Source organism: Alligator mississippiensis, chromosome 1, assembly GCF_030867095.1.
Source record: "Alligator mississippiensis isolate rAllMis1 chromosome 1, rAllMis1, whole genome shotgun sequence".
NCBI classification, from domain to species: domain Eukaryota; kingdom Metazoa; phylum Chordata; order Crocodylia; family Alligatoridae; genus Alligator; species Alligator mississippiensis.
Window position 1 is genome coordinate 120,906,610 of NC_081824.1, and position 144,179 is coordinate 121,050,788.

Genomic DNA, 144,179 nt, shown 5'->3' on the forward strand with positions numbered 1-144,179 from the left:
AAGATCTAATTTAGACAAATAGACCACTTGCAACAAAAACAAAAGAAGGAATGGAGAGAAGGACATCAAAGGGAATGGAATAAAAACATAAGATTTGTTGTATCAGATCAGATCATTGATCCATGAAGGCCAATATCCTGTTTCCAGCAGTGATCAACCCTTCGTGGTGCTGAAGAGGGCCAAAAAATATACTTCCTAACAGACCATGAAGAAATCCCTTAGAAAAAAAAGGTCATCTTTGCAGTGTTCACAGTAAATAGATTCGTTAAATAAGAATGAGGTGGAATAAGAAGACATGCATTCCAGTCGATGAGAGAATGCATATCTGTGTCTAATATACTGGCATAATTCTACAAGAATAGTTCATCCTTAGGAAAATATTATCCCTGTAAGGCTGCCAAAATCAGTGGCTGCATGGGTTGTATCTGTCTTGTTTTAGTAAATGCTGGGTTTGCTAGTTAAATCTTCTTGGAAGATCTTTACCCATTTCTTTTTCTTTTTACATTTCTCAACAAATTCTCCCATTCTTGGTTGTGTATTCATTGTTCCTTTATACAGGTGTGCCTAGCTCAGAGGAAGGATAGGTCAGTAGTGCGAGAAGTAAGCAGAACCTGAGTAATCTGGATGAAAATCTTCAATGCCAGGCTTCCTGAATGACCTTAGACAAATCACTTAAGGCCAAGGTTTTAAAGGTATTTGGGCACCAATAGAGACAGATAGATGTTTATTGAGATTTACAAAAGTGTTTAGTTTCTTTGGGCCTCAGTTAATTATCTGTGAGATAATAGTGGTTCCTTACCTCATAGGGGTGTTGTGAGGATAAGTATACACACAAGAGATTGAGAGGTGCTTAGATACTATGGTGCCATATAGTCAGTTGAGTTTACTCTGAGTTGAGTATCACTATAGAGAATAAAAATCAACAAAGGCTCAGCCTCATACATGACTTTATACCACGGAGCAGAAGTGCCTCTTCACAATCAGATATTGATGCTATTACTGCCATTTCTGAGGCACCCCCAAAAGCTGCTGCTAATAAATTACAAACACATTTGCTCTCATTAATCATTCTTTGAAACGGCAACGTAGTCCTTGCTGATTGAAAATAATTATTAGCTTCTCAAAAGGATTAAACAGCCTGTTTAGAGTTTCATTTATATCACCATTTTGATGGAGTGATGTGGGGGTATATACACAGCTTTTGTCTTAAAGTAATAATAATAATTAATGCCATGCAACAAAAAGTTACAGAAAGGCTCAGTACAAAGGGAGAAAGAAAAGGCAGACAAGGTGAACCAGGGAATAAAAGTAGGACACAGAAGAGGGCATAAGATTGTGGCAGGCAGGAAGCCTCCTACTGTAGCAGAGGAGCATTAAAAACAAAGGAAAATATAACATTCCCAACATAGCAGTGGAGAGACTTGAAATTTCTTGCTAACATTAAAATCTGAGCAGTGTAATTAATCTGGAATTGAAAGAATACCACAGATGTTTAAAATGTGTTTTTTTTTCTACTGACTCAGTATCCTGCACATTTACAAATTGTAGGTTGTGGATTAATAGCCCCTGAGGTTTGTTGCCCAATGGGCCTGACTCCAAGCTTTGAATTTGCACTCAGCAAAGTGCATTGGGATTTGGATTATTTACTAAAATCAGGCAGTAAAGAGTTTTTTTCTAAGCAAATGTGTCTGGTCTCCTATTGTTCCACAAGCTTCCTGCGACTGGTACCCTCTCATGAAAAAACTCCAAAAGAATAAAACTGCAAGATGACTAGGAGAGGCTGGGAAGCAGCAGCATTGCTGCAGAGGGAAGGATTTTTATGAGATCCCAGCTTTGGGCAACAAGGGGCTGTGGCAACATAAGGCTGATTTATAATAGCTCAGATTGGCCTGATTTCTCAGAATCCAAACTGTGACACTTCCAGAGCATATGGTTTGAGTGGTTATTTAGGTTTCCTTCTCCTATGCAAATTAGGGGAAGTAAAACCTACTTTGCCACTTTTAGTTTTCATTTAAGGATTTCAACCTGCAGTGCAAGGCTTACCAAACCTCATTGCACTCTCATTTGAACTAGGGAGGTATTATTATTCCCATTTTACAGAGAAGAGAACTGAGGCTGAGAGCAGAAGACCTGGGATCCAGTACCTACTGATCTACATAGTTAAATAGTTTATGTAAAATGGAACAGCTTCAGCTGGAGAAACTAGAAGATTCCATGCATGCTAGAGTACCATTATTGTGGTTGGTAAAACACTCTTATATGAGTTGGGTTCAAAGTCTCAGAGGTAGGAAAGGGATTTGAACTCATGTCAGCCAGTCTGAGTGAATATTTAGCCCCTGCTGCCCCCCCTGCAAATACAGAGAAGATGACAGCCCCCATCATTGCCCCCATATACCACATTTCTTTGCCTATAACATGCCCCCAAATAAGAAATACTTGTTGTTTTTAAAGGGCAGAATGAAGAAATGCAGACTTTTCTTGAAAATACTGGCAAGTATGGCATTTTCCCAGGGAAAACACAGGCAGCTGCAGTTGAGGGACAGCAAACCTTGTGGCTGCTCTGTTAAAACCCTAGCTGCAGGATATTTCAGGCACTTCTGGCTGAGCCAAAATACCTGGCCCCTCTTTTCTTTTTGAGCTGAGCTGGGTGTGCAGCCTGCAGGACCTGCCATGTTAGCTGAGGGTCTGATCCTAGCCAGCGTCTCCTGTGGAGTTAGCTGAGAGCCCACCTGCCTGATACAGCAAGATCCTCTGTCCTGGCACCCTGGGCTCAGTTCTGCTTTAGAAATATAGCAGAGCTGAGAGTAGAGGCTTCTGCTAAGTCTGTTTTAGCTACTGCGGCATGAGTCTCTGCTAGGGGAAAAAGAAAGTATTTAATGCCAGCAGCTAGGGCTCCTCCTATGCAGAATTGAAAAGAAGGCAGTTACTTTCTCTCTCCCCTAGCAGAGGCTTGAGCAGCAGAAGATGCTATTACCATATTTTCTCAATTAAAATGCACACCCAGCAGCTGATTTTTAGGAAAAAGTGCCTCTTGTATGTTAGAAAATATGGTACTTACCTTAGAAGACACCTACAGTATAGCTCAGCCCCAAGTAAGAGAGGTGGGGGAACACCTACTTTGTGAATCCTGTGGTGGCCTTGAGATGTCAAACAGTTCAGGACTGTCATCATTTTGCCCATTCCATGCACACACAGCTACATAAAATTAGTGGAAACTAAGGTGGTTAGGGAGTTCAGGTGCCTACAGGGCTATGAATGCTAGTGCTGCCTAAATGTTGGCTGGAGACACTTGAAAGAGCACTAGAGTACTTATGTCTTCCTTGTAAATCTACTCCTAAGGGCCCTGACACCTGTTTTACTGCTCTTGCTAGGGAAATATAATGTGGCTCTGCTAGAGTATTGTTACTTCTGTTCCACAGCATTAATTTTCAGTGAATTCTTCATGGCTTGCTAGTTAGTTTTATGCTAAATCAGAAGGGACTCAGAAGATCTGGCTGTAATACCTGATTCTACCACAAATTTAGTGCACCACCTTGGTTAAGTCCCTAATGTCATCTCTGTGTCTCAGTTCCCATCTGTAAAATGGGGATAATTATCTCCAGTTTTTCATTACTCCCAAACATTGTTATGTTTAACTAGACTGAAAGTTCTTTCGGCAGATCCCAGTTCTTAAAGTGTGAATTTAGAGACTTGGGCAAAGGGTCCCCATTTCTTTTGGGACCTCTAAGAACTGCTTTAATAGAAAAGACAAGGATTTGTATTACTTTAATACAAGCACTCTTTTAATATAAACTACAACAACGCTCTAAACCTCGTTATTTGAATACAAATAACAACAATACAGATTATGCTGTTGTTTGAACAACACTAAGTCCCTGTAATATAGAGTTTAAAATATTTTAAGTATCAATGCATTGTAGCTCCTAAATACATCATTTTGATGTGTGTGAAAATTTTGCCTGCAAATGTTGAGGGGGATGGGGGGAGGAAGGCGTGGGAGGGGGAGTAAAAATGGTTCATTCCCCCAGAATAAAGTATTTAACAAATTACCAACAGCTTTCCTATGCAATTACTACCTTTTAGCCCCAAATGGATGTTTAATACAAATGTGCAATGTTTTGGTGCATGTGTGTGTGTCTGTGTGTAGGTGTGCGCATGTGAATGCTTTTCCTATTTTACAGTGTCCTCAGATTCCTATGTGCAGGATCCATTTAGCATGTTTTCTAGACAGGAGAGGTTTTGTTTATCAGAGCTCATGTTATTCTGAGAACTCATAGTACTGAAACAGTGTCATGATCTTCCTGTTTCTCTCACTAGCCTACTCACTACAGATTGCATTAATACTATTCCACATTAGTTACTGTGCACATATTCTTAATGCAGAGTTCCATGCATTTACTTTTTGTATAAGTGCCTGAACATGAACGTGCAGGGAGATGTTATATATAATGATTCATCATAAACCCCTGCATAGGCACAATGGCTGCTGACAGATAAGGGGACAAACAAAACAAAACAAAACAAAACAGCGATTTACCAGAAGAGGAATCGCATTAATTTGACCTGGCTCCCCAGCGTCTGTATAAATTGCACATTTCAATGGGGCTTTTGGCCCTTTTATCTAATCGCTGAATCAATCAGAGATTCCATAAAGCCCCACTGAAGTGCATGATCTATATCGGGGTGGGCAATTATTTTGGGCAGAGGGCCGCTTACTGAGTTTTGGCAAGCCATCGAGGGCCGCATAACAGGCAGCCAGGGCAGATAAATATTAATTTTCTAAATTTTTTAGGGGCCCTGAAGGTCGGATAGAATAGCCTGGCGGGCCGCATTTTGCCCACCCCTGATCTATATAGACACTAAGTGAGCCAGGTCAAACTGATGTGATTCCTCTTCTGAGCATGTGCTGCGCTTAGTGCGGGGCTTTGTCAGGTTGAAAGTAAAGTACCGTTCCCCCCACCAATTTGTAAGCAGCCATAGATTTCACTAGGAAAATGTACTGGCCTAAACCTATACTAGTTTAGCCATGAATTAGCTCCTTCAATAACGGAGTTTCCCTTCACTTCAATAAAAGCAAGGAATGGGCTAAAATTAACTGAACAAAGAAGAGAATGAGTTTAAACTTTCAATAGTTCACCCTCTGAATGAGACAAATACATTTATTAATATCTCCCATGTGTCAATCTAATACCTAATATTCTTTGGGCCCAGTAGTGAGTTGCTTATGAGTGGGAACATGTGTTTTCACATGGACAAAGAGCAGTGGCACAATATGTGCAGCTACTACTTGTCCCCAGGAAATGCCCATGCATCTGTGCTCTGACACAGCATGTTGCCCTGGGTGGGGTAGGGGAGGCTGAGGCTAGCACCTGGGCTGGCCCCAGCAACTTTACCTGGGGTCTTGGTGGCCTCCAGGGGACTGCAGCTGGAAGTATGAAGCCTGGCTGGCAGCTGGAGTGTGGCTCTGGCCAGCTAGACTCTGGTTTTCAGTGGTATACGCTGCTGCCATGTGTGCTGCCCTGCTTTTTTAAAGCATGGGATTTTTTTGACACTGGGATCTCCCGTTGTTAACCCCCACTCTCCCATGCTGCGAATTAGCAGCGCGTGGAACACCTGCATTTGCGATGCCACAGACCCATCTGTGGTGCTGCATACCACATATCTATACTCATATGAATACATCCATGAAGGGTAACGTGCCCCTGTGCAGGCTTTTGTCATACCAGGCACTGATGGTATGGCTGAGGTAGTGTGGAAAAAGAACACTGTGTCAGATACTGGGTTGGTCCTGTTTACCCCGGAGCAAGACGGAACAAGGCTCCAAATGTTACCATTCTCAGTCCCTGGTGCAAGTAATGAGTAAGACGAGCAGGATTTGGTTATATATTGGTTTCCATAATACGTTTGTATACTCATCAGCTGATATGTCTATTAGAATTATTGTCTAACAAGTGCTTCAACTTTTGTGCCATCAGGTCTATATACTATAAACTATGAAAAAATATTTTTACAGTTTCAGTACTTATGAATAATCCTACAATAATGAAGCAGGAGGACAGAGGGTGGGGAAACAGTGGTGGTGATATCATACTTTGAAATGGTGATCTTATATATGGTTGGTATATATGATCAGGATGGTTTACTGAAATCTGATATTGTATAGAGCAAAACACATTTGCAATGCTTAGGATATTTGAGGAAGCGAGAGTGTTCTGATCAGTGTGTGCCCCACCCTTATATACTTTATTATTGTGCGTCTTTTATTATGGATTCTATTTAATTTTTGTGCTGTTTGGGCCCGATTCTGTCTTCCTTTCTCAGGGAAAAAAATGATAGTCATCTCCCTGAATAGAAAGTTTAAGATTTTGTGCGTTATAGTTCACTTTATTTGTGCAGTTAATTTGTCATCATGCCTCTAGCATCTTTCTGGATCATTTCTTTATGATTAGGAGACCATACACTAGATAATTCTATCCAAAAAATGGGATACTAAGAAATTAGTCTATCATTCATAATGGTTATTACTTTGTCACATTTATTTATTCTAAGTTAGTGTGTTCTGTGTTGATTGCAATTCTTTTATATTGCAAAATAATAAAGTACCAAATAAAAATCAAACAGACTTCATTTCCAAGAGCATTGCTATCAGGAGAGAGTAACAAATACCCACAACATTAATAAAGAATATTTTGATCGTGCCCTTTAAAATTTAACAGTAGCCAAATAATTTTTTGGATCAAACTTCAGCATATTGTTTTTGGACTGTTTTATTTTCAGTGCTAGGAAAGAACATGAAATAAAAAATGTTCATGCAAAGATAATTAAAGTTTTTGCTCTTGTTTAGATTTCATCAATTGTTAGAAATCTCCTAGGTGATTAAAGTAATGCACTGTAAAAGAATGAATCCACCCCTCAGAGCTCTCCTTTATATGGCAAATAACCTGCTCTGTTAAGTACTGTTGGTGCTTTACTAAATTAAAATCCTAGGAGTTTTTTTTGTATATAATCTATTTTATCTGTGAAAACTGAGCAAAATGTTATGTGCGACTCAAACTAAATTCCCTCTGTAATTAATAAAAAAAGATTTGAATACATTTATGTTACAGTCATCTCTGACCAATTTAATAACCTGATTTTCCTAAAAGAGAAAGCCCTTATCTCTCAAGACTTATTGGTAACATTGGGATATACCATGAAATTGTGAAGAGAATCATATAGCCCAAGTTTCTTTGTGGGGTGAAGATGAATTTAGCCTAGCAAGTTATCTTTCAGGTAATACATGTTATTAATAATTATTTAATATTTATATTGCAATAGCTATATACATTGCTTCAGAGTCCAGAGGCCCTAATAAGGCAGATCAGGACTCTGCTATGCTAGATATTTTTCCAATAAACACAATATGTGTGACTGCTCCCCCACTGAATTTACATTTTGGACCTTGAGGAGACTTGTCATGTACTGATGACTTGACTCCTTTAGACTAGTCCCATGTTTACAATTAAGCATATACCTATATCTTTTCATGGATGTGGGACCTTAAAAGGCAATTATTGCATTTATTGGGTAGAAGGGAGAAAGTACAGATGCAAAATCATATCAATTAATTTACCATACATAGTCATGAGGCAGGGCAGGGTGACCCCTTATAGACAAACTTGTTCAGAGAGCCATGAGCTTTTGTAAGCTACAGCCTACCTCAGATGCTATTTATAGACTTGCAAAGCCCATATATATGATATATGTATGTTTCCTTTTTTATTAGCGTAAGCAGATAAAGTATGAGTTGTCCTCATGAAGTCCTGGCCAGGTGGATAGTAAAAGGGGATTTGAAGGAAGCTAGGGTAGGGAGAACGGTGATCTTATGGCTCAATTCAGAGATGGCAGCCTGTGAGTGTTATGCAGCATGGACAAAGGTGCAGGCATGTGCTTTTGACACTTTCATTTATTGAATCCTGTTCTTCAAACATAACCTATTTCTGTCCACCATGATCCTTTCCAGTGGTGAGTTAAGAATCCCTGGGACCCAATACAACCAAACCAAATCTCTCCTCCTCAGTATAGGTGCTCAGTTAGATAACAGGATGTGTACAGAAGTGCTCCATGCATGTTTTACACTGCTATAATTTAGAGCCCTTTTTACAGCACTATAAAGTTATAGCACTCTTAAACATGAAGTGCAGTGTTTGGTAGTGGAGGGCGGGCTCTGAGCCTCCCTGCGCTTTTCAGGCTAAGAGGCAGGGGGCACTACGCAGCCTCCTAGGCCTTCTTCACTGGTCAGAAAGTTGACCAGTATACAGAAGTTATTTGAAGTGCTGTAGGTTGCTAAAGTGCTATAAAATACAGTGCTTTAAATATAATACTTCATTTAACAAGGGTTAATTTAAAGCACTGTACCCATTTTTAAAGTGTAGCAAAGCCATGCAATTCTGTTAAGTCACAGCAATAAAGCAGTTTACATGGTGAAAAAAGCAATTTCTCTAACACCTACAGCTTGGAATGAACAAAAATAACCTATTCAGTTGTTCCTTTTCTTTAAATTTTTGAAGTTAAAATTTTAAAAGTCTATACAAACATCTTAATATACTATATCCAGCAAATGCATGCACAATACACATTCCCTGTTAGATTATTATATCAATGTTAAATCTGACTAGAGCTGAGTGACTAGTGGAAAAAATTGTATGCAATCATTCATTTGAATTCAAAAGCAAATTTTGATTTAATCATGTCTACAGCCCTTTCATGTTCACTGTCTGTGAACATTCAAGTACTTGATTGTTACTGTTGTGAATACTCCAGTAAAGCTAATTTTAAGATTAAAAGCATGAATATTTGATGACAACAGATCTTTAGGGTATAGTCATAATGGGATAATATCCACTTTGGTACCTTTACAGTAAAATCCTGGAAGGTACTCAAGGCCAATGCTTGGGTCTATAAAGAGATAATTGACTTGGGTTAGAGACTTCTTCAGCCTAAGTCCATCAGCCCTCTGCTAGGCTGAGAAGATTACTGTGTTTTCTAATAAATTGTGCTGAAGCTTTTTCTATAGGAATGTAAAAAAAAGCATGTATAACTTTCAGAAATGCTCAGAAACAGTAGCATAAGTAGTGGGCAACCAGGGCACAGTGCCAGGTACCCATTTAGAGGGGATACAAGAATAGCAGTTGCTGCTAGCCCAGTCACTGCTACTACCACTGCTGCTACTTGTAGCTGGTACAGTTGCCCAAGGTACAGACCCTGGTAGTTATGCCTTGGTCTAGAATTCCCTCTCACAAAACAGGACTTGATCTTGAGGTCTCTAGGACAATCCATGGAAGAGGCTTGGTCTGTTTGGAAGGAGTGAGGAAAAACTCAATGAGTTCAGCAAAGGAGGCATTTCTTACCCACTTTGGGGCAATTAGGATCACCTAGCCTTCATCTCTTCCACCTTCCTTCTTCCTGCTCATTAGAGAGAATTGGGGAGAGACATGTAGGCTCTGTTTAGTGGGTAAGTTAACAGGTGAAGTCATTAAATGTGCTTGTATTAGCAAGCATATAGGTCAGACAGAGAGGATCAGTCTAAGACCTTCAGGAAAGGTTCTGGAGACTTTTTCTGCTGAAGAATTAACACTCTGTGGCAGATCCAGACAGCTTAGAAAGTCTCTTTCCCAGAATATGTTAAAAGTTGTTTTTCCTGACCCAGCGGAAGAGAATTTTTATCATACAACTGTGTAATCATAGGGTATTCTAAGGGTCCATACTAAGAAGTTGGTAAAGGTAGCAAAATATGTAGATACTCCACAATTATTTGGATAAGTAGTTTGGATAAAAGCAGGAGGGTATGAAGAACTTCAGCAGGGCCAAAACAACCTGGGCATATGGTCAATACAAGGGTAGATGGAAGTCCATATTATCAAAAACAACATGATAATATTGGAAGAGATGATTTAAACTACTCATACATCCTATTGGGTTCTTAATTACCCGTATGAAGCTGAGGGAAAAGGCCTGTATTTTACTGATCTCAGCTCAGTGAAGATCTCTGATCAATGTGCAGCAGTGGTCAAAAAGGCAGACAATATATTAGGATCTATAAGATTCCAACTTAAACTTGGAACCAAAGACTCGTGACTGTCTATTCACATGCTGCTTCTTTCTACTAAGGCTCCAGCTGATTTAAAGCTTTAAATGTCAGGCTCCTTTAGGTGGTTCTACTTGTTGGGGTGCAGGGTGATGATTGGAACTATGAAGTTGCTCTGAGCAGGTTACAGTTTGAATCCTTGCCATTAGCTTCTCCTCAGCTTATTCTCAGTTACTTTGTTAAGCCCTTTACTGCAGGTGAACGAGAGAGAAATACTGGAGCAATTAGAACATAACTGCTTTTTCCCTTTTAATCCTATTCCCATTAGTTTAAAATACAAACTGACGGGCTTCTGAGGCTTGCTGGAGCCCATACTTGAGCAGTCGGGAAGTGTTATACTCAATTCAGTAAAAGGTGAAACAGCGTACACATACCCAGGGTCCCAGGTATTAATCTCTTGGTAACCACTTTCACATTTGAACCTTCGTCTATTTTGTGAGATCCAACAATCTTTGCTTTTTTCTTTTCTAGGAGCAATTTTCCAAATCATTAATTTTCAGTGGCCAGGCTTCAATTAGCTTAATCAGGCATTGATTAGATTTCTCAAGTCCCTGGCATTTATTTTCCACCTTGCCTATATGGTTCCTTGACTCCATTACCCGATTGTTCACTTATTACATATGAGGCTTATTACTCTCCATTAACGTTGCCTGATGAGAGGTTTCTAGCCATCCAGCTAGCCATTTCTGTTAGTGATGGTGGCAATTCACAGTGAGGGCTAGATTCTACTGCTCTTACCCTGAATGCTATAGTTTCTTCTAGGTAGTGTCTCTGAACAGTATTACAGTATAGTAGATTACTCATATAGTACTCCTACTCACCAGGAGTAGTGCTGGTGCAAAAAAGTAAATTCTACCTCAAAGCAAAAGTGCTTGTCTTGAAACAAACTTAATTCGCAGTTTAAAAACTTGGGAGTTTCTAGCAAAGTAATCAAGGAAGTAAGCCAATGTTGTTTTTCATAATGTGCAATCTTCCCCTGAATCTGTTTGTCTGTTTTGACTCAGTATCTATTACAGCTAGAACAACAACTTCAGCACAATTCATTTTCATAAACAGCACTCCCACTTTCTAAGAGAAACTTATCAAATGATGCCATTTCAGAGTGTACTGTTTTTGCTGACACAGTCTCCTAAAGCCATTCAGTTCCCTTCTTTTATTCCTTTAAGGATTTCACAAAGCAGTGCCATGTTTATTAAGATAACTGAATCTTGCACTTCAGTTCTGAAATCTAAAAAGGGGTGTTCATTTGATCTCAGTCTCATTGTGGTAGCTCCTGAAAGTTTGGAGCGAGCTTAGATAAAAATCAAACCAAAACAAACCTAAACCTAACTCCAAACAACTCCTCCTCCTCCAAATCAGTTTAAACAAGTGACTAGCATAACAGTATAGCAGACATAGTGTAATGTTCAGAGAAATTAATTGATATCAGGACTCCTGGGTTCTGCTCCTATCCCTGTCATGGGTATATCTACTCTTCGGTTTTGGTGGAAAACGACCAACAAACACTAAATCTAGCATATTTTGATCTATTTAATTATGCATTTGTTACTTAGTATATCATTATATGGCAGAATAAACTTATGCCTGTTTATTTGCACATCCATCTCCTTCAAATTGTGGCCAATAATATTATGAGCATTAATTTCATCCTTTGACCCTCAGTTTTTTTTTTTAACTATACAATTTGTTCCTTTTAACCCTTTTTCGCAATCCTTTTCTTAATGACTATGTGGAATACTGATTGCATGCAGTTCATTATAGCTTTTTCGGTTCTTACTCCTCTTCTTCAAGATTTAAACGTGCTTTTCCTTTGGATTTCTTAAAACATGGGGAGTGGGAGTCTTCTAGCCTTCTGAGTTATTTATGTTTCCAATGCAGGATTTTGTTATTACACTCCAACCCAACTCTCTAGCCACTCCTGGGGAAACATTTTCATTTATATGCTATTTCTCTTTTTAAATCATTCTTTAACTCCCTCTCTTCTTACCTCCCATCCCACATTTTTTTTACTTTCCTGGACTTCAGAATAGCTACATATACCTACATGAGAGGCATTTTTGGTTTTCTTAGAAGAAAACCCAGCCAACCACCGAAGTAAAAATTAAATCAAACTCTGCAACTTTTGAACTAAAACAGCCCAACTTTGTTATAATTATTCTTATCTTCCTCTGCCTTTAGAATTAGAGGCCCCCTTCAGTGAAGAATTTTTCATGTATTTAAAGCTGTCTTTATCTAGAAACCATGGTTTCCCTGCATGATGAAAAGGCCTTTCAAAATATCTGACAGTTCATTTTTGCAATTAGTAACTTTCAATTACTATGTTTAGAATTGCAAGGAATAGTAATACACAAATATCGTAAGAGCCAAGTGCAGTATCTTCTCTGCTTCAGTTCTGATTAGCATCACTTGCTGAGGTTATAGGGATACTACCACAAGGCAGTACCCCAGTGATTCTCAACCAGGTCTCCCCAGCTCCAGAGATTTCAAATAGTATTCTATAGTCTTAAAGCCATTCTGACCTGTTGTGGTCTTTCTGAGTTCATTGCAACAGAAGAATTGCTGTACTATTTTTCTGTAGTCCAAAATGAGTGAAAACTAGGAGCTGGTGTTTTTTTAGGGTGACTCAAATTTAAAAAGGTTAAGAAGCACTGCAATACTCTGTTTTCACTTGAGATTCTTAGACGGCGAAATATAGCTGTAGCAAGAGCTGCTGGGAAAGGTAGGGTCGAAGAAACTACTGTGGGGTTCACTTTGCTCAAGAATCCATCTTTCAACCCTGACAATCTTGCCACCTATCAATCAATATGTTTCCCATTTTTTTGTTTTTAGTAGAAGGTGGTTAAAAGATAGTGGACGCTATCAGCATCAATATTTTTAGTCTGTCTTTTGTTGCTGTTCACCAGAGGAATATATTGCCATCTGTGCTTCCTAGAAGATAGAAAAATGGTTGCCCTAATTCACTCCTTCTGCTTCTTGAGAGGTACCAGAGGAGAGTGTTGGGAATTACTCTTCCCGCTCTTGTTATCTTTAGCCAGGTATCACAAATATAGATATAGAATTTTTTCTTTGTTAATGTGCATTAAAGACTATGGGGAGGGTTAATGAGAAGACACTGCTCCTTAGTCTAAAGGGATGGCTGGACAACCCTGGTATTGAATATTCTGGTAGCAGCAACCACCGACAATACACTTTCCTTATTTGATTTGGTGAGGTAGGTGCTGCAAAGTCTGTATCTGGAATAAATTGTTACACTTATCCATGCTTATCTGTACGTTGTCACCTCAGGACTAGACTATGATAATGTACGCTTCATGGAACAATATCTTGAGACCATTTGGAAATTGAAGTTAGTGTGGCTGCTTGAATTATTGAACAGAATTTCTTAGAGAAGACGTAACATTTCTGAGTTGACAGCTCAAAGCTTCTGGGTGAAGATCAAGTTATTGGTTTTGATTAGTGTGGGTCAGAAAACAAGGAACAAATATCATGAAAATTCTCACACAAGTTCATTTCCACTTTTCATCAAAACTTTGTTTCTGTTTAAATTTTCAAAGCAGCCTTTAACTTTTATATACTGTAGCCTGAAACCAATTTCCTGAGAAACTATCTGTCTTCACATCTGAGATTAGCAAAGCTGTAAGGAGTGGAAACACTCATTTTAAATAGAAGGAGTCTACTGTCAGCTTTTTTTTTTTTTTTTTATATAAACCTCTCATCTTTGGATTGTGGTTGTTTTGTAGATATTTGTGGAAAGATTGGGTTAATGGGTTTGTAAGCAGACTCTCTGTGTGTGTGTTAATTACGTACCATTTCACTTTAATATATTCAGCAACTAAACGTGTTGTATTTTAATATTATTTTGAAATTTTTTAAAAGCATCAAAGGCCAATTTGTTTAGGGCTATCAAGTGCTCACAACTCCAGTTGACCTCAGTAGAAAACGTTGTTCCCTGTACTTCTAAAAATAAGGCCTCAGGAGTCTGAGATCAGTGCTATACAATTTAATCTATAAACAAATGCTGTTCTAGTCTTCCTTCAGCTGATGAAAGATGAATATGTCCCTATATCAAGCTGCAAACCAATACAAGAAGATTCTTACTCACCAAGGACTTAACTTTCTGCTTCTGCTGTGGTCACAGTTCTTTTTTGTCTTTGTTCATAAATGAATAAACAAAAATCAGTGGAAGTATGAAATAGCCCAACAATCTGCAGATTACTGACATACATTGCAGGGCCTGAAAGGGCTTCACTATCTCCTAAATCAATAGGATTTGTGTATTTAAATTTGAGGCTTCCATCTTGCACAGCTAGTTCAAGCATAAGTTACTTTGCACATATGAACATTCCCATTGAGTCAATAGCATGACTCGCACGTGCAAGCATGTGCATAGTGTGAACTCAGAGTACCAGGCGTACTTTCAGATAAGACAAGTGAATCAGCTGCTTAGTCTTGCTCAAGTGTCATTCTACACATAGGTTATTTTAAGGGTGAAATTATGATAAATCAGTAATGGTATCTGTAGGTGAAAAATGATAATGATTATGAAGTCTATATACCATGTCACACCAAGGTGCCACTATCTAGGAAGATTAAAAAAAATAAAAGAAGCAGCTATTCCTATGTTGGGGATGGTTCCTCAGGGCACAGCAATGATGAAGCACCCAATAGGGAGTAACAGTTAGTAATCTACCCTACTGTAAGGTTGCATTAGGGCAGGGGCGGGTAATTATTTTGGGTGGAAAGCCTCTTACTGAGTTTTGGTAAGCCATTGAGGGCCACATGACAGGCAGCCGGGGCAGATAAATATTACTTTTCTAAATGTTTGAGGGGCTCTGTGGTTCAGATACAATGGCCTGGTGAGCTGCATCTGGCCCATGGGCCACATTTTGCTCACCCCTGCATTAGGGGAACAACTGCTGTTTCCAGTTCTTGCAACATGGTGTGGGGATGGGTTGTGGGAGTGGGTTGGATGATGGGACTGCCACCTTTCATGCCTTAGAAAATTGAGTTGGTTGGATACAAAAGAGAAAGAAGTCTCAGAGCAAGTACAGGTTTCCCTTGCTTTATGCGGGTTCTGTATGTGCAAATTTGCTCTTATGCAATGGCCCTTTTTATACCAAACATTTGTTATATGCGAGGTAAATTCACTCTTTTGTGATCGGTGTGGTGGAAGCCTGCAGTCAGCTGCTTTGTGAAGTGCATTGTGGGAGTGATGTGAACCAAAATATAGCCTCTTGTGTGGATCTGTGATCTTCGTTTGTTGCCTGAGACACGTGTTTCTGTAGTTGCCATCCCCATTATGGCTTTTAAGAGTCCCATTAGCTTATCTCCTACTCCTCTCCCTGGTCCATCAATGAAGCACAAGAGAACTTCACTAACACTGGAGACAAAACTCGAGATTTTGAACCATGCAGAAGCTGGTGAGGGGCCCTTTGCACTTGGTTGTGCATTCAGTCTGGGTGAGTCAATCATACGTGCCTTCAAGAAGAATGCCGACAACACAAGGAGTTCTGTGATGTATTCTACACCACTTACTGCCAAGATAGCAATGAGAGTAAGAAACCTGATGTTGGAGAAAAGGAGTAGATGCTGGTGGTGGGAGTAGAAGATCAGACCCAGAGGAAGATGAATCTTTCCTCTGCTGCGAAAAGGGATAAGGCCCTGCAAATTTACGGCTGCCTGCTTCAAGAGGATGGTGGCCATGAAGACCCCTTCATGGCTAGTAAGGGCTGGTTTAACAAGTTCCTTTGGTGTATGAACCTGAACAATGTTAAGATGACTGGGGAATCTGCAAGTGCTGATCATGAAGCTGCTGCAAAATTTCCAGAGGGGCTTCAAGCAATCATAGCTGATGAGGGGTACAGCCCTAAGCAAGTTTTCATTGCAGATGAGATGGGGCTGTTTTGGAAGCTGATGCCATCTAGGCCGTACATCTCCAAGGAAGAGAAGGTTGCATGTGGGGTCAAGGCAGCAAAGGACAGGCTGACTGTCCTACTGTGTGGCAATGCTGCTGGAGATTTTAAGTGTAAGCCACTGATGGTCTACAACTCCCTAAACCCACATCCATTAAAAGGACTGAGTAGGAACATGCTGCCTATAGACTGGGCTGCAACCAAGAAGGGATGGGTGACAGGCCAAGTTTCTGAGGATTGATTCACTTAACATTTTATCGTGGAGGCACAGCACTATTGTAGGGAAGCTAACCTTGCATTCAAGGTGTTGCTCGTCTTTGAAAATGCCCCTGGACACCCTAAACACCTGGAAACTATGAACCCCAATGAGAGAACCGTGTTCCTCCTCCCTAATATGACTTCACTAATCCAGCCTCTTGATCAGGGCGTGATATCAACATTCAAGGCCTACTACCTAAGAAGGAGCATCTCCCAGCTGCTGGAGGATACTGACAGACCCAACAAGCCAACAGTCCATGAGTGGTGGAAGGCATGCAATGTGAGGGATGCCATAGACAACATTAAGGCTTCATGGGACAAAGTGAAGTCCACCACCATAAATAGTGCTTGGAAGCCTCTATGGAAGGAATGTGTTATGAACTCCAAGGGCTCCCCCAAACTGTGCACAACTGTCCAAGAAGTTATTGATCTTGGACAGAAGGTGGGAGGATATGGCTTTTAAGATCTGGAGGAGGGAGACATCATGGAGCATATCGATTCCCACAATGAGAAATAAGTGTTGATGAACTGATAGAGATTGCAGCTGCTGATGAGGAAGAGGAGGAACAGGAGCAAGAGGTGGTCTTCAAGGTAAAGGGCATGACTATGAAGAAGTTGGCAGAGTTTTTTTTCACAGGCCAAGAGAATTGCTCAGTTTGCCCTGGATATGGACCCTAGCCTGGACAGGAGCCTGCAGTTCAAGCATGGTTTTAACTCTCTCCTTGGTCCCTACAAGGAGGTGTATGCCCAGATCCAATGACTGGCGAAGCAGTGCACCATGTTCTTGAAGCCTCACTCAGCTACCCCGCACTGGTGTTGGAGGGTGGTGAGAGCCCTGTGTCTGTTGATTCTCCTATGGATGCTACCCTGCCTATACCTCCTACCAATGATGTGGAGTCTGACACTGAAGACCCTTCACCACCCTCTTTTCACACCAACTAAAGATTCACCAGCACCCTGTGCTTGTGTGTACTGTTGGCTGTTGGCGAGTATCAAAATTGTCTTGTCAAAGTGGTAGAAATGGGTCTGGGGGTCAGTACCATTGAGGTCTTGAAACATATCCCTGTTTGTTACATTGTAAAGTGGGCTCCCTTTATGCGAATTTGAGGTATTCACCATTTTCCAGGAATGTGTGTACAGCATAAAGTGAGGGAAACCTGTAAAATGAATTCACCCTTGGATCAGCAGATAAGCAGAGGAGGGATTGTGACTCTTAGGGTAAGTCTGTCTGCCTCAAAGTAGTGTCAGGCTGAGACCTGTCAGGCTCGCTCTGTGCATGCTAATTCCAGTCAGAAACCATGGAGCTGTATTTGCTTCTCATTTGGCAGTAGCATGTGCGGAGTGGGCATGTTGTATCCCAATGTGGTGCTGCTTTGCTACAAATAGACTTACCCAGAGGCACAATTCTGGCTCTGTGCTCCTTCTGGGGATGCACAGCTCCAGGGCCAAAAGGAGTTAGTTGCAAGTATAAGTTTGAGCACAAATCTTGATCCTTTATGTAGTTTGTTGTTCTGAAAGGCATGAAAGAAAACTCAAAACAAATATCTGGTCATGGTTCCTACAACCCCTCCCCATTACACATTTCGGAGTAAGGTGGAGAATTTATGGCTGAAGCCTATCTCTGTGTAAACTAAAAGTGTCACAATTTTACTTTCATATATAATAGCTGACATTTTGCCTCTTTCTGGAAAAATGATAAATTTTAGGCTTATAACTATGAGCATTAATGCTGTGAATTAGAAATTACTGCATACATCATTAACTGCTTCAACTTACATGATAATTAGAAATAAGAAGGCATATTTTCTTACTAAAAATGAAAATGGATCTGGTACATTTTGCCAGGGCCTGGATGGAAAGAATAATTTATTGCATTAAAATGATGTACAATAGACTTTATATATACATAGAGAGAGAGAGAGAGAGAATAAGTTATAGTATTGTATGAAGGTTTCTCAGCATGAGTTGGGAATTATTTCAGGTCATCCCAGACATGTATCAATATAACCTTTGGGCTACATCACACTGGCTTATATATAGTGCATTTTTTTTCTGCTGGCATAGTGCACAAAGCACAATTTTACAAGCATTTTTGAGAATTTAAAACTATGGTAGGATAATTCCTCCTTCTTTCTGTAAACTCTGTGTTAGTTAACTCTGGGTCCATCTGTCCAGGTCTCAGAGGGAATCATAAAAGTCTTTGAAAATGGTCTAAAAGCACCAGCAGTTTGAAATATGATATTTTGGGAAATGCTCAGTGCTGGAAGCAACCACTGGGATCTACTGGGAAACCAAGAATCTCTCTTTTCTGTTACTGTTTCTAGTTTAGCAAGACTACAGCTCTTAATGCTTTGAACATCACATGTTTATGAACATAAAATCTGCCACTGATCTAGGCTGGGTTTGCCCCTCTTGGCTCAAGAATAAGGACAATTTTGTGGGGACTCGGAGAAGTGGGATTTTTTTAAGCTTCTTAGGATCTGTAATGTTAGAATAAGTCCCAAAGAGATGGGTTAGTGAACAGGAGTCAAAGGTGCTTGATCAAGTCATTTATTACATAAGTAATTTATCACATGGGTACCAGTGTCACACATTGTCTTTCTTCCACACCATTTAATCAAGCTGTAGGTGTACAGGGGGGGAAATTTATATATGAAAAAGGATAAAACATTTTTACTGGCAGGTTATTTTAAAAGAAAATGGTGGCTTTTGGAAGCTACTCAGTTGTCAGTCTTTAATTAAGTCTAAGGAAAGCCAAAAGAATGGATTAGAGGGCAGATAATGCAAACAAAGGTGAGTGTTAAATGCATTTATCATAGGAATGTGCAGTTTATTGATTGCCCCTTTGGTTCATCATATGCCTGTAGAAGTGTTCAGGAATTTTTTGAAGAAACATTTTTTGCCCTCAATGGGAATATGCTGATTCATCAGCAATGGACTTTTAAAATGCAAATGTATCAGTTTCACTATACATTTTATGACAAAAGTTTCATGATAAGATTGAAATATCTGGTCAAAGACAGGAAGTTGTCAATTGGTCAAAGAAAAAGAGGGAGTCCCAGACTCAACTCTTTGGAGCAGGGACTTAAACATAGGTCCCTCACAGTTGTAGGCAGGTGCCAGGCTCCTGGAAGTTCTGGGAGAAGACAGAATGTTTATTACTTTTTGTTTAAAAAATTGCAAAAAGCTAAGTTTTTATTTACATGTAGCAGAAAAAGAGATTTTGAAATTTTATATGAAATGGAATTTGATTTTTCTGGTCAATTCTATAAGTATATCAGAGTCAACTTTGAATCTCTGTATTATATCCTTTCAAATACTTATTCTTTTACCTTTAAGTGCCTTATACTTACTGGCAGGACCCTGATTAATTAAAGCCGGACTACATTTCCTTCTTCTTACTTCTAATTTCCTATGCTTTTTCCCTCTTACTCTATCTCCTACTATTGGCTTCATGCCTTCTACCATGGTACACCTGAAGCAGTTTCGTGTCCCAGCCAAACTCTTCCCTTGTAAAATACTCTAAATCCCCTCTTTAAAACATTCCTTCCCACACTTTTTTTCTGCCTCACTCTACCTGTGATTTGCTTTACACTGCAAGAATAAAAGCACTTTTAAGTCAAACGTATCTTTACATTTGTAAAGTACCATGTGCATTTGTGATTCTCTGTTTAAAAAGCATTAATGTAATAATCATTGTAATAATAATTAATAATATGTACATGAGAGATAGACCTGATCCAAACATCTAGAAATTTAAGGGTGAATAAGCATTAGAAATCATATTTTGAAGGTGGTCCTTTTCTTCTTTATAACAGAATCATAGAAAATGAGGGTTGGAAGGGATCTTGGGAGGTCATCTAGTCCAATCCCTTGCTCAAAGCAGGTCCATCTCCAACTAGATCATCCCAGCCAAGGCTTTGTCTAGCTGGGTCTTAAAAACCTCCAAGGATGAAGAATCCACAGCCTTTCTGGGTCATCTGTTCCAGTGCTTTACTACCCTCCTCATGAGAAAGTTCTTCCTAATATCTAACCTAAACTTCCCTTGCTGCGACTTGAGACCATTGCTCCTTGTTCTGTCATCTGCCACCAGAACAGTCTATCTCCATTCTCTTTGACATCACTTTTCAGGCAGTTGAAGGTTGCTATTAAATCCCCTCTCAGTGGGCTCGTCTACACAAGATGGTACATCACCGTAGAGATGAGCTACAGTGACGTAGCTCATTGCTATTGCGATATAGCATTAACGGGCACTAACCATGATGCCACCACTACTGCACAGTAGCACTGAGTTACTGCTCAGGAGGGTCAGAAATGACCCATACACCACTGGGACTGCGTAGTACCAACTGTGCAGAGGGGTGCACATGTAGATATGACCAGTCTTCTTTTCTCCAGACTAAATAAGCCCAGTTCCCTCAGCCTCTCTTTATAAGTCATGTGCCCCAGCCCTCTAACTATTTTTGCTGCCCTCTGATGGATTCTCTCCAATTTGTCCACATGGACAAATGGACTATGCTACCACCCAGGATCCCACTGCTCTAGAACTCAATGCATTCAAAATACAGAGTTTGAATTCCAGTTTTTAGCTTGAACTTATCCTTTATGTATTTACTTAAAAGTACCCATTTTAAGAAATTCATAAGGTTTTGAGTCTTTGAACTCTGGAGTAGAGAAAGGCAGAGGGGACCATAAGAAGTCCAATAGTAGGAAAGGAAGCTATTATGTTACCTTCCCTTTACCCACCATTTTATCCCATGTTAGAACGTGTGTGTGGAGCCCTACCCCCATTTCCCCCAGCAGCAGCATGGCTCCATAATCAGCAACAAGTGCCTACTAGAACCCATTTATTATGTCACCCTCATTCCCATGGTTTCAGGGGAGGGTAAAATGGTATCCAACACTAAGCCTTCCTTTGTTCTTGCATTTTAGGCAAAAGCCTGACTGGTAACAATGCAAAATCAAAAGGATCTCTGTTCAATTTCCCAAATTGATGGACCATGATTTTATGTAACCTGTCCTTCCTTTAGCTCAGCTTTGGAAACTGGATAAGATGGGAGATGAAGCTGAACCATCCATACTTTCGCAATACCCAAACCACCAAATCCTCCCCTGCTGGAACTAACAACATTAAATTTGGAACCCTGTTGCTAAGACTACTAGATACTCAAGGGGTTTGTTTAACTGTAAAATTGCTCTTTGTGTGTTTATTTTCTTTAGATTTGTTTTCTTAATAACTAAGAATAGTCAATGCGAATGGTTTCTTTTTTACAAGAAGAACGAGATGTAACAAGATACCGAGCTAAAAACATTAATCATATTAAAACTAATTAAAAACGGAGAAGTTTCTGCGAATTCCAAATGCTGGTGGGGAAAACGTGCTTTGGTTTAAGCATTCTAGTTTCCTGAGTGCAAGCAAACGCCTGACACAGGGACAAAGTCAAATTCTGAAATGTAGCAAAACAGTGCCTGCATATTTGGCAGGAATTACAACCAGTTCAGGTCAGTGTCTGCTTCAGCAGAAAGAGGAGGCTCTGCATGTAACAGAGGGCTAGGAAAACAATTCAGAGGAAAACATGAGGAACAACATGTGACATTCTGTAAGTGCAGCAGTACTATTACCCAAGGAGCAACACTTTGCAGTCTCTCTGAAAACACTTCCTCCTATGCAACTGTGTTTGAACAATATTTTTATTCATGGTGTGGGGAGCTAGGGGGTTGGGTAAGGAGTTCAGGGCTTTTGAGCTGTTGTAATATGAATGACCTAGATTTTTTTTTTCCTAATGGTGAGTGTGACTTTATAAATGTTCCAGAGAAACACAGCAGAATCTTCCATTGCAAGAGCAACAAGCAGCTCTTTAATATTTTATGTACACAGAGCAAGTACTACCAAACTCCATTGGAGTCAGGCTGGAAGGACAGGTCATGATGCAGAGGTGCAATAGGGCAGTTATACACCCTGGGCAGTAGCAAAACACAAGGCAGTGGTAGCTTCTGCCTGCTGGTGGCAGCAAGGCTGGCCAGTAGCAGCGATGACAGGTGTTATTTCTGTACCCCACTCTAAGTCAACCCTCGGGGCTGCTGTCCTGGTCATCCCTCTCCCTCCTCCCCCCTAGTCATGCTACTGTAATGATATATATGCTCAGTGCTGCATGGGCGAGTTACTGTACTGTTTGGAGCCTTAATGATTTCCAGGTAAGCTCCGTTAGCCCATGTCCCTATTGCAGGGGATAAGCCCTAACAAAACCCAGCTTCTCCCTTCAAATGCTCTCACCTTGCATGTCACCTTTACTTTCAGGAGATGTTGTTAATCAGCTCCCACCCTCTAGGGTTTCATTCACTGAAGGATCAGGTTCTGCCCTTGAATACTCATCCACAGTGCCCCTGACATCCATGAGAGCTGCATGTATACTGCCGGGCAAAGTCTGGCCCTAGCTAATTTTGGAACAAAGCAACATTTTAATCCGGTCGCACTAAAAGTTGTGGGGTTTTTTGTAAATTGCATTGTTAGGGTCATTGGGGAAGCGGACAGGGAGGCAATCTAGCCATGTAAAATCATCTTTGTTGTTCAGGAACTGATATTTCTTCAGAGATGTGATTGTATCACTTGTTATTGTAACACTTATTGGTGATAAAGTTCAGCCTAAAAATTAAGCAGCTGCAATGTTGCAGCACAAATTAGTTTAATGTAAGCAGTCAGGAGCAGCTGTTTGGCTCAGGACTTGAATTTAGCAGTGGGGGAAGGGTTCTGTGACGCTGACAGTGTTTTTTCTCTACATAAACATTTTTGGCTGTTGCAGCTTTTGTGCTGATCATGTGACAGTGTCCCTAGGCAGATAATTTATTTCTGTAGCTTTCATGAGCAATCATTAACCTTCAGACACTGAGCTTGCTTTTTGCTTTGTGGCATTTGTGTGGCTTTTTTTTTTTTTTGTATCCTAACTAGTTTAATTCACAGGGTGTCAGGAGAAAATTACAACCAATTTATAATAGACTGTAATGCATAATACTTATGTTTCTATTAAAACAGACCTTGCTTACAAGACCATTCTTATGGTTTAGCTTGTGTTCATGGATCAGAATAATTATTTTCAGTGATGTAAGTGCACCTGTCATCATGATATTCCCTTAGTGTCTTGTTCTGAATATAAGGTCTTGCAGAACCCTGGGTTGGGACCACTCTTTTGAATCCACCTCCACCCCCCTCCCTGCCTTGTCAGAGTAGGGGAGTTTATTGAAATGCAACAGGCATGATTTTGGGCAAAAGAACATGAGTTACTATTCTGACAGTTTTCATTCTTGCACCATGGCTCATCTATTGAACTGGTATTGATGGTTACCTCAGGAAGCGTGTTGAGAAGAAAGGTGATACTTGGTTAACAAGAATTTACGTATGTGCAAATGTAGATGAAGCCCACAAAACATTTTACTGATATTGTTTCAGTGTCACAGCACTTCAATATATTAGGAAGTTATTGAATTATCACACCTATTTTATATCAAGGTAATCATATATGTGACTTGGATAAGGTTGTAGAAAAAATAGTGTCAAAACAGGGATTGAACCCACACATCCCGTGTTGTACAAGAAAGACAGTTGCAGAATAAAAAACTTGGCTGTGACCAAAAGACATAATAATAAAGAAAATAAGGCACCATAAGTCTGCTAAGAAACCTGAATTAAAAACGTTTAGAACAAGATCACTGGAAATCTGCCACGAAGGCCATTTTCATTCAGTTTCCCCATCCATTTATTCTATCCTAAGTCCTTCGGCTCAGTGGTAATTTGCTATTAAAACCCTTGAGTTCACCTGTTGGGGTCGTTGAGCTGGATATTTATACCAATTTGTGCCTTCAGATTAGTGCACTCCAGCCATGTCAATAATTATGATTATGTATTATTTATATTATAGTAGCACCTACTGACCTCAGGCCTTTTACACTAGGTCAGTGGTGGGGGGAGGCAACCTTTTGGCAAGGCCCCAACATAAGCCCTGTACCTGCTCCAAGTGCAGTTTTGATCACCATTCCCTGCCCAATATGTTGTTCTGCTTGCTTCTCCCTGCCCTTTGCTCCCTGCTTCATCTGTTGCTTTGATTTTTGCTCCTTGCCCAATCTGCCAGGTACCTATGCCACTCGTGGCATGCATACTGTAGTCCGGCTATCCTTACACTAGGTGTTATACCAACATATATAGAAAAAGACAACACATTTTCAGTCTAAGCCAAAGGTTGGCAACCTATGGAGTAAGGTCGGGGGAGCTTTGCTCATGCCATGGCCAGGCATGGGGAAAAACAGCAGGAAGAAATGGCAGAGGCAGCAGCTGTGTTGTTTTGCCACACCACTCGCAAACGATTTCCAACCGCTGGTCTATGTGACTAGGTAAATAAGTGGTGGAGAAGAAATGGACCTCAAGAGCTGTAGTGACATGTGTTCTACAAGTGCCCTGTCTAAAATCAAGAGAAATAAAACAAATTTGGTCAGCACAATTGGCCGGTACTACTTCTCACAACTTAGTGGCTTTTTGGGCAGATTTGTTGATTATTCATTCATTTATTAGAAAGGTGTGTAATATGAAGAAAGTCAAGTTTACCAAAGCACAGATAATGCAGTGTTGAATGCTTTATAACCTCAATAAACAGAAAGATGCAAAAAGAGATTCTGCTATCAACACCAGGAACAAATTCATCTTTCTTTCCTCATTCATTAAAAAGTTGATAATCGAGCTTTTATTAATCCTAGCATTCAATATGCTAGGAAGAATGATTGGGTAGTTCACAGAAATATTTTCTGAAACAGCACTCTACTGATAATCTGTGGAGCATCAGTGTGCCTGATGCTCTCTACATATAAAAAATGACATGGGGTACAATTTTCAAAAGCACCCAAGTGACTTAGGAGCTTCAGCCCCATTGACTTCAGTCCTCTAGACCTAAGCCCTTAAGTACAAGAAAATATGAATTGGGCTTTTGAAAATTTTCCCCCAGTTCCTGACCCTAGGTGATTAATCTGTAGCAAAATAATTCATTTGTGGCATTGTTGTATTTATCTCACTGAACTATATGCTAAAAAACCCTTAACTATTAAGGGTATTACCTCATCTTTTTTTTTGGAAAGACAACTCATTTTAGATCATTCTTTTCCTCATGTGTAAAAGAACTAACCTTGCTGAATTTTGAATATGGGCTGCTTAACTTTGAAATGTTATTTCTATAACTTTGTTTTCATTACGTATTATTCCCCTGAAGAGTTTCCTCTGTCGTTAACATCCATGCAGCTCCACTGTTGGCATCAACAGCTGGTGTTGAATGTAGCCAGTGTGTGATATACACTGAACCTGAAAAGGCTTTGACAAAATGGTGGTTGAGCCATCACTAGCTGCCCAGAGGCAGTCCGTACTTGTAAATCCATTAGTGCTATCCCTGCTGGAGTTGCAGCACTATTAGCCATGATGGGACATTCACCAGAAGAAAGCTTAGTTTAGATGCAGTTAATTAGTAAATACATGCTAAAAGTAAATTTAAGTCACCAACCTGCCACTTCAAACATGATCAAAATCTAAAATGGGAATGGCAACACCTGACCTGCTTGAGTGCTTCACTAAATTTTGCTGTACTTAAAGTAAAATATATTGTAATGTTCCATGTGCTGAATTTCTTGTTATGCCTGTCTTAAAATCCAGCCCTTGTCAGGAAGCTTGAGCAGCAGTAGCAGCCTGTGAACACATAGTCAATATGTTATATAAATCTATTTATACTCTTGCATCATGTTGGCAGCCTTATACAAGGGTCAGTTTCCATTTCCATAATGAACCTCTCCATTTTAGGGTTTAATTGACAATACAGAAGTTTAGCTGGACTGAAATTAAGATTGCCAGTTCATATCAGGGTTTTTCAGGTGTACTGCCTTTTACAGATGTTAGTGGTTGACAAGAAAACTAACATTGGAAACCCAGGAGAAATTAGAGTTAAGGGTATACTTTCACAAGTCACAAAATCCATTTAGATGATCAGAACAGCATTAATTCTGTCTCAGTAGAGTTACAACGAAGTATGATTCTCTTATTTTATAAAGTAGTGCTTAATGCTATTTGTATCATTAGGTTTGAGAATGTCTGTGTTTGGCTAGATGCCTTTAAGGGAAGGAAGGCGGGTTATGAGAGTGATTGTGATATTCATTCATTTCATTCATTCATCTCTCCAACCCTCGACCATGAGTGAAATCACAGAAATTTCTCCGTGAAACAGTTTCCGATAATATTCTAAATAGTTTCATTAGGCACTAACAAGCCAGTGAGGGTTTGTGCTGTGTGTATTTGGGGATGAGGAGGCGGTGAGGAGAGAATATGGAGGGAGTTGGGGCTGTTACATATAAGCCATCCAAGATTTCAGGGGTCCCAATGTAGGGGTTTAAAAAGGTTTCCTACAGTGTTCCTAATCCTAAAGGAGAAAGGGATTATTCTCCTCCTATAGATCTCAAGAGACCTCTGGGAACAAAGCATGCCTGTACACAAGCACAGAGGCTGCTCCAGCGTGTTGTAAATACAGCGTGTTGGAGCAGTCTGCTGGACTGTGGTAATTACCATGTTCCAGCAGCAGCCCGCATCTCATGTATCAGTGTCCCCATGGTTCAAAATGGTGGTGGGGGCACTTGAACTAAGGCTGATATATGAGACTCTGTGGCGCTTTAGTTAGAACGGCTGTCAGAGCTGCTCTAATTAGAGTGCCACCCCCCCACCCCATCACATGTAAAAGTGCCCTAAAAGAACATCCTGCTAACACAGGGGCAGGCAAAATACAGCCTACCAAGCACTTTCATCTGGCCTGCAGCACCCCGCCCAGCCCTTCCGCCCATGAGGATGGGAGTGAGGCACCCATGTATACACCCCCCAAATATACCCTATTGCACTTCGCTTCCACCCTCATGGGCAGAAGGGCCTGGCCCAGCCAGCATGCAGCTTCTAGGCAGGGCTGCTGCTGTTGCTAGAGCCCCTGGGACCTGCTCTGCTTCCTTGGCCTCCTGCTTGCTGCAGGCAGCACGTAGTGGAGTGGGATGGGCAGGGCTGCGGCTGGCCAGCAGCACAGAGCATGGGAATGGTGCTGGTGGCAGAGTGGAGCCCGCGCCCAGGGGCAGCAGTAGTGTGGAGCTTGGCTGGGCAGTGAGTGGGTGTGAGGGAGGGTGGGGGGTGTGGGGACCTCCCCACACTTCCTCCATGGTGCTCAGCCATGGCAGAGGCAGCAGCAGCGGGCAGGGGTATGCAGGGCTCTGATGCCTGGCAGGGTGCAGCTCTGGTCAGCGCTGTACATTGCCATTTGTATCCCTGGTGGTCCCCGCACTCATGTGGCATAGGAGAGAAGCCCTGCATCCTGGAGTCAGCTGCCTTCCCCGCTGGGGCTGCGCACCACGGGAGGGAAGCCCCAGGCACCTTCCCCTGGGGGGTGGGGAAGGCAGCCAGTTCCAGTGCCTGGGGCTTCCCCCCTGTGCTGTGCGTATGTGGGGAGTGACAGTGATACAGACTGTCTGGTGCGGGGCTGTGCTTCTCGCTGTGATGTGCAGCACTGGCCAGAGTTGTATCCTGTTGGGTACCAGAGCCCTGAGCACCCCTGTATGCTGCTGCTGTGCCATGGGGGGGTCTGGGGGTCTCCACACCATCCCTCACACCCCACAAACCCTATACACCTTCACTCTGCCCCCACAATCCCCCACATATATACAATCCCCCAACATACCCTATGCCCCCCACACAGAATGCACAATCCCTCACAACTCCCCCCCCACACCCACACCCTAACACACACACACACACCACTTCACCATACACCCCCACCATACACATACACATGCACACGTGCGCACACACCCACACACACTGTACAAAACTAATAATTTATTTTTGAGTTATTATGCAATTCCCTCTATATACACTATGCAAACAGAAATCATGACAAAAATATTTTTAGTAATAAAATTAAAATATGTTCTAGTAGTGGTTTGACTTTTAGTGTATGATTTAGTTTTTTTCTGGTTCTGAGATGGCAATCCCCACTCCCAAAAGGAGTATTTCCAGGAGGCGCAAGGGGAGAAACTTCTGGTGGCAGAGATCAGGGGTTGGGGGATGTGGATGTCTGGTCCCAAGATGGCAACAAGGGGGTGGGACAACGGTCAAGGGGCAGGGCTATCCACGCAGCCCTCGACAGCTCACCAAAAGTCATTAAGTGGCCCTCCACATGAAATAACTGCCTGCCCCATAAAGTGTTCCCCCATAAAGTGTTTCCCCATAAAGCTTTCTGCCCCCTCAATCTCTTTTCCCTTCTCCACAGGTCTGTAGTGGCAGTTGCCCTCTAACATGGTCTAAAACAAACCAGAAGTACCTCATTGGAACCAACAAGCTAAGTCATGCTACTACTTGGATTTTAAATAACATTTGAAATTTGACTATAATCAAATAACTTTTAGAGCTAAGCACTGGGTCCCAGCTAAGGAATATCCAGTAAACTAAGTCGCCTTTCCTATTTCTTGCTCTAAAGTGGCTACAATATTGGAGCCATTTGGAACTTAGCTGTATGCTTTGATAAATGAAATGTTACAATTCAAGAACCATTTCTCCAACTTACTTAGAATTAGGTAGGCAATTTCTACATCATCTTTTAGATCTAACTGGCCAATTTGGAGGCTGTTAAAACTTTTATGCGTATAGTACTTATATATATTTTTAAATAGGAAGTGTGCATCAGGTTAGAATGAAAACTTGGCTGCCTGTTCAGCATCAGAGAAAATGCCATCTCTTGGTAATAACTCTGTGTGCTTGAGGATGAGAGTTTTCTGTGGGACAGTCCTGATGCCTTAGTGGTGGTGCAGTGCACTACTGAAAGATAGACTTAGTTTTGGGTATTATCTCTCACTCACTTGACTAGTAAGGTCTGGACGTGCTGCAGATCACTCAGCTAGTGGGAAATGGAGTCCCTTGTGCCAACAGTAATCATTTTGGATAACTGTGACTCACTGGGAGTTTCGAACTATTTTGGGTGCTAGTCCAAGGCTATAGAACGTACTCTCACAGGAACAAAGGACCCCCCAAAAGGTCACCATCTTTGGCTCTTTGACGTTGCTTCCTTAATGCTAATGTATGGTAGCTTGTGTGGGTGCATAATATAAATAAAACCCAGAACAATACTCCACTGCACACATGTCTCTCCCCAACCTTTCAGAAGAGAATAAGAGAACAAACATGTCACAGATGTTAGTCATGTTGCTTAATATGCTACTGGAAGGCACTCACATTCTGTGCTGATGAGCACAGAATAAAAATCTATACAGAACAGAATAGACCTGGCTCTCAGGGGATCAATACTGATGAATTTCTTTATTTTTTCTCTTTTGTTTCTTTTTAACTGCTTCAGAAAAAATAACAACCAAAATCCACAAAGGAAATGAAACCACAAGAACATTCACAAATAGCTAATTTCAAGGGGTTGACTTACACACAAAAAACCTAGGAAGTTCACAGCTGGAATATACCATTCTTCACTACACAGGCACACTGCACTTCACTTTTTACTATTACTATATACCCTTGGTTTAATGTATATTTAATAATTTCTTTACTTTATCAGTTCAGTGTGCAGCAAAAAATTCAAGCTTGCCACATTTTTTTTTCATCCATTTTCTTCACTCCTACACAAAAAGGACATCCCACTGACTAGTTCCAAAGGGCTCTGATGGCTTTGTGCAGCCTTGCATTCCTGAATGCGCATTACAAGTAGGGAAGGCTGAGAAAACTGAACTTATTTTCACTAAAGAAAGAGACACTGCTAGGGGACCAAATCTATATTTTGCTAATCACAAAAAGTGTTATCCTGATTTAACCCTTTGCCCTTGCAAAGCATAAAAGGTCTCAACCATAGACAACTGGAAAGAGGAAGAAAATATATATTTGTGACAATTTTTCTTGGAAGATTAGTAATGTAAACAGATACCAAGTCCCCAGAAACACTGGATCTCCTTGTGGATGCAATAGCATAACTGGGCGAAGGGGTGTGTGGGGGAGGGCAGGGCAGAAGCCCCCTGTGCTGGCTTTAGAAAGAATTGCAAAGACAGCAATGGCTGTGGCTGGCACTGTTCCATGCAGAGTGGCTGCCCAGGGTATAGAGTTGCTCTGTTATACCTCTGTCTGGATGCTTGAAGTTGAGATTTTATTTAGAGTATTTGGTAGTGGATTTAGGAACCAGACTTGGCAAACTCAGGTGTGAGCATTTTGACCAAATTCCACTCCCCTCACCCAGTGACTGATTAGTGTAGATATGTTTATAAAGGGAAAGTATATGAAGAATGTAGTACAGAGAGCAGTATTTTCCTATTGAAAAGAGAAGATGTAGTGCGCTAAGGATCTCTTTATGGACTCTAGGTTCCAAATCACAGCCTAAATCTCCCAAACAAATATTCATAATCTTTTATTTACTATTATCTGCTCATTAACTCAATTTTGAGCATTAAGCTCTTGAAACTTTGTTATTTTTTGTATTGCTGGTTTGGTTTCAATTTTCTTGCACCTTGGTTTAAGTGTTAGATTAAAGATTATTGTGCTTTCTTTCATGACGCTTTTTGACACATTTCTAGCAAAAATGCAAAACAAAAATGCAGAAACTTTTTAACAAAGTCCTCAACTTTCTTTACACAGGCTTAAATTATTAAACTGCCAAGAGTCCCAAGAGTGTTTGAAAGAAAAGACAGACAGGAGAACAATAATTATTAACAGTATTACAAGAATTTATGCCCTTCACTGTAATCTCTAGGCGTACATTACAAAGTTTAGATTTAATAGCTCACAACATAACCCATAATAGTTAAATGACCTTCCACAGAATTGACCTACATGGTGAGGGTGGAATGCCTAGCGTATGGTTAAAATGAAGGAGGTACCAAAATCTACAGTTAAAGAGAAAGTCACAGTGGGTGCATCTACATGTGCACTTTACTATAGGAGTTGACTAATTAGCTCTGCAGTAAAGTGTCCCAATCTACACATGCAGTGTTATTGGGCTGCACTAAACTAATTAATTGTACTGTAGGATAGTACTGCCTGACACAAGTACTATCCTACAGATGAGTTATTTAGTGTGCTGTAATGAATATGGAGAAGGTGACTGGGGGTGGCTGGGGCATGAGGGTGCTATGGTGTGGGGCTGTCTGCTAGCTAGCCTACACTGTAGCGCATTTGTGCTCCAGCCAGCCCCTCTGCAGCATGTTGAGATGGGTCAGAACAGCTTCAGGCTGGCAGGCTGACCCCTCAGGCCCCCTGCCAGCTGGGGTTGCGCTGCCCCGATTCAACATGCTGCGTTCTTGGGCACACGTGTAAATGCTGTGCCTGGGAGCAATAAACTGGTGCAAACTGTGCTTGAGTTTATTTAGCCATGATAACTGGGTGTGTAGATGTGACCAGTGTGAGTAAAATTGGGTATTAACTGAAACTTAAGTGGTAAGTAGATCTGTTTTGGCTTTCTGAAGAAGGGTGATTTTAGCCTGAATTAATAATTTGGACAGAGATATGCCTGACATTTCTTTGCCAAGGAAAAGTGAAAGAGTGAACATTCTCTCACCTTTAGTGTAAGCTGCTATGCAATCTACCTAGTAGCTCTAGAACAATGGTTCTCAACCTTTTTTTGTACCATGACCCATTTGTAGACACTGATGGCCATTTCTGACCCAATAAAGAGTTGAAAACAGCCCCCTGGCCCTGCTGTTTCTCCTCACTCCTGACTTGCTGCCCGCCCACATCTAGGCCCCAGTCCTCCACTGTGTGGGGCAGGGGGTGTGTGTGTGTGGGGCATGGGGGGAGCTCTGCCAGCCTGCAAGAGAAATCTATGGTTTCCTACATTTTTCTCTGTTAAAGGCAAATCCATTTTTTAAAGTTTATTTGCAACCCTTTCATAGATTCTTGGGACCCATTTTTGGGTTTCATAGTTTCATAGTTGTTAGGGTCAGATGGGACCTCAATAGATCATTGAGTCCTACCCCCTGCCATGGGCAGGAAAGAGCGCTGGGGTCATATGACCCCAGCCAGGGGTTTGTCCAGTCTCCTGTTAAAGACCCCAATGTTGGGACCTATAGGTCGAGAAATGCTGCTCTAGAATATTAGATTCGCTTTCTAGTTTGGGGAAGAGTTGGGGGTGGGGGGGGTGGGGCATGGGCTAGGATCTTTCACTTGTTGTCCAAGTGCACAGGTGGATTTGGGAGACAGATAGCCTTGCATGTGCAAGAAAGTAACATATGGCTTCTTTTAAGGCTTTCATTTCTTCCTAGAATTTCAATAGCAGATAACTTGTTCTTTTCTCACTATCTAGTAAAAAAAAAAATCTATTATGGCAGCCCCTTTAGAAATGCTGGAAATATGCTATTGTCAATTTACACCCTGTTACTTCACTGAAGTTGGCCCAATATATCATTCTGATGAGAGAGAAATGCATTTCAGAGTATGAGGTGAAATGATGAAACAGAAAGTGACATGGAACATACGAAATGGGCCAGTCGGATATAACTAGAAGTAATGGGATGAAACTAAACAAAGGAAAAATTATGCTGATCATCAGGAAAATTTTCCTAGCAGTGAGGTCTGTTAGACTGTGGAATAGCTTCCCAAGGGAAGTAGTGGAACCCTCACTGCTTGAGTAATTTAAAACTGAACAAAGCAGTCAGGAATATTGTAGGGACAACCCCTTAATTAACAGCAGACAGAAAACAGAATGACCTAATAGATCTGTTACCACTTCTGATTTTCCTGGTTTTATTATTTTAAGGCAAAACCAGGTTTGGAAATAAACGTATGCCAGTATATTTCAGTTTTTACAGTGAGGTCTTAATATTTTTTGTTCCATGATCACAGTATTACTTTCTCACCATCCATTTCCCTCCATAAACTGTGCATCTTTACTTTTCCTTTATAAGGGCTATTTTAAATAATACCTATAGCCTAGAAAAGGTATGCCCATTGCTGAAAAGAGGTGTTGCTATATAAACATAATATAGACCAGTGGAGGCCAACTTTTTTGGTAGGCAGGCCACAAATTAGCTCTGTTCCCTCCCAAAGTGCCACTCCAATTCCCTCATTCTTCCTGATCTGCTGCTCTGGTTGCTTCTTTCTGCTTCCTGCCCTGTCTGCCACTGTGCTAGCTGTCCCCTCCCCATTCTGCAGCATGCCGTGCACACAAGCTGCCTGTGCCACTTCTGGGACTTGTGCCACAAGTTGGTCACTTTTGCTGGTATCTCTTGGCTTAGCTCTACACACATGCCCTTCAAGGACAACATTGTATGAGCTTCCTTGGTGATATAATTGCCTTTATTTTTAAATGATGCAAAATTGAAAGTGACAAGAGTGACAAAGCTATAAAAAAAGATTTTTAAAAGTATATTATGGCAGTCATTCATGAGGTACTGCATGTGGCTGAGTATTCTCACTGAAGAAATTTGAGAGACAGATAGTTGGCACAAGGCTCTCTTGGTTAATCTTTTCTTAAAATCATCTTATCCTACCTTACTGGAGGATTCTGCAGGTCAAAGAAATACTGCCATAGTAGGTTGTACCATCTCTCTTCTGATTAGGCTAGGAGGTATGACTGGATATCTTTCTATGCCCCAGCAGTCCCCAGCTGGCTGGGGGTAGTTGTCAGCTGGCATAATTTTGAGGAACATAAATTTTCATCTAACAGATTTGGAGAACTGTATTGACACCAAAACTACTGAGAGGGAATTATACCTTGTTCCCTCCTAATTTGCAGCAAGCCCTTTCCAGTCCGACTGAAGCATCAGGGTCACTGTGTCAAACAAGATAGTTGTTATATAATTATGTTTACTTAATGTTCCTTTTGAAGCCAAAAGTCAAAGTGTTTTCATTCTTGATGGTAACTGCAAATAAGTAAAATTATTCTGATCACATGAAAAATACAACACAACTTTGTAGTAAATATTTAAGGTGCTTAACAAACTTTCAACAGGTTTTTTCCCTTATAAAAGGGAACATCTGACTGTGCGGGCTGGGGACGATCTGGGCCCTTTTTCGAGCCACGTGGGCTGTGGCCAGCAGCCCGGGCACGCTGGATCGGAGAAAACAGGCGACGCGCTAGAATTAGTCACGGACGCTTAGTGGTTGATTCAAGATTGTTTACTTACACCGAAGATGGTCGCGGTGTAGGCTGCACAGTTTCCCAGGCACAGCTTCGATTAAATCCTCGTTTGAGGACTACGACAAGCTCGGGTCTCTCCCACGGAGTGGTTGAGGCTCCGTGGATCCTTTTGCGCGCAGGGAGAGGGATACGTCGAGCATTGTGAACGGCAACGGGGAGAGGCTAGAGGCTGATCAGACCTCTGTTGCCTGCTTGAAATGCGCTGGGTCCGATAGGCTCCGCAGCGCTTAGAGATCTTCACACAGCGTGAAGATCCCTCCTCCTGGTGTTCTTGGAGTCCTCCAACTTGGGCGGAAACCACTCAAGGTTTTTATATGGCTAGCAAGCCAATCATTAGCCACCACGTGTGAATAATTTCATGCAAGCCAATAATGGGGCTCAAATTATCATACAAATGGTGGGAACTCTTTGCACCGAGCATTTCTTAACTGCAAAGAAGAAATGCACACTGCAAAGAAAGCTACAAATTGGCGGGAAAATAATTCAGTGGCGCCAAAGCACACGCAAAACAAAAATCACACCCTTGGGTTGTGACATTCCCCCTGCTGAAGGCACAACTGAATTATGCTGCACGCTTGTCATTCGAGTGATCCAGAGCTTATCACGAGTCATCAAACGAATAAACAAATAAACAAACATAAAATTCCCCAACATAAAATTCACTCTCCTGGGATTGAGTTGCATAATAACCAACACAAATACACATAATCAGATTCACAACAAAAACTGCACGATCAGGGCTTCAGTGGGCGTCATGGCGAAGTCGTACTTCTTCCGATGATGTCATCCTTCTCAGGGCTTTTCTTCACCACGCATTCTAAATTCCGGATCTGTAAACAAAAACTCTCAAAAAAAAAAATAGGTTAACACATCTCAACATATTTACAAAGTTTCCATGGAACTTTACTATAATACAAGTGTTCACCACCCTAAACTACTCTCTCTTGCACACTCAACTAGATGAAATTGTCGAGGAGCCGTCGTCTAGCTCTTCTAGATAACGGAAACCTAGCTCATAGGCCAGTTGCCATTGGCCTGCGTCCCCTAAAATCCGAAGTTGCCGCTTATTGAGTCCAGAACGCTGTAGGAGAAATCCAAACATGTATCGCTCTTCTGGTGTTCTCTGTGGCAGTGGTGGAAGATTGGATTCACGATGTCTCGTGCCTTGAATCTCAGTCGGGTGTCAACAGTCCCAATCAATAGATAATCTTGGCTCCATCAGGATACGCAGTCGTGACAACTGACGAAGAAGATGCCAGTTAGTCATGCTTAAACTCCATGGACATGAGTTCCAGCCATGAGACTATAGCCTCGTCAGACTCCATTTCAGATTCTTTGTACAGCTGTTGTAATTCCGTCCAAGCACGAATGCGACTGGTGACGACATCTCGCTCATCAGTTACTTGATTGATTGATCGTGGCTGTAGGACAAGCTGCTCTTTCGGGAGTTGATGTTGTTACAGGCTGAACTACTGCTGCGGGAGTCACTGTTGCTGTTACTGCTTCAGGCAGGAGGGGCGGATGCACTCCTCCGCTTGACTCTCTCTTTTGTTGGCAGGAAGGCGTGGTCGGCAGAGGCGTCGCCGCGTCACTAGGCGGGATTGCCGGAGACGACGCTGCGTCGATGGGCGGAGTCGCTGACCGAACTCTCGCGGGTTCCTCTGAAGCTCCACCCTTCTTTTCTGGTTCTTCCACGCAGTCTCCCTCTTGCTCGGTGCCATCTTGGACTGGCATTTCAGGATCCCTTTTTTCAGCTGCTTCTTTGACCGCCTGAACAACCATACGCAGCTGGGCCTTTAAACTTAAATTCTTGTTCATTAAATCAGCAATTGTACAGAAAGTTGCACTTAATTCTCCCCCCTTGTTGTACCGCGGGGCCACCCTCTCATCTGCGGCGCGTTCCTCCATCTCCAGATCTTCGCGGAGCTCGGATGGAAGCTCGCGACCCCTTAATCTAGATGCCATGAGGGGAGGGAACCAGCCGATCGGCACCGGCACTTCACTCTCCCGAGCATATCGTAGGCATCGGGCACACTCCCGGGTGAGGGTCAGGTTTACTGCGCCCGCCAGGTTGACTCTGGCGAGGGACACAGTATCGAGGGGCCTGAACAGGACCCACTCGCCGCTCATTATACACCCGAACGCCGCAGGGAGCAAATACACTTCCCTCTCTCTCGGGGCTCCGTCTTCAGAAGCTTCCTCTTCTCCCTTCAGCGAAAGGCGTCCGCTGATAAATCTCTCACCCATTCCACCTGCCTGGTGGTAAGCGATATGCGCCTCCAGCTCCTCAAAACTTTTCACTTGGCGTTTGTTATCGCACCAAGGGCAGTTCTTAACCAATTCTAGCTCTAACGGGTTCTCTCCTGATCCCATCCTCGTCGCCATGTGCGGGCTGGGGACGAGCCGGGCCCTTTTTCGAGCCGCGCGGGCTGTGGCCAGCAGCCCGGGCATGCTGGATCAGAGAAAACAGGCGACGTGCTAGAATTAGTCATGGACGCTTAGTGGTTGATTCAAGATTGTTTACTTACACCGCAGATGGTCGCGGTGTAGGCTGGACAGTTTCCCAGGCACAGCTCCTATTAAATCCTCATTTGAGGACTACGACAAGCTCGGGTCTCTCCCACAGAGTTGTTGAGGCTCCGTGGATCCTTTTGCGCGCAGGGAAGAGGGATACGTCGAGGATTGCGAACGGCAATGGGGAGAGGCTAGAGGCTGATCAGACCTCTGTTGCCTGCTTGAAATGCGCTGGGTCCGATAGGCTCCGCAGTGCTTAGAGATCTTCACACAGCGTGAAGATCCCTCCTCCTGGTGTTCGTGGAGTCCACCACCTTGGGCAGAAACCACTCAAGGTTTTTATATGGCTAGCAAGCCAATCACTAGCCACCACGTGTGAATAATTTCATGCAAGCCAATAATGGGGCTCGAATTATCATACAAATGGCGGGAACTCTTTGCAACGAGCATTTCTTAACTGCAAAGAAGAAATGCACACTGCAAAGAAAGCTACAAATTGGCGGAAAAATAATTCAGTGGTGCCAAAGCACACACAAAACAAAAATCACACCCTTGGGTTGTGACACTGACATACAGATCACACCACTATTTTCATTATTTAAACTTTTGGCTTTAAATTCAGTGAAAATCACCTAAGAAATAATGGGTGAAATTCAGCTTCCACTTACAGCTAGAGATTCCTATTTGAAATTGTTTTTCACAGGTGCAACAATGGAATTTAGCCCATTTTGTATAAGACTATTTTTTTCTGAAATATGAAAATGAGCAGCAGTAGGAAAACGTAGCTTTACTGCGGACCTAATTTTACAAATATAATGACATTGATTTCAATAGTTTTGTACGAGTGTACAACTGAAGTAATGCAGAGCTGAGTCAGGTCCTCCATCTTTAAAGTGCTGTGTAAATATTTACCAATTAATCTTCACAACAGCTCTCTCTTTGAGCTATGTATTATTGTTCTTGCTTTACAGATGGCAAGTCAGACTGAGGTAAAGTGCAAATGATTTGAGTTGTTTTTGTCAGAATTATATAACAAAGTTAAGCAAATAGTCATGAAACAAGCATCATGAAACAGTTCTTACATTAGTTTGTGAGAACCAAATGACCACGAGGATTGAGGGGTAAAATAGAAAGAGACATGGTGTTAATGTATTTATTAGTGATGAATGTTCATCCGAAGAGTTAATCCAGGAATATCCAAACCACTGTAATTATCCCTGCACAAAGACTCTCTATTATTTGCCTGCTAAATAACAAAGCCTTCTCATTATCTGGCATTGACATAACTTTAGCAGTAATGGTAGGTAGAGAGTGAATGAGCATTCCCTACTTGTGGGGGAGGGGGTATTGAACCATTTATGGCATAAAAAACAAGCAGAGTACAAATGGGATGGCTGGAGCATTTTCTTGCATAAAAATGAATATTGTGGCTAACATCCTGAATTGCTGTCACAAAGGACTGAAGTGTTAGGAGCAAAATGAAAAATGCAAACAAGCAAATCCTCTCTCACATAGAGGTGAAAATTTAGAAGTACTGACCACAGGAATGTGTCTGGATTCAAATGGGAAAGAATCCAAAATCGCAGTAGCTCTCTAATCTTCAACACAAGAGCAAGGATTTTCATTATGCTTTGCATTCCTCATAAGGCTTTGCTTTGGAGCTCTTATGCAAGTGGTGATGCAGTAAAACTATTGTATTCATAATGATTTCAAAGATGTGGATGCTTCCAGGGTTTGACCTATTTTATCACTCATGCATTATACACTGGGTAAAGCTATAGTCATAAGGCACAGTCATTAGTACTTAAAATACATATCATTCTAGTGCAATCCTTTTTCTGTGCAAAATGGACCATTTTTTAAAATTTCTAAATCAATTATTTTTCTGCCCAATAGCTTATGTATATACATCAGTGAAAGCTGCACAAACACATTTGAAAACAGAATTTAACTTACGGGGCTGAAAACAGAAGACCTATTCCATCTGCCCTCCTCACAAAGACATAGACTTTTATTTTGGGATTTTACAGGAGCCCTTTTCCCCATCCTAAATACCTGTTAAATACTGAAATAACACCTGCCCTTCCCCCACCCCCAAACTGGGGCTAGTTTGTCATTCAAGTTGTGTGTGTAAAGGACTGTTTTGCACCTACTTTAATGGGAGTCAAAGCCTGGGACATTCAGCCTGGAGATAAACCAGTCTTCACTTTTAAACCTGGAGCTAATAAAAGTTGTTATATTTGATATTAAATAAAAGCAAATACATCTCCCATTGAAAGGTTTTTTTAAACTAAAGGCTAAATTCTCCTTTGTTTTGCCCAGTGTGTTTGTTTTGGGAGGATGAAAGAAGGAGCTTAGAAACTCATGGGCTAGGTATAGATGTTACACTTACACTCGTGTAAGTGATTAGAAGTTGATCTAAACCCATAGGCGGAGGGAGAAAAAATAATTTGGGAGGGCTGAGCACATGCACACACGCCCCCAACTGGTAAGTCTGTAGGGGAAAGGGTGGGGGGAGGGAGTGGGGCAGGTGCAGGCCCTGCACAGCTGGGGTGGGTGAGGGATGGAGCTGCGAGTGGCTTGTCCAGGGGGCATCCGGTGTGTAAGGGGGGGTGGGGTGGGCTGGAGCTGCACTGGGCTGTTCCTGGTGGGTGGAGGTTGGGCAGGGTGCGCTTGGGGTAGGTGGTGGCAGTGCTGGGAGGGGGCTGAAGGGATAGGATGAATTTTGGGGTGGCTGCAGCCTCTGTCCCGTAATCTCTCTTTCAGTGCTGCTGCCACCTGCCCCGATGGCAGCCTGGCCGGACCCCTGCTGGAAAGAGCCCATCGCAGCCCCAGCCCCATCCTGCAGCCACAGCCTGTCCCGTTTCACCTCATGCAGATCCAGGGGCACCCCTCCATACCTTCCTGGGACATGCGTAGCGTGTTCCCCAGATGAGCCATTTGCCGTTCTGCCTTGTGCCCAACCTGGCTGTGCAGGGCCTGGCCCCGCCCCAGCCCCACTCCCTCCCTCACCCCTGCTGCAGCTGCTGGAAGCCAGCAGCTGGGCTGCCTTACAGCCCTACTGCTGCCCGTGTTTGGGGGTGCTAAGCCCCATTAGCCCCCCCGTCCACCACCTATGTCTAAACCCATAACCATATACAAGTTTGCTGTGCATAGACTGGTTTAAAAATGGCAGAACCTGGTCTAAGATAGACCTGGATTGACTTGCTCTCAAATTTAATTAATTTAGGTTAGCCTGGTGAATCAAACTTCTGTACCAGATCCCTTATCAATTCAAGCTAGGTCACTGTCTTCCAGCATCCCAACCTTCTTTGTAGCTCTTTACTACCTCCTCCTTGCAGGGATCCACGCAGGAATTTGGTCTATTCTTGGCTGCTTCAGCCAAGTGCCCCGTGCGCCCCACCCTGATCCAGAAGAACCCTTCCCCCCAGCTCTGCCTCCTGCCTCTGGCCATCTGTCAGCTGCAGGTGGGGGGTGTCTGTGTCTTCTTCACAAACCCCAGGAACAAGGCACCCATGTCCCTGGGTTGTGCCCTCATACCCTGTCACAAAGCACTGCACAGAGTATACATAGACTTGACACTGAGACCAGGAGAGCTCCTGTTCTCAGGCACAGTCCCACAGACCCTGAACCTGCCTCCTATACACCAAGCCAGGGAACCCCATGGCCCCATACGGAGGCACAGCCCCATGGACCCCAACTCCGGCTCCTGAGCATCACCTCTTAGATGCCAGAGCCAGGCATCTTCCCACCCAGACCCTAGCATGGACCACCCAACAAAGCAAGAGCTGGTGTGGGCAGCGTGCCTCTGGTGGGTCAGGGTGGCTGGGGGCAGAACACTGAGACTGGGCCTGCGCAGAGGCAACCCTGAAACCTCCATGGCTCAGCCATCGCCAGCAGGTACCCGGGCCATGGGTACCTGGCATGCTTCAAGGCTTTTCTGGCCCATAGCTACAGAGTCCCAGAGTACTGAGGCTGGTGGAGCAGGAAGCACTGAGTATCCAGGCCAGGGCAAGCAGACAGATGCACCTGGAAACTTCAGGAACAGGTAGGGCATGGCCAACTGCCTCGATGTTGCAGGTACAGGACACTGGAAATTTCCAGGCCAGGGTGCATGGCTTTTGTCAGAATCATGGGGTATCTGCTGGTAGCTCCTGTAAAGTTTGAGGTTGTGGGCTGGCCTAATCAGTGAAGCCCTGGTCACACTGAAGCAGGGGCCACACTTAACTGCACACACCAGAATCTGCACCAACATGTATGCACCGCTCCTTCCATCTGCCCACCCTTCTAGCCTTCCTTCTACCCTTCTATCCTGCCTTCCATCCTTCCCGCCTGCTTTCCATCCACCCCCTTGCAGCCAGACCCTAACCCAGGGGTGGGCAATTATTTTGTCTGGAGGGCCACTTAATGAGTTTTGGTGTCCTCTTGAAGGCCACTTTGTCTCTTTCTCTCTCTCTTGGAACCCACCTGGAGCTGTAACATGCCCCAATCCCCACCCTGACCCAGAACTACATTACTACCTGTGTGGCACAGTGGAACAAGCTCTGGGTGGGTGCTGACATCAGCTGTAAATATGTCTGGCAGGTTCTGGGTGGGGATCAGGATGTCCACCTAGGTCCACAGCTGACACCACTGCCTCAGCACTGGGCAGAAACACCCCCACCTACCAATCTGGCACCATGCAGTAGCCAGAGTTGGAGCCACTGGCTGCCCATAGGCCAGCTCCCGTGAGCTGGCAGGCTGTATCTGCCCATGCTGAACTGGTTGGTGATTTAGAAGTAACTGCTAGTGGTGTCCAGCTTCATGACAGTAGTGGCTTCTTCAGAGTGAGGGGTGGCCATATGCTGATGTCTTGGTGTGTGAAGTTGGGGGTCATCTGGGTGATGATGACCATGAGGGTGGCCTGGTGCATGTGGAAGGTTGTTTGGACCAACAATTTATCATCCCAAGTGCCCAGGGTGATCCGCTTTCACCAGTCAGTGCTGGTGGCGGGGGGTCCAGAACTGATGCTTGGTCTGGAGGTGGTACCAGAGCACCCTAGTGTCCATGGAGTCTTGGATGGCCTTGTCTTCATCAGCCCTGTGAAAGTTGCTGGCCCACTCCAGGACACTTGGCAGGTGCAGGGTGTGCTGGGTGCCCCACATGGGGTGTCCAACTGCTGGCTCTGGGGCATGAAGACAAGTGCCACGGCAACCAGCTGCTGGGTTGTGTCCATGTGGGCAAGAATGATGTCCCACAGCCTCCAGCATGAGTCATGCAGGGTGAGAAGCAGGACATGCAGTAGCTCCTGGGTCTCCCTGTTTGTGTGTGGACAGCAGCATGCCATGGCAGGGTACGGGCAGGTTGGGACACTGAGGCATATGCAATTCATGATGGAGGATGCTCGCTCTGGGGTTCTTCTGGAAGCCTAGGGCTAGGCACAGGGGAGGGTCTGTGGTGATGTGGCAGGGGGCTGGGGGTGTGCTTGCCCATGTCTGGCAGCCTGTCAGGGGTGGCTTGGGTGCTTGGTGGCAGTTGGCAGTCTCCAGCAGAGTGAATGTGTGTTCTGTTCATTTCTAGTTTAACCTGCGCTGCTGACAGAAACCTGTGTAAGTTAGATTGATTCCTCCTGTGGCCTTCTGAACTTCTGTTCTTAGCCATGTCCTCAAGGGCACGAATCTAGCAGCACTGAAGGGTTTCTGCTAAGGACATGCTTTAGCAGAGCACTTTGGCACATAGTTAGTTTTCAAGCATATACTTAAATTGTCCCATTCAGCAGAGAGGCCAGGATGTCTCAGGGTGGTATCTATTATTGGATCAAAAATGTAGTAGAGTTAGACAAGCTTTCCAATGCAAAACATCCTTCATCAGCAGAAATTTAAGCATATCTCATCTAAGTCAGTGGGACTTAAGCATGTGTTTATGTGTTTTGCTGAACTGGAGTTTAAAGTGTTCTCTTGAACATTATTGTAGAGACTAATTAATAAATCTCCAGAGCCAGATTACCAGGATATAACTGGACATCCTGGTTCTTCTGTGTGTAGTCACCGCAAGGGCACACCTTAATGTTCCTTCTGTAAACACCAGTGAAGTGTGCCAAACTATTTAAAGGGATATTATGTAATTTCTATGCACTATAGCTGAAAACCTTATTCTTTTCGTATTTTCTAGGCCATCCTGCCCTTTACTGGTAGAATGGATCAGTAGCCAAGATCTGCAAGGCTGGCATTGTTTTCCCCACCTTCTTGCAATGCAGTAAGGACAGACAGAGGACAAACAAACTGCCTCCTACTAGCTGGCACTTGTGATCTTACAGCTACTTCCTCAGACCTAGTTAAGCCAGAGCAAAGGATGTATTGTCTTGTGCTACAACTACACATATTGTACATGTATCAGCCTTATTGATTTTGAGCATTGACAAGCATATACAGCAGGTGCTGCAGGTCAGATTAGCAATTACATTTGCTGAGGACCCATACAGTGGTTTAGTGTGCAGTGAGTAAATGAACACCCCTTAGACCTCTCTCCCCAAAGATACTGCTCTCTGCTGACCATTGTCTCTCCATCTCTCCCTAGTAGATGTATTAAATGCTATGGAACAGCTACAACAGGAAAAAGAAAAGCCTGCAAAAAGTCTTTTAAATCAGTCCCAACCCCCAATAAATGGGAAATTTTGTCCCTTACCCAACTCCTGTTGTTACCTCTTCTGTCTCACTTGACCCTTCCTCTTTGAAATCATCTGGTGGGAAACTTTGGGCTGCTTGGAGTTACTAATGTGATTTAGAGCACCCTCCTGTCAATATTTGAATGTAAGCACTGCTTTGTATGGGCACAGAACTTTTCCAGTACCATTTCTTTGGCTGAATTCACATTGGTGTTTGGTAGTTGCCACTGTCTTTTCCAGTTTATGATTCCAGCTCTACTCCTTGACTCGGGTAAAGCCAGAGACCTGTGGTTGACTTTTTGCATGGAAGCACCATGGGGCCAAAATTTGGCTTCTACCGATAAAAAAAATAAGACCTTCACTGTCATTCTGACCTATTACAAAGGGCATGGAAGTGAAACTAGAATGCAAAATCAATTGTGTGGTGATTATGTCAAAGTAATTAGTTATCTGTGGAAAAAACAGAAGGCTTGGATTGGCATGGAAAAACTAAAAAGAATGCACTAGCTTTCCCCTCTCCCCTACCCCATTTTTAAAGGTCTTTACTTCTAACAGCAATAAAACTTATCCAAATGATACTTGAGCCTTCAAGCCCTCAACAGAAAATAATGTTTTAAATACTTTTACAAGGAGTTAGTGATGCACGGTTGCAGTGCTCTATGTTTAAAAATAAAGCCGTTGAATAAATGAACAATACCTCTGCAGAAATTTCTTTCTGCTCAAAAGTGAAATCCCTGCAGAGAATCATCAGTAAGATTCTGGAGGAAATCTACATTACAATACAACATTTCAATTTCCAGGAAGCAACTCACAAAATGACACAACAAGGAGAAAAGAAAAAGTAAAAAAGCCCATCCCTTTGTGCCTAGGTTGTCACTATGGTCCTGAGTCTGCCATTCTTATGCTAAATAGTCCTCTGCCATACAGGTACTTCAGCTGAATTGGGAGCCTTTGTGGAGTAAAGGGCTGCTAAGCAGGAGGCAGGGTGACACAATTGGCTCATTGGCTAGAGAGAATGAATCTCTAAGCCAGTGGGGGCCAACCCTTTTGCCACTTTAAACTTTATATCTTCCCCAAGTGCCACTGATTCCTTTCCATTGCCTGATCTCCTGCTTTGCTTTCTGCTCCTTGCCTTGTGCTCCTTGCTCCATTTGCTTCTCTGGTTTCTGTTTCCTGCTGTGTCTGCTACTCTGCTTTCTGCTCCCTGTCCTATCTACCATTGTGCAGCTTGCCTCTTCCCTGATCCACTGTGTGTCACAGGTTGGCCACCCCTGCTCTATACCACTTGCAAGTGGAAGAGTGTGGTTCAAGTCTCCACTCTGCCTGACTGAGCCTAGGGACTAGGTTAGAGAATCAGTTTCTGTCTGGAGTCTGTTGTTTCTTTTTTATTCTTATCCGTCAGATTAGTAGCAGTGTTGAGGCCAGCCTCTTAGTTTCTATGGCTCAGAATTTGCCAAATATTTGACCAACTCCTTGCTTTGTGCCTGAAATACAGACTGTGTCAAGGTGGTCTCCCAAGGCAACCACTAGCTAGATCCTAGACTGCTTCGCACGCCAGAAGGGGTTTATTCAATAGAGCATGATCACATCTACTTCATGTGGAAAAGTTCTTGGTTTTGGCTTGTTTTGAAATAAAAAAATACAACCCCCAAAGTCGTGTGGGCTTGGAAATATATTTTCACCACTTGGCTCTGGCATAACGGCAAAAGTAGTGAATGGAACATATTGGAATTAAACTTGGGGGCCCATGGGGATATATTTTTAGAAAAATAGTTGCTGCATCTGACCAGAGCTGAATTGTCATGCAGTTTTATGTGCTGGTGAGTACTTACGGTCACTCCCAAGAACATTATCTTATTTAAATCTTTAATATTTTTATGATATCCAGTATCGCTGCACATTCCAGTTGGAGTGCGCATTCACAATACTCATGTAATACATTCATTTGATTTAGGTTGTCATGAACTAGAGGTATGGGTCTCACAGAAGGCCTGTAACATGGCTGAACTGCCACTACACTGCTTTTTTGTGGTATGAAATGCTGCAGGTAATTCCAATATGCTGTGCTGGCTGGATCCAGACTTCCACCGTGGCACACTCTACACTGGCTGAAGAGGTTCTCTGCATTGGCAGGTGGGGAGAGCAGATCCAGAACCACACACATTTATTAGCTACAATTTCCACATACTGAGAAATATAATGGGCTGAGGGGCTATTAAACTCATTGACTGTAGCCGCTAATCTGTACAGATCAGGGGTGCTCAACTTTTAGCCAGTGGGCCAAATGTGGCCCATGCAGCTATTGCCTCTGGCCTGTAGGGCTTCCCCAGATCAGAACATTTGGTGGAAATGTGGTGGACTGGAACATAATACCTCCACCCTCCCCAAAATCAAATTCTCAAACCCCAAGCCCCACATGTCTGGTTGAAGCTGGGTGGTGCCATCTTTCCCTTCTGGGCTGGGCCATGCATCCTCCCCACCTGCAGTGCCTTTTGGGGCCAGGCCACATCTCTTCCCTCCCACAGGGCTGAGCCATACCCTCTTCCCTGCCTGTGGGGCTGTGTTGGGGCTGGTCAGACCCCCTTCCTTTGTGGGGCAGAGTCATGTTCCCTTCCCTTGCAGGGCCAGGGTGGGGCTGGGCTGCCCCCTGCTTCCCTCTGTGTGGCTAGATGGTACCCACCATGCCCACCCTAGATGCCAGATTGGGACCACAGGCTGGCTCTGGCCTGCAGACAGGCCAGGCACTGCCCATCTGGCCTGCCAGAGAAAAAGTTTGAGCACCACTGGTATAGATAATAGGTGCCCAAGATATTGTCTTTTCCACCCACTATTATTCTCAAACACAAAGTGTCACTTGATCAGGCAAATATTTAAAATAAAACTTTAAACCAAACAATTTTTGCTTATTCCCACTACCTAAGCTTTTGTGGTTAGTTGTGAGTTCTAAAGGGCAGGAGATGTCCCACAACCTTGACTCCCGCAGGAAAAGAGATCACATTTCTTGATATATCTTCAGTTAGACTGCCAGCATTTACCCATATTCTAGCAATGGCTCTATGATACTCTTGAAATATAGTCCAATCAGGAATATAGTAAATGAAAATGTTTGTCTTCACACCCCTTCCCCTCCACTATCTTGTATGTGTCTGGGTTTGCAGGAGGTATACCTTGATATCATTAAAACAATCTACTAAAAAAATCACGGAGAAAATTTCAGCTCTAAATTAAAGTGCACTCTAGAAAGAGCAGTTATTGAGTCTAAAATGTTTCTGCTAAATTCATGAGACATCAGACAATTTTATTCATGTTATCATCCACTAGTGCCTGAAAGAGTAAAAAAAAATCTTAACCAGTAGTGGGGAAATTTGCAAAATACTATCAAAGGAATGGCAAAGGTCACTTCTGTTGCCAGTCTTTTTTATGAGTTTCATTTTTGTCTTTTTTTTCCCTCATTGCATTTTGTTTGTATACATTTGCCACACACTAATGGCAGAAAATATGAGTGGGCAAAATGAATATAAAGGAACACTCTCTTGTTCAACAGTGCTGAGCTGGTACTTTCTGGAATGATGTTAGGTTCATGTTTAGAATGAAAATTCGGAAAGTCCACAAACAGAAGCATGCAGCAGTTCTTTTCTTCTTTTTTCTTTCTTTTTTTTACATTTAATACCTTTTAAAATTAACATCTATTTCTGGGTAGCTAGATAAATTTGTTATCGTTAAATACAGCAGCACTGGTTCTGTTTAGCTACTTCAAAGGAGAGACCATGAAACAGTTTGCGTGTATATTTTCTTAAATACTGTAGAAGGTCCACTGCTCCGTGCACAGGAGTTTGCTTATACAATTGAAATTCAAATTTAAAACTCGCTTGCTGTGCTCCTGCAATAAATATGAATTGAGAGAAGAGGTTTGTTTTGCTTTTAAAAAATCACAGGATAACATTTCCAAATGTGGGTGCCTATCAGGCACCCAGCTAAATGGTGTCATTTTTCAGAGAGGACGAACATTTCAGTTCATTTTCATTTCAGTTGGAGGCGTGTGGACTCAGCATCGCTGAAAATTAGGTCACTCATGTAGGTTCCTAGCTTCAGGTTGTCTGCTTGAAAAGTTTTACCTACATCATTTCAGTAAAGTTTCTCAAATTCAGATGAAGTTTTCTTGCGTATGCCCTGACTCAGCAGAGCACTTAAAAAACAAGCACATGTTTAAGATAGTAGCTAAACCTAAACAGATGCTTAAATATATCACTAAATAGGGATGTATTTAGGCAGGTATTTAAGTGCTTTCCTGAGTCAGAGCCTTTTTGTCTATTATTGTTTTTCCTGCCTTGACGTGAGACTTGCTGTGGCAAATATGTTGAGAGATGATGTCAGCAGTTGCATAACAATATCTGTAATTACTTCTCCATCATTTGCTGTAAACTGGTTTGTACCTTTTTCCTGCTGGACTCCTTCATGTATCATAATGGTGAGTGCAGGAATAGTGCCCAAAAGGGACAGGTTTTCTTTGTGATTTGGGTGTTGTAAGTAAATCACCGTTGAAAGGTTGTGCTAAATAAAAATAGATGCACTTTCCAAAAATATATGAATCAACAGGCTGTAGCCCAGCTCTTTCAATGCTCACACAAATGCTTGTGTCAATAATGGGAGAATTCAGTATGGTGGCTGTTACTCTCCGTGAAGGTGCACAACTCATATTGAGCAGAGTCAGTCAGCGGAAAGGGAAAGCAGGTACAGCTCTTGCCTGTCCAGGGATGTGGCACTGTTTATAAGAGTACTACAAAAGGTACTTCCAGCCAGTGTACAGTAGAAAACTGGACAGCAGAAACAACTACTGGCCTGGATTTAGTGGGACACAAATGTGATACAAAGGCATTTGTTTCCCTGTGGATCCTGCAATACTCTGGCCTAGGGATGAACAGAAACCTGAATTCTTAATTTGTTCTTTAGTAACTCATATCTTCTCAACCAAAATCTTCTTTTCATATCTTCAAAGACTCATATCTTCTCAACCAAAATTTGAATGACTAATCTATGTTAACCAATCCCTTTTTAGCTGTACCTTTATCAACGTTCATGTAAGACAAAAAACAAGAGTGTCTCTGTTATTATAAGCTTCATTCTTAGTTAAGCCCTGTTTTACCTGTATATCCTTTCTGTTTCAGAGAAGATCTTTTTCAGATTGTGGCTTGTGTTACCTAATGCATCACCATTGTTTTGTTTTATTTTAAAAGAAAAAAATGTTAATAATAAAAGGAACTATTTTTCAAATGTTTTCTTTGTCAACATACTTCCGTCTGATGGGAGATATTAGGGTATTCCTTCCTTACAGCAGCAGCATATCCCAGCTGGAATGCTACTCGGCACATCTTGCTAACTACTCTGGCTTGCACACTGCAAACCTGGAAATACTTTGGTGAGGCCATTCTGGGGTTGTCCCCAGGGGTTGCCTTCAAGCATGCTGAAGACTGCACTCTCAAGAGCAGTGGCAGAAGGACAGCCCAAGCCTGCTTGCCCAGTATATTTCCAGGTTTGGAGCATGTGGGTGGGCCACGGGTGGTGTGAGCTTAGTAGAGTCCACAGTATAGATATACCCTTCAACACAGCTTTTTATCTTTTTATTCATCTTGCTAAACTTGGCTGCTTGCCTTCTTAAAGGAAGGAGCTTCTACAGGAGCAGAAGTAAATGCAGATAATTGAATGAACCAAAGTGAAACACTGACTGTAGAAAGCTGAGTGCTCTTATAACTTTTTTGCCATCCAACTTTTTTTCCAGGAACATCTATCCAGTTTGCCTACCAGAGATTCACAATTAAAATTCTATCCTGCTTTTCTAATCAAGACAGCAAACCTATTGAATTACATAATGCTGGAAATAATCAAAGACGGATGTGACATGAATCCATTTTTGTTTACAGCTAGAACATACAATATTTCCTCTTCTTTCCTGAACATATAGCTGCACTTGAGAATCTCATATTGAGTCTATTTCCTCCTTGTGTACCTGTACCTTGGCTCTACCCTTGCACTTGCTGACCACATCTGCTGTCCAAGCTGAAGTGGAGAGGAGGAAAGTGAACTGTACTGCTTCAAAGATGGCTTGCATTCCAGAGCAAGAGGGAGGGAGAGCGGGTGTGGTGACTCAGGGTGTGGACGCGCTACATGTTTACATCAGGGTAATCTGCTTTTCACATCAGTGACAAAGTGGGTGGAGCCCTCCCCAGAGGTAGGCAGTCTAGTCCAGTATAAAGTCATCCTTAACAAAGTTGTAGTGTTATCCTTCACACTAACTACGTGACACCAGCAAATGGCTCATCTGTCTGCAATTCTGATCTGTTTCACCCTGGAATAGCTGTTTACAGAGGGAGGTAGTTAGCCATGTTAGTCTGAAGCCAAGCAGAAGGCAGGGTAGATTTGCACATTACAGCCTAAGCCAGAGCTTTATATATAACATAAGCTTTCATGAGCCCAACCTCACTTCATCCTGTGGTCTATTAGTGGCTCTCTCACCACCTAGTGGAGAGACATCATAATAGCGCCTACTGAGAGCAACTCCCAGGAGAGCTTGTTTTGTCTATCCACTCTAGACCCTGGCATGGCTCACATCCATGTAATCTATGTTAGTTTTTTGCATCAGTGTTAGTGTCATTTGTCCACAGCCCCTTCCATGACTGCTCAAGGGACAGAGCAGTTGTGCGCCACCTCTAATTTGTTGCTGAGCCCCAATAGCACAGCTAGCCTATGGAGAAGAGAACACATCATTGTGATTCTGCACCCTCTTTGTGCCCATAATTGCTACTTAAGCCAAGGGGGCAGATTTCTTCTTGGAGTAAGTGTGTCCATCCCACTTTGAGCTGGATTCAAGCATGTGCTTACATCACGGTTGAATGTAGTCCATACACTTTCATTCATATACAAACGTACTATTAAATCTCTGTGCATCAATGTAACATGCAGGTCATTTTAGTTTTGGTATAAAGACAGAGATTCAACCCAATTGGACTGAATTGCTTTGTAACCCAATCAAGCTCAATTCAGTTACTGTCAAAACAAGACCACTGGAGTTTTAACCTTGTTCATGTACAACATGAGGAATCTGATTTGTGCTAAACTCGCAACTGGGTGCAGACAACAAGGAAAACAAGTCCTTGCAGTGGTTTCTTTGTTGAGCCTAACAAACCACATCTGATAAGCTATATAATTTGCTATGGCAATTTGCGCCAAAAATAAAAGGCACAGTCCTACAGTGCAGCACGTTTCTGAGAAAAACAGAACCCCACCCCTTAGTAGTATCATTCTTTCTTTTGCTTTCCCTTGCTTTTGCTTTTCTCAGCCAGGCCTGGGTGCCTGCATCTTTCATTCCTTTGGGTTAACTTCTCTCAGCTGAAGTGCAGAAAGTCAGGATTCATCCTTGTATGTCCGTCCTCCCGTCCGCCACCCCCCCCAGTTCCCTCTGTCTCCTTTATAAATTTTAAACACTACCAAAGGCAATGGCATGTTTTAGAAAATGATGACAGTAATGTGATGACTTTAACAGTGCAGCAGATTCTTGGCAGAGTGGCCCTGACTAGAAGAAAGGAAGCTCAAGATCTTCCAAATCATCAATTAATGAGCTACATAGCCATTCCAGTAAACCAGGTCCTTTTTGTTGTTGTTTATTTGACAATGTTATTTGATACTTCTAAGAAATGTATCCCTTTTTAGTTCCCTGACCAGAACAGGAACTAGTCCTTTGTGTGTGTTTTACATATTAGACCCCCAATGGAGACAGAAATTCCTCTGTAGCTTTTTTTTTTGCACTGCTGGTTTCTAAGGGGTGGGGGGGAGGCAGCATGAAGAGGAAGGGGGTTGGGATGAGGAGGGAACCAAACCAACTCCAAGTTCTGCCGAATGCAGACTGTCAGCTGCACTGTATAATAACTCAGAGATTAAACATAAATTGCTGCAGTATGTTCTTTAATTTGGATTTTTCCAAGGTACTTCACAACCCCTAATGCTTTTTTCAGTGTTTATGACAAAACCTGCAGATGTGCTTTTTGGTTATTAAAAGTAAAGGATATAAAATGGGGGGGGAGGGGGGAATCAGGTGGATCAGAATAAAAGGTCAATGATTTTAATTCTATCTCACTGAACTCAAATGTTTGAAGGGACATATACACTTGAAAGGTCATGTTATGGAAGGTAAGAGCCCTGAATTGCAGCTTGTTCTGAGGTTTGCAGTGGAATAAACAAACGGTAACTTGCCTGAGATGTTTGTATGTCAAAGGGGACAAGGAACCTGCCTTTCTTTCAAAGCCTCTCAGCCCTGTGCAAACTCACTGGGATCAGAGAAGAAGTTTAATGGCAACAGACTGGCGTTTGCTTTTAACTCCTTGCGTAAATGCAAGCACTGGCAGCATTACTACTGACAGCTAATATGACATTTCTCATCCAAAAGAGGCTGAAGGAGGGAGGGCATCAATTCTGTCTCTGAAAGAACTTTTTGGTTCACATTAATTTTTTTTTTTAAATATAAAACCCCTAAAAAAATAAATATTGCAAAGTGCAGAAAGACACGCATCACAATGGCCAAGTACAGTGTCATTTAAAAAAAAATTATGCTGATGATGCAAAATTGTATTTTGGAAGCCCAGTAGTACTATCTTCTTCCATCAGTGCCTAGTATAGTCATAGTTCATAACTGGGGTTCCTAAGTGCTACTGTGATACCCTATAAAATATGACTAACATTAGACAGTCTTCAGTTACAGTTACTTTGAAGGAAGTGAGAACCATTGTGGTTTCAGGAAGCTCCTGATTATAGCTTCCCCCAGTATATATAGTCCTTACATCATCACATCTGAATAACTCACATACATTGAAGCCCTTTACCCATACAACACCCCTGTGGAGAAATGGTGTGAATTTCACAACACAGACAGAGAACAGAGGCACAGTGACTTTCACAAGGACACGCTTGAAAAATTGAAGCTAGTCAAGGAATTGAACATCCATTTTTTGAAGTACTCTGCCCTGTAGATCTACAGTTCCCAAACTTTTTTGACAAAGAAACTACCGTCAGTCCTTAACAATTCTTGTGAACCAGCTGGTACCCTTAACAGTGAACTTGTAAGGGAATGGGCCAGTGAGATTCACTAACCAGTTACCATGGCTTCATCGATCATGGGACCCACAAACTGCAATTTGGGAAACACTGCTCTAGACCATCCCTTCTCTTTGCATCATAAATATATATAACACACATGAAACCACACACAAATTACTTTAAAAGACCGTGATTAAAACTGAAAAGTCAAAAGTTAGGAAATGCTAAAATTAAGGTCGCCTATGCAACATTAATTCATCTGCCTGGCACATATGAGTTATGATAATAGCTTTAATTACATGAAAACAATTTTTTTCCCCTAGTTAAAGTCTATTGGGTACAGGTAAACTGCAGCTTTTCAAAAGCTTTTTAAGTTGGGAAAATTTGGCTAGATTTTGATGGATGGCAAAAAGCACCTCCTTAGTTTAAATAGCAGCAAATTTCAAGTCCCTGTTCCAAAGCATGGGGGCATTAGTGTTTTCAAATAAAAGGTCGCTAGAATTTTTGAACATGTGCAAAACAACATATTTTTTCCTAGTCTCATGCTCAGAGATGGCTGCCTGAGAAACACAGCATGAATATTTTTAGCTTGAATAATTGGAATCTGGCAAAGTTCTGAGTGACTTCTTCTTCTTGTGTTCTTGTCGTGAATTCAGTGTTTTTCCAGAATCATGCACAAGCGATGGCTCTTTCCATTGCTGCAGTGAGGTCCTCCCTCATACAGGTCTCAACAAGGAGTTGGTAAATGAACATGTGCTTCCTCCATAATCTGCATTTCACCGCACTCCCATATATTCGTATCAGTAGAGTAGCTCAATTTGATCATGTTTGTTTTTGATCTTCCAGTCTGCATGTGCAGGCAATTCAGGAATTGCCATATTGGCCAAGCTAGATCTGTCCCTCTTGCAAGGTCCTCCTGGGGCTCCAAGTCCATTTCAGAGCACCTGATTGCACATAATCTGAACAATTGAAAACAGGACCTTACAGTGTTATGCTGGGCAGTCTTAGTATTCAGTGGCATAACCAGTTCTGCCTATAAACCCTACGTGAGCTTGCACCCTTGTGATACTGACCCTAATTTTACACCCTGCAAGTCACTCCGAGGAAGTAGAAGTTAGATTGGACCTTATAAAAAAGAGGACTCTTTTTTTGTGTGTGAAGATTTACTCAATGGCCATGTTTTGGAAATACATCAGCATGACCTTTCAACAACGTGCCAAAAAATGGAACAAGGAAGGGCTTTGGGAACTGCCAACCAGGAAATATTGTTTTGTTTGTTTAAAAAAAAAAACCTAATAACTCTTGCCAAGAATTTTTGTGTAAGTTAAAGGCTAAGTCACTCTCCTTTATAATCACCCTTCTTTTTTCCGGATACTGTATTTTCTGTAAAGCTAGATAAAAGTCTGGCAATATGCTCAATGGCTCTGTGTTTGGAGCCTATCCCCTCCACACTCATCTGATTCTATAAACTTTTATCTCCTTTTTAACTTAGTGCAAGTTCACCCAGGAAAGACAAAAGAAGGGGTGGGGAGGAAAGCTAGCAAAATGCACAGTGAAAATTTGAGTTGCAGCTTCTGTCATGACTCAATGAAGAAAATGTTAGCAATGGTCAAGCAGTGCAATAAAATGTTATAAATCACCCAGCATTATTTCCTGTATGGGAACCCACGATACAGATGAAGTTCTGGCAGTCTTTAAACACATACAGACTTTGCAAGTGTGATTATTTTATCAGATCTATTACGCCTAATATCTTGGTAACTGTCTCAAGCAGTAACTCGAATAGGAATCTATAGGCAAAAAGCAGCATGCAGGATTCTTTCTCCCTCTTGCTTCCCTTCCCATTCCTCTCTCCCTTCCCCCACACCAGCAGTTTTGCAGTGTCAGCCTTTCCATGCATGAGCAGTTAGCTACAAGCTATGGAAAACCCCTCCTTAGAACTCTGAATACTTGTGCAAGCCCATATTACTAAGCTTTCCTCAAATGTGAATTTCTGCTTCTGGTGTATCTCTTCTCTACATGCCTCAAACTGTTTACATTTCAGCTCATTTCTCACATTTATGTTTTCATGGGGGAAGAAAAGATCCTGGTAAGAAGGGGGGCCTTTTAAATAGCACTGAAGTAAGATTACCTACTTGCTGGTAGCTAATGTGACCCTGAAACATGTTGAGTTTTTACTGGGGGTTTCAGTGCAATAAGCTTTTAATAGTAGTATAACAGTTTTATTGAAATGTTATGTTTCAGTGAATAATACTGTTCAACGTAAATTATAAATTCTTTTATTGGTAATTGCTAATGTAAGTGGAATAATTGCCATTTCATTAACTATAAGACAGTCTGACAAACCATATTTCAAATTTCACTTTGAGCCTAGATTATTTCTCATGAGACTGGATTCATTCAGGGTGCAAAGGAATTTTATCGTTTAGTTTTGACCCCAAATCTAATCCAGTTTCAAGTTTCTTTTAATTTTGGAAGGACTTAGTAGATACCTGCCTTTATTTTTAAGTATTTTGCCACTGGACAATAAAAATCTCCTGGGGGCCAATGTTTACATGGATGTATTAAAAAAACAAAACAAAACAAAAAAAGTTTCCTTCTAGCTTTGCAGCCACAATCACTGGTCTAACTTTTGAGTCAAATTCTGCCTCTGTAACACACATGTAACAACTCTTGACCTTACTGAGAGTTGCACACTTAAATCTAAAGGCAGAATCTGTCCCATTATCTCCAGAATGGAAGGGAAGTTCATCCGCATTATATTTCTTGTGTTTTGGGTATTTTGATTGATGATAGTGGTGCTGGAGCCCAAGCAAGTGTTTATATATCCCCAACATAAATGCAACGTTAATTTCAAGGTCTGTTAGAAACACAAGAAGGGGGAAATATAATGTTTGATAGGACAAGATCTGCAGGAGAAAAGAAAACATTATTTTCTAGCCTCTAAAAGGTTATTATTACAAGCAATGGAAGGTCAATAAATAATATTTAATACTGTTAGAAGTACTTGACAGTGTTCTTTGGAGTAAGCACAGCAAGGCTCTGAACAATAAGTAACTGGTTTGTACATTAGGTGCTCTTTAACTGTTGATCAGGTCAGCATCAGAACAATCCTCAGAGCATTCTTGGAAGAGTTGTTGGAAAGCATTCTGTGCCTGAAACATGCATTAATAGTCCCTTTTTGGAGCTCATTATGCTTAATTTTGGAGCTGGTTGCAGCAGGCTGGTGTACACTCTCAGCTTTTATTTGAAAGTGAGTGGGAAGACGAAAGCAAACAGACTTTTGGCTATGAAAGGATGACCTTCCTTGTAAAGAATTTAAGTCTTTTAACTTCAGAAGGGAATGAGGCAGGAATGCTGTTTGTATCAGAAAGCTAACATGGAGAAAGGGCTGGGGGGAGGGGGAACAGCATCTTCGCCTTGCTATCACTTTACTGCTGTCAAAGAACCTGATTTCCCACAACTACCTTTTTAGCAGGATAATATAATTATTAGCAGCTGTTAAAGCAAACAAACAAAACCAAAAAAAAAAAAAAAGAAAAAAAAAAGAAAAAAAAAGAAAAAGAAAAAAGCACACACCAGGACTGGCGTGTCTCCACATGCCTGAATGCTCTGACAGTGACACAGAAACCTTAAAAGAGGCCCCATTTTCCCACATCACCACTCATATTCAGGCCTGGTATCACCAAAGCTTGGTAGGGCTGAGTGCAGTCTAAAAACAGCAGTCAGAGGCATTTTTAAGGGCATTCCAGTTAAGAATGCAAAGCCCCCTCCACATGAGCAGAGCAATTCTTTTTTGTTCCATAGAACTTGCCTAATATGCTTTCCCAAAAACAAAGGGCAAGAGAGAAGATTTATTTTTGATTAAGGGGAACAGCAAAGAAAGAACAAATGCAAAAGTCTCCATGACCCAGAGAGAGAGAGAGAGAGAGAGAGAGGTTATTCTGTATGCCAGCTCATGATTTTTGTTGCACATCTCACAATATTTGATGTCTTTTATTTCCAAAAGCTCCTGGAATCACTTGATTACATGAGAAACTCATTTAAAAAAATAAGTTTATGGTCTTTATGAGAAGCTTGTAGAGACTTAGAAGGCTGAGACAGGTTTTAAAAAAGGCAAATAAAGAGATTCCCAGAATTATTGTTTATTAAAATTTCATCATTTTTAAGCCAGTCTCACAATCCTTTTCTGCCAGACTCATGGTATTTGGATGCTCAAAGCTAGCAATATTGAAACAGACGAAACATTCTGCATCTGAAATGAAATGCAAAGGACCAGATTCTTTCCCATCTATTAGACACAAAAGTGCAGATAGGTACATAAGTGTGAATCATTTGACCCTCTTGGAGTCCCAGCAAATTGTTTGTACAAAAGGGCTAGGGACAGAAATCATACACAATCTGGTATAAGTGACTGGAAATCATAGATTCATAGATTCATAGATGTTAGGATAGGAAGGGACCTCAATAGATCATCGAGTCCGATCCCCTGCATAAGCAGGAAAGAGTGCTGGGTCTAGATGACCCCAGCTAGATGCTCATCTAACCTCCTCTTGAAGACCCCCAGGGTAGGGGAGAGCACCACCTCCCTTGGGAGCCCGTTCCAGACCCTGGCCACTCGAACTGTGAAGAAGTTCTTCCTAATGTCCAATCTAAATCTGCTCTCTGCTAGCTTGTGGCCATTGTTTCTTGTAACCCCCGGGGGCGCCTTGGTGAATAAATGCTCACCAATTCCCTTCTGTGCCACTGTGATGAACTTATAGGTGGCCACAAGGTCGCCTCTTAACCTTCTCTTGCGGAGGCTGAAAAGGTCCAGTTTCTCTAGTCTCTCCTCGTAGGGCTTGGACTGCAGGCCCTTAACCATACGACTGGCCCTTCTCTGGACCCTCTCCAGGTTATCCGCATCCCTCTTGAATTGCGACGCCCAGAATTGCACGCAGTACTCCAACTGTGGTCTGACCAGCGCCCTATAGAGGGGAAGTATCACCTCCTTGGACCTATTTGTCATGCATCTGCTGATGCACGATAAAGTGCCATTGGCTTTTTTGATGGCTTCGTCACACTGCGGACTCATGTTCATCTTGGAGTCCACTAGGACTCCAAGATCCCTTTCCACTTCTGTGCCACCCAGCAGGTCATTCCCTAGGCTGTAGGTGTGCTGGACATTTTTCCTCCCTAGGTGCAGCACTTTGCATTTCTCCTTGTTGAACTTCATTCTGTTGTTTTCTGCCCACTTGTCCAACCTGTCCAGGTGTGCCTGCAGCTGTTCCCTGCCGTCCGGTGTGTCTACATCTCCCCATAGCTTTGTGTCATCTGCAAACTTGGACAGAGTACATTTGACTCCCTTGTCCAAGTCACTGATGAAGACATTAAAGAGTATCTGTCCAAGGACCGAGCCCTGCGGGACCCCACTGCCCACACCCTTCCAGGTCGAAACCTACCCATCCGCCACGACTCTCTGGGTGCGACCCTCCAGCCAATTCGCCACCCACCGGACTGTGTAGTCATCCAAGTCACAGCCTCTTAACTTGTTCACCAGTATGGGGTGGCATACCGTATCGAAGGCCTTCCTGAAGTCTAAGTATACGACATCCACCCCTCCTCCTGTGTCCAGGCATTTCGTAACCTGGTCATAAAAAGAAACTAGATTGGTCAGGCACGATCTGCCTGCCATGAACCTGTGCTGATTTCCCCTCAGCATAATTTGTCCTGCCGGGCTCTCACAAATGTGAGCCTTGATAATTTTTTCAAAGACTTTGCCAAGGATGGAGGTGAGACTGACTGGCCTATAGTTGCCCGGGTCCTCCTTCCTCCCCTTTTTGAAAATGGGGACCACGTTTAAATCAGTTCAAATCTGTAACATAACAGAAGTTCAGTGCACACAAACTGCTTTCAAAGTGGCCAAAAACAGTTTAAGATAAACCTGGGTGGATATAGTATCAGATTTAACTGATTTAGGTTAAATCCATTTATTGAACTTCTGTCCCAGATCCCCTCCAGATTCAAATTAACTCCCAGTCTCCCAGCATCCCAGGATGCCTTGCACTTCCCCCGTAAACCCTCTCCCCCCCAACCCCCCCCAATTCCCAGGGTGTCTGGTCTAGCCTTGGCCCAAGCTGTGCTCCAGGCGAGCAGGGAGGCATGCTTTAGTGCCTCTGCCATCTTCTGGCCTCGGCCACTGTAAACATGTGGCTGCATTTCTAGATTCAAAAGTTAATGTCTGTTCACTTGATTTTCAGTTCAATTTATACACCTTAGCTTAGCCTGTGAAGACTGAATTGTTTCAGCCTTGGGCTTTTTGACTGTCTCTGCTTAGCCAAGGTGGGTTCTCTTTCTTCTCCCTGCTTTTTTGTGACTCAGCTTTAAAGGTCAAATGATGGTGTATTACAAAAGTATCTGCATTAATGAATAGCCTCACATTTAAGCACCCAACATCCTCTCAAATAGATGTCCATTCATTTTTAATAGAATCTGCTCAAATGGCAGCGGCAGCATAACTACCCACATTAGAAGGAAGGGAGACCGTATATACAAAGAGAATGAAATTACATGACTATTTAGGGCTGTGCAAAACAGCACTGTTCCGTTTCGATGTTTTGATGGGATGGTGTTTTGTTTTGAGTTTCATTTCATTTCAAAACTGCTGTTCTGTTTCATTTTGTTGAAACTGTTTCACTGTTTCAATGCTATTTTGACTTTTTGCCCATAGGCTATAATGGAGAAGCATGAAACTGCCTATAACTTTATCAATTCTTGCCTGATTTGGATGAAACTTGCAGAGATGGTAGCTCCTTCTGAGCCCATGAAGCCTGCCGTGTCTTAAGGAGATAGGTACTGCGGCTTCTGGGAAACTGCACCTCAAATTCTTGAAAGCAAAATGTGTTGTGTGTGTGTTAAGGCACAGTGGAGTGAAAACTGCAGGCATGCTAGGCTCTGCTGAGGCCATGGAGCCTGCCAGCTTTCATGGATATAAGTGTAGGGGTTTCTGGGAAACTGCACCTTATGCTTCTGACAAGCAAAACTCATGACATGGGTGACACTGTGTGTGTGTTAAGGCACACCCTCACTGGTACTGGGGCCTCTACATGACACGGTTGTGGGCCCTAATGAGGTCTTCTCCTCTCCTACAGCCTCAGTCCGGTCCACCACTTTACATGACAGTGGGTAATAGAATAACTTAGTGAGCAGCACAGCAGCACTAGCAGCATCTCAGGCAGCCAAACTGTGACAAAGCCTTTCTTTCCTCTCCTGCAGGAGCTTCTTCTCCAGCATGTGTGTTAAGGTGCATCTTCACTGTGTGACTGTGTGTGTTAAGGTGCACGCTCACTGGTGCTGGGGCCTCTACATGACACAGTAGTGTGCCCTGATGAGGTCTCCTCCTCCCCATACAGGCTGGCACACTACAACCTGCCAGACATCTGACTCCCCAGGTACCTCTCCACTTTTACCTGTGCTGCTACATCCTCCTTCCCCCCCTCACATCCCAGCCTGTCCCCCATCCCCTGATGCCTCCATTTCCATTTTCACTGACTGGGTTTCTTGCTTGCATTGCATGGTAGTCTCTGGCTTCTTTATTATTCCTTCCATCAAGGACCAGCACACACGAACACCCCAACTGCAGGTGCTTCCTCAGCTTGACAAAGGGTTTTTCAACCTGAAAGCTGGCATTCCAAGCAGCTAAGCTGAGCTCACTTGGAGCCTCACAACTCCACTGCAACCAGCATACCTCAGACCTGTCAAAGAGGTGATGGGTCTGGGCTTTCCCCAGGCAGGACTGTGTGCATATGTGTGGTAGCTGGAGGTTATGGTGCCTCCTACCTGCCTTTCACCAGGGGGATCCTGGCACCGGGGGGATCCTGGATCCTCGGTCCTGGCATTTCCTGGGGCTACCACACTGCCAGCAGTCCCACCAGGCCACCCCAACTCTGGCAGAGTGCAATTTTAGTGGTCATGCCCAGGACCTGGGGTCTCCTCCTTCCCCATAGCCCCAGCTCATACCTCCAAGTTAGTCCTGACATGGAACCTCAGCAGGGACATGTTGCTCCCCTGCTGGCTGGTGATGCAGTGAGTGCCCCCTCCAGCTCTGAGAGCAGGGCATTAAATGACTTTTAAAAATTGAAAAAAGGAAATAGGTACAGATGGAGTGAGGAGGGTGGCATTCACTCCGTTTGCACGTGGAGCTTGGGGAACCCCAGCAGCAGGAGGTTCACCTTCAGGAACACCAGCAGCTACACCAAACCAGGATCCAAGCAGGTGCAGTGGGGGGTCACTACATCTCCAGCTCAGGACCCTGGTCAGTGGACAGGACAGGTGTTCCCAGACAACCATGGCCAGATCCGGCCACATCTAACTGTGGCTTACCCAGTAGGCCAAGGGGTTTAAACAGCAGAGACTCCATGTCCTTGGCAAGATAGGCAGACAACAAGGCCTGATGGTGGGATCTGGTGCCTCTGGACCCCACCATGGAAGCCGTGCCCTTGGCCCACATTGGCAGCACCTGTGGTAGAGGAGACTGGCTGGTGGATGGTGTGCTAGCATGGGACAGTGGATCCCCCTCTTCCACATCCCCCTGCCTCTGCCCTTCTGCCTCCCTGACTCTCTTCACCAGCACCTCCATCCACTGATACAGGGTTTCGCTGCTGCATATGCTGCTCTTCACTGCCGGGTCACACATGGTGGCCAGCATGTGGACCATACTGGACTGCAAGGGATCAAGACATTTCCTGATGCCCTCCTTCAGTCACCTCACCAGTGCTTGGACGTCTGGTGACATTGGCTTTCCCCAGCCAGGAACACTGAAGTTGGCATCACGTACTGCCTTGACCATATTGGCCCCATTGTTGTTGACCATGAACCCGCAGGTGAACTCGCCCTGCCCAATGAGCTAACTCTGCACAAAGCAGTTCATGGCCCCCATAATGTCTGTCACCGTATGGGACTCATCCATCAGTTTGGCTTGAAGGTGAGCCCACTGATGGCCTCACTGGTCACACTAGTGCCCCGTGAGGGAGAGGTAGGCGTGATCTCCACCCTAGCTGCTCCAGATGTCTGAGGTGAAGTGTAAGGCCACCTGCAGACCTACCTTGTGCAGCTCCTCCCTCATGTACTCCATGCCTGCCTCATACAGGGAGGGCACCACCGTCCTACTGAGGGTGGTGTGTGCAGGCACTTGGGAGGATGGGTCCACGAGCACCATGAGCCACCTGAACCCTGGCCACTCAACTAGGAAGAAGGGTTGGCTATCGACAGCAAGCATCTCCTCAATGCTGTAGGTGATCTTGCTTGCCCTTGCAACAGGCCCCCCTTTCTGTCTGCCTTTCCCCCACTGTTCCAGGGTGGCCTGCCTCTGCTTTGGGGGCAGGGGGAGGGGACTTTGGAGCAAGAGGAGGACTTCCCTTTGGGCATGCTCCCACTGGTGCCAAGCTGAGGAGGAGCAAGGGCAAAGGGGTGGTGCCTGCAGAGATGCATCAGCATCCCCATGGTGCTCATGTGTTTTGTTCCCTTGCCCCAGCTGGTTTTGGCTCAGCAGTGCAGGCAGATAGCGTAGATGGGATGATCTGCCAGCTCAAAATGATCCCAGACCACAATACCACCACTTCTGGGGGGCAGGTGCAAGTGTGGATGCTGCAATTTCTCCCTCCTCAGCAGGCAGAGGCACAGCAACAGGAGGAGCAGACTCAGCTGAGCCACTTGCCTCTTCACCCTCTACCTCAGCTTCCTCTGAAGTGCCTTCTGGGGAAGGAGACCTGGCTCTAAGGGAAACTTGAGATGTGTGGAGCACAAACTCAGCTGATTCCTGCCCCTTTCCCCAGAATTTCCCTTACTAGGGTGCTCGGATCCAGCTCCAGCTGCAGCTCCAGCTCTTCCTCTGGCACTGGAAGGCTCAGCATGGGAAATGAAATGGGTGTGGAGGAGACTGTCATGCTGGTGTGCTGCTGCTGCTGCTTGTTGTCATGGTGGTGGTGGTGGGGGAGTTATGGCTGGTGCTCTTGGAGGGGATGCAGTCTCAGGAACAGGTAGTGGCACTGGCCCCTGCTCCCCTCTCTTTGCTGCTTCTGGAAGCCTCATCCCTGCTAGTTGTAGGAAAGAGGCTGCATCTCAGTTTGGGAGGGGGAGGGGAAATTACACCTCTCCCTCTACCCCCTCTTCTTCCCCTCCCTGAAGGCTTGCCAGCTGCCTTTCCACCACACTTCATGGTGTGTTTCATAGTGTCTTGCTTTTATACAAATATATAAATGTATCTGCGTTCCTATATACATTTTATAAGGTGTGTAGTCTATGCTGTAAGGTATAAATGTATAGAAATAAAATATAAATGTATCTCCCTTCCTATATACATTCTATAGTGTAATATTCAATATAATTATACAATTGAAAAGAATAAATCAATAAATATAATAATAAAATAAAAGTGTCTAGAAGAAGGAAAAAGGTATTGTGGAATCCCACAAGTAGGAAATTATTCAAATCAATGCTAGTACTAGCCTTTGTTGTCTAATGCTCCTGAGCTGCTGGAACATGCAGCTCAGTAAGTGTCAGACCGCAAGGCAGAAAGCAGGCCAGTTCAAACAATGCTACCTTTTATGCAGTTTTTCCATCCCTCCCCCAGAGCACTGGGATTGGAAGGGACCTCAGGGAAGGATCACCGTCACTGGCCAGCTACAGAGTCAATATGAGAGCAGTCCTTCCTCCCTCTTCCCTGCTCTTCCCCCTCCCTCTCCTTACTTTCTGTTTCCCTACAGGCAAGCCCAGCTTGTGCTTCAAAACTCGAAACATTTTGAAACTTTCGAAACGTTTCAACTGCCCTCATTTCGTTTTGAGGCTGTTTCAAAGCCCTTTGTTTCATTTTGATTTTGCTGTTCTGAGCTCGAAATGAGTTGAAACAGCATTGAAATGAAACAGCCGGCAAAATTTTGCACAGCCCTATTGCTATTGTCTTTGTGGACTGGAGAATAGGTCAGTGACAAGCTGTTTAGTGATAATTAGAGATGCACTTAAATCTTGGACTTTGAGGAAACCTGGAGTCAGTTCAAAATGTTTTAAACAGTCCCTTAACTATATATGGGTTCAGAACACCGGATAAAACTATTCCTAAACTTTGCAGTTTAGGCCCATCTCTGCTAATAGTGATGGTCACTCTTGTTATCATGAACTTCTTTCTTTGTCTTTTTCCTGCCTGACAGGCAAAGAAACTATGCTGCATAAATTTTCTTCTTGACCCTCCTTGTCCTTTTCTCAAGTGCCTCTTATGTTGGTTAGATAAAAGGTAGCACTGTTCTAAAATGCTGTCTCTGTAGTTTTGCTATGTAAAATGACATTCATTTGAAAGAGTGGTAAGAAAATAATGATCTCATTAGAAGAGAGTTTAGCTGTGTAGTGCTTCCTCTCAGTAGTGGAGATTAAACAGCAGCTAACTACAAACAATAGTCATTTAAACAAAGAACGTGCATCAAAGTTATTATTTCTGTTTCTGCCCTTTAAGAACATCATCAGAAATTGATCCTCTCACCACTGCACATTTTCATCAAAGGTCCTGAATTTTAAGCTTGAAACACTAATTGTTTTTTTTGGTCCTCAAACTGGTTCCTTGGGTTGGTGTTTTTAACTAATTATTGGTGACATTTCACTTTTCCTTTTAATGAACTTACTCTATTGTTTCTTTTCCTTCCTTGGGAAAATAAAAAAAAATCCTGACTCAATATGAGAGGTGAAATGCCAGAAATAATTAAAGGAAATCATAGTGTAAATAGCTTTCCTTTCTCTTCATCTATGGAATACATGAAGTATGTACCTACTGGAAATTTGGGAAAGTGAACTAGAGGGCTCTCTCAAAAGAAAGCTCAAGGGAAGCCATGCAAATCTATTCCCTATATATCAAGAATGTGGATTGGGCCACACTTTTTTGCTGTCAGGTTGATTATACCAATTTAGCTTCCAATCCATCTAAACTTTAAAGCTAGACTGCACTGCAGGCAGCTAATAAATAGTCCTTAAAACCCCCAAAAGAAGGAAGATATTAACAATATGACTTGCTATGAGAGGAGCCTTCACTTTAATAAGAATTATATAATGTATTATGCTATAGTCATACTTCCTCCTCCCTCATCCATGTTACAGTAGGGTGTTTGGAAATCAGCACAGGTGAAGGGTCATTTATAGTGCTATTATTATTGTTGTTGCCATGTGTCACAAGGACGGCTGTATTTTAGTGATGGGAAAACAAAGTTAAATGATCCCTATGCAGATGTATTTACATCTCAAAACTTTAGTTATCCAGTTTCTGGTTGACTAAAGTTAAGGCATTTAACCCTTGCATAACATGTCCCTCCCCAATCTTTTCCCCCTCCTGTATTTCCTACATACATTCAAATAATAGCATGTGAGAGCCTTGTCATTCACTAGTAACCAATAAAAATGTGTCCTTGCTACAACCAGTGAGATTAGGCATTAGAGAGAGATAGTTAGCCATGTTAGTCTGAGGATGGGTAGAAGCCAGGGTATAGACTAGGGGTTACGCCTTATAGACCAGGGGTGGGCAATTATTTTGGCTGGAGGGCTGCTTAGCAAGTTTTGGCAAGTTGCTGAGGGCCACATGGGTATCCCCACCCCTTGAAAGGTGCCCCACCCCCTGGGCACCATCTTGGGACTAGAAGTCCTGCTCCCTAACCCCTGACTTCTGCCACTAGACATCTCTCCCCTTGCCCTTAGAGGTAATCCTTTCAGCAAGGGGGTTTGCTATCTCAGAACTGGAAAAATACCAAATTATATTCTAAAAATCAAACATCTACTACGACACTTATTAATTTGATTTAAAAAAACTATTTTTGTTCTGATTTACATGTGTTTGTGTAGTGCACATAGAGGTGATTATATAATAGCTTAAAATGAAGCCTTACTCTTGTATATTGTGGGGGTTGTGGGAGTATGGGTGGGTGGGTATAGGTTTGTGGGGGCCTGTGGGTGTGTGGGTATGTGGGTTGTGGGGGAGGGTGTGGGTGTGTGTGGGAGAGTTGTGGGGATGGATAGGTGTAGGGGTGTGGGTGTATATGTGGGGTGAGGGAGCATGTGGGTGTGTGTGTGGATATATGGGGTGTGGGTGGGTATGGGTTTTGTTGGGGGTATGAGTGTGTGTGTGGGGGGGGAGAGGTGGCTGGGGAGGGTTGTGGCATGTGTGGAGGGGGAGGGTGGCTGGGATATGTGAGGGGGTGTGGGTGTGGGGTGTGTGTGTATGGCTGTGCAAGGGGGAGTGTGGGTACATGTGTATTGTGGGGTGTGCATGTGGGACTCACTCTACAAACAGTCTCTCTCTCTCCCTCCCTCATTTCCCATACCTCTCACCACAGCAGGCAGAGCTCCTGTCAGCACTCCTCCAAGCCCGGGCTCTGTACTCCTGCTGCTCCTGGCCCCAGGGCATTGTCATGGGCCTTGTTCTCCTGTTCACCACCACTTCCCCCCATAGTCTGCCACTGCTGCCCTTCTTCTGCCCTTCCCTACCTTTCCACCTTCTGTCACTCCTTCCCAATGCCCCCCTCCATTGCCACTTCAGCACCATGCCCCAGCTGCATGGCTGAGATTGCAGGACACAGCAGGAACCAGCTCAGCCTGACCAGCACTGCATGGAGCCAGCTGAGAATTGCAGGGGCTGGGCTGGCTGCTGTTGATTCCTGCAATGCAGCCGGGAACCACATGATGCCAAGTGGCACCCTGCTTGGGCCCCCCCACTCTGGGCCCCTGCCAGCCCTGGCCCTAGGACACTGGCTTGGGCCCTGCGCTCCCACCCAGATGTCACTGCACTCACTCCTGCCCGTCCACTCAGTGCCACTTACCTCCCCCAGCTGCTACCACCATTTCCCTGCTTTCCTGCCTACCACCACTGCTTCTTCCCACCCCCCCAGAGGTGCGTCAGCCGTTCTGGCACCAAGTGGCTCCTGTTTACATCACTGGACTGCAGAACTCAACAGACGCCAGTCTGGCCTAGCCCTGAGGACTGGGACGATGGGGGGGGGCATCTCTGGAGGCCATCTCTGGGGGGGCGAATCGGGGTGACTGCCCCAGGCCTCAGTCTTTGGGGGGCCCTGTGGAGCCGGGTGGGGCAGCTGCAGTGACTCTGCACTGCCGCCAACTTCATGTCCGTCTGCTTGGCACCCCACCCGCCACTGAATCTGCCACTGAATCTGGCGTGTCCAGCTGCTTGGCACTCCCCGCTCCTGCTGCCAAATCTGCTGCTGGCTTCTTCACATCCGGGGGTGGGGCCCTGTACAGGCTGATTTGCTCTTGGCCCTGCACCCTGCTCAGGTCATCCCTGGCCACGGTCCTCCCCTGCTTGCCTCCTACATTCTTAGCTGAGTTTCCTTCTCGGGCAGTGGGAGTCAGGGAACAGCCCCAGGGTCCCAGGCCAGAAGACTCTGCTAGGCAGAGCTTTCCACTTTGGGGTTGGGGATGGGGCAGGGCCATGTGGGCCTTGCTGCTGTGGCTCCTGGGTTCTGCCACCCCTGGGTCCTGCCACTGGCTCCTCTTGGGTCCTACTGCCGCTGGTACCTTGTCATCTTTGACAAGCAGCCAGGGGCAGATAGTAATTAATTTTCTAAAATTTTAGGGGTCCTGCAGGCCAGATAGAATGGCCTGGTGGGCTGGATCCAGCTTGCAGGGTATATTTTGCCTGCCCCTGTAATAGACTAATGAAATGAGAAATGCATAGAATAAGCTTTCATAAGCAGCAGGCTTACTTCTTCATGCTGAATCAAGCCTGCTGCCCACAAAAACCTATGCTATGCATCTCTGATTTAGTTGGATTAGACACTAGATTAGCAAAGATTTAGCACTAGATTTGGATGGATAAAAAATTAACCAAAAGAAGAGAGAGTTTTGGTAGAAAATTATCAAAAAAGTGTTGTCAATTCCCCCCCCCCCAAAAAAAAACAACAACAACAAAAGAAAACCCCCCCTCATGTTCAGTGAAAGGAATATTATCTTTGAATATTTTAATCTTAATATTTTAATCTTTTAATATTTTATATATTTGACAATATATATATATATACTTGACAATCTAAGCTCAACAAGTATAAATGCAAATATGCTACCAGGGCTACATTACTGACCTCTGATCTGGAGAAGGTTCTCTCTGAATACAGCAATGTTGAAGAATATCAAGAAAAGAACAAAGCAGAATGAAAAGTAATAATGGGGACTTCAGTTGGCCATGAGTAGACAACATAGAAGATACATAAGGATACTAGCAGTCGCAGAAGTATCAGAAAGGAAAGTAAAAAGGCAAGAAAAAAATTCCACTATAATTAAATAGCAAAGTTCAAGATGCAGTTTGAGGCAAATACTGGTGGTATTTTGCAAAAATGAAGATCTAACACAAATGAAACCAATGTAAAGAGGCATAAACTATGTGAAAGGTAGGATGGAAAGTCTGAGGAACAGCAAATAGTCAAGTAACAAGGATTTATGTAAGTATATAAGAAACAGAAAGTATGTTAGGTAGTGAGCAAGTTCACTGGACCGAGCATAGGAACATAGAATCACAGCGCTGTAAACAGCCTCCTAAACCATAGCGTCCAATCCCCTGCACTTACAGACAGTCATTAACACAAGGAATATACAAAATTGCCACTTCAAACCTTCACAACACAGTTACAAAGCAAAATACCTGAAACATGAAGAAGATCCTTGTAAAAGGTGCTGTAGCAAGAAAGTTTGGTGCCTGGGGCAAGCCTGCAGTGGCAGTCAGCCCTTGCCCCATGCACAGATCCAGGGGACACAAGCCCCCGATGCTTGCTCGGGGGTGAACGGAGCAGCGGGAGCTGCCCCTGCATACCTGTGCATCCCCCAAACAAGTCACTTGTGGCTCTGTCCCGTGCTGCGCCCCAACAGAGAAGTGCGTGTTGGTGCCCCTTCGCTTCTGTGCCCGGGGTTGTCACCCTGCTCACCCCTCCCTTGCTACAGTACTGCTTCTAAAGTAGGTAAAAGCAGGGGAGATGAGGGCACTACCACTGCCCTTTTACTATAACAACAGGCAAGTTATTGATTAAAATATGCTTAGAAGAATGTAGGGAAAGCATCATATTTCATGATATAGAGCAGCTGTTCTGAACCGGGGTACATGTACCCCCAGGGGGTACGTGAAGCCTCATCAGGGGGTACATGAGATATATTTCATACATTGTCTAACACAGGTCAAAAAATTAATTTCCCATTGAAAGGGGGTATGTGAAGTTTCACTCTGAGACCAAGGGGTATGTCAACTGAAAAAGGTTCAGAACCATTGATTTAGAGGAACCCACATGGTCTGTCTTAATTTGGGCTAGGGCAAAATTTCTTTCCTGATCAGAGATTTAGTGACTGGTATGATCCTGAGTGGAAGAGCAAGATCCTCTCACTAGGAATCATTGGGTTTTCTACCTATTGGCAGGAATATCAACACATCCTAGTCAAACCTTCCCAAACCTTAGCTGGCCTCAGTGTCCCAATGACTCAAAGGAAGAAGAACCCTACAAATGACTTGGTTAGGAGCCATCATATCCCTTCTCAATCTCCATTTTGCTAAACAAAACAAGCCAAGGTTCTTTAATCTCCTTTCATAAGTAAAGGTTTCCATTTCCTTAACCATCTTATTGTTTCTTCATTAACTTGTTCCAGTTTAATGTTGCCTGAACACTGGTGATCGGAACTACACGTGTATTCTAAATGGAGTTGTATCAATGCCTCATACAATGGTACTAGTACCTCCTTGTCTCTGCTGTCTAATATACCTTAAAATTGTGTTATCTTTTACACAGCTGCATTGCACTAAGGACTCAGGGTCATAATCTGATCGACCAATTCACCAATATCTTATAAATGTTATTTATGCCAGCCTATACATTGCCACCTTATAACTTTTATTGATCCTTAAGTGCATGATTTTGCACGTCATAATGTTAAACTTAATTCAGTTTCTAATACTTTATTCCATGAGATTATCAAAATCTCCTGCATAATGATCTAGTCCTTTTCCATATTGGCAATACCTCCTAGCTTAGTCTCATCCACAAATTTCATGGACTCTTTTAGCTCTTGTACAAAAGTCAGATACAAATGTTAATAAGGAAAGGTTCCAACACCAGTCCTTGAGGGACACCACAAAGAATCACTCTCCAATCAGATAACTCACCTTTCAATGTAACCTGCTATATTCTCTCTTTGAGACAACTCCTTATCCATCTCACAACTGTAACATTGATCCCCATCCTTTCCAGTTTGTCCAGTAATTTCCCAGGAGACAAAGTATTGAAAGCTTTGTTTAGATCTAGATAAATTAAACCCACTGCACTACCCTTATCCAAGAAGTCTGTTATCTTGTCATAGGAGGATATTAAATTAGGCTGATACAATCATCCTCTGATAAACCCATGTCGTGTTTTGTGCCATTTTCCATTTCCTCCCATGTCTTTATTCTTTTCTTCAGTATCTTTTCTAAGATCTTATACCGCTGAAGTCAAGATAACGTACCTGTAATTGCCTGGATCACTCTTTCTCTCTTTTCTTTAAAAATAAGTATTACGTTTACTTTTTTCCAAGCACAAGTGTTGCCATTTTGTGTACCAGCATTCTAGGATGGAGATATCTGGGCCCCCAGCTTTGTGATAAAGGAGTCTTAAGTTTTGCTTCCAACTCAGATCTAGTAATGCCTAAATTCATGTCCTGTCTACCATGGGACACATCACTAATATCCTCCACTACCTTTTTATCTTAATGGAAGACTGAGGAAAAGTATTTGTTAAGTTTTTGGACCATGCTCTTGATCTCTACCTCATCTTCAGCATATAGTAGCATCATTTCTTCCTTCTTAGCTCTCTTTTTATTTATGAGCGGAGTGACCAGTAGGCATACAGTGAGAAAGGGATGTTGGAAGATATATGCCTTTCTTCTCTACAGATGCTGTACAGGATCTGTAAAAATAGGTCTATAGAGGGAACAGTCTATGTGGTATGTGTTTATTTTAGTAATAGGTTATCATGTGTTTCAGCATAGGTTTGATGTAAAAAGTGATGTCCAATGCTGCAGTAAATGAACCTCTGTGATTCATCTACTGGGGATGGGATGGTGGAGAGGGCAACAAAGCACAGCCACTGTTTGTAGCCTTGTAGAAACAAAAGTAAAAAACTGCAACATAGGACATCATCAGAAAGGTGGGTGAGCTGAGCTTCATGGGAATAGCCTCTGTTATTCCTATAGGTTTTGAAATTCTGTGACAAGCCTCTGCTTGTTCAGCTCTGCTGCTTGTCCTGCCTCTTACAGGGGACAATGCAGAGGAGGGTGAGATGAATAAAAGTGCACAGCTGTGTAGATCTTCCTCATCGTTGTATTCAGAGTGGTTCAGGTTTTACTTAGTGAAGCCTACCCCACCCTTGATACAAGTTCTAATGCTGTCTCTGATACAGTGTATGGCTACTGTACCTTGACTTTCAATTACATTAAATCCTATTATAATCACTTTCTTTATAACAAATCCTCTTTAACACCTGAAAAGCTCAGCTCCCATGGGTGCGCTGCTGTTCTTGAAATCAAAATACAGAAGAATTCTAATAGAAATGCATTAACTATGCAGAGTACTTTGAAAATGTGACCGGCATGGAAGGCCTTGAACATGTAGTTTTCATTCAAATTCAGCAGTGGAAGGAGAAAAAAATCCAGAGCCAGTTACTTGGACATTTGCTGCCTTAAGACTGAGCATCTCAATTAGCGTATTATCACACTAAAACATCTTGTATGGAAAATCATTGCTATTCAAAAACAGGTCAAATACAGGTTATCTAAGTAGTGTTATTATAGAACTGAATGTTCTCCATCAAAACTGAAGCAAGAATTTGAAGAGATTTACAGTGTTGACCAACAAGCTCTGTGGCTCTGTGAATGAGCCATTCACTTTTTTCTACAATTTTGGGTTTTATATTTATGGGTGGCATGGATGGCGCAGCAGTGCTATATCAAACACTTTGCCAGCTGTCTTCTTTGCTCTACCTACCTGGAAAAATATGAGGTTTTACATATCATTCACTCCACAATTGGTGTTACTTATGGGAAAAAAGTGTAGTTGGTATATTCTCAAATGTCATCACAACATTTGTCCTTGCTTAAGATGAGAAATGGGGAGATGGGGGAGGGGAAAGGGGCATCTGCTAAAATATTGCGTAATGAAGCTATTGTGATTGGTAGGTTCTCAATACAGATGCAAATCGCTAAAGTAATTTGTAGGGGTTTGGGTGTCTCCACCCAAACCCCTACAAATTTCTCAATAATTCCTGTAGGTAATATGGCTCAGAAATTCTGAAACAGGACTATAGGATTACAAAAAATATTACCATATGAAATCAGTCCCAAGTGCTCTGAATTAACTTGTATTTTGTGCCCTTCACTTTAATTTTGTGTTCAATGCTGACATGGTTTGTTGAGAGTTAGAAAGTCTGATCAGTCCATTCTGTTCCCCTCTAGAAGAATCATCTACCAATCACTACACAAATGACTGTGGCAATGAAGAAGAGATAGTATCTTAATCTGTTTCCTGCACAGGACCACAGAAAGCCTCCTCCACGTTCTCTACCTACTTGAGTGCTGCTTTTTCATGTTTATGCTTCGAACCCAAGCACATATTGTACTTTTATAGATTTATTTAAGTAGGCTAGTGGTTGCATTAAAGGCTTTTAACACGCTTGGGCCTTGCTGCTTAGCCTTTTGGCTCAGATTCTTTGGCAGCATTGTCTATTCAAAGTGACAGTGCATCTTCACTTGGCACTGGTTAGGCCTAATGTAGAATAGTGTGTGTGATTTTGGGCTTCACATTTTAAAAAGAACATAGAGAAGTTAGAGAGAGTTTCTGAGCTGGGCAACAAAACTGATAAAGGACTTGAAAAGCAAGTCATGTAAATGAAGGTTGAAGGAAATAGGCATGTTCAGTTTGCAGAAAAGGCACTCAGGAGGGGACATGATAGCAAACTTCAGATATCAAAAAGGTTGCTATAAAGAAGGGGGAAAACACCTTTTCTCTCTTACTGAAGAGAGCAGGACACAGACCAATGGCTTGAAATTGCAGAAGAGTAGGTTTAGACTAGACATCAAGAAAAAACTTGCTTGCTTGTTGCCACATGGGGCCTGGAAAGATTTGTCCCTGCTTCTGCTGCTACATGTATCAGGGTTTTTTATTTTTGCCTTTCTCAGAAGCACTGAGGGGGTTGGCTGCAGCCAAGGAAGGGCATTTTGACTGGGGTGAGCACTGCTGGGACTAAAACCTGGAGGTTCCTGGCTAGCGGATCTTGCCCCTCTGCAAAGAGTCAGATGAACACCATAGTTGGGGTCAATAAGGATTTTGACCCCCTGGTCAGATTGGTACAGACTGTGCGGGACTTTGCCTCTATGCTGTAGTAGGTGACATGGACCTCTTTCTTGGATCTTTCAACCATTTCAAACAAGCTTTGCAGTGGCAGGACACTGGTCACCATGGCCCCCATTTTACCTTTGGTGGGTTACGGTGTTATGCCCTGTGGGCATGTCAGGGTTGCCTGTGTAGTTTTGCAAAAAGTTAGACAATGAATTTGTTTGGGGTGGTTTAGATAGGAATGATTCTGCCTCATGCCAGGGGTTGAATTAGATGACCTCTGGAGGTCCCTTACAGCCCTTATATATTATCCTTGGCAACTATGCTGCTGACAGAACTGTTTAGGTGTATATACACCCAGCAGGCCTAACAGCTGTGGATGTACCAAGGTTGCCCTGAAAAAAATCTTTCTTGTGTTGTCTAGCACTGTTGGCAAGAACCGGAGAATTTCATTGGGGAATGGAAGAAGGAGGATTGACTGAACAGTGCCTTTACAATACATATAGCTTTATATCCATACTGAAAAGAAAGCAGTATCACCTGTTGGTTGAGCCAGACTTGAACTAAAGAACTTGTCTTAAGCACTATAGCCAACAGAGGCAAACAACTCTAATAAAATGCTTACATATGCTGTTGGGTGTTAATGCAAGGGACTCTACCTCTCCTTCATGTTTCAAGTATTCCAATGAAATATTTTGTAGTCAGTTTTCATTCTATACAGATAAGATGGACTTTTGACCAAGCAATGTTATCCACCAGATAGGTCTCCTAACTCAGTAACATGGGTCCTAATCCTATTTTTTTCCACAGCCTTTTTATGTAACCTTGAGTAAATCCTTTAATCTTTTTTGTGTCACTCTTCCCTTCTCATTCCTTATCTACAGAGATTGTAGGTGTAGAACTGTCTGTCTTGTAGTATGTCTTGTATTCTGTCTCTACCACAGTAGGTTCCTGAACAAGTATGAATTGACATATTGTATGTGTCTGTTGCCTATCTAACAACATCACATTCTGTATAACAAGTTAAAGAGCAGACAGGCATATGGGGTATCTTGATTTTCACATGCTGAGATTTGAGAAATTTTGGGTCTTATTTTAAAAGCTCCTTTTACCCACAACTACCATTAGCTTCAGCCAGACCAAAATGAGGGGCCACTTTAGAAAATACAGCTAGACTAAGACCCAGAGGTATGTAGTCAGGTTTCCCATGGACTTTGAGGTGGGGAGATAAGAACAGGAGCAAACAGGAGCAAAACTGTTGATTTTGTTGCCAGTTCCTGAACTTGGGCCATAGTTTAACAATTTAAAAAAGTTACAGCATGGAAAGAAATCCGATTTTTATACCCCCAACTTATTATACATCTAAATGTTAACAAGTAGCACAATTCTTTTTGCAAAGCAGAGCTCAAAAGTTATCATGTGATTTTTGTGAAAAGGTTATGTAACTGTACTCTTACTTTAAATAGTATTTTTTATTTGAACTGTCAACTTTTTCATCAGTGGCAAAGGAAAAAAAATGTGTATTTTCCAAGCACAAAAATAATTATCAAAGGGCTGTAATTAGTTCATGATAACTCTTTCTTTTGCTTTCTCTGCTGAGCTAGGGAAAAAAGATGGACCTTTTACATCGTTAAAGCCAAAATATAGCCCAGATAGCACAACAGCCTAGAGAAACCACAGGACAAAACTGAGTACAAGGTGTTTCTTTATGTCTGCAGAAAATGATAGTGCAGTAATATTATGGGGTCTTGAGTTTCCACTTTGATTATTGTCTGATGAAAAACTGGAAGTGGCAACTGGTATCAGTTTTCCTTCTGTCCTCTGAGCCCGAGCTGGAAGAGTGGAGTCCAATAAAGAGAGACAGTTTAAATACTAATGAGGAAATAGAAAAAGAGAAGGATACTAAGGCCCTAATCCTACAAAGTTAAAATCAAGCTAAGTCACTGAAACAACATTTATTTGCACCAGATGATGATCTGTTGAATGACTTCTACGTGAATTGAAGTATCTCAGATTATGGCCCTTTGGAGAAGGAAAATGTAGCAGAGGGGAAGAGTCTGAACAAAGTGAAGACAGAAGGCAGAAAGGAGAGGGTGAGAAGGGAAACAGGAAATGAAGAGCAAAATTAAGAAAATAAAAGGAAGTGAAAAGACTGAAAAACATTGTTGCTCAGAATAAAAAACCTGGGTGTGAAACATTTTTAAGCATGTACATATTTAAGATAGAACTTGACCTTTCTTTTTCTTGGTGCTGTTTTTGAAAGTCTTATGGAAACCTGTATCTTAGCAATAATCCTTAGTCCTTTATCGAATTTGAGGAACATTCTAGAAGAGTATGAACAACTTAACTTTTTCATAAAACCCCCAGACATTTGCAGACTATTTTTTCCACTCATATGAACAATTCCCCTTGCAAGAAGAGAGGAGAGAAAGAAAGAGATCCACCCGTGTAGAGGTGAATAGGTAGAAGCTTTTTCCCTTGCCCCATCACAATCAGCTTTCCTCTTCATGTGTGTTTCTAGCAAGGCTCTACTGACATGCATTTTTTTATAACAGCAAACATATGCTGTAACCACTCACATTACATTTGGTAGAATATGATCTTCTTGGAGAAGAACACCGCAGAGGAGGAAGAAACATCCTATGAACTAAGGCTCCTTTTTACATGCAGATATCTCTCATCTCAAAAAATTGATACTGTAAATAAATGTTTGGACTATATATAGAAGTTAATTTCCAAAGGTTTATTTAAACAGGCCCAAAGCCACAAAATAGAAGTTTATTTAAGTAGAGGTTTTAAATAGAAGTTTATTTAAGTAGGCTTAAGCCACAAACTTCAAATCCAGTTTTAGAAAGCCCCAAATTTTAGGGGTGTTTGGATCAGTGTTTTTTGTTTCATCCCATTCTAAAACTGAGGTTGTTGCTTCATTTTAGATTAGGATTCACATTTTGAATGCATCCAGACTCTGGAGTTCAGATGTCATATTTTTGTTTAAGCCAATTTCTCTGGTGAACGAATGATACCCTCAACCTTTATTTTTATTTGTCAATTCTCTTCTAATTAAATTCAGTCCTAACATTAGTAGATCCCATGCGGAAGTGCAGCTAATTTATTTTTTGTCCAATGTGTTATGATATTCACAGATTCATAGATTCATATATGTTAGGGTCAGAAGGGACCTCAATAGATCATCGAGTCCGACCCCCTGCATAAGCAGGAAAGAGTGCTGGGTCTAGATGACCCCAGCTAGATGCTCATCTAACCTCCTCTTGAAGACCCCCAGGGTAGGGGAGAGCACCACCTCCCTTGGGAGCCCATTCCAGACCCTGGCCACTCTAACTGTGAAGAAGTTCCTCCTAATGTCCAGTCTAAATCTGCTCTCTGCTAGCTTGTGGCCATTATTTCTTGTAACCCCTGAGGGCGCCTTGGTGAATAAATACTCACCAATTCCCTTCTGTGCCCCCGTGATGAACTTAAAGGCAGCCACAAGGTCGCCTCTCAACCTTCTCTTGCAGAGGCTGAAAAGGTCCAGTTTCTCTAGTCTCTCCTCATAGGGCTTGGTCTGCAGGCCCTTGACCATACGAGTTGCCCTTCTCTGGACCCTCTCCAGGTTATCCGCATCCTTCTTGAAGTGTGGTGCCCAGAATTGCACGCAGTACTCCAACTGCGGTCTGAGCAGCGCCCGATAGAGGGGAAGTATCACCTCCTTGGATCTGTTCGTCATGCATCTGCTGATGCACGATAAAGTGCCATTGGCTTTTCTGATGGCTTCGTCACACTGCCGACTCATGTTCATCTTGGAGTCCACTAGGACTCCAAGATCCCTTTCCACCTCTGTGCCACCCAGCAGGTCATTCCCTAGGTTGTAGGTGTGCTGGACATTTTTCCTCCCTAGGTGCAGCACTTTGCATTTCTCCTTGTTGAACTGCATCCTGTTGTTTTCTGCCCACTTGTCCAACCTATCCAGGTCTGCCTGCAGCTGTTCCCTGCCCTCCGGCATGTCCACTTCTCCCCATAGCTTTGTGTCAACTGCAAACTTGGACAGAGTACATTTGACTCCCTCGTCCAAGTCACTGATGAAGACATTGAAGAGTATCGGTCCAAGGACCGAGCCCTGCGGGACCCCACTGCCCACACCCTTCCAGGTCGAGACCAACCCATCCACCACGACTCTTTGGGTGCGACCCTCTAGCCAATTCACCACCCACCGGACTGTGTAGTCGTCCACATCACAGCCTCTTAACTTGTTCACCAGTATGGGGTGGGATACCGTATCGAAGGCCTTCCTGAAGTCTAAGTATATGACATCCACCCCTCCTCCTGTGTCCAGGCGTTCCGTAACCTGGTCATAGAAAGAGACTAGATTGGTCAGGCACGATCTGCCCGCCACAAACCCATGCTGGTTTCCCCTCAGCATAATTTGTCCTGCTGGGCTCTCACAAATGTGAGCCTTGATAATTTTTTCAAAGACTTTACCAAGGATGGAGGTGAGACTGACTGGCCTATAGTTGCCCGGGTCCTCCTTCCTCCCCTTTTTGAAAATGGGGACCACGTTATCCCTTTTCCAGTCCTCCGGGACTTGGCCCGTGTGCCACGAGCGTTCGAATATTCCCGCCAGTGGCTCTGCAATGATGTCAGCCAGTGCCTTCAGCACCCTTGGATGGAGCTCATCCAGGCCTGCCGACTTAAAGGCATCCAGTTCTTCCAAGTGACTCTGCACCACCTCAGGATCTACATACGGAAGTCTGGCGCCTTGCTGCTGCCTCTCTACAACCCCAGTGAGAGACTTGTCGTGCCCCTCACTTAGGAAGACTGAGACAAAGAACTTGTTGAGGAGTTCAGCCTTGTCCCCCCTGTCTGTCACCAATTGTTTCTGCCCATCTAGCAGGGGTCCTATTCCTCCCTGGGCCTTCCTTTTACTCCCAATAGATCTAAAAAACAATTTCTTGTTGTCTTTTACTTGGGTTGCCATCCTCAGCTCCATGGTAGCTTTGGCCCGCCTAACTGCCTCCCTACAAGCACGAGCAGAGGAGGTATATTCATCTTTCGTGATCTCACCCTGTTTCCACTTTTTATGTGCTCCCCTTTTGGCCCTTAGGCTGCCCTGGATTTCTCTGGTCAGCCATGGAAGCCTCCTGGCCCCTTTCCCTTTTTTGCCTCGCTCGGGGATCGTCTTGCTTTGTGCCCGAAGGATCGTTTCCTTAAGGCACAGCCACCCTTCTTGGGCTCCCATCCCTTCAAAACTCCTACTCTGCAGTGCGTCCTTGACTAATCGCCTGAGTGCATTGAGATCAGCTTTCCTAAAGTCTAGCACTTTCACCCTACTAGTTACCTTACCCACTCGACGTCTTATGTTGAATTCTATTATTAGGTGATCACTGTCCCCCAAATGGCTACCGATCTGGAGGTCCCCTATCATGTCATCCCCTGTTGCCAATACCAGATCCAGTATGGCATTCCCCCTAGTGGGACCGTGTACCTCCTGTGTCAGGTGGAGGTCCTGTACACAGGTTAGAAACCTGCGTGAGCGATGGGACCTTGCTGTCTGCGTCTCCCAGCAGATGTCCGAGTAGTTTAGGTCCCCCATGACTACCGCTTCTTTAGCTTTTATGGTCTCCGAGAGTTGCCTCAGGAGCCCCACATCTATTTCTTCCCCTTGGTGTGGGGGTCTGTAGCAGACCCCTACCACCAAATCCCTTTCTCCTTGCCCCCCATGTAGCCTAACCCACAATCCTTCTACTTCCTCAACCTTGGATTCTGTCTTGATGAGGGTTGATGTATATTGCTCACTGACATAAAGTGCAACCCCTCCCCCTTTCTTCCCCGACCTGTCCTTTCTGTACAACCTATAGCCCTCAATATGTACCGCCCAGTCGTGGGATGAATCCCACCAGGTTTCTGTTAGCCCCACTAAGTCATAGGTGTTTAGTGCAAGCAGGAGCGCTAGTTCATCCTGCTTGTTCCCCATGCTCCTAGCATTAGTATATAGGCACTTGAGCCCTGCGACTGGTGCCTTTGCTGCCCCCCCGCTCCGAGTCCCAAGGGGCCCATTGTTTCTTACCTTCTTGTTCCTTACCTGTTCTGTAGTGCTGGTCTCCCCATGGCATTCAGGTTTCCAATGTTCTCCTTCTTCAGGCTGGGCTGTCCTTGTGGGTGCCACATGGTTTGGTGGTCCACAGCTTCCCCTGCGCTCGTACTCCCCTCCCCTCCCCGACAAGCCTAGTTTAAAGCCCACTGGAGGAGATCTGCCAACCTAGTAGAAAACACACGCTTACCTTTGGGGGACAGGTGAAGCCCATCCCAGCTGAGCATGTCCCTCGTCGTGATGTGTGGGTCATTGTCCAGGAAGCCGAAGCCTGTCTCGAGACACCCCTGCCGAAGCCGCCAGTTGGTTTCTCGGATGCAGTTCTCCTGCCGTCTTCCTCATCCGGTCACTGGTAGGATGGAAGAGAAAACCACCTGTGCACCGAACTCCTTCAGCACGCCACCCAGAGCACTGTAGTCCGCCATCAGGTGATCGGGGGTTCTCCTGGCTGCATCATTAGTACCCACATGAACTAGGACCATGGGGTAGTAATCGGTGGGCTTGATCCTGGCCTGGATTACCTCCGTCACATCCCGAATCTTTGCTCCAGGGAGGCAGCATACCTCTCGTACCGAGGGGTCCTGGCGACAGATGGGTCCTTCCGTACCTCTCAGGATGGAGTCGCCTATGACGAGCACTCGTCGCCTCCTCCTCTGGGTCCTCGTGGATCTCTTGATCTGTTCGGAGTGTGAAGAACGTGGTGTTTCTTCTTGCCCAAGGGTGTCCTCCTCCCCTTCCATCTCCTGCAGGGTCGCCAGGGCCTCGTACCTGTTCACCAGTCGGACTGGAGAAGCTGGTACCGGTTCGCTGTGAGCTGCTCCGGTCCTGGCTGTGACCGTCTGCCACTGCTGCGGAGGGCACTCCCTGGGCTGCTTCTTCCTTGGGTGCCTGGGCCTGCAGAGAAAGGAAATAACTGTCAATTTCATCCTCCGCCTCCCTGATCCCCCTTAGCCTGCTAACCTCCTCCCGGAGCTCCCTCACCTGCACCTCCAGAGCCCTAAGACGGGCACCTGCCGGACAGGTGTGGGGGCCCCCAATCTCTGCCCCCCCCCGGCCCTGCAATATTATTCAAAATTATTCATAAATAAGTACTGGACCACTATGCTAATGAAATTAGAGAAAGTACAAAAACTATAAAACCATTACAAGTTGCTAGGCATGCATCTAAGGAAGTTCAAAATATTGCATGGTGTATTACATAAGAAGAAACATGGAATCTTGTAACTTTAATCTGTTTCATAATTCATATACACAAAGAGATAGACTTATGGTAGTACTCAGCATAAATGTGATGGAGCTATGCCAACAAGCAGATTATCTGGTCCTCAGAGTATTTTAAGTGGGCTTCAGAGTATTTAATCTACCACCTCCACATCAGCTGAAAAAAACAGTGACTAGGTGAATCTACACATGCAATTAATGAGAAGCAATAAACTCCAGAGCAGTTTGAGTTGGAGTAAACTGCTCCTGGGCACAGCATCTGCACATGTGCCTGAGACAGCAGCAATTTGAGCTGGGGGCGGAGGTGGCTGGGCTGACCGGACTCATTTTATGCCCCCTGTCAGTGTCTATACATGTGTTTCAGTGCAGCTAATTACTCCGCTGTATGATAGTACGGTCAGGGACTGTGCTATCTTACAGCAGAGTTAATTAGTTTACTATGCCCTAATACTGGCGCACATGTAGATGCTGATGCTTTACTGCAGAGCTAATTAGTTTACTCCGCAGTAAAGTGCAGGTGTAGATGCACCCACAGGGCATTTCTATATGTGCATATTAATGTGAAGCAATAAACTCCAGAGTTTATTGCCCTGGGGTTTATTGCTTTGGGCATACCATTTGCACATGCACCCTGGACTGCTGTATGTTGATCCAGGTCACAGCAGCCCTAGGTGGCATGGGGTTGAGCCTGGGGCTACTTCCACTGGCTCAACGTACTGTGGAGAGCTGGCTGGGGCATGAGGGTGCTTCAGTGCAAGGGTAGCTAGCAGACAGCCTTTGCACTGAAGCACTCTCCTGCCCCAGTCAGCTGGGGCAGCATCTAGACGTGTGCTGCTGCAGATTAAAAAACTCCACAGCAAGATAGTACTTATATTTACAAGTCCTACCCTACTGTGGAGTAAATTAATTTACTTCAGCCTAATAGGGGCACATGTATAGATGTGTGATTTTTTTACTACACAGCTAATTAGTTTACTGTGCAGTAAATGTCTTGTGTAGATGGACCCACAAGAAGTAATACTAGTCTCCATTAGAGCCTGCTTTCGAAAGCACTCCACAGCCTCACTTTTGCCTAAGCAGTGGTGGCTTGAGGTCTGTGCAGAGATAATATGCTTTTCTGGTTTCCAGAATATATTACAGTTGTTCTCAACTAGCCCCTGCTCCAAATGCAGGGTGGAGTAAGGGATTAAGTAAAGTAAAAGGAAAAAGCAGCATAGTAAAAAGTATAAAATAGATATAACAGATTATGCTCAAAACACACGTCAGAGTAGAGTCTTTTAATATAGCCAGATATAATTAATTATTATCCTTTGGGGTAACAAAAATAGAAGGGCCTGTCTTGGGAAATTTGGGATCACATTTACAAGTACCCGCAGATGCCTTTCCATGCTGCACCATCCAACATAATGTTATAACTAGCAAGGGAGTTACATAATGAGTGACAATATCTTACCTCTGAGATCTTTTTGGGCTCCACTCTCTCTGGCACACATATAAGCCAAGGTGTACCTTCTCAGGATTTTACCTACTGTGCCACCAGTAAGTTTTATATGGCTTAATGCCTTTCTAATGGGACATAGCCTACTGGTGGTGGCAGGGTGGGACCTGCTTGCTGTTTCTTCTCCCCTCCCACGACTTTGGTGTTATATTTTTGGGAGCCAGTTCCCCACAGGCAATCTTCCTGGTCCAGCACTGTGGCCTCTTCATAGGGCTCCGAAACCTTCCCTTTACTCCACCCTAACCACTTTCAGCTTCTGAAAAAAATGGTCAATGCTGAGACTTACTGATGTTATCTACCATATGGGTCCCAACAGCAGTCCCTTGGCAGCAGCCCACAGCCCAGCTGACCTTCACTTTAGCCTTTCTCTTGTCTGTATGGCTCTATGGGGTCTGCAAATGCTCCGTCAACCTCTTTAGTTCTAACAGTGTATACAACTGAATCCAAGAAAATCAGAACAAAAGGTGGCAGCATCCACTGCTACACTTCCCAAGCCTCTTCAGAGGTAATCCCTTCCCACCAGAGTCTGCTAATATCAGTCCAATTTATTATACTCAACCCCATTGCCCGGGACAATTTATAGGCTCACTGGCTTCTCATCATCTTCCATCCCATCACCATGGGTCCTGGCAAGCTGGCCATAGCACTTCTTTCACCTCTGGAGCCTCTTGGTTGATCGGCTGAAGTCCTGGGGTATGTTTCCCTAGGCCAGTCATTCACTTCTGATGAGGACAGGGCCTCTTGCCCAATGCTTGGGCCCCTTGCCCTCTTTGCCACCTCCCTAGTTCCCTCTGACCTTATTCTTGGCTCTCTGCCATCTGCCTTGCTGGAGTCAACACCATCTGTTCCAATGTCTGTTGTAGGCTGTACTGGGGAACTGGTGTTCCTCCGAATGGCATGCCAATCTGCCTGATCTGCTGGCTTCCCTCTAGCTGCCTGCTGCTCCCTGTCAGGGGGTTGCTTCAGTGTCTGCCTCCCCAGCATGCCACAGGCTTCCCCTTTAGGCCCCTCACTGGAGCCAGAAGTACTTTTGCTGGCACACTCCCTACCAATCCAGTGGGTCTGGCTGCTCCGGAAATGCTGCACTGACCTCCGCTCGCCACTCTAAAGGACTGCTCTTGCAGTGGGCACTGGTCATTTTGCCCAGTCTCTTCTCCCCTCTCACACCTACACTGACCAGAATTCAACCCCCTAACTCTGCCTGCTCTGAAACACAGTGGGTGCATCTACACATGCCATTAATGCATATGATAAACTGTGGAGCTTATTGCTCCCGAGTTTATTGCTCCCGGGTGCCACATCTTGACGTGTGCCTGGGACCTCAGCATGCTGAGCTGGGTGGAGCAGCCCTGACTGGCAGGGGATCTGGGGGCTCAGCCCGGAGCTGCTCCCCCTAGCTCACCTTGCTGCAGAGGAGCTGGCTGGGGCATGAGGGTGCTCCAGTGCAGGGCTAGCCAGTAGGCAGCTCCTGCACTGAAGTACCCTTGTGCCCTGGCCAGCCAGGGCAGCATCTATACATGCACTGCTGTGGAGTAAAAAATAAACTTGTATTAACAAGTACTATCCTGCTGCAGAATAAATTAGTTTACTCCAGCCTAACATGTAGATGTGTTACATTTACTGTGTAGCTAATTAGTCTACTGTACAGTAAACATCTTGTGTAGATGAGCCCAGTGAGTGTATGCTGTAAAGGGTCCAAACTCATGTCCATAAAAAAGAGTTAACAGGTCAGTACAAAAAATAAGATAAACTCTAGCCTTGGCCTTCTCACTAGGACTGGTGATTTCTAGAGTTCATTTACTAGGACTTCTCTGCCTCACACCTTTTATTCTGATGATCACGCCACAGCCAAATGTTCCAATTACATGCTTTAGGAACAGAGAAGGAAGAGCTTATCTTAAAAATTTGAGATAAAGGGCACAACTGTTATGGAGGATACATCTCCATGCTGTACACACTAATAGTAACTATTAGGATAGGAACAGAAATTACACAAACTAGTATAAGTGATTGGAAACTGGTTCAAATCTGTAACACAACAGCAGTTCAGTGTACATAAACTGCTTTCAATACGGGCCAAAACAGTTTAAGATAAACCAAGATGGATGTAGTACTTAACTGACTTAACTGATTTAGGTTAAATCAGTTTATTGAACTTCTATTCAAGATCCTTTCCAGATTCAAATTAACTCTCAGTCCCCTAGCATCCCAGGATGCTTTGCACCCCCCCTCCCTTGCAGGGTGGGTGGGCTAGCCTTCGCCCAAGCTATCTGCTTCAGCTGAGCAGGGAGTCATGCTCTAGTGCCCCCAGCTTCTGGCCTGGACCACTGGAGGCATGTGGCTGCATTACCAGAATCAAAAGTCAATGTCTGATCACTTGCTTATTGGTACAATCTATGCAGCTTAGACTAACCTGCGAAGATTGAATTGATTCAGCTGTGAACTTTTTGACTGTCTGTAGTTAGTTTTAGAGAGGAAATGGGCTAAGATGCTTAATTCTTCTGAATCTATTTCCCCATCTCTGGTAATGATACCTCAGAATTCTATTGCTATCTTTACTTGAATGATATAATATTTAGTACTTTTGCCCACAGAAGATGGCTCTTATGCAGGGAGGGGGAAGAAAATGGGGGGAGACTCCCCCAAAAAGAACAACCAAACTAGAAAAGCCCCTAGCTATTTTCTTTGATCACGATCCTATTATAAAGGGTCAGAATATCATTTTTGGTGCAAGGGTTCAGTCCTCCAGGTCCTGAGCATCTGAGAGCCCTAAGCATGTCACATTTTTTGGCTCTCAAGCAGAAGCCAATACATTTACATTAATGCAGTATCTCAGGGAAAGCAAGCTTAGACATTCTGTTTCTGTCAAACAAAAAGAAAATACAGTCATAAAAGGAAATTAATAAGAGTTTCTGAATTGTATTAAAACTTTGTGATACAACACTTTAGACATTTTAAATATCTTCCTCCACAGTTATCTTGCACTTAAAAGGAGAACTGGATCAATTAATGGGAAACAGTTGAATTTCTTCAAATAGTAAATAGCCTTTGAGTGTCAGAGAAGGTATCTTATGCTTTTGGCAAAGGTTGATGAGTAATATAAATTCATTGTGTGTTGAACATGAGGATCAAACTAAAATTAACCCTGCTCTTGGACTGAAGGTAGCTAACTTGACACTGTGATCCATTATGCTAAAGAGAAATGTTTCTGTCTAAACCCAGAGGTAAACTGCACAGACAAGAAGTCATTGAAATGAATTATGTGGCCAATCTTGTAAGGCCTAGGTCAGTAACAGAGATATCTCTCTATTTCTCTTCCTCCACCTCCTAAGTACATTTAGCCTTTAAACTATTAGACTTCCCTGGGCCCTTTTTTAAAATGTCACCTGCTCTACAAATTCCAGCATTTCGTATTTTTAGATGCTGGGGTCAGGATGAGTGCAAAAATAATGACATTTCTGCCCTTACAAGTAATTCCTTCATTTTATTGCTTTCAGGAATGAAACACAATATGGATCGAAGAATGCCTTCTGCCCATTTTAACCTCCTGTGTTCTGAGACAGAATTTATGGGAAAATTGAGCATCTTCCTCAGCCCCTGGCATAAGAATTAGATGCCCTATATCTTCTTTACAAATCTCTCCATCTATCCCTTGCTGCACAGTTTTTAGTATAATTTTACTGTGGTGGTACTAGAGTGTATTCTAACCCTAGTTTAGGGATTATCTTTTTTAATAAATTAACACAAAATATATAAGGCTATCAGTGTCGGCCTTCTCAATGGGACTGGTGGTTTTTGGGCATTTATTTACTAGGACCTTTTATTCTTGAGGCCACTATAACCCCTTGCCAAAGCTCATGACATCTGCTTAACCAACCCTTCCCCTCCCCTTTGACTTGATACTAAAACTCTTATTTTGTCAATAATAATTTTCTATACTATTTGTTTCTTTTGGGGGAAAACCAGAAATGCTTGCTCAAAAAACAAAGATAACTCCTATTTCTTCATTGCTCCCTGGGTCCCAGTCACTCTGCGCCTACCTTAGTGGAGAAAATCAGGGGCAGCCTCATTATTTCTCAAACTTACAGCTCCATTCCTAAACTTTGATAAGCAGAAATTTCACTTAAATTTTTCCTTAATTTCAAGAATGATTCCTGATTTCAATGTTACTTCACATTTTAAGCATGGGGAATCTCTTTCAAATTTACTGAATGTTTGCAAGAAGACGACATTTTTAAAATGCAGCCACTGTACAAGACCATTAAAGACTAGGGTTGGCCACACCTTGGGCATGTCCAGACGAGCATGCATGTGCATTTTTCTCCAGGGACAAATAGCAATGGCACATAGTTGTACTGATGCTATTTGTCCCTCCTGCGCATGTGCATCTGGTGCATGGCAAGTTGCCCTGGGTGGGGTAGGGGAAGCTTACCTGGGATCCTGGGGGGCTTCCTTGGGTTCCAGCAGCAGTGATCCAGAGTGTGATTCCAGCTGGCCAGGCTCCGGTTTCAGGCAGCGTATGCTACCACCATGTGCACTTTTTTCTCCCTGTGTCAAAACCCCCCACCATGCTGCAAATTAACAGCGTAGTGAATGCGTGCATGTGCAGTGCATGCTCATCTGAACACACCCCGTCAGTGTAAATGATGGTTTCTTAGTGTGACCATCATTCAGAAATGAGCACACTGTGGTATGATTAGAAATCAGGAGCTCTGGATTCTATTCCCAGCCTTGCCACTGATCTACCCTATAACTTTGGGTACCTGCCTCCATTTCCCCTCTGTGAAGTAGCAAAGAATAATTCTTACCTGTCCTTAAATGCAAAGAGACTTAGTGGTGCAGTATAAATGCCCTTTTGTACTCAGTTGCTAAATACTTGTAGCATTTGTCCGTTTATTAGCTTCTAATAATATTTTCTTTCTCTTTCCTTCACATGGGTAAAGGTTATTTCTAAAAGATAGAGGCAAATCTGATAAAAAGAAAAGATCCTCTTAGAGAGCTACTCAGAAAGAATGCACTAGACTTACACTACTGGAGAAGACATTAAAAAAAAAGATATAGTTTACAATAAAGCTGTCTAGCAGTTGTTAACCTGGTCTAGCTTTCTACAAGGGTATATATCCAAATGTGGTGGTGAAATAAAGAAAAACGTATTTTTGTTATTAAGATTTTTTAGCTTTTCCCCATTTTTGTAAGGCAGCACCACCACAAATGATAACTATGCCAAGGAAAGATAATATTTTAAATGAATTTCTATGCAATCAATGATGATTCATACTTTTTCATCACTCTTATTAGTATTTTAAAACATTAATAAAGAATATATCTAGCTAATAAGACCTTTAAACCCCACATAAAACACTCCACTCAGCAAAAAATTTCAAACCGCTCATTATCACTTCAGCATTTGTCAAAAACAGGACTTAAAAATAGAAATGAAGGAAAATTACATGTTGATCTATATTTAGTGTAATCAGGCTTTTGAATGAAATTTTGAGCCTCGTATTTTCATAATTGTGTATGCAACTGATTTAAATTTTACGGCAGGAAAGTTTTCCTTGAGGGGAGGGAGATTGATTATTGAGTCAACATTTGGAGTTTCTTGTTTTGTTTTAATATTACTGGAAAGCATATGTGGCAACCAGGATGGGTGTTTTTTAAGTCAACAATTAGAACTAATAAATAAATATGTATAGTTTGCAGCCATTTGATTTTTCATGATCAGCATCTGGGAATTCAGATGCTAGTTCAAATGGTTTTATTGTATATTTTTTTCAACAAAAGTGGATTCACCGATATGAAAGGAATCTACTGTGGAATTAGTGCTAACTGATTAGGTCTTATAAAAGCTGACATACTTTCCTAGGTTTTCAAATGCAAGACTTTCTCACTAAAAATGGCATGTATAAGCAAAATAATAAAAGCATCAAAATGGAGGCAGTGATGAGACTTATAAGAATTAAAACACAAATTTTAAAAGTTTTTTTTTAAAACTGAAAACACTTTAAGGTTTTAAAAATACACTTTTCTTGTTCTTAACATTTGGCTCTTTTAGGACAAATGTCCTGTTAATATCAGGGGTGTACTTGGTAGCCGTGTTGGTCTGAGACAAAAAGACATATAAAAATCTAGAAGTCTTGGTTCCAAAATGATACCGTTTCCAGTTGGTCTAATAAAAGGTATCATTTTGGAACTAAGAGTTCTAGTTTTTTGTATGTCTGTTAATATCAAAGTATTTTGCTTTTAGCCTTGAACATATATTTTCTGTAAAATTATGAGAAGAATAATTCCTTCTCTCCCTCACTCAGACTCACACAATACATATTTAGGTAAAGTTACTGTTACAGGTGATCCTCAGCATGTTGCTGCGTACATATAACATTTTAGAGCTTCTGGGAAACTCATTAAGTAGCTGCACTTCAACACTGTTCTGTCAGAGCTTGTAAAGCAATGCAAGCCAGAAAGATTCGCAAATCTTGCGAGTTCAGTGCAGTCCAATTTCTCTAGAAAGACAACTATCTGGCTGTTTTCCCATCCAAGCAAAACTGTCACTTGCCAATTGCCATGCCCTCCGAATAAAATGAAGGCTGGATCAAAGAAGCATTGCCATTTGCCATAGTTTAAAGTGGAGATTTAGTGTTTTTTTTCTCCTTTGAAAGATTTTTCAGAGCCCAATATTGATTTGCAAGTTTAAGATACTTCAGTAGAACCAGGCTGTGTGTAGACTCCTAACTTCCTTGTCCTTTCACAATTGTTACTGAAGTTACTTAACAATTATTTTTAAAAGGCTGCTGACTTTTGCAAATTTAACAGGAAGCACCTTAAGTCGTATTTTGCAGAGCGGTTGAACCTTTGTATCTTGCATTGATTGCAGCTGACATTATGGGTGCTTCTGGAAGATCTTGCCTGTGGTGGCTTATCCAAGGTCACCCTACAGGTGAGTGGCAGTAATAGAATCCAGGTCACCTGATTGTCGACATGGTACTCTAGCCACTACGCCATGTTATTTCTGAATGATTCCTGACTAAAAAAATACCCCCCCAACTTGATTATAGAACCATGTTTCCTGTCTTTGCCTGGCAATGAGACAACATAATAGACCCAACAAACTTACTTTAATTGTATTTTAAGAAGGGTTCCTTTTGTTGGTGACATGGAGCACAACAACAGCAACTCTTGTGCAGCATAACTCTTCCTGGGGCCAGTTGTCCATCAAGCATGCACAAGAAATAGTTTTCAACTGACTATAAGATTAATATTTTTTTCATTCTATACTAAGCAAAGGAGATCCAGGCTGAGTTTCATACTCAAAATTAGGCATTTTTACTATAGGTATATTACATTTTTTCTTCCAGATCAAACTTGTCTTTAAAAGCCACCTGAAGCAGTGTCTAATAGTCAAAAATTGAAAATAGTCCATAGGATAGATGTCTGGGAAAATCGCATGTGAAACTGGAATCCTAACACCAATATGCCTAAGATATGTCAAAACTTTGGGCCCAGTCAAGGAGGCAGTCATATGTCTGGCAGTAAGTAATAGATATGACATCTCCACAGTATCAGCAACTCTTTCTCTGGATTTTTCCCCTGCCTAGTGTATCTAGATCATGGTTGCCTAGATTAGGGGCTGGGAAGAGGTAAGAACCCAGAGTGATCTATATGTGGACACCACTTTAATGACTCAGCAAAGTCTATAACAAGTCCCTTGAAAACTAGATGAAAGCACTCACTTTTGCCATCAAAATTAAAAATGGAAACTGGGTTGGGTTAGAATTACGATGACCCAAAAATGTTAAAAAAGAAAGAATCTGAATTGAAATAACCATATTTTTTTTTTAAAGGAGTTCTCTGTTATCTTCCAAAGTCTTTGTCTGATTTACTTCAAACACTTTCTCCATGCCTAATCTATTTTGATAGATTAGATATGCTATCATAGCCATGAAAATTCGAATATACTAGTTTAGCTGTGGATTGGGCTTGGGGAAATTGATATATGCCAAAACTGGATTTATAACATTGGCTTTGCTTTATCCTTAACAACGAAGAAATAAGCTTGTCTTTTTGAGGCTCTTTCTGAGGAGGGTAGATAGAGAATAAATTGTAAATTTACCTTAGGTGTATTTTCACTGACGTCAGTAGAGGTAATTTGGCCTCACTCTCTTTTTCCATAACTTCATATTTGTTATCTTGTTCAAAGCATATCTGTACTCATGGTTGTCCTTACCTTTCTTAGAGGTGTGGCACACTTTATAGCCAGTCTGTTTTTTTACATTAAAATAACATTTACTACTCTTTTATATCTTTCCATCAAGTTTCACACAGTGTTGATGTTGATTTCAATGCAAGTTCCACATATGAGAGAATGGCAGGATATTTTTCTCAGACTGCACATGCTGACACTGTATTCCATGAAGGTACCAAAAAAAAGAGTAACCACGGGGCAACAAATTTATGCTGCATTTCTGTTTTTTTTTCTGAGGAGTTTTCGATTGCATGAAGTTTAAGCTTCTGGGCTGTTAATATTGGATGTCTGCTTTTACACAATTCATCTATTAAAATATGGCAAAAGCATAAGCAACAGTTCTAGTGCCATAGTGGCAAATGAAGAAGCTTCTAACTTACTATGTATATTACCAGCACATGCTTTAAAAAAATACTTCCCCCCCCCAAAATTAACCATCCTCATTTTACTAAAATTAAACAATGATTCTGCAGAACAGAAATTATCTTGAAGAACAGAAAGGGTGACTGAAAGCAATGAAAAGACTCTCATTGACTTCAGCCTGTTTAGCCTCAGTCTGATTAGGAGTAAGCAATGGAGCATGAGCATTCCTACCAAAATATCCTTGCCCTTCTCTTTGTTTCAAAGAAAAGAAAATGTTCATATAACACATGAATAAAGCACATGTTATGCGTTGAAATTAAATTACCCATCTACTTAAACAAATAGTAGGGTGGCTCAACACATCCAACACATGCACATTTACACATATTTATAGAGGCAAAACATCTGTAGCAGAGGCTGGACAGTTGTACACTGTGGGTGGCAGCAACATATGGGGCAATTGCTGGAGTGGCTGTGGTACTGAGCTGACAGTGGTGGCAGCTGCTTCTTTTTGCACCCCCACCCCGCAAGTTGGCACTCAGGGCTAGTGTGCCCTGATTAGCTATGCTACTGTATGTTTGTATGCATGTGAATGTGCATGTGCTTGTCTATGCATGTGTGTGTCTGTGTGTGTATTGACTTATACTGCAAAAAAATTTGATCCAGAGACTGTATGGCCTTACTCACCTTCTCTTGTCCCCAACCTCTCATAGGTGAAGAGATGGAAAGATGGGTGGGGCATCAAGGAAGGATACCAGGGAATAGCAAGAACTTGCAAGGACCAAACAAAGAAGGAAAAGGTAAAGAAATGAGCTGCATCTGATGAGGGAAGTTAAAGGCAGCAAGAAGAGGTTCTATAAGTACCTTGGTCAGAAAAGAAAGACCAAGGAAGCTATGAGCTCACCATTTAGTAGCCAGGGTGAACACTTAACAAAAGATGCAAAGAAAGCAGAGATATTTAACAGCTACTTTGCCTTAGTCTTCACAACAAACTTAAGCTGAACCAGACACCTAATAAGGATTATTTGTATAAGGAAGGGGGCAAGCTGAAGGATGAAACAACAGAAGAAACAGTCAGAGAGCCTTTGATGAGTCTGAATGAATTCTGGACAGCAGGGCCTGATGAACTTCATCCTAGGGTACTGAAGGAATTGGCGGAGGTGATCTCTGAGCCCTGCCAATAATATTTATGAAGTTGTGGGAGATGAGTGAGGTACCATAGGACTGGAAAAGGGCCAGCGTAGTGCTCTTTAAAAAAAGGTAAAAAGGGGAGTGTCTACACGTTACCCTATGTCTCTGTAGTGACACGCTACAGTGCCGTACGACGCTGTATCGTGACGTGGTGATCACGTGAGTCTACACATGATCGACAGCTAGTTCACTGTAGTGGCACACTCCCCCATTTTAGCACACTGCTATGACAAAGTAGCAGCAAAAACCAACCATATGCCATGCACACAGCACAGTACGGGCAATTACTGCGCCATGCTTTAGTACTTCCCAAAGGAAGTATTAAAGCACAGTGCAGTAACAACATCACCATAGAGTGATGTATAGATGCACCCCAGGAGGACCTGGGAAACTATAGGTCAGTTAGCTTCACCTTGATATCTCGAAAGTTACTGGAGCATATTGTAAAGAAGGCCATTTGGAAGCATCTGGAGAAGGAAAGGCTGATCACTTATAGCCAGCATAGATTTATTAACAACAAATCATGTCACACAAACTTGATCCTCTATGACAAAGTAACTACTTGGGTGGAGGAAGGGAATTCTGCGTACATAGTTTATTTAGACTTCAGCAAGTCCTGCATGACCTTCTCATAAATAAATTGGAAAAATGTGACAAAACTACTACCAGGTGGATAGACAACTGCTTCAATAGCCACAAGCTAAGGGTAAATATTAACAGAACAATGTCAGAATGGCAGGAGATTTTTAGTGAAGTCCAACAGGGGTCTGTCATTGGTCCAGTACTGTTTAGCATGTTTATTAAAAATTTGGATGCTGGAATAGAGAGCTTCTTGAACAAATTTGCAGATGATACTAAACTGGGAAGGCTTATGAACATGTTAGAGTACAAGAATACAATTCAGAAAGACCTTAACATATTGGAAAGCTGGGCTGGAGCTAACAGGATGAAGTTCAGTGCTGGCAAATGCAAGGTGCTACATCCCAGAAGGAAAAATAAAAAATGCAAGTATAAAATGCATGACACCTGACTGGATGAAAATACTACAAAGAAGGATCCAGGAGTCTTGGTAGATCACAGACTCAATACAAATCTGCAGTGTGATGTAGCTGCAGAAAAGGCAAATGCAGTTTTGGGCTGCATTAGTTGAAACATCGGGTGTTGGGTGCCACTGAGACTGGGGATTTTGCTTGAGGTATGCCAATGCTCCTTCTGGGACTTAGGTCTGGTTAGAGGGTTTTACGTCTCTGCTCAGTGCCAAACTGATCACCATCTTTGGGGTCAGGAAGTAATTTTACTTTATGGTCAGATCAGTGCAGATTGTTGGAGCTTTTGCTTTCCTCTGTAATGGGAGTGTGGTCCTCTTTCTTGGATCTCTTGACCATGTATTTTTTTAAAAACTGCTGCAGTAGGACATTGGCTACCATTGTCCCCCTGTTTGCTTGTTGCAGCTCAGGGTATTATTCCTTGTGCTTGTGTCAGGGTTTTCTGTGTCATTTAGCTAATAGTTTAGATAATGGATATGTGTAGGATGGTTTACTAGGGATGGTCCTAACTCTGACAGAGGATTGGTCTAGATAACCTCTGGAAGTTCCTTCCAGCCCTGATTTTCTATGATTTTGTGATACTGGTAAACAGAATCATGCCATAGATCAGCATGTGCTGTACTTCTAGGTTGCTTTTCCAGATACAGAAAGTTTTTGCTTCCTTTTCTCTGACCCATTTCTCAGCAGGGAATTCCTTCTTCAGTCATTATCTTTTCAGAAATTCCCATCTCCAAGATTTCTCTGTTTAGGGAACTTCTCATTACAACCTTCACTTTTCTTGCACGTGTTCTTGCTCAGCCCCATACCTTAAGGGAAAAGGTACTTGAGTTTTAGGAATCTCTGACTTGTGTATTTATTTAAGTTGCCCAAGGTGGAGGATTAAGGATAATTATTTATTTCTTGTGAATGTATTGGCTTTGGGTAAGACAAACAGTTATGCTAAAGTGTTCATCTGCTTATAATGTCTCCTGTTCTTTAGTGAAACCGCTAATTCTGCAGGCGTTTTTAAACTATGTGTTCCCCTTAGGAGGAATGTCATGCTTTCAAATGACAGTTTCCTCCACATAAATTGAGGTCAAATTATCTACCTACATAAATAAATGAATAGCAGGGTGACTCGAAACAGCCAAAGAACTTGCTTATATATACAGGGGGAAACACACATCCATTAACTTTGCATTGCACCATATCAGATAATGTTAGCCCTCATCATCTAATGCAGTATGTACCAACCCCATAAATCACTCAATATGACATAGATGCAAAGAGCATTCATTCTTCTCTTTGAGTAGAATGCAATCATGCCTTAATACTGCCTTAAAACCTGGTGAGGAGTCATATCCAATAACTATCCCAATTATCTTTCAGCACAATTTTTTCCACCTGCAAGGAATGATTATGTGTCAGTTATGATGATAAAGTCCTTAAAGAGATGTTAATGCCTCATGGAAAAATTTTAAAGACATATTGTTTGGAGACAGTTCTGCTTAAAGACTGTATCATATATCTAATGCATTTCTTCTCCCTTATTTTTATTACTAAGGACATATGAATAAAAAGTACAAAACTGGCACTCATGAGATATGCTTTCTATTCTTGCTGTGAAATAGACTTCATGTATGACCTTGGGGCAACTTGCTTAACTGCTGTGTCCTTGTTATCTTTATGTGTACAGTGGTATAAATATACTGTGAGACTGTGTTGTAATTCATTAATGTTTATAACATGGCTTCATATTTATTGTCTTTTATTCTAATAATAGTAATATTTTTAGATAGTTGCTAGAGACATATTCCTAAGTGAGGACTTCATTATGTGAGGTGCTGTGCAATAAATCATAGAAGATAGCCCATATCCTGAAGAGTTGATAATCTGGATTGGCAGGGGGCCAACCTTTTTGGCAGTTGTGCCACAAGTTAGCTCTACACCCTCCCCAGATGCCACTCTGATCCCCTTCCCTTTCTAAATCTGCTGCTCTGCTTTCTTCTTCTCTACCTATGCTCCCTGCCCGATCTATGGCTCTGCTTTCTGCTTCTTTCCTTGTGCTCCCTACCTGGTTTGCTGCATTGATCTCTGCTTCCTGCCCTATCTGCTGCTGTACTACTTTGTCCCCTCCCTGATCTGATGTGTGCCTCACACAAAGGTTGCCTATGCCAGTTGTAGCACCTTTGCTGCAAGCTGGCCATCCTAATCTAGATAGAAAAGACAGGGCAGATCTAGGATTTTGAAAAGTGGGTACAGGTGGTGTGGTGCATCATCACATATAACACAACACATATTTTTTATCAAATTAAAAATAACCTAGAATATTACAATTATGCTAGGAACCTAGAGCTATTTAATTGAGTTTAAGATTGGAGCAAAAGCAAATATAAATTTATTGGAATATGTACTCATTTGCTATATTACATATTGGATACATCTACACATGAGCATTTACTGCATATTAACTGAAATGACGTGCACTCCCATACTGCTCAGTAAATATGGCAACTTACACCAACTTGAATGTAAATTTGATACCTGCATCATGCAGGTACGATTAGTTACTGTGCATTAATCATAGAAATCATAGAAAATTAGGGTTGGAAGGGACCTCAGGAGTCCAACTGCCTGCTCAAGGCAGGACCATCCCCAACTAGATTTCCCATAGATTTCATAGACATTAGGACAAGAAGGGACCTCACAAGATCATTGAATCCAGCCCCCTGCCCAAAGGGCAGGAAGTCAGCAGGGGTCAGATGACCCCAGCAAAGTGAGCGTCCAGGTGTTCCTTGAATATATCCAGTGTGGGTGCTTGCCCCACTTCTGGGGGGAGTCTATTCCAGACTCTGGAGACTTGGATGGTAAAGAAGTTTTTCCTTATGTCCTCTAAACAGTCTTCCAGCAGTTTGTGACTGTTAGACCTTATCTTCCCTTGGGGTGCCCTGGTCAACAGACATTCTCCCAGTTCCTGATACACATCCCTTAGATACTTATAGGTTACCACCAAATCCCCCCCTGAGTCTTTTCTCCAGGCTGAATAGTCCCATGCCTTTCAGCCTCTCCTCATAAGGCCTGCTCTCTTGACCTCTAATCATGTGTGTGGCTCTCCTTTGAGCTTTCTCAATCTTCTCCACATCCTTTCTAAAGTGTGGAGCCCAGAATTGGATACTGTACTCCAGCTGCGGCCTCATCAAGGCTGAGGAAAGTGGGAGGATGACTTCCTGGGTCTTGCTTGAGATGCATTGGTAGATGCAAGCCAGAGTTTTATTTGCTTTGCTGGCTGTGGCATTGCATTGGTGGCTCATGTTCATCTTGTGGTCAACCATGACCCCCAAGTCTCTTTTGGCTGTGGTGATAGTGAGTGTAGCACTGCCAAGCCTATAAGTATGATGTGGGTTCTTTCTCCCGAGGTGGGAACCGCTTGCATTTCTCTGTGTTGAATGTCATCAGGTTTTGATCTGCCCACCTTGCGAGCCTGTCCAGGTCAGCCTGAATCCCCAGCCTATTCTCTAGCGTCACCGCACTTCCCCATAATTTGGTGTCATCTGAAAACTTGGTCAGTCCGCTTCTGACACCTGATTCCAGATAATTTATGAATATATATTGAAGACTACTGGTCCAAGTACTGAACCCTGGGGGAGGCCACTGGTCACCATGTGCCATGTTGACTTGGTTCCATCGAATATTACTCTCTGGGTCTGACCATGGAGCCAGTTCCCCAGCCATCAGACCACGAGGTTGTTGAGGCCTCAGTTCCCCAATTTTACCAGGAGAACATCATGGAAGACCAAGTCAAAGGGTTTTTTGAAATCCAAGTATATGACATCAACCTCTTCTCCCTTGTCCAGGTGACACATCACCTGGTCATAGAAGGAAATGAGGTTGGTGAAGTAAGACCAACCCACAATGAAACCACGTTGGCTAGCTGTCAGAATGTTGCCTTCCATTAGCCTGTTGCTGATGGCTTCTTTGATAATTTTTTCCAAGATCTTTCCAGGGATTGAGGTCAAACTGATTAGCCTATAGTTTCCTGGATCTTCCTTCATTCCATTCTTGAAGATAGGCACCACATTGGCCTTCTTCCAATCTTCTGGAACCTCTCCAGAGCACCATGAGTTCTCAAATATCCTCGCCACTGGTTGTGCTATGATGTCAGCCAACTCTTTTAGCGCTCTTGGGTGCATTCTGTCTGGGCCAGCTGACTTGTGGATGTCCAGCCTCTCAAGCCTCTCAATATGCTCTTGAGAGTAGATTCAGGCTAGGTATCAGGAGGCACTACACAGTCAGGGTGGCTAGGAGCTGGAACCAACTTCCAAGAGAAGTGGTGCTCGCTCCTACCCTTGGGGGTCTTCAAAGGGAGGCTAGATAATCACCTAGCTGGGGTCATTTAACCCCAGCATTCTTTCCTGCCCATGGCAGGGGGTCAGACTTGATGATCTACTCAGGTCCCTTCTGACCCTACCAACTATGAAACTATGAAGGTGTAGATGCCAGCCTATTCCCACTTATTGTGCTGTAATTTACTGTGCAGTAAATTTAAGCCAGCACAAGTACACATGTAGACATGCCCCTATGTACGAAAACACATCAAACTAGGCAAAAATAATCAAAATATATTGTTTTATTAACTCTGCAGTCATTAGAATTAAATGGATATCTCTTTTTCAGAGTCATAAAAGGAAATCTAGCCTTCTTGAGCATCTTGAAAGTATATCCAGTGCTTCACTGAAAGTTATTTTTATACCGGAGTTAATGTTTTTAGTTGAAGTTAAAAAAGGTCTATAGGTATGAAATAGAAGCTATGTTCCCCAGATCAGCTAACATTAGAATTGCAGAAGAAAGGTAGTTTGATTAATTGAACATCAACACCATTAAAAAGGAGAGGGGGTCACTAACATCTGTACAATGAAGAGTTTAGAAGGAATCAGGATTATAAAGAGCAAGGAAGTCAATTGATTATGTTACTGCTTCCTGAATCGAAATGCTGCTGCTACTGTTAGGTATTTGGTTTTAAACTTTGTATGGATCAGGAGTCAAAGGGGGCTGCAACTAAACCACTGCACACCCATGGATCCACCCTTGTTTCCCTGATAGCTACTCCCACATATATCTCAAAATTTTACTCTTTGATTTCTAAAACCCTGTTAAAATTCATTAAAAATCTCCTTCCTTTATATCCTCATTTAAAAAGATTACTGTTGTAATGGGTGGTGAGCAAACCTGTTTAGATAAAAGAAAAAACTGGCTTCAGTTTTCTCTTAAAACCAAAAGAGAAATAGAGCTGAATCTATGCCGAGGTTTAAAAAGTGCATTTTATTTTCTTGGATTTGTCTTAGATTAAATGATCCAGAAGTCAGGGTTTTTGTCCACCTATTTCTATGTGCAAAGCATAATGAAGAATAAAAAATATTGTTTCAGGTAACAGCAGAAGCTAAAAAACCACAACGAAAAATTTGGAACTTTGGCATTCCTACAATTAGTTTCTAAAAACCACATTTAGAAATGCAACTATATGTAGTGTATATATGAGTGTAACAGTTGAACACCTAGAGAACCCATTAACTTCTATGTGACTTGAGGGTGCCCACACACTTCTAAACTGAAGGTCATTTTTATTTATGTGTCTATCTATTGTATTTAGAGGCCTAAGGTTAGGCAACCAGGTTGGAGAATTCTGGCCCGAAATACTTCAGGAAAGCTTGTTATGATGAGATTTACAGTTCAATTAACAGACTATAAAGGTTTGCGTAATCACTTGAACTTTTAGTCACATCTTTGAACTGAATTAGCCTTTGAACATTTTCAGGTTTATCCATCCCTCATTTTAATTTACCATGCTCTGAAATCTGGCTGCCCTGGTGCACAATGTATTTTTTAATGGTTTTAATAAGTTCCTTTACGTGTGACAAGCAGTATCTAGAGTGAGTTAGAGGTAGCATGTCAGCCTGAATTGTCTGCCTTAATGTTAAATTTCCTTGCTTTTGTGGATTTAAATCAGATTCTTAATGCTACTTGAAATCTTTTTTTTTTGTGGTTATATTTTAATGCTTTTGTGCTAAACCTCCCAGAACAGTGTCCTTTCCTGGCAGTAGCTATACTAAAACCACTAGTGCCAGAGGAAAAAAAAAATCTGTCATTGAAATGTATGAGAGTTTGAATGACAGACTGTACACTCAACTTATACATTCATAAAATGCATACTTTGTCCTTGCCAGACTGAAATGGCTGCTTTGGAGTAATTGTGGTCCCTGTATCATGTTAATCCATAATGCTAGAGCCATTATGATTCTAATACAGATATGCATATTTTAAAAAATTCTCTAAGAAAAAAATGTTTCATATGCACAGCAGGTGATAGTTATATGTTAATACTATCTGTTTTATTTATTTTTATGGTGTGTGTATATATATATAAAATTTATGGCATATAAGAAGACTTAAATTGACTTAAGTCACTGGTTGCAAAATTTCATATTAAAAAATAGGCTGTTTACAGATGTAAAAAACAAAAACAAAAATGGTGCTTTATTTTAAATTCTACATGCCCCTGCACAGAGCCCAGCGCATGCCCAGAAAAGGCATTGTATTAGTTGGACCCAGCTCACACAACATCTGTATCGATTGGGCACTTTTGTGAGGCTTTTTTGGCACTTTTCTCTAATAGCTGATTGAATCAGCTATTAGATAAAAGCATCAAAAAGCCCCACTGAAGTGCCTGATCTATACAGATGCTGCAGAACCAGGTCAAACTTACATGCTGCTTCTTTTGGTAAAGCAAATTTTTTTCCCCACATCTGTCAGCAGCCATAAAGTTTCCAGTATCCAACACCAATAAACTCTATTTTTCAGAGAATATTATCATTCATGAAATGTGCTGGACTGTCAGCCTCGAAGCTTCTGTTTGCTAATTGCTCAGGTATAGCGTGGACACAGCCAATACTAAATACTGCACGTTGTTCTGTTAATATGTGTAACCCTTCTACCAGGCATGGGATGGCAGTAATGCGGGCCAGGCTCGAACATAAGGGTTAAACACCACATTTTCACATTTTGCTTGAGCCTCCGCCCAGAAACCTGGGAAAATAAATTGCAACTGGATGTTAATGTGAACAAACTTCCTCACTCCCAAGCAAATGTTAAACTAAAACACGGTTTGTTACAGAAAAAAGGAGAGCAAACATACACCTTAAGGAAAAACTGCACTGTTAAAACTTAGTTAATGGTGGGTGCACCTACACATGTGATTAATGAGCATGGATAAACTCTGGAGCTTATTGCACCAGACGTTGTGTGGAGCATGTGGAGCCTGGTTACAGCAGCCTCGGCTGGCAGGGGACCCAGGGGATATCCTGCCAGCCCAGGGCTACCCCGACTGGGCTCCACGTGCTGCTAAGAGGGCACTTCAGCGAGGGGCTGGCCAGCAGGCACCTTTGTGCCTCAGCCATCAACTGCTCCAACTGGACTCTGACCAGGCAGTACGGCTAGTTGCTCCGAGCAGGCTCCAGAAGCTGCAGAGTGGCTGACTGGGGCATGAGGGTGCTTCAGCAGTCGAGCTACCTGCCAGCTAGCCCTGAACTGAAGCACCCTGCACCCTAGCCAGCTGGGGCAGTGTTTATATGTGCACTGCTGTGCAAGAAAAAAACTCTGCAGCAGGGTAGTACCTGTATCTACTGCAGAGTGTATTAATTTCATGTGCCCTAATAAGAATGCATGTGTAGATGCTGAGATGTTTACTGCATGGTTAACTAGTCCATTGCACACTAAATATCTCATGTAGATGTACTCAGTAATTCAAAACAGATCACAGTCACTGTCACCAGCAAAGCAATCTTCCCGTAGCAGGGAAAGGAAAATCATCCAGCGCTGCTTTCCGTGGGCTTTACCAGCTACATTATGATAAAATAGCCAGCGTTGGGTAGTGAGGCCTGCACTGTAGTTGCTGCTACTCTGATGTTGGAAAGTGCTGCTCTGGCCACTGGGGAGTGCTGCTAGGGTGCAATGCTGGGAAGCACTACTTTGGGTACTGCCTCCAGGGGTTGCTGCCACTCTTGGGAGCCTCTGGGGCCTCAACTGCATCTTCACACAGCTGGAGGGGAAGAAAGGGTTGGGGGAGATTGCTGATGTGCTTCTGCACTGTGGCCATTTAATTTTAACCCTTTGTGAGGTCTTTGCAGCCTTGGTAGCATTGGGGTCTTTGGGACCTGTGGAATGCATGGCAGTTTGTAATGCACCTATTTCTTTGTTAGGGTCCTAACTTGCTGTGAGACATCTTGGATTCATACTACAAGAGCCTGAGAAACTCCTAAAGGGGTTACACTGGCTGCACAGATTCAAAAAGCCTCTCTAATGGACTCACTTTCCCCTTCCTCCCATATCTCCTTAATTAACTGACCGAAATGAGGGGGATTCCCCTGTTGTTGTGGTAGACTAAGCTTACTTACCACTGTTTCATTGAGTCGGGCATGGTCTACTGGCTCGTGGCTTACACCTGTAGCTACCATTCTCTTTAGCAGTTTTTATAGCCACTGTATGCAAGCCAACATCTTTTTGCCTTTGTTTTGGCTCTATCCTCTATACTGCCAGATACAACATCTGGAGTATCTAGACAGTCCTTAGCAGTGACCTTTGTATAACAGTGCATTAACAGTATTTACAGGGGTGTAGGTTGTAGCCATCTTGGTCTAAGGACATACGCAGACAAGGTTCTTTGTGTGAATCTGATATCTCATATCTGATATAAAAGATATCAGATTCACCCAAAGAACCTTGTCTGCTTCTTAACAATATTTATGTGCCTATAAACTTCACAAATTTGGAAGGGAGGGTCAGTGGACATAAGAGCTGATCCACCTGTCCTTTACAGTATATGAAGATGAAGAATACATACAATTACCATTATAGAATATAACCATAGTAAAACATAAAGAATATAATCAGGGTTACATATGCTACGGCTTTAACCTACGGTGACTGCCTACATTTAACTCAGTCTTCATGCCTATTGAATACTTAAACTCTCTACTGAAATTGACTCAAGTGAGAATTGCAGTGATCTTTATATCTGTCTATTGGAAACTCTACTGAGATGCAATCATTTAATTTAGGATACTGCACAACAGTAACCAGATTTGGTCCGTAACCAATGGATTTCCTTACTATTAACCCATTCCCAGTGTCACTCCCCTTGATACATGTGCTCTACAGAAATGTGTGTATATGCTCAATGCTTATTCAGTATTTTGGTGTCACTTGGTCTTTACAAACTAGAAAAGTTAGTAGGGCTAAATTTCAGAAGGAAAAGTTAAAAAAAATCAGACCCATCATGTAAAAAATTACAGGATAAAATTTTGCATAATACAGAGAGAAATATTAATTGGGGATGAGGTAAGCAAGTTATTGAAGCTCAAAACTAGGAAAGTTGTAAAGAGTGGATGGGTTAGCTGTGTATCACGTTGATCAAAATGTTCAAGACTTAAATGCTATACTGTAATCAAAGGGTTGTTGATATAAATAAAAGGCAGAAAGGGAATTGTGACAGTGTCTATCATATATTCTGAATCAATTTCAGTAATATATGCAAAATTTACCAATATTATTGTTCAACATTTATATTGTTGCAGCACCTGGGAGTACCAAACCAGGTCACTTTGTTAGGGATTGTTCAAACAGAACAAAAAAAATGGTCTTTGATCCAAACCATTTGGAAACTCATGTTAAGATCAAAGATAACAGATAGATAAAGGTAGACAGGGGCTGTGAATTGGTGAATTGGTCAGGACAACAGGTAATAGGTAGTGGTCTTAATACATAAACAAAACTTATGGTTGTCAAGTTTTCTCTTGACAACACAACCAAAGAGGTTTTTTAGGAAGGATTTGAAGGAGAAAAATGAGGTAGCTTTGTTGCTGTTTATGGGGTGTTCTTCTAGAGTGTGAGGGACAGCATGGGAGGGAGAAAGGACAAAGGTTTTTGTTTGAAACTGTAAAAAGTTTGTGAAGAAGGCTGGCATCATCACTGATGAGAAAATGCTCTTATACTAAATGTGAAATGGATGGGGAAGGAAAAGCCTTGAAATAAATAAAAATACTTTATTTTTTTGAAGCAATAGGGAAAGATTGGAAAGAGACAAAAAGAGGAGTGGCATGTTTAAAATCGTTTCTATGAATGACAAAATCATATCTTTGAGCTAGTGTCCCTAAAGAAGTTTCAAGACTTACTCATATCCAATATTTGAAAACCTACTGAAAAGACCCTCATGTAACAAAAGAGGTAGGGAGCAGTGGGTGCTTGTTACCTTCAAGATACTCAAGTTACAGACAGGATAAGGGGACAAGATTGGGGAGAGGAAAAAAAGACAGTAAAGGTGAATTGATCATAATTAAGTTTAGAACTGGGAAAGGGAAAGCAAGGAAAGAAAAGGAGTATGGATGAGAGTGAGGCTGTTTTAAAAATAGAGTAAGAAAGTATCAAGAAATGGAGGATAGGAGGCTGTGCTGGTGGTGGTCAGGCAAGGTACCATGCTGTGTGGCCTTGCTTTACTACTTCTCCAGGGAATGGTATGATGCTATCTTTGTGGGAGCTACTGTTTATGACCAACCCATGTCTCCTGGTACTTGGGGAAGTACTTGGGTGTCCTTTCAGAGAAGCAGTCTGTTAGCAGCAAGCACAGCTGGGACTGGTCCAGCATATATACTGTACAAGATTAATAAGGTGTTTTGAGGTCTCTGCTGTACCTGAGGAAAACAGAATTGTCTGTGGAGTCTTAATTCTAAAACTCTTCAATATTGTGGGTTTAGGTCAAGTCCTGAAAATTAGTTTCCTGTCTTTGAATTCCTATGTCAAAATATGTATTTAAATAATTCAGGACACATTTGTATTTAAGTTATTTTGATGATGTAAGAAAGTCTGTAAAATATGATGGTATGACAAGTCGTCTGGACTTTGCAAAACGTATTGGATGGGAAGACATATTACAAATCTTTATTTGATGGTACATGCTGTAATCGCTACTATAGCACTAGGGTGCTGGTGAATGCAAAGCATCAGTGTACTGCAGCTCCATGCCAGGAAAAGTATTTACGTATCTCAGCTCTGGGATAGGTATGTGACTTTAGACACCAAATGTCCCCCACCCTTCCACCTCCTCCACCTATTTGGCGCCCAGGACTTGTGCCCTGTTCACCCACTTCCAGTTATACCCACATTAAAGCAGATGGGAGTTTTTGAGCAAGCAGCCAATCAGCATAGAGGAATGGCTTCTTAGAATGAATGCAGCAGAGAGCTGTCTGATGACATCATCAGTGTCCATTGCATTACGTATTAATTGGCCAGGTTTTTTTTTTTTAAATCAAATTATTGAACCGCTTTATCAAATTAAGCAGAATTTGGATTATAGTCATGCCTGCCATATCTGGCTTTGCTACTTCACAGACAGCCTGCGTGCACGTACTCCTCATTATTTACAAAGACCTGAATGAAATTAAGTTTGTAATTGTATTTCAATGAGAACTAATTTTTCTTGACTCAGCCTTCAGTGATAACTGATTGAAGGAGATGTAGAAGCCACGGATATTCTCAAGATATACTGTAGGTGACCTTATGTCCTACATTCTTGTTTCATTTGAAAAGAATAATTACTAATCAATAGTGAAGGGTTAGGTGACAGAGTAGGTTAATTCACTAGCCTTTTGCCTCTGGAGAGCTGGGTTCTAGCTTAGGTCACATGTAAAGTGGGCTTGGTGCTTTCAGTCTTCTCCTGCGTGAGAATCTGTCCATAGCACAAAAACCAAGCTACAATTTAATGTGTTACATGTCTGGCAGTTTTTGCTGAGAGAGGTCCCAAGACTGGAACAGCAAGAACACTGCAGGCGAGGTAAAACTAGGATGTAGTGACATCTGTGTGAGGAAATCTTGCACAGCACAAAATTCTTCCTAAGCACTGTGGCCCAATTCCCAGTCGTCTGTGAGGATCTGGATCTTTATGTTGATATCTATTACAGAAATTGGCTTTGATCTCTGTGTTTCAGCCCCCACCTGTAAAACGGGATGTTGTGAAGATAAATGTTTGTGAAGCCCTTCAAAATTAGTGAGTGTACCCTAGAAAAATGGAGGAGATTAATTATTTTCTATTGAGTGCTAAATTTGGATGGTATGTATTAAGCAAGTGCTTGAATAACATAGGTGAAAGAAAATATTGAATAATTTCCAATTTATAGATTGAAGAAGAGGTCCTCCAAGGAAAAAAATAGTGAATGACCATGTAACTAAGGAGTGTAGCATAACACACGTGCAAAGGAAACCTTAATTTTGCCATTTTCTAACTTTTAGGTGCCAAAAGTGTCAACCTTTATTTTTTAAAATATTGTTTATTGTATTTAATGATTTAATGACTGCACACAATAATTCTGACGTGGCTGACCAGTCTCTGCTGACTTGTGTGTGTGAGTGTACGGAGTACTGCTACTTGCCTTTGTTGGCTGCACTAGGATTTCATGCTACCTATTTATTGGCTGTGCTCAAGGATTTGCTGTCACTGCCTATAAAGAGCCAAGCTGTAGCACATATACCAATATCAATCTTTCCCATCTATTTATAGGATTTCTGCCATTGCTGGTTGCTTGTGGCAGCAGCCTATGAACCAACAAACTAAACTTGTTTGCCTTTCCATGTGAACAGTAAGTAGGGAAATAGTCCCTGAACGTAGCCCATTTTATTTAAGACAGTTTCAAAGGGATTTCCTGCGTGAGGAAAACAAGCTGTGTTTGACCAATATAATTAATTTTTGCTAATTGTCTAAATATTTAAAAAATAAATGGATGTTGCATATTTCTAGTTCTGCAGAATGTACATATTAGACTTGCCATGTCATGCATTTTAATTGTAAGTTCTAACTGACTGGTTTAATGATACTTTGCAAAGTAAACTCAACATGTAGGTCATAAGTTCACAATGAATGAATCCCTGGATGTTTACCAAACACCAAAATTAAATTACATTCTTAATTGTTTTGCAAATACTTTGGCCTAACTAATTAAATAGGAATGACTTTCTGCATTGCTATAGTGCAAGGAATATTAAAGCCTTTAGGACTCTTTTCAAATTAGCGAACTCTACTTGCTTTGTTTTATACTATGTGGTCAATTGACACTTAAAAAAAATTGACGCCACAATACAACTTAAGTTGCAAGAAAAGTCTGTTGAGGTTAATTACTGTACTGAGTGCTTTCAGTGTTACTAAACTTTCTTCTAGGGTTTAAGACAGATCTGTAGTGCACTCTGTGTGTGTATACATGTGCCATAAATTTTCAGCAATAAACTCCATAGCATATCATTCTGGAGTTTATTGCTCCCAGGTGCGCCGTTTGCACACGTGCCTGGGACTGCAGCATGTTGAGCCTGGTCGGAGCATCCCTGGCTGTCAGGAGGCCTGAGGGTCTGTCTGCCAGCCTGGGGCTGTTCTGACCTGGCTGAACGTGCTGCAGTCAAGAGGGTGCTCCAGTGTGGGGCTAGCTGGCAGGCAGCCCTTGCATTCAAGCACCCTTGTATCCAACCAGCTGGGTCAGCGGCAACTCATGTAGATACATCCTGTGGCCTTTAAGATACTCCTAAGGTTATGAAGCGTAGCCATAAAGAAATATATGTATTTCCCTTCCCCCTCTCTTCATCATCTGAAATCTTAAGAGTACTGGGACCCTTGGAGTAAGATAGTTGCAAAAAGTGAGCTTTTCACTTGATGTGCTGAGGTTTTATTATCTTAATTTCTTCCAGGAATGAGTTCCAGATTCATCAGCCAGTTGCAAAAAAAGGTCTCTCTTGTTCTTAGTGTTCTCTTTTGAGGTGAATGGCTTCATTGCCCTAGTAGACTGCAGGTTTCATAGGAAGGCATGTTTGCTTAGGTTAGGAAGTGTTGCTTAAGCAAGCCGGGACATTTTGTGAAGTGAATATGACTTAGTAGTTAATAGTGAGCCAGAAAAAAAAGCATAGAATCACAGTGATGTATTTTCAATGTCTGTGATGCTGCGAAGATAGGCGGCTGTGTGCTGAATCATTTGTAGCTATTTTGGGGTGCTGTGGTTCTGAATATTTTTATATCAAGGTACAAAGAATTAAAATAACTAATAAGACATGAGATCATAACTTTGTGGATCACATTATGACAGGAGGGAACAGTTTTTTACCCAGCTCCAGACAGATATCAACATTTTTTAATAGCCATGGTTATTTGGAAGCAGTGGAGAGTCCAGATGTACAGCAAAGTAGTCAAGTCTCTAAATTTTGTGAAGATAGATACCCTCCTGCACAGGCAACTGGTAGGGAGGGCATGGGGGCACGTGCCCCTCCCCCCAAGATTGGCTCCTGACTCAGCACGGCTCAGGATGGGGCAGTTTTTTTTGCTGCATGGGCCTGTGGCATGTTTTTTTTTTTGGGGGGGGGGGGCACTAAGCCATAGCGCAGACATATAGGAGTGGATATGGGGCTTTTGGCCCACCCACAAATTTTGCCTCCCCAGACTCAGGAGGCACTAGTCACCCCTGTGCCTCCTGGAAGGAATATGGTAACTTCTTCTAAGTCCCTCCCTCTCTCCACAAGAAGATCTGTCTCTCCAGGATTTAGCTTCTGTCAGTTGATCTTCTAATACAGTAATTCTCAACCAGGGCACCACAGCTTAGGGTGCCTTGAAATCCTTTCAAGAGTACTATGGAGTGCTACGCAATATTAGCATTGTTAGGTGTACAAGATAAATCCAGGTTTCAAATAGGAATCCAAAGTATTAAAACATTTTGAAATGTGGTGGTCTTTCTGAATTCTTTGCAACAGAAAATTTGTTCTATTATTATTCTATAGTTAACAAATGAGTGAAAACCAAGAGCTGGCATTTTCCAAGTGGTGCTTTGAATTTAACAAAAGATTCCTTAAATCTTAAAAGGTTGAGAATCACTGATCTAATAGCTGTTCTCAGCTAAATGCTAGCAGCCAATACTACCATGCATAACAAGACTATTAAATGGTAAGAATTACACTGATGCAGTTTACCATTGCTTGAAACTGGGATGGTCCAGTGGTATAATTTAAGATGCTTTAAATTAGGATAACTTAGGGTGCTAAATTCACTAAAGCATCCTAAGTTATCTTAATTTAGAGCATCCTAAATTATGCCGCTGGGCCATCCCAGTTGGGTGAACCTAGATCAGTTTAAGACTCATAAGCCTCTCTGTGTCATTGCTGGTGTATTTGCAAGACTAGCTTAGATATTCAGAAAATAATTTAGAGCAATAATAATCAAGTCTGAAAACCACAATAAACATCATCCTTTTTCCTGTTTACATCCATACTAAAAAAAGTTGAGAAAGAAAGCAAGTTACATTTTAGGAGAGAGGTCATTTGCAATGCAGTAGGTGCCATCAACCATGAAGGGAGGCCTGAAGTAGAAAAAAAGGTAGCCTGTTAAGTCCTCTTTGTTGTGTAAAGTATTCCAACAAAATGTAGCCCAGTGGGAGGTAGGGGATTGTTATGCTAGAAGCTGGACCAAGGTGATTTCTTTTCCTTTCATTTACCTGTTTTTTTCTAGTGATAGGCCCCAGATCTGCCCCAGAAGGAGCCTTTATACTGTTTGGGCATGCAAATATATGAAAAGTTGAATGGGGCAAACAACCTCAACCAGTAAAAATTGCCTGGGTCTACCTCCTCTCCCCCCTCCTACCCCCCTCTCCACATCTCCCCCATCCTGCCCACAAGGTCCTTTTTTTTGGTACTGGAAATATGGTAACCCTAGAGCAAGTAGTTATAGACTTTAAGAGTAAAAATGTTCTAAACCCTACACAGACCATGGGTGAGCATAACCTTAAATCCACCATGGCATAACAGTAATTGTGCATGCAAAAACCTGTTTGCATGCCCAAATATTTCAGTGGACTAGTCTATAATTTGCAAACTAAATTGGGAAAGATTATAGAGAGCTTAGCCCTAAAAATAGTTATTTGAAATTGTGAATAAAAAATAGTGGATTTTGCCATTATGAAATTCTTTAAAGTTCACTGAAACTAAGCTCTCAGAAAAAGGACTAGGCAAAGAAAAACAAAAGGGACTGTACGCAGAATGAATTCTGCATTATTGAGCTGATAGTATATTATTAAACATATTTTATATTTTGCTTCAGGTGGAACAGCACTCTTTTTTGAAAACTATTGCTGTGCAGCTGCTTTTCACTTAACAAAAATGAACAAGGATTTATTGGCTCTTAAGGTTTTTTCCCCAGTATTGAGATGTATTTTCAGGTTTGTCTTTTTGAATATTTGCTGCCTCTTGCCCTCAGGACCTCTGAAGCACAGAGATCTCTCAAATGATAGCTAAATAAATGCTGTTTTCTGTTTTTCTGGGCATCTTCATTGTAAACATAATTTGTGGTTTATTGGTGTGAGTTAGGGAGGAGGGGAGTGGGCAATTGTAACTCTCTCTCTCTCTCTTTAAACCACAACTCTTACTTCTATCATACAACTGTGTGTGAAAGTCAATTATGTGGTATAATACTGAGAAATTGCATTTTATATTTGTAAACCATCATATCCTATGCACTGTATCTTATTTTTATTTCATAGCTGGGCCTCAACTTGTTTTGTACTCAGTATACTAGAAAGAGACTAGGACATATCTTCCTTTGTAGAGAGGGTCTTTTTAATAGAGGCTGTCATCAAGCAGCTTAAAAATAGGTATTGTTTTAAATTTAAGAAAATGTATTATTTTAAGGAAAAGTGCAGCTGGGGCAGGTGACAGGGGCAGTGCATGGTGCACTGGAAGCCTGCCAAGCCTGAGTTTCCCCAAGCACGCCTGGGCTTCCAGCACCCTGTGCACCATCCCCACCACCCTCTCCAGATAGGGCCCTTGTATACATGAGGAATATCACTGTAATTTGTTACATAGCAAAATAAAATACGTGGGATGTGTTTTAGTTTGCTATGTTACAAAGTCATTTAAATCAAAATACACTGCCGAACATGTACACTGTTACAAAATGTAACTATAACATGCCACTGAACATGTACACAGTTATGTAATTAAATCATTAAAAAGGGCAATTAAACCACAAAAAGGGCAAATTTCCTCACACGTACAAGGGCCCCTGGTCACACATACAAGGGCCCTCTTATTCTATGACTCTAAACAAGTCACAAAGTCAGACTTTTGACAAAATATGTATTTATATTCCTAAGCGTGCATTTACATATGGCCAGCTTTATGTAGCCTTTTCGAGGGTGAGAAGTTTTGATTCTCTGTTAAAGTATTTGGTCAAAGGATACAAATTTAATTGTAAATTTTTTGTGGGTTTCAGGTAGTAGATTATAAACATGTTATCATTTTCCAGGTATAGAATGTAATTATTGGAAATTCATCCCCCCAACTGCTGAGCTGGAGAGAGCAGTGGCAGAGGGGCAGGCCATGAGGGGACGGGCAGTAGGGGATATGTGGCAGGGAAGCAAAACCTGACCCTGCTCGTCTTCCCTCGCTACTTGCCCCCCTGCTACTTGACCCCTCTGTGCCTGTGTCACCCAGCACCTGACCTCCCACACAGTGCCTATGCTGTCTCGTGTTTGCCCTGCCTTGTCTGAACAACCCCCATGCCTGCACCTCTGGTGCCTGCCCCCTCCCACCACTTGCCTTCTTTCCCAGGCCTCCCTCCTCTCCCTTTCCCAGTGCCACCTCTTACCCTGAATCATGGCTCTGGCCCCAGTCTGATCCATGCACAGAGCACATGCTAGCTCCGGTCCCCACCTGGCCAGGCAGCATTGGTTGCAATGATTGCAGCCCTGGCCCCAGCCCTGGCTCCAGACTGGATTGGAGCCAGAGCTGGAGCCAGGGCTGGAGCTGCTGCCACTGCAACCACTGCTGCCTGGCCAGATGGGGCCAGGAGCCAACCTGTGCTCTGTACCCCAATGCAAAGCTAGATTGGATCTGGGCATAGATATAGTCATGGATGTGAACACAGACACAGACCTGGGATTGTGACTCAGGATACGTGGTAGTTGTGAGTAGCGGGGAAGGCAGGGGAGGGAAGGTTAGAGGCATTGTGGGGCAGGGCAGCACAGGGCAGAGACAAGACCCTCTACTTGAACCAAAATGAAGTTTTTTTTCCACCATGTTGCATAAGGGGGAAAAACCTCGTGTTGGTTTTGTGCAAATACTTTCATGGAGTGATACATGTTGGAGTTTACAATGTTGAAGAAAAAAAGAGACTTTACAAATAGCTCACCTCTAAAAAAAGAACTTCCAAAGAATTTCAGAATTCAGCTTGGTTTGGAGACATTTCAGAGCTAAGATTTTAGTGTGCTTATTATAAAAACAGAAGCAAGCAGTGACATGAAAATCCAGATCATCTTTTTCCAAATATTTTGGGGATTGGGCCACAGTTTTGATTAAAGCCTGTCTCTTTTTTAATTTTGCAATACTGATCATTGTAACAAATTCTTAATATAAAGCACTTTGCCCCTTTTTTGCCTGTGCAATGTATGTCTGCATTTTTTTTCCAGTGGGAGAAGACTTAAGACAAACATGTACTTAGACTTGAACTCATGAAAAGAAACAGAGCCCTCATTTCTCTTGTGAATTTCTCTCTTATTCGAATATTCTATGCTTTTAAGGCTCCTATTAAAAGAAACCTAGGTGACTAATTTTTTTCATGATTTTCTTTTCTAAGATCAGCTTATTCTGTGATGATTATGGTTACAAGAATTACAATGCACATCTTTATAAAAAGATGTGGTGATTTAAAATACTAAAACAACTAAGCATTTTAAATAGTGTGTTCTAATTGCAATAACCTCTTTCTTTGTAGCAGGCTCTACTAAGAGATAATTGACCTCTGTGTCTGTTAAGCGCTCTCACATTTGGCTGAGGATGCATAATTTACATCACAGCCAATTACCTTGTGATATAGCCCACAAAGAAGCTTGGCTGTTGGCATATTGCAGCATGGTGTTTCTTTTTTTTCTTATCATGTATTTAAATATCTTCATTTTCAGGTTGCAATATCTTGGCTGTTTAAAAGCTAATTCTGTATGACAGACTGAAGGGAAAACAGATCTCTGCTTCTGTTCCTCCTGCCTCTACCGAAGAAATGTAAACAGGGCAAAAGACCCCAAAACAAATCCATTAATAAAGCCAAACTGTGATTTAGAGTGCAGTAGAAAATAAATTTGTCTTACATATTGTAATTAGCAAAGCTTATGTACAATGACTTTCAAACTGGATACTGCTTTGTGCATGGTAAGCCATTTTAATAAAAATGATTCCATATTGTTTATTGTATAATTTTCTATTATTATATCAGTTGCTTTTTTTGCAAAGATTTAACCAAAAAGAGTGAATCTTTCTTTCTTCCTTTAGTTCTTGAAGTATTGTTTCTAATTCCCATCACCTTGGCACCTGGGCAACTTAAATTAAAAGAGTATATTAACAAAATACAACTCCTGTGGGGGGAGAGAATAACAAAAGCTCCATCACCATTATTAAAAAAGAGCCCAGAGGTCAATTAAAAATCTGGGTGATTAATAGGTTTAAGCATAGACTCTGTCAACTACAGAAATCCATTTGAAGAAGCATAGTTCTTCACCAAGAGCCCTCAGCTGCTGGGCTTTGGCAACTATATCCCAACAAATGGCAAGCTGACTATTCCCTGATAGGCTTAAATTGAGAGATTATGTGTCTGATAACAAGATCCCAGATGCAAAGGGTCCTAAATTCAGCTTAATATTTCACAGTCAATACCTTTCATTTCCAGAAACAAATATGCAATATGGGAAAGATTATATACACACATCGATTTAAACCACCAACCATAGTCTTTTTACACTATCTTATCTAAGCTGCCTCTGCTGCCGTTTCCATCATTTCATATCTACTGGTAAAACAGAGAGACCACAGAACTGAAGTTTGAAAAAGAAGGAGGTTCAGACTCTGAGCCTTATATTTTCTGGATGGTAAAAGCAATAAAATCCCTTACTATTAACACACAGATTCGCCGTATCACTATGATGAGAAGAATTTGAATTAGAGGCTAAAATATGCAATAACACAACTAACAAAAGGAAGTTATTTTTCACATAGTGGGTGCATCTACACATGCATTTTACTGTGGATTAGACTAATTAGCTCCATAGTAAAGCATCATAGTCTACACGTGTGGCACTAGTAGGGTGCAATAAACTAATTAACTTCACTGTAGGATAGTACTACTGGGGACAGTACTATCTTATGGTAGAATTATTAAATATGATCAAACACCCATGTAGACAGTGACTGCTAGGTGCAAATGGCTCCAGTCAGTCTAGTCAGCCAGGAGCCAGACACCCGGCTCCTGCCAGCCCCTCTGTCACCTGATTCCACCACCCGGAGCCAGGGGATTCTCCACCCTGGCTCAAATTGCTGCTGTCCTAGGCATATGTGTAGACACTTCACCCAGCAGTAGTGTACTCTGGCTCAAATGGCTCCAGAGTCTATTGTGTTGCATTAATTGCATGTGTAGATGCACCCAGTGGTACTTAAAGTATGGAACTCATTGCCATCAGATAATGTGGAATCTGACAGTTTAGCCATTTCAAAAAGGGATTGGACAAATTCTTGGAGAAATGGGGCAGCAGTGGTTATTGAGCAGGTGAGTTAGGGATACAGCCTCTGCATCAGAACTTCTTAGACCTTAAATGTTGGAGGCTGCAAGTGAGAGAGGAACAGTGGAAAAAACCCCCTGGTTTTACCTAGTTCACTCTCTCTTTCAGCATCAACTCTCTGCCACTGTGTGATGCAGGATACTGGGCAAGATGGACCTATGGTCTGACTTAGTAAATGGCAGGGCTTATATTCTTATGTTCTTATGTACAATCAGTGTAAAGAAACTATTGCTTAGCACCAGACACATCAGTATTTACAACCCAGTTTCTTACTTCCTGTATCCTAGTAAATGCGAAGCAAAAGTAGTTGGCAGTGTCACCTCCTCAGTCTATATCACTCTACTGAAATAGGATTGGTTCTCCCAGTAAATGACATGCATCAAACTGTACATACTCATCCTTTTGTACAGTTGTACAGTACAGACCTTTCAGTAGCATCTGATAGTGTTAACCACTAATAGTAGTAATACTACTATTTGTTTCTCAAAGCTACAAGTGCAAATGAAAACTTTTCAGAGCAGCTCATTATTTTCCTTTAAGACTGACTCCAAAGGTTTGTTATGGGTAACCCTTCCTCCATCTGAAGAATCCCTCACAATACTATCACACACCTACAGAAAATTGTTAGAAGAGTTGGTAAGACATCATAGGCTGAAATGTTAATAGCACGTAGGACATATCCAATCCTACAATCTCTTTGTCCTTAAAATATGAGTACCACCATCTCCAGCTTCCTTTGATGATTGGCTGAAATAGACACTTAAATACAGGTAAGCTAGAAGCTGTGCATGTAAGAAGACTTAGTTCCTTTATAACATACCCCATCTTTGAGAACTTCTCTTTGCAGGTTGTTAAATTGGGCTGCAGCCTATTTTTAGAATTCAAAATGTATTGGATTCTCCAATAGCCATGGCAGAAAAAAGGCCACCTGTCTCTGCAACTGAGCAAGAAAATACATCCAACATGATCATGCAATCAACAGTATGACCTCTTGGCTTGATTATCTCAATTGTCTATATTTAGAAATGAAACCACACAATGTGGAATAGTTCCAACTACAGCAGCTTGCCGGCTGAACAATACATGGCACTGTGAACACTTCATGATTGTGCTCTGCTCTCTGTATTCGCTCCTTTCTGAACCTAGAATATGAAGTCTCTGCCCTAATATTCAAAACTTACTAGATACCCAAGAGTTTAGCTTTTCACCATTAACACAATCTTTCATGAATTCTACTGCATTCTACTGAAAATAGGAAGCTATTCACCAATTTGAAGAAGATGAAGGGTGCATGAGTCAAGGATACTGTTTTACCTTAGAGATGTTGCATTAGAGGTGAATGATAGCACAGTTTCAGGCTAAAATATGCAATGGTACAACCAGTGCTAAAGATCTTGATGCAGAAACTAGCTTGCAGCTCAGACTTCTCTTTCCCCCTTTCTCTGTATTGAGATAAATGTGATTGTGGAATATCAACATGACAGGTGGAGAAAATTTGGATTTTCATCTAACTCTCAATTAGCTACATTCAGAAGCGTTTGGAAGCTGGGTTTGAGTGAAGTGCACCATTCAAGGAACGAATTTGGCTAAAGAGCTAGGAAAGAACTTCGATTTTGAAAGGATTTATTTATTCCTGTCTTTAATGTACATGGACTTTAAGAAAATACTCATGGCTATCCCTAGCTTTTACAGTCTCAAATCTGGTGCTTTATTTCTTTCCTCTTTTGTAAAAAACACATATGGGGAAATTGTAGATGTATTTTTAATTTAAATAAAGCCTACTAGATTAATAGTTATAATGAAACTTTCATGCATTTCTCTTGGTAAAGGCTTCAGTTCTGCTACTGTAAACAGGTCAACTTTTCTGTGTTTCTTCAGTGAAGCACATTTCCAAAAAACTCAGTCTTTCCAAATACATTCTTAAATTCTGATAAATGTTTATGGGCTTCAGCTAGAGAAGCTGCAGCTGATGGCGGTAAGGGATATTAAAAATTATAGGACATACCTAATATGTGTTGCCCTTCCTTTGGAGAGCATCTGGAGCACAAAATGCATTTACACCTACCTCTGAAGGTAAATCCTTCATGGAGGTTCACATGAAGATCATGTTGGGTTGGCCTGGGATTCTCATTCCCTGCTTGGCCATTTGTTATTCACTAAAGCTGTGTCCAGGAAGATGCCTGAGAAAAAGCATCCTTTCTGAGTGCTTTCAACTCTAAGCTTAAGTCTTCACAGGTCATCTTCCATTGATGATGGCCTGAGAGTCTAATTTCTAACTCACACGCACACTCGCAAGGAAAAGCAGGGGAAAAAAACCTTTTTAAACAAACAGAGCTACTAAGAATATGGAAGATGCAAAAAGAAAAATCCAATATGGTGCTCACTGATTAAATTATTTCATTAGCTACACAATGGATCTAGGATTAGTGCCCAAAATACACTTGCCTATTTCATATTGTTTTTCATCTGCAGAACTCAGGTGGAGTTCTGAGTGTGCTCAGAAAGAGGAGGTGAGTTGCACTGTGGGGAATTTGCTTAAGTGGTCCAAAATGCTATTCATGTAACTACATTTATCTGTGTAAGTGCTACTTATTCACCTGAAGAGGAGTAGGCCTAAATAACATTTGGAATTTAAATCCCCTTTTAAAAGATAACTTGGGCACTTAGGCTCCTATGTTCAGGTGACTTTCACTACAACTTAGGCTCCTAAATATGAAGTCATTTTTTATAGTGGCACTAGCTCTTAACTGAGTTAGATGCTTTTGAAAACATTATCCAGGAAGGTTTAGTTCTGTGCACAACTTGTATCCAATCTGAAACCACAAATGACCATCTTCCAGAGCTAAGTTTCAGTTTTGGATTTGCCAGGCATCAGTGTGTAACTTCTGGCCTGCTGAAATCAGATGAACCTAAACTGCTGGCCTGAGTTCACCAGAATTGTGGTTGTTCATATCCACTGAGGATAGGAACTCATGGGCTTAAATTGCAACAAGAGAGATTCAAGTTAGCCATTAGAAAAAAACCCCCAAACCTTTCTAACTGTAAGGATAGACAACCTGTAGGATAGATTACCTAGGGAGACTGTGAAAACTCCATCAGTAGACATTTTTAAGTGTTTAGACAAAGATCCGTCAGGAATGTTTTTAGTGTAGTTGCTGCAACTTTAGGGCAGGCAGTTGGACTAGTTGACCTCTTGAGATCTATTCTATCTGTTTTTTTCTATGATTCTATGATTCTGGGAAAATGAAAAATATCATGTTTCTCACTAAGGTAGTAATATCCTCTGAAATTTCATTTATGTTGTAGAGAAAAGTCCAGTAGATGGTGTGCTTGCTAAATTGCTCATAATGCTTCTTCATAAAATTGATGGCAGTGCCCACAATGATATTGAAAAATTTGATTGAAAAATTGTCCTTAAGACCTTGAGGAATCTTGTCTGCATCTTTATTAGCCAACTCTTTTACATAGTATATGTGTTCTTGGTTGACATGTGACCTTGAACCCTTGTTCTACTACAATTTTTTTCCTGCCTGCTTTGTGGTTATCTGTGCCTCAGTGAACACTCTTATGATGATACTCAAGGTTAATGTGCATAATGATTCAAGGAGTTTGAATGCTGTAACAGTTCTAATGCAAACATCCAGGACTGTATAAGTAGGGTCTTTTAGAAGAATGTATAATACTATATTGAAGCCAGTGGGAAATGTGAGTCCAAATTTTGTGACTTCAAGGTAGACAGAAACATTTCTCTTCTGTGAGTACAATAAGTATACAGTGCATATTTGAGATATAATTTGAGATGACTTCTACTTTTTTATCTTGCTTGTGCAGTATTCTCAGCATGTTTACTGAAGTTTTTCTAATGTGCCAGACAATGTCAGTGAGTGTCCATCACAGAGCATCAGATAAAGACTTATGATATGCATATGGAACAGACAACAGCCAGACTGAGGTTCAGTATGCAAACCATTAAATATCAATGTATCTTCTCTTTATATATTTGCACCATTCTCTAATTTTTTCCTATATATTATTGAGTCTACTTTAATATTTTTTCTGCAACATTCATAAAAGTAAGGAACTATTGTCTGATGGTTGTCTATTGTCAGTGCAAATGCCAGTTCACCAAGTGTGGAGATTTCCTACCAATGGAATAAGTCAAAGAATTGTGTGGTATCTAGTAATGCTCCCAAAATTATCAATTAATCATTGATTCTTTATCCTAGGTAATGAGATATTGGCAACATTTTCAAACTTAATTATTTAAAATTGGGAATTTAAATAAAAGGTGTGTGAAATATTCAAGGGTACTATACACTCATAAATCCTAATTCAGTCATTTAAGGAAATGAGAGCTGCAGATAGCTGGCAACCCTTTTATTTAGTCACCTAAAATAGTCATTCAGATGTCTAACCTGGACATCCAAGTTTCAAAATAAGGCTCAAGTGCTTCAACCTAGGAAACAAAATTCATCTAAGAAAAAAAGGCATGCTGATAGGACAAGTAGATATTTAAAAAGTAGAGAGATATGGTAAGAAAGAAGATATAAACAAATGGTAAAAGATTTATCATTTTTAAATAGTGTATTTTTATAGTTCATTTCCTCAACAAGATAAAATCTATAAAAAAAAATCTACAAGGAAGTGTAGCATTTCATTAATGTATCAGAATTACCCTTCAGCAATTTATTGCTGCTAATCACAACACCAAGTCCTTTTCTAAAAAAGTACAAAAACATTATTTCCCCCTTTCTCCACACAAAACATGGGATTTTTTTTAAACCCCAGACACTTGATCATAAGTAGGCTTTAATTTGTATCTACAGTGTGTTCTTCTCACTTCATTAGCCTTTGAATTTGTGACTGAACAGCAGTGTTTGGGCAGTCTATTGCCTAGTTGGAGATGTCAGAAGCAATTACTTCCACAGTTTTAAGATATTATCATACAATTTTTCTTTTTACACTATCTGCATGGACAGTACAAGCTAGGCCATTCATTAAGCATTTTATCATATCTTATCAGCTTTCCAGAGCTTGCATCTCACCAGAGAGTATATCACACTTTTCATATAAGCAGTAAGTGAAGCTAGAACCTTGGCTAAAGTACTGTATTTACTCAAATATAAGATGACCCCTCAATAATTAGATTTTATATATGGAAAATGTATAACTTTGTTATAATTTTCTAGGTATAGAATCTAATTATTGGAGATATGCCTTGAATTTATTCCCTTCCTTGACCTCTGCCCTCCCCAATTTCTTACCCCAACAGCCCCTTCCCTCACTTCTTCCCTACTCTCCATGATCAAATGGAAGTGAGGAGCAAATTTGGAAACACGGGGCACGTTTACGTGAGACATATACCACAGAGGAGACTAATTAGCTCTGCAGTAAACTTTTCAGCATGTACACATGCTGGGCTATTAGGGTGGAGTAAACTAATTAATTTCAAGGCAGTAAATACAAGTACTATCCTTCTGCAGAGTTTTTTAGTGCACTTCAGCAGTGCACATGTACATGCTGATGCGGCTGGCTGGGGCACAAGGGTGCTTCAGTGCAGAGGCTGCTTGCCAGCTAGCCCTGCACTGGAGCACCGTCATGCCCCAACCAGCCCCTCCACCCAACGTTGAGCTGGGTAGGAGAAGCCCTGTGGAGGCTCAAAGCTGGCTCAAAGTGCTGCAATTCCAGATGTATGTGTAAGTGCAGCACCCAGGAGCAATAAACACCAGTGTGATAAGTGCCAGAGTTTATTGCATTGCATTAAGATGCTTGTGTAGGCCTGCCCACAGCCCTTGAAATAAATATACCTGTAGTAATTCACATATAGCCAAATTACTACATAGCCATAGACTTAGTTCATCCAGAATTGGTGCAGTTTACCTTTTTTGAAACTGCTGCAAGTTTTAGCAGAGATATTCCATAAATGGACTTTAAAGCAGCACTTTTATATCTACTTATATATAGCACAAACTATTTTTTTGGCTTAGTGCCTAATTAGTTCTGAATTCTAAATCTACTGAGCTGAGCTTAGTCATTTAAGTCTGTGTGCCTCTACCACTGGGCAAGTCTCTTCTCTTCCAGACCCATCAGTCTGGGACTTTGGTTATTCCCCAAATCCATGTCAGGCATTCTACATGCAGGCCCCAAGTCCAAAGGCATTGGAGTTTGGATGCCTCCTACTCTCACGTGCTCCTAGTCAAAAGGCTGAAGGAGCAAGCCAGGGAGAAAGTGCAAATGCAGTCCCCCATTACCACAAAAGTGTCCAGTTGAGTTTCCCGCATTTGGTAAACTCACAGGGGTCAGCCTGCCTAGAGTACAATGGATAGGCGTCATCCTGGGAGAACCTATTGATCACGGTATCTTCCTTGCCCGGTAAGTTATATGTAGCACAAACTATATGTGATATTAGTCCAAAGACAAAAAGCTAATTATTTACCATGTAGTTCACTGAGGACAGGGTGGATGGAATGGGTGGAAGGCAGCCAGAAACTGGAGCTGGAGCCCCACGTACTGTGGCAAGAGCCTCCCATCTGAAGCTCCCCCCTCTGCTCAGAGCAGTGTAGCAGAGGCAGGAGCAGGAGGATAAGCCACTGCTGAAGGCAAGGGGAGCAGAACAGCCCTACCAGCTTGTGCCCATGCCAGCACATGCAGCTTTCGGTGGGACTATTCCTGGAGTGACTGCAGCCAGCCGGTCCTGCTCTGCTTCCCTCACCTCCAGAGGTGGCTCATCCTCCACTCCTGCCCTTGTTGTGTCACTCTGGGTGGGTGGGGGGAAGCTTCAGCTAGGCAGCTCCCGCTGAAGGCAAGGGGAGCAAAACAACACCAGGAACAGCCCTGCTGGAAGCTGTGTGTGGTGGCTGGGGCCTGGGATGGCAGATGGGAATGCAGCGTAGGCTGCCCTGGTGAGAGTGGGTGGAGCTCAGCCCAACGCAGAGCAGTGCAGGGACAGCTGAAGGCTGGATCCATTTAGTTGGTGGGTTGGATCTGTCCAGCAGGGCGTATTTTGCTTGACCCTGCCATAGAGTCTATTATGATCCTCAGCATGGTTTTCTGAAGGACATTGTGATTTGGATCATAGTATCATAGTGCTTAGGGTTGGAAGGGAGCTAAACAGATCATCAGGTCCAACACCCTGCCCTGGGCAGGAATGGGTGCTGGGGTCATATCACTGTAGCCAAATGTTTGATCAGCCTCCTCTTGAAGACCCCCAATGTAGGAGAGAGCACCACCTCACTTGGGAGCTCATTCCAGTTAGGGCCTGGCAGCCCTAACTGTAAAATAATGTCTCCTGATGTCCAGCCTGAACCTTCTCTCTAAAAATATGTGGCCATTATTCCTAGTAACCCCGGGTGGTGCCTGGGGGAACAGAGCGTCACCCAATTCCCGCTGGTCCCCAGTTTGTAAACGGCCACCAGATCCCCTATCAGCCTTCCCTTCACCTCCCTGGACCTGCTTGTGATGCACCTGTAGATTCATGGCAAGGTGCGGTTAGCCTTACTGACTGCTTCCTTGCATTGGCAGCTCATGTTCATCCTGGAGTCAACAATGACTCTAAGATCCCTTTCTGCCACCGTGCTGACAAGAAGGGTGTTCCCCAGCCTACAGGTGTGTTGCTCATTCCTTTTCCCTAGATGCAGCACTTTGTACTTATCTGCATTGAATTCCATCCTGTTCTCATCCGCTCACCTCTGTAATTTGTCTAGATCTAGCTGGATTCTGTCCCTCCCCTCCAGTGTGCCCACCTCACCCCACATCTTGGTGTCATCAGCGAATTTGGACAGCGTACATTCCATACCCACATCCAGATCGCTGATAAAGATGTTGAACAGTACAGGCCCCAGGACTGAGCCCTGGGAGACTCCAATGCCCACATCCCTCCAGGTCGAAAATGACCTGTCCACCACCACTCTCTGGGTGTGACCATTTAGCCAATTTGCCACCCATCTGACTCTGTAGGCATAAATGCCATAGTCACCTAGTTTTTTTAAGAGAATATGGTGGGATATCTATGACCCCTGCAAATTCCCTCAACACCCTTGGGTGAAGAGCTTCTCGACCTACTGATTTAAACATGTCCAGCCCCTCCAAAAGTTCCCTAACTAGGCCACCCCTGACCCTAGGCCAGGCGATGCCTCCCCATGGTCCATCCGTAATTTTAGTTGGGGAGATGTCCTGGTCCTTGTTCAGGAATATGGAGGCAAATAATTTGTTAAGGAGGTCAGCTTTTTTGTTTGCTGCAGTCACCAGATTGCCAAGCTTATCCTATAGGGGCCCCATGTTACCTGGTGCCTTCTTCTTACTTCCTATGTATTTGAAAAAGGACTTTTTATTATCCTTAATTCTGGTTGCTAGCCCAGCTCCATCTCTGCCTTGGCCTTCCTAACAGCCTTCCTGCAGTCCCGAGCAATGGAGGTGTACTCCTCCTTGGTGATAGCTCCTTGTTTCCACTGTTTGTACGGCTCCTTTTTTGCCCTCAGGCATCCCTGGATGCCTTTGCTGAGCCATGGGGGAATCTTAGCACTCCTGTCCCCCTTGGTACGTGTTGGGACTGACTCCCTTTGAGCTCGGAGGATCATCTCCTTGAGGAACAACCACCTGTCTTGGACTCCCATCTCATTGAAGGTCTGAGACCACAATGCCTCTCCTACTAACCTTCTTAGCTTACAAAAATCAGCCCTCCTGAAGTCGAGGACCTCTGCCTTGCTGTTTGCTTTCACCAACCTGTGCTGGATAGTAAATTCCAGCAGGCGATGATCACTGTCGCCCAGGTGGTCGAGTACCCGCAGACCCCTCACCAGGTCATTGCCTGCGGCAAGGACCGAGTCCAGGAAGGCATTTCCCCTGGTGGGAGTATGCACATCCTGGGTTAGGTGGACGTCCTGTATCCCAGCTATGAACCTCCATGAGTGGCTGACTGCTCCTCCCACCAGGTGTCTGGGTAGTTTAGGTCACCCATGACAACCACATCCCTTGTCCTTACAACCTCCGTGAACTGACCTGAGAATTCCAGGTCCAGCTCATCTCCCTGGTGAGGCAGTCTGTAGCAGATGCCCACTATCAAGTCCCTTTCCCCATGCCCCCCCTGCATTCTTACCCAGACCGCTTCATTTTGCCCCTCTGACACTGATGACCCCATCCTGATTGTTGAGGATGTGTATTGCTCTTTGATATATAGCACTACACCCCCTCCTCTTTCCCCTGTTCTGTCTCACCTGTACAGCCTGTATCTCTTGATGTCCACTGCCCAGTCATGGGTAGAATCCCACCAGGTTTCCATTAGCCCCACTAGGTCTGGGTTTTTGCTAGCTAGCAGGTGGGCGAGTTCCTCCTGCTTTTACCCCATGCTTCGAGCATTGTGTAGAGGCCTAGTTTAAAGTTTACCATATGAGATCAGTCCGCCTGGAAGAAAAAAACACGCTTACCTTTTGGAGAGAGATGAAGCCTGGATATTTTTTTAACCAATGGTTCTATCACAAACTGTTTTTGGTCTAAATACAGCTAGGTTTTAGATATTCATCTTGAAAAATATCTATTTAGCCCAGGCTTTTTTCAGTGTATTCTCAAGTGTGAAAATATTGGGGTGGCTGGATATGATAATCATAAATACAAATAAAAATGGGTAGCACCTGGCTGGATGGCCACTATGGGATGGATCTGGGTATCTTGATGGATCACAGACTCAGTATGAGTCTGCCATATGATGCAGCTGTGCAAAAGGTGAATGTGGTTTCAGGATGCATCAATAGTGGCATTAGATGCAAGACACAGGAAGTGGTAGTGCTACACTGCTCGACTCTGGCTAGGCCTCATCTAAAGCATTGTGTACAGTTCTCTAAATTCTTCTTAAGAGCTGTATGGGCTCTTAGGATCTTGACTAGGTACATCAGATTGTGGGATCATAGACTTACATTCTTCTTCCTTCTCAAAATGGAGACTTTGCCTTCATATTGATTCCCAAAATTTACTCCAAAATGTACATCTAAAAACTTTTCCCACCCCCCCGCCACTTCCCTTTATTTAAGAACCTATCACACATAGTGCCCCAACAGATCCCACCTTTTCCCCATCAAAATTCAGTTTTTCACCTTGGGTCCAATTACTCTTTTCCCTTGATTCACCTTGACCTGGGACTGAAAAATCAGGAAGAGCAGAGCCTGGGAAGACCTTCTGTCCAAAAAAAGATGAAGGCGACTGAAGATGTGGTAATGTGGACAGGCTAATGGAGGAAGTGTGGGTGGGGAGGGTTCAAATGTCAGCTCTTGAGGAAGTATTAGCCTTAGGTATCTCTGTATGGTTTTTCTAAAAAGAAAATTAAAAAATTAGCAGACTGTCCAGGAGTCAGAAAATTAATGCAGTAGAAGAAGAAAGGAACAGTGAATCAGCACCCCCTGTGCTTTGATGCTGTGTAAAAGCAGGGGCTCTGGCCAGACCTGGATGACCAGCTGATGAACTGAGTTCATGGAACATGTGGAGCTCCTGGCAGGAGCTGTAATGACATGCTTGTGAGCTAAGAGAACTCACTGCAAATGTGGCACACAGCATGCATCACTCCATACCTTGAGACCTGCCCCTTTCTCTAAAAAGGGACTTAGACATGGTATTATTTCACATTCCTATGTCTGAAGTTCGGGCACTCAGCTCTAGAAGTAGATTTCATAAAGTCAATTGAAGTGTCTAAGGGTGGGGGACAAATGAAAAAAATATTTCAGGTTAAAAGACAGGCAGGCACTTACCATATGTCAGCTGATCCATGGTGACTGTTTTGTGTAGCCATTCCATCCTATGGTAAATAGAACTAAGCTGGGATAGTTTACCCTGAATTAAATAATTGCTAACCATAGTTTAAGCTTCCACTTCTGTGGAACAGAATGGACAGATGAAACAGTTATCTAAGATGAGAAAACCTACAGAAAAACCCTCTCCCCTTTTAACTTGTTATAATTTTGTCATCTGTTCACATGCTAAATCCCCCATTCTTCAAACTGAGAATTCTTTAATTCTTAGCTGAAGAGATAGAAGTGTCTACAGTCCCACCTCTCACTCAGACTTAGGGTGCAGACAGAAGTGCATCCACAGCTGTAACTTAGAACTATTTCTGCAAAGCGTTTGGAGTTATAATGTTACCCAAGGCCAAAGAGAAGTTCACTGTTAGTTCCAAGGGGGAGGGGAATCTAGCTCCAGGCTGGGAGCCTGCAGCCAAGCTCCCAAAGCAATGGTCATGGGTCTATGCCAGTGCTCACTGTTTTCAGAATGGGAGGGGGGAAATGGGCTCCCCAGCTGGTGCTGAAGGGTGGGGTGGGTAAATTAGCACTCCCCCACCTTGGGGGGGGGGCAGGCTCCAATACATCCTACCCACCCTCCAGGGGGGACTGAAAACCCCCCAGACTGAACTCCCTCTGCTCCCTTTCCTCCTCCCTTTTTGAAAATAGGGATAGCTTCTCCCCAACGAGAGGTCAAATTTTCACCTAACTGGCCATTTTTAAGCTGTTTTCAGCTGTGTACTTGTGTTTGGTCACAGTTATAAATTGTTTTCTGTGGCCAGACTGGGAGAAATTTGTCACTTCTGTCTGCACCTTTACCCACCTGAATGCCTAGCTCACCTGTGGGTCAGAGTTTGGTGCTTATGTAAGACCAGGATTCAGATTCTGAAACTCATGGCTAGAACTAGAAACTTAAGTTGTCCTTTTTGTATAAATGATTGGCTCATTTTTATTACATTATAGAGGTGCTAGCCACCTTTTACATAATAATTTGGGGATCAGAGCACTGACCCAGGAAGTAGAGACCTATACTCTAGTGCTGTTTTAGCCTGAGCCAGGGACAACCTAAAGAACAGTGTCATAATAATCAGATTATAGTATAGACTGTGATGGTGTGTGAGGTGGTCAGCTCCTCCCGTTGAAACTTGGCCACTGTAGAAAAAAGGAATGCACAAGTTGTGGGGTCCAAGAGGGCACAAACAAAGGCATAAGTAGTCCTAGGAGCAGGAACCTAAGACTCCTTGCTTTCCAGAAGAATGTTCTTCTCACTAGGCTACAAAATTAGGGTCTTTCATGCACATTCTCCTTCTTATAGATTCATAGATGTTAGGGTCGGAAGGGACCTCAATAGATCATCGAGTCCGACCCCCTGCATAAGCAGGAAAGAGTGCTGGGTCTAGATGACCCCAGCTAGATGGTTATCTAACCTCCTCTTGAAGACCCCCAGGGTAGGGGAGAGCACCACCTCCCTTGGGAGCCCGTTCTAGACCTTGGCCACTATGAACACTGGCAATGTCTAATTGAGACACTGACTGTGCAGTGGATACTGCTCAGTCATTTAGTACTTGCATACCAAAATACTGCGCAGTAGCATTCCTACACAGCTTCCTGGTGATGCTGACTGTGCAGTAGCTCATTACTACTGCATAGTAGCTTGTTACTACTGCACAGTAGCACTGCATCATGGTTCGTGTTCATGCTACTGTGGAGTACTAACAAGCTACTGTACGGTAGTAATGAGCTACTGCATAGTAAGCGTCTCATGTAGACACAGCCACTGAATGTTTGTTGTACAATGGCCTACCTTAAATGATGGGGGGAGGGTGAAAGGGTTGTGGAGAGAAAATCCCTCACAATCTTTCTGTTAATTTGGTAATTAAGCACTCTCCTGGAACATAGCAGTTGTGGGTTTAAACCCCTCAAATTCAAGCAGAAACTGACCCCAAAACTTATACTTCTGGGTGAGTGATCTGACCACTAGTTTAATATTTGAAAATTGACCACTGATTTTTGTACTTTGCATGAATATCAATGCTGTCAATGTATGTCAGGCATAGTCCAAGAATGCCCACTGGATCAGGTCCCTCCAGGAATTTTGGCTCAGGAATTGTCTGTTTGTGAATTCTAAAAAGCCTTGAATGGGGATTGAATGCTTAGCTCTGGTAAAATGGAAACAATTCTGGCTAAGCCTGCTGGTTACCTATGGCCTCTTGGATTTGTAAATTACGAGGTTGGATTTAGGTGCTTAAATTTTGCTTAAAGTACAATTTAAGTACCTATAGCTTTATTTTATCTGTGTCAAAGTCTTTGAGATAATCCATTTATCCATTTCACTCCTTACCATCATGTGATTAAGGATTATACACCAGCTTCCAAAGCAAATAGTCTGATGGTCACCAAAAATTATTAATTCTCATGTTTGCACAAGTGTGCCCTTTCCTCTTGCCTGTAAGTTAGTTAGAACTACTTTTTTCACCACTACTATATCTTTCTAATGACTCCCACCCTAAACTTATACATGCAGATCCTTGACATGATACCATTTTGCCCACCTGCCATGTTGTACTATATGTCTATTGGGTAGGGGATTTTTCCCAGATTTTTGCTGGCCTCTCAAGAGTTAAAATATTTAGAAGGTCCCATGCTTTAAAATGAGTTCTTCCTTTTATAGTTGCACCCATATAATGTTTTGAAAAATTTGAAGCATTTATACTTTTTTTTTACAAATTAAAAACATAATCAGAATGACATAATGTGTCATGATCTAGACCAGTGCTTAATCAAGCTTGCATATAACAGTGATTTTTTTCCCTACAAGATTATTTATCTTGGGTTTTATCTCTCTGATATCTGTGTTGTAGCTTTGGCCGTGGTCCTGTTTTAACTATATGACACAATTAGATGTTTCAGGCAGGCTGCTATGAAAAGAAGAATATGTTCTGGGGCACATTTAAGACCAATAAACAAAAACTAAATCTGACTGAACTAGCCAGAAATGGATGAATCTTGGAGCTATTAATTTTTGTGTAGTTGCTTTAGAACTCAGATGAATCTAAAAATGCTTTTGAGGAAACCCAGTTTGGTTAGTATGTATGGGCTAGGTCCTACTCAATCTCTAAGTTGTTGAAATAGATGCATAAGTCACAAAGTGTGATCTAAACCTATCCTTCTTAGTTCCCATAATTCTGTCTAGATGTCTAGATTAAGTAAGTACTCTCCTTTTGTCTTGAATGGTTCCCTATGTGTCTTTCAGATTCTGTGGTTCATTAAGAAAGGAATTCACTTGGTGACGGTTAGAGTCCTGATCTCTGATTTCTTCTACATATGCATTCTACATAAGGCTTTAAAAGCAGAAATAACTCTAGCAGGAGGCCCTGGAAACCCAGAGGTCCTTTCTTCCAGGGGAGTATCTTCCTCACTGGACCACATAGTCTCACTCCTTCTTGCTTACTTTGCTTCTGGCCCCAAGAATTTTGCTCCTGTGGCAGCTCAGCTTCAACAGGAAGGTGAGGGAATAGACATCTATAGCTTGGTGTGTAGCACATTTCCCTGGGAGGTCAGAGATGTGGATTTGAATGCCCTCTCAGGGTAAGGAGGTCCTATAACCCATATCTTCTACTTTGGGAGATATCAGCTCATTCCATTAGGCTAGTAGGAAAAAGTAGAGAGCATCATCAGGTAATAGGTAGTGCTATGTTTGATACCAGGGATGTCATGCCCCAACTGGGATCCAGACCACAGAGCTACTTGTAGACCAGATCTGACTGGGACATGCAGCAGTGGTGGCAGCTCCAGCCCTGGCATGGGACATGTAGTGACGATGGCAGGTCTGGCTCCTGCTTGCATGCCTCATGCTGAAGTTGAAGCTGCAACAACCACTGTGTACCCTGTGCCAGAGCCAGAGCTTCCCCTGCCACTGCATTCCCTGTGCCGTTGTGGCAACACTGGCTTTGTCGTGGGGCACAGGGTAGTGGCTCCATTATGATGGGATCTTGGGAACAGTGTCCAAGAAGGTAGGACTCTAGCAGTGGCGATTGATGAAGCAGCCAGAGGGTGACCAGGGATGTGTCCTGTCCAGTAGGCCACCCCGCATAAGCCTCCCCTCCTCCCCCCCTTGTTAACTTCTAGTTGCTTGCTGGTAGTCTAATTGCCTGCTTGAATAAAATGGCTGTGCGGGCCCTATGTTTGACACCCCTCATTTATGCTGAATTTAGTACTGCTATCAGTTAGGTATTGTGGTTCAGACAGGCACCTCACTGTAAGTGATCCGAATCCTGACAAGCTAGAAGGGTCTCCATTGTAGGTAAAATCATACAGCTGAAATCCAAGGAGCAGGAGGTCATATACCCTTTTATGATTAACTTTCATATTGACTAGCTGCAAAGCCCTCCCTGTTGCATAAATAGCCAATTTAGATCTTCTTTTGAAGGGATCTAGGTCTCCCCATTCACAGTAGAAGAAACCTAGAAGCCTAATTCTGATCACTGGGATCACCCCTATGGGGCTACATACCTAAACTTTGTGCATTATGACAACTAAGTGTAGGTACCTTAGAAGTTGGTTAGGATCTGGCCCTGTCTGTTTAAATCTCATCTGCTCATTTGCTGTGGGTTTGCCTGCAGAGTGACAGAGTGGACTTATGCAATGAATTTATTTGTCAATGCCATGATATTGCATCATGGTTTAAATACCAAAAGAACCAATGAAATACGTTACCAATATGAGCTTAATCAGTGAGATCTTAATCAATGAGAAGCACTATTTTATTACAACCTATGACAATAAAATTCTACCTACCTAGATAGGCATATCTACAGTTGTATTTACTGTGCAGTAATTTACTGCACTTACTGCACAGAAAGTTACTATGCAGTAAATGGTTCTTACACTGGCATCGACACGTGCAGGTGTTACGGTGCAGAAACACTGTGTGTTGACTGACTTGGGACTAAAGTTAGTCCCAAGTCAGTCCATACACACAGGGTTACTGCTCAGTAGGGCATCTACATGTGTCTTACTGTGTAGTAACTACTCAGGCATAAATTTGCTACCAGCTTCATGCAGGTAGCAAATTCAAGTCCAAGTCACCATAAGTTGCCATAGTTACTGCACAGTATGGGTATGCACATGTAGACACACCTGTACTGCACAGTAATTTCAGTTAGTGCGCAGTAACTGTGCACATGTAGACACGCCCAGTATGTCATACTAAAAGTATTTAACAAATGTGTTTGCATACAGCCATCAAAGCAGTTAGTGAAAAGAATGATTTAAACATCTGGTGTGAAGGGCATAAAGTATAGTTCAAGTATGGATGCTTTTTCTATAGATCAATTGCTATAGATTTACCCATAATTTACATTCAACTGTCTTCAAAACATAGCAATGGGGACAGTCCTGTAACTATGGATCCACTGAAACATGCCTCTTATACTCATGTTGAGCGCCACTGAAGTTAATAGGGTCCATGAATAGGTCCATGCCAAACTTCTTACAAAATGGAAGTTTCTAGAATTATTCTACTTAATTGTTATTTAGCTGCTACTTCTTTTTTCTAACTTTTTTTCAATCATTCTTTCTTCTGCCCCATTCTTTTGCTCTCTTTCTCTTGGCTATTTTACTTTCTTCATGACCTTCAGATACCTTCAGTAACTTGACTAATAGCAAATGATAGTGCATACAGTCCTGGCAGTTATATTTTGTTCCTGAACATTACATTATCTACTTTTCCAACTTATTAAGAGAATTGTATGTTTGAAATTGAATTTAGTTACTGCAGCTGTTCTCATTTTTATTTTTAAACTAAAGCTATTAAGAGGGAAAAATTGTCATGTGATCATTGCTGGTGTTTGTAATGCTCTTCTAAAGGGCTGTGTTATTGTATTATTTTTCTGAGGGACCTGATGACTTAACAGGTTATTCCATTCTCTAAATTTTTTAATTACAGGTAGATCTCTGGTGACACTTAAGGTGGGAGCTTAAGTTCCCATTGCCTTTTCCAGAAGGAATAGGCAATCACCTGAGTGTCTCAGACACTATTCAGGGTAGGTCTGTAACACTGTCACAGAACTACATTTGGGAATTAGCTCATTGTGGCTGTGTGTCAAAAAGGTTGGATTTACTGTATCTGCCCATACTAGCTTACTTACAACTATTTTGGGTATTTCTCAACTGCTGCAGTATGAGAGAGAAATACTCAAGATACCATTTTTCCTAAGGCCTGATTCAGTTTCATTTGAAATCAATGGGAGTCTTTCTATTAACTTCAGTGGGAGTGACAGTTTATGAATGCTTATGAGTTGTTGTCCACTTGGCTTGGGCTTTGAGACCTGGATTTGTTGCTGTCTAGCAGCTGGTTGCTGCTCCCATACCTGAATGAAAGGAGACATGGCTTGAATATTATGTCATTCTTGGCACATGGGAGTAAAGGCACAAGTTAAGGTTATCCAGCCCTCAAATCTAGGCATGGCTCTCTGTTTAGCCCTAGAATAGAGGGAATACAAAAATACGTGTAACCATATGTGCTCCTTTGTAAGAACTGAGAATTGAGTCTCCAAGGTCTATTTCAGTCTTAGGGATCTATATTCTAGGTGTGTCTACATGTGCATTTGATGTGGGAGCAATTTACTTATGAGTAAACTACTCACGAATAAATGCTTCTGGGCAGGATGTCTACATGTGCAGAGATGTGTGAGCTGATTCGCTGCTCCTAGCAGCAAATGGCTCCCACTTCCTGGGGCCCTGCAACTGGCCCCTGCTGCCACCATGAGGAATTGGGGGCTCTGGCCACAGCTACCTGCGGCTGGAGGCCATCTTTAAAAGGCAGCCCCACTTCCTGCTTCCTGACCAGCTGCGTTTCTGGCCAGGAACACTGTGCACAGTGCAGGGGCAGCACACAGCAGCTCTCATGCTGCAGCCTCTGCCTCCCTGAGCCATGGCTGTTCTAAATCCTGGCAGTGATGCCCAGTGCCCTGGATTCCCATTGGCTGCTGCACTGGCCCTGCTGTTCCACTGCACTGGCCACCAGCTGGCCCACAGCCATCTGGGCCCTCCTGACTCCCCCACATGCAGTGAATGCCTGCCTGGCTGTACTGCACCATCCCAGGGCCACCACTGCCACCATGCAGCTGCCACCTGAACCCTGTCCTGCTGGCCACACCTCAGCAGGGACACCGATGACAGGCTCCAGAATGCCACCAACGTGAGTGCCAGCTGGGCAGGCAGTGTCCACGGCACCTGTACGTTTCAGAACTCTACCCTACCAGCCCTGGTGCAGAGCGGGTGCTTCTTGCTGGGGGTGCTGGACCTCCCACTGGGCACCACGGTGGTCCTACTCCTCTTCATCAGGGACCGCATTTACCTGCTCATGGCCTGGTTCATGCAGCCCTATACCAGACAGCTGAACCCCCACCAGACCCACTTCACCCGGTGCCTGGGCTGGACCCACATGCTGGGGGAGTGTGCCTTCGGCTACCTCAAGGGATGCTGGTGCTCCCTTACCACCCACCTCAAGTTCACTGAGGACAACTTCCCACCACCCATCATCATCACAGCTTGCATGTTGCATAACATCTGAGAGGCCTGGGATGAGCTCTTCTACAAGGTCTGGGCAGAGGAGGTGCAGTAGTCAGAGGACGCCTGGCAGCAGGAGCACCAGCTGCAGTGGTAGCAACAGCAGTGACCCCCCCCCCCCCCCAAGGCTCTGGCCAAGCTGTATACTCATCAGGGCACCGGATATGAGAGACACTGGATGACCACCTCCTCCTGCACTCCCCACTGTAGCTCACCTGGATGGATGTCCAAGGACCCCCACCCCTCTGCCCACCTACAGCACCACACTCAGCAAAACACTTTATTGCCCTCACAACAAACAGACCACCCCTCCTCCCACCCTCCCCAACAACAGAGCCTGTCCTTCTACCCTTCCCAACACCAGAATCCCTCCAGCACCCACCCCACCCATGAAAAATAAAACACTTTCTTCCCCATGCAGACTATTTACAATGTGGTTTGTGTGTGTGCCCCCTTGGGGTGGGTGGCTGTGGGGTGGGGGAACTTAGGGGTTGGAGCCTGGGATTAGGCAGCTAGCACCCTGGCCTCTGACCATGCTCCCATGGGTGCACATGTTGCGGTGAGTTCAGTGGGTGGGGGGGATCACCCAGGGGTGATGGTAGTTACTTGTCCACTGGCATGGGCAGCTCCCTCTCTGGCAGCGAGTGGCTAGGGCCAGCTGGGCTGGTGTGTGGTCATGGTCCTGCTGTAGGCAGCTCTGGGTCTGAACCTGCATGGAGCTGGGACAAGTGGCAGTGCTGGTCTTAGGTGGGGTGGCTGGGTGGTGGGGGGCCTGGCCCAGAGGCCAGGGCAAGGGTTCCTGGTGGAGGCAGGTGGAGGCAGCGCTGGGCAACTGCCATGGCCAGGATGATGTCCAGCACCCAGTGGTCCTCCTCTGTGGCCTGCACTGCCCTGGCCATGACTGTGCCTGCTTCCACAGGGCCTCCATGTACTTGCATTCCAGGGCCAGAAGATGTGCCCTGAACTCCCAGTCTAGCTGGTCCAATGTGTCCTCATGGGAAACATCCTCTGTTTGTCACCTGTCCTGCTGGGTGTGGCAGAATGCCATATCTGTCTCTCCCCAAACTCTGCTATCAGGCTGATGACCAATCTGACAATTTGGTTACCATGGTCACTGCAGAGGGCAGACACCCCTGGCCCCATTGGCTTCAGGTAACCCTGAGTTGTAACCTGAGCTGGATTCATTCCTGAGGGAGGGGGAAACCTGCTCCCTCTGCCTACATGACTGGCCTTACACACCTGGGTAGTGGGGCTTAAACTTCCTATTGTTCTAAGCTGAGGTGGGCAAAATACAGCCCGTGGGCCACATGTGGCCCACCAAGACATTCTATCTGGCCCACAGGACCCCTAAAAAATTTAGAAAATTAATATTAATCTGCCTCTGGCTGTCTGTCATGTGGCCCTTGATGGCTTGCCAAAACTCAGTAAGCTGCCCTCTGCCCAAAATAATTGCCTGCCCCTGTTCTACGCAATGTCATCATGACTGGGAGGGGGCTAGAGACCCTGCCAGTCTACCCAGGAACCAGTGATGCATTTCAAATTGGTTGGCTGGCAGCCAAGAACTTCTGGCCTTCACTGGATCAGGTACTATAAATGAGGTCATAAGGTCTATATAAGTTAAAGACTGTCCAGGAAGAGGGGCAGAAGCCATAATAAGAACTCTCAGAGAAGCTGAACCATCTGAAACTCTGCCTGTGCTCCCACATTCAGCCTGACAGCCCCTCATAGACATGGGCGTTGGAGTGCCTGCCCTGTGTGAATTGCTGCTGCACCTCCGCCTTGACCCACAGTGTTACTACCAGTTGAGGCCCCAAGTGGCAGCATATAGCATTGGTGACAAGGGCATCAGGGTTCCTGAGCTGGCTTTCTGGGCATTCATATGGCTGTCCCTGTGCTGAGCTGCCTCCAGCACCCAGCACAGGGGAATGGCGTGGGACTAGGAGCTGTGCAGCAAGGTGATGCTGGTGGCTGATGGTGGAAAAATCCCGCAGAAACACCCCTCCCCCCCCCCCCCACACACACACAGTGTAACACACACTTGGGCAGCATGGCCTTGCAGCATGGAGAACACTGGATTATGTGGTGCTGTAAATGTGTTTGCAACAGCACATACCTCACAACTGCACTCATCTGGACATGCTCTACATGTGCATTACTGTGCTGTAAGTATTTGCAAGTAAATTTGCTGCTTCTATTTGTAGATAGTAAATTTACTTATGAATAGTGAAGTTTACTGTGTGGTAAGCGTATGCATGTGTAGACGTGCACGCTTACTGTGCAGTAAACCACGCTACTACACAGTAAAGCATCTCATGCAGAGATTTAGGAAGAGTATTAGGAAGAGAGAGAAATAAAAAATGAGTACGCTTTTATTGTATTTGGAAAAAAGATATAGAAATGTGTGTATAACAGTGATAAATTGTGTAATATTACAGATTATACACATAACAAAATTAATACATTTGACAGTGAGCGTGATATAATTTAAACTGGCCTGATGTTTGTAAGGTAGTGTGATCTATCAGCTGCTCTCATAAACTTCACCAGCTTTTTGGAGACTGTCATGTGATGATCTCACAAGCCAAATCAACTGGAACATTCCAAACAAACGCCCTCTAAAATGTCCAAATGGTGCATGAATAGATGAATGCTAGGTTTGTACATAGAGATCAATGCATTTTTCTTCATTTGTGTTATGCTGTGATGAGACTGTAGCTTTCAGAGTGCTAAGTTGCATTTCAGTAGAACATTCTGTTGATTTATTTTTAATTTAATTGTAATAAGTTCTATGCGTTTTCTATCCATTTTCTTTTTGCCAGTTTATTTACTTAAGTCTCAGTACAGTTTCTCAATAAGAGCTTGGAAAGAGAAAGCTCACATTGTCTGGCTTCAGTAACCATCAGCTGTATTACCACATTCACATCTATCAAGATTAGCTACTTTTCCAGTACATAAAATCCATTTATGTAACAAGAAAATCAAATAAACACCAAATGTATTTTTTTAAATCTCTAGTGTCCATGACTTCCTTTGGCTACATAAAAATGATTTCTGGGAATATAGCAGTATATGATTTAACTATTATGTTAAAGGCTCAAGTGATCAGAAAAAAAATATCAAACTATTAAATGCCACCTCTAAAAATGGGAAGTATATGAAGAAGTTAATTTAGGCACTAGCTTCTTTGCATTTGAAAGGATGTGAATTTAGATTAATTATTTATTGTTTTAGGTATTTATTATTTAACATTTTGTGTATGTGTGTGTCTGGTTTTCTCACCAATGAGAATGAGCTGGTCTGTTTCAAAATCATTTATGTTCTTCTATACCATCCTGTACATGAAATGTTCTCCAATTCCATGACCAGGAGGAATAATACATTTTATTGTCTTTTAGTCTGGCCAGTTTAAAACAGAGACAGTCTTTATAATACAACCTAATTGCTTGGTCTCTCTGGCTATGTCTATATGGCCCCTGGAATGAGCCCACAATAGTGTCTGACAGACCAGCACAACCCACCTATCTTTGCTCCATGTGCACCTGAATCCAGAGACATAACTACTAGAGGCATAACTACTCTGGGCAGCAGTAGTGTCAGGGGCTGGCTGTAGCTGTAGCACTGGCTGGGTGGTAACTGCTGTTCTTGTGCCCCAGTTGCTCACCTCTCATTACATCACTGCTTGAGTCCACAAAATATGTAGTACGGAGGGCTTGGGAGTAGGCCTGAGCGATCATGAATACCCCTAGTACATGTCTAAGCAACAGAGAACTTTAAAGTTCTCCAGATTCTTTTCAGTCTGCAGGAGGCCTTTTTACAAGGCAGTGGTCTTGGACAGGCTGAAGGATGGGCAGAGGCAGCCTTGTGCTCTTACAATTCTGGGTACATACAAGCATTACACTGACATCTCCATAACCATGCTTAGGGTGCTATAAATGATTGGGTGTGCAAGCATTCTCAGGACTTAGTTCACCTTAAAAATGGTGCATCCTATCTAAAGTTAGTTCTTGTCAGACAAGACCCAACTTCAGATCAGCATGGGGTTAGCCCAAACTAGCAAGGGTCAATCTGCCTTGGTGAACACTTGCAGGTGTTCATAGCACAGCACTGCGGCTGGGAAAACCCAGCCACCCCCACAACCTTAACTGGACTCTTTTTACCTGCTCCACCGACTAGCTCTCCTTCCTGCCGCCTCCCCGCCCCGCCATCAGGACCTATGGAGATCTCTTCCAGCCCTACTTCTCTATGATTCTATGACCTCCAGATCTGCCAGTCCCTCCCCTCCCCCACAGCAGGCCTGTCAGCCCTCCTCCCTACACCCACCAATTTACTTGCATCCTCTCAGCAAGAGATGAATGTTTGAATTTGGCAATCCAGACTCAGGTTTTGTGGCTTAAACCTAATCTGAGCAAAATCTTGAGCAATGCTTGTTTGCACCCTCTGAGTCAACCAGTGCCATAAGATACATATTAGACTAAAAATATCTCTTTGGTAGCACACATTTTAATTGTTTTCTTTTCAGTGCAATATCAACACATGCCATAAGCTTGTGCCTGTAAGAATCTTCTAGTCTTAAAGAGAAAAAAAACCTAACAACCAAACCTGCAATAAGTGACTCTATTTTATGTTAACTTGTGCATGTTTTCCAGACTGGTCTGAATTAGAAAAGACATTCTGAACTTTATAGATGTAGACATTTAAAAAAATTATCTTGTAATTGCATAAAAATATAAGATGCATATGGAGGCCTAACTGATACCTGAACATTTCCACAAATATTATCCAAAGACTATCAAGTATAGGTGGATGACATCTGATATATTATACTCCCAAAGTCTAGAGTTTATAGTTAATGGAGATCTGTTGATAACACTTTTATTAATCCTTTTCTTGAAGATGCAGTTCTAATTGAACATGTTGCTTGAGTGACTGTTGCCATTTGTGCAGCAGTTTTCTGAAGTTTCCCTCAACACTGTTCTTAAGTTGGCAGTATACTGTAACTAATTCAAGTCTATCCTCTCTCAACTTTTTGAAGACTGAATTATGCTTCTGTGGACCTCACTTAGCTTTCCTTCTCCATTTTGAGCAGAAATAGGAAAAATCTTTCCTCAGGGCTTTGACTGATCTCCTTGTTCTGAGATGCTACTAGAGCTTTTGGTATTTTTAAGCTCATATCACACATGCTCACACTTTCTTACCTCTTCTTTATATGACAAGTGTAAATGCCCAGTGTCATCTCATCATGCTTTCCTTGGACCAACGAGTTTAGACACATATCGCCCAATTTTATATAATTTTTCACTCCTGTATTTACATAAATTTAACCTTATGTTCCTGTATCCAGTTTAGTACAATGCTGCTGGACAAACAATATCTGCTCTAGAAAAGAATTAAAACTAAAGGAACTGAAAAGAAGAAAATGTCAAGGGATTTTCAAGTTAGCACCACAGAACACTGTGTCAGTGTTTTGTGTGTAAATTTTCACAGTGTCTGCACAGTCTATCATATCATGTCATAAACATGTCATAAATCTTTTCTTTGCCTGAGCACTGAATTTGCCAACTATTTTATAAAAAGTACCTTTTGCTCTTTTCTAACAGTGTTGCATGATTGAAAAAATACTGAAGACATGACAAAGGTTTTGGCTCACTGCCTTATTTACTGTACTTGATTTAGGTGAACTATCTATGGCATTCATTAGTTTTAGTCATATTTACAATGAGCTTTTTTAAGGTGATGTATAACTTCAGATACTGTATGTGCATGAGGGATCCAGAATAGTGCTAATGTTGTATCCTCTCTGCCTCTTCAGTGTGCGACTGAGTCACTCTGCTCTATTTCACAAATCCAGGAAGTTCCTTCACATGCTTTGCAAGCTGTAGCTTACAGGTAGCGTGATCCAACACAATCCTTGTATGCTTTTGCTTACTCTGCACATCCACTAATAAATCCTCAGCAAGCTTTTGTTTACAGTTCCAGGAAAGCTTGTGTGTGAAGATATCACAGTCACACAATCCATGCTACCTCAAACCCTTTCTAACACTGTTATGGGCAATCCATGTCAAGTCCTTTTGAAGGATGGTGGACTGCAAAATGCAGCAATATAAATGCAATAAATGGCCTTTCAAGAAGTCAAAGTTTTGAAGAAACAAGAAAAATAAATCAAGCACCAATCTAATGAGCCTGACAAGCCACAGAGAAGCTTCAAGCAGCCTGAGTGAAAAGGTACCTCATATGATGTAGATATTACCTTCTTTTTTGGGTAGATGGAAAGCTTTTTAATATTTTGAGAAAGGAGTATCTGTCTTGTGTTTCACAACCAGGGTCTTTGTTTGTGTTGCTTCCTTGAAAGATGCATGCTATTCAGAAGGGAGGAGTGAATAATTCTCTTCATAACTCCTGGGCTTTGAATCTTGGCAACAATTACAAATTGTATTGATGTGTAAACCCCAAGGTTTTGGGAGGTTAAGTTCAAATAATTGTCCCAAATTTCAGATTCACATTCGGACCCAGCAGAAGCTATTTGTATCCTAGCAACAGAGTCAGGTTTTGTCAAAGGACTTCTCTGCTATCTGTTTTCATCCAGGTTATAAATACTGTGGGACATCTAGTAATTTTGCCTCTGGCTCCATTCAAAACTAGGGATAATTTTAAACTGAAAACAGGTAATTTTAAATTGAAAGTCTAGGACGAACCTGGAGTCAGATCCCAGGTTGTGGTTTGAGATATCACTAATGATCCAATTATATGGACTCACGCTACCATACCAACCTCCCCACAATTTCTCAGGAAGTCTTAGAAGGGCCATCATTGAAAACAATGTTTGCACTAAGAATTTGGAAGTGTGTGGTCCTTTTTCTGTGCATTTGCTTTAAAATGGATTTCCTGGTGGTAACATTACAAAATCACAAAACTCCCCTGCTCTCCAATAACATATTAGGAAGAAGAATTGATTAGTATGTGTTATTTTTTGTATTTTGTCAATTTGACTCAACTGATATAGACTTCATTATTCATTTGAATAGAGGATGAGTGCATGTAGCTCCGCAGCTACTCAGCAGCTATAATCATAATGTAGAGATAGTCTCCTTTGAAGAGAAACTGGCTTGCCTTGTCCACTGTAGCCCAATAGACCATTAGGCTTAAGAGGAACTTGGACTTCAACTGAGGAGGACCCCTCTGGCATTTTGTTTGTAAAAGAGTATTTTTCCACATTATATCATCATTACAAAAATAATATTATAAAATCATTTGCAAAGCAGATTCTTATAAAATGTCTTGATGAAATTTCGTTGCAAACATCCCATGTTCAATGTGTTCACTGAAGGTCTTTTATATCATAAGTTAGGCAGCAGGCTGCAAAAGTTAAACTGGCTACATACTGGTCTTAGCATTTCGTGTTTTAAGGGAAAACTTGAATCTTGTTTCATTGTATGGTTTCCTGTATGGAATCAAGCCTTTATATTTATGAAGATTTTAATGTGTATCTTGAATATAAGTGAAGGGTTACATCTGAATAAAAAAAAATATGATGAATCACCATGGGGAAGCAAACTAATCCCATCACTTGTAAATATATTTGGTATTTGAGTATGCTCCAAACATTTCGGATGACTCATTTTAAGGTACTGATTGTTGATGAATGGCTTGTGTTGTCACCTTTGTGTGACTAATCACATAGTATACAAGTCCCTAGTTTCTAATTGGATGATTGACGTTTTTTGCTAGAATAATAAACAGTGTATCATTCACTTTATGAACTTTTCAGAACTTGTGGACATTTTATTCTGACATGCCAGCCTGAATATTCATGAATGATGCATGGTATAACTACACACACAGTTAACTAAATTAAACCAGGTATTAGATAAAACGTGTCAATCTTTTTTCTGTTGTGTAGTAGTTTGATAATAATTGTGCATGTCAAAGAAATCAGTGCTATATAGAGATCACTCACTGTTCAAAAAGACGTTTGGAAACTTCTGCTTTTTGTGGCAAATTGTGACTGGAATATGGAGACTAACCTCTTAAATACTGTCAGGCAACAACCAACTCAATATAGCTCTGGAAAATGTGTCATATGGAACAAGTAATTAGTAAGTGGTATGAACAAAGAGAAATCACTCTTAGTTAAGTAGAATATTGTAAATAATGGATTTTATTCAAACAAGCAAGGATCTGAATTACTATAAAGTAAATATCAATTATTCATACAGTTTAATATTTTATTGCATCCCTCATAAACATTTACATTAGAACAGCAGTGAGCCATACCCCAGAGAGTTGAACTAAGCAAATAACCCCCCTCCTGCTTCCCAGGCTTACAAGCTCACTGTCCATCACTGCATAAGCTCAGAATGAAGTGAACTGAAAATTGCATCACTTGCCGAGACTCTAGATAGTGCCAAGCTGTTCCATAATGCAGGGAGCCAAAAGAGTATCTGAAACTATAATGTCATGTTCAGAGAGAGAAGCCTGACATAATAATCTCATTTGGAGTGTGTGTGCGTAGTGGAGGAATAGTATGCACTGAGCCACGTATGCATCTATTCAGGCTTCTTTTGAAGAAATGTATAGAAAAATTAATGCCTTTTCAATAACGTTGAATTTAGTATGTGAAAAAGGTGCTTGACTGACAGACCTGAACACTGAAAACCTCTTTCATCTAGGACGTAATTTAACCTTGTGACTAGATCCCTCTAAAGCTCAGTGCTGTACTTAAGTATGGTTCATAAACAAGCTGACCATTCTGGCTTTCTGTAGAAGGGTTAATTGCATTTAGACAAAATGGGGAAGTTAAAAGCAACAGCTGTATATATTTTCCTAACACTATGCTTCAGTCCTGACCTGAATTACCTCTAGAGCTATCTGTGTTACTCATTCTGCATGTACAATCTCTTCTTGGCCTTTTCACAAAAACTGCCAACAAAGACCCAGTTCAGGCTATTGTGGTAGCTATTGTTTTGTCATGTGGACCTTGCTCACTTGGGAATGAACCAAGACCACATACTTAGTTTCATCTAGGCCACCAGACAGGCATCAGACAGAAGCAAATTTCAGTCACTGGCAGTTTGGTCTAGATAAGAGCCAGTGCTCAAGGACAAATTGCATCAGTTTCAGTTAAGGTCTCCAGTTTTTGTTGAACTTGTAAATTTTGGGTTTTAATTATTCATTGCATTATCATTTTTTCAAGCTGTCAGAGTTCTGTTTTATGTCTTAATAGATAGTGCAGATCAAATAAAAATAACCTTTGACAACAGTGCAGAGTGATTTCTAGAGAAGCAGCTGCTTTGAATAAAATAAAAGCCATCCATCCAGAGAAGCAAGTACCACAATTGTCCGTCAACCTTTCAGAATGATGGTAGGAGAAAGAGCCACTACCAAAATGGTTACTTTTTTTGAAAAATTACTTGATGCCTTACCGCTTGTTTTCTGTTACTGAGAGCCAGAGTTTCAAGAAGTATTTGAGAGCCTAAAGATACAGACAAGCACTCTTGAAACTTCCACTCCACTGCTACTCACATCTCTAGGCATCTAAATCTGGCTCTGAAACCCCTGTGGACAAACAGGCATGTTTTTACTTGATGCTCATGACCTTGATTGCTGTTTCACTTTCACCCTCTCTGACGAAATAAAAGTATTAGGAGGCTGATGCTCTAGTTATTAGCATATATGCATATATCTAAGAAGAGATTATTCTTTTTAAAGATGTTCTCACACAAGACAGGCTGAGCTAGTTACTGATTAACTGGCTCACTTTGAGCAAATTAATTGGGCTCCCATTTTCACAAGTGGCCAAGAATTTGGGGTGACAGTTTCTAGATGTATGATTTTAGGTGCTTTACTTCATGCACGTTCATTTGAAAGTGTTAACCTGTGAGTTTCTTGGATGATAAGTATTACAGTAAGTATGAAGTTTATTACCAATCTGTAATTTATAATGAAATAAAGGAATCTCCATCATAGTCATAAGAAAGGTAAGACAAACCAAGGAACCAGCTCTTTTACTTAGCTAATAGAACCAGAAGATGAGCCTATAATTGGCCAAGTAATAATGTTATTTTAAAATTTCTAGTAGTTTAGATGTCTCAATATGTCTTGGGGATTAGATGTCTTGGAATGACAGTGAATGGGATAAGAAGTCCTTTGCATTGCATCTTAAGATTTTTATTCTTATGAAAGACTGAAGGTGAGCATTACAGTGTTCTTGTAAAAGCCAGAATTGCACTGGAACACTGACTCTTGGGTTGGCTGAAAAATGCCAGTAGGTTTTCATGCAAAAAGAAATTATTGACATTTTGAATCTTCAAAATTTTGGATGGGCTCTAATTGGTGATTCAAAATAGAAGTACAAATACAGGGAAATGCATTTTTCTTCCCCATTTACTGGATTATGAGTAATACTATTATTAATGAAGAATTTTCATCTCCTAAAATCTATTTCTTATTTTTTTTTTAGAAGAATCTGGCATGATCCATATCTACTATAGCAATTTAGATATATCACCTAGTTCTGAAGGAAGTCGAATAGGCTTCACTGAGAAAAAAATTACCACCTGTTTTTTTTTTAGCATATTCTGTAAAATGCCTTATAAGTTAAAATGAATTCAAAATGAAGATATCTCACCTCATATATGAATTTGTTGGCAGATTTGTTAATACTCCCTCAGAAGAGTGAAGTGTACTGGCTCCTTGAAAAAACCCCAAACTTCTATAAGTGTGACATTACATTATACCTGATAAAGGGGAATGAAAATGCCAAGCAGTCTGATTGTGATAGGGAAGGGGGGAAAAAAGGAAGAAAGATGCCCTACTTAAAAATGGGAGGTTGTAGGAAGAGGTATAAACTAAGAAAGATGTATTTGGGAAAGGAAATAAATTGTCTTAAGATGAGTCACCATACTTTCCCTTTCATTTGATTTCTTGACTTCCTTAGGAGCAAACTTCCAATGCATTGGTGACAGGTGATGTGAACTTGGAGTCATGGGGTGGGTATACTGGAGCCCTTCTGATGTGAGGGGCTCCAATGCATCCTTCCTCCTCCACTCCCTCCACTGATCACACAACAAATGTCATTTCTGTCTGTGCCCTGTGTGTATGCTGTTCAATGCCACTCTCTAGTTCATATTGCTCATCTCTGTGTAGGAAGAGGCAGTCCTGTCCCTATCATTTTTCAAAGGCAGCATTGTCTCATGAAAACAGAGAAGTGGTAACTACAACCTTGCATTTTGGCCCCAAATGTAACAAGGCAGTTAATCACATATCTGCCTTAAAGTCCTTGAGTAGCATACTTAATTCTAGGTGCCTACTTAAGTTACTCACAAAAGTGGGGCTTCTCTTAGTTTTGTCCTGATTGGATGAGGCAGGCAGAGTATTAGGACCTCAATTTATTTATATCTCAAAAAGGGATAAATCTTACCTCCTTTACAGGGGGCATTACATGACTAATTGATTAACATGTCTAAGACAATTTGAGATTCTTATGTAAAACCTGTTAGATAAGTAAAACATCTTAGTATTATGAAAAGATAGACCTTACTTTGTGTAAAATAGGCCTCGTGTATAATCTTATTAATTTTGGCAGCGTATGTTCAAGGCAAGCATGCCATTTCAGTTTTCCTGGAATAATAAAAATAAATTATCTGATTTCTTAAGATTCTGTTTTTGATCTATATTTTGGAGGCCTCATCTTAAGTTAACAAGATGATGTAACCTGTTTTTTTTCTCCTCCTGAACAGATGTGGCTTAGGGCAAAGGTTGATTTTGAATCTTTTTTTTTTTAAACAAAGTTTAAAGTAACTTGAACTTTCCAATCGTAAGGAGCTTTAACAGGATGCTTGCTCAATGCTGAGAATGTTAACTTATGCCCAATGTTTTCTCTGTGCCAAAGAGATTCAGTCAAAAACACATCCTTAACAGCTTTACAACCTATAGCATTGCTTAAGTTAATTTAGTTCTTTGCCAAAAATATATAACATCCTCTTATTTCTAAATAAAGTTTGCCACTGGTGTTATGATCTTCACTCTGAGGATCATATGATGGCCACTCTGATGATCTTGACTCTGAAGACCCATTTTCCTCGAATTTGAGAATGAGAAGAAGGCAATTGCTATTTAGAGGAAGTGGAATAACATAATATCAGTGGGGTTTTTTCTTCAAACTGTTTCTGCAAAAAAAGGTAGATGAGTAAGTGGACGTAGCAAAGAGCTGGGTGCAATTGGAATCCCTGAAATCACTGTTAGCATTCCAGCTACTGTCCTCGCTACTCTTGGCACCATGACTGCTATCAACCATCTCTGTCAATTTTGGTGCTGTATAACATTGTAATTTAATTACAATATAATGTACCTGTAGGTTCTTCTCTTTCTTTTGGGTCTTCCAAGATGAATGGATAATGATCATGGCACTTAGTTGAAGAGACAAAAAACCTAAGAAAGTCTAACCAATGAAAATTTTAGAGTCTAAAACATTTTTCAATTATATTTT

The 144,179-nt window shown here is 42.4% G+C and overlaps 1 long non-coding RNA gene and 1 other non-coding gene across 2 annotated transcripts; one reads left to right on the top strand and one right to left on the bottom strand.

The window, feature by feature from the left end:
- Positions 1-54,674: 54,674 nt before the first annotated feature.
- On the top strand, positions 54,675-111,995 carry LOC132250012 (uncharacterized). Its single transcript, XR_009461589.1, has 3 exons — positions 54,675-54,802; positions 91,198-91,284; positions 111,720-111,995. It is a non-coding gene; the product is annotated as an uncharacterized LOC132250012 (long non-coding RNA).
- Positions 111,996-119,582: 7,587 nt separating this feature from the next.
- LOC132248082 (U1 spliceosomal RNA) lies at positions 119,583-119,743 on the bottom strand. Its single transcript, XR_009459432.1, has one exon. It is a non-coding gene; the product is annotated as a U1 spliceosomal RNA (small nuclear RNA).
- Positions 119,744-144,179: the final 24,436 nt, after the last annotated feature.